The sequence below is a fragment of the Dama dama genome, chromosome 19 (genome assembly GCF_033118175.1).
Source record: "Dama dama isolate Ldn47 chromosome 19, ASM3311817v1, whole genome shotgun sequence".
NCBI lineage: Eukaryota > Metazoa > Chordata > Mammalia > Artiodactyla > Cervidae > Dama > Dama dama.
Genome location: NC_083699.1, coordinates 18,375,330 through 18,519,508, shown reverse-complemented (window position 1 = coordinate 18,519,508; position 144,179 = coordinate 18,375,330). Strand labels below are relative to the sequence as shown.

The window sequence follows — 144,179 nt, the reverse complement described above, 5'->3', positions numbered from 1 at the left end:
TATTTTCTATATCATGTGAAAAATATCTGATTTGTCTTTTCCACAGAGTTATTTAGTTCTTTGTACTTCAGTATTTATTGGATTGGTAATGGTCCATTAATTGATAAAAACTGTTTTGCTTTTTTTTTTTTAAGATAAGAGACATAGTTACACAGAACAGGCAAGATTTGATTGGTTTGAACAGATTGCATCACTTTTAAATAATTTTATGTTTTATTTATAACTTAAACTGATTGAAAATGTATTCTCAAATATTGTCACTGGTTAGTGTTGAATAATTTGAATCATACTGTGATTTGCCCAACTAAATATTGGTAAGTTTCTTTTAATTTCACTGAACGCAACAGAAAAAAAAATATTATCTTTGTATGTATGATGACTTAGTAGAACTACAGAATGAATTACATTGCTAGAAAAATTCACTGAAAGATTAATCAATCCACCCCTTCATTTTTTTAGATGAGCACAACAGAGATCAGAAAAGTTTAAATGATTGTTCCACATGACTTGCACTACATGACTAGGTTTCTTTGATTTCTTAATTCCATTAGCACTTCCCAAGCTCCTCCTATTCCAGGAATTTAAGTACTTGGTGACAATAGTTGTGGACTAATAGAGTTTCTGAGCTTTAATCTACACTACAATTCTTTTCAGTGCCTCTCTTCTCACTGTAACACCTTATTTAACCTTACTTTACATACTGATATTCAGATCCTACATATCACATGGATATAAGCAATTTATTATATTTTTGGTTGATTAAAAAAAATCCCTAGAAAGGAGGAGCCTAAAAAAGACAAAAATACTTTTATATAATAACCACTGTACTACAGTAAAAAAGCAAACAAAACTGTAGTCCAAAGCCCAACCATATTAGCAAAAGCGGAGTGGAGAGGAGAGACTTCTGCCCTCACCAGTATGTACTATAGTGCCTCTACACCCCCATTGAGATTGCTGCAGTAGAGATCACATGGGGAGTCTGGACTTGAACCCTCACTGGGTAGTAAGCAGATGCCCCGCCCCTTCCCCTCTAGCAAGGTGTTAAAGGAGGCTTAGTGGAGTCAGGACTTTCACCACCACCTGACACAAATAAGGTCACCCCCACTGCAGCATTGGTAGATACCTGGGGAGCCAGAAGCTCCACCCTCATCCAGTAAAATGAGAATCCTTCCCCTCATGTGTCAATGCAGACCAAGTAGGGAAAACTGGACTTCTACCTCCATCTAGTAGTAATGAGAAGGTACTCTTATTTTCCCCAATGAAGCAAGAAGTGTCAAATAAAGCCAATTGAAACAGAAGATTTAAGTAAGATGTAAGGTCTCACAATATAATACTAAATATTCAGGTTTCAATCACAAACAATTCATCATCCAAGTACCAGGAAGATTTCCAACTAAATGAAAAGAGACAATCAATAGATGCCAACACTGAGATGTTGGTTCACAACTGTCTCACAAAGATTGTTAAGCAGCCATGGTAAAAGCATTTCAGCAAGCATTTAAGATCACTCTTGAAAAAAAAAAAAAAAATTAGAAAGACATAAAATAAATAGAAAGTTTTGGTAAAGAAACAAAGCATAAAAAGAACCACCAAATGAAAATTTTAGAAGAAAGATGCAAAAGAAAGAATCAGTAACATGGAAGACAGAACAATAAAAATTGTCCATCTGAACTAATTAAAAATAGGATGGGGAAAAATCAAAAACCTCAGATACCTGTTGGACTATAATAAAAGATGTGGTATTTTTGCCATCATAGTTGTGGATGGAGAGAAACCAGGGCAGTGCTGAAAAAATACTTAAAGAAATAACAACTGAAAAGTTTACAAATATGATGAGAGATATGAACCTATGGACTCTAGAAATAATAACCATAAACAGGAGAAACCTAAGGGAATCCACATCAGGATACACCATAATTAAGATGAAAGCTAAAAACAAAGAAAATATCCTGAAATCAATCAGAGAAAAATGACACTATATCTGTAAGGGAAAAACAATTCAAATGGCAGACTATTTCCTATCAGAAACCACAGAAGACAAAAGAAATGGGCACACCAGGAAGGACCTGTCACTCAGCATCTTATACCCAACAAAAATATCCTTCAGAAATGAAAGGGAAATCAAAACAGTCTCCAATGAGAAAAAACTAAGAGAATCTGTCATCAAAAGATCTCCCCTAAAAAACTAGCTAAAGGAAGTTTTCTAAGCAGAAAGGAAATGATAAAATAAGGAACCTTGAAACAACAGGTAGGAAAAAATAACATGGATGGCAAGCAAAATATGGGTAAATGGAACAAATTTCCCCTCTACTCCTGAATATTTTAAGTTTCAATATTAAAGCAAATATCATAAGACTGTCCTATGTGGTTCCAAATGCATGTAGAAAAAGTATTTAAAACAATTACAAATAGAAAATAAAGGATAAATCGAGAAATGAGTTTTCCATACTTCACAAAATTTTATAAAATAATGATTCCAATTGACTGTGATAATACATATGTATATATAATGCAATATATACAACTAAATCAATTAAGAAAAACTATACAAAGATATGCTCAAAATAACTAGAAAGATACATTCAAAAGAAAAAACACAAATAGGAGAAAAAGGGAGGCTTAAGCCTTAACATATTAAATATGCTGTAAATGGTATAAATAAACCAATTAAAAGACAAAGACAGAGTCGATTAAAAACTATGGCCCAACTATATGCTGTCTGTAAGAAAAGCATTTCATGTATAAAAAGTTGGAAGGATGGAAAAATATGTATCATATAAACACTAAATAAAGGAAAGTGAGAGTTGTGATGTGAATATCTAAATAAATCAACTTAAGAGAAAATAAAACTAACAAGGACAGAGAGGGACATTATATATTAAGGTCAATTCAAAAAGAAAATACAGCAGTTCCAGCAATCCTAAGTAAATATGCATCAAACAATGAAGCTGCAAAATATATGAAGCGAAAGTAAGTAAAACTAAAAGTGGAAATAGAAAAACTTACAATTATAGCTACTTCAACCATCTTTCCTCAACAATTGATAGAACAACTAGACAAAAAAATCAGTAAGGGTATATAAACTCTGTACCACACCAACTGGATCTAATTAAAATTTATACAACACTTCACTGAACAACAGCAGTATACATTCTTTTCATGTCCCCCTTCAGAATATACACCAAGACAGGTCATATTCTGGGAAATAAATATAAAGAGCAGAAATCATGAGTGCATTTTCTGATCACAATGAAGTAAAACTAGAAATCACTAGTAGAAAGATACCAGATAAATCTCCAAAGTCTTATAAACTAAAGAATACAATTCTAAATAACTCATGTGCCAAGGAGAAAGTCTCAAGGGAATTTCTTTTTTTTAATGAACTGAATGAAAATGCAAATACAACATATCAAATTTACGGGACAAACCTAAAGCAATGAAGAGAGGAAAGCTTATAGCACCAAGTGCATGTATTAGAAAAGAAATATCACAAATCAATAATCTAGGTCTAATCTTAAAAAGCTAGGAAAAGAAGACAAATATAAACCCAAAGCAAGCAGAAGGATGGACATAGTAAAAATAAAAGCAGATTTAAATTTAGTTGAAAACAGAAAACAATATAGAATTATCAATGAAGAGAGAAGAGCTGGTTCCTTGAAAAGATATTAAAATTGGACAAACCTCTAGCAAAACTAGAAAAAAAAAAAAACCCAAAAGATGCAAATTACTAATATCAAGAATGATATAGAGGCTATCACAATAGACACTTCAGGCATCAAAATATAGACAAGGAAATACTGTGAACAACTTTACACATATGAATTTGACACAAGGAAGAAAGGGAGCAAATCTTCAAAAAAAGAGAAAAGAAACAGGAGCTCTCAAAATTCATTTAATATGAAATAGGTAATTTAAGCAGCCCTATGAATATTAAAGAAACTGAGTTCACAATTTTGAACATCCAAAAAAAGAAATACTCAAGTCCAAAGGGCTTCACTGCAGAATTCTACCAAAAAAGAATGAACACAGACTCAACAAACTATAAAAGATTATAAAAATTCCCAATTCATTTTACAAAACTAGTACTACTCAAATATCAAAATAAGGCAAAAAGTCAGTACCCCCCCAAAAAAGAAAACTACAAACACACATTCCTCATGTATACAGAGGCTGAGATCCTTAACAGATTATTAGCCAGTAGAATCCAACAATAGTTAAAAGAATTAGAAATAATCAAGTATAGTTTATTCCATATATGCAAAGCTTGGTCAGTATTTGAACATAAATCAGTGTAATTCAACATATCAACAAATTAAAGAAGTTAAAATTTATATTGATTCTGGCAGTGAAAAGATGGAAGAAGGACCTTGGTTCTTGTCATCTTTGAAGAAAGAATTCAGTGAAGAAACCAAAATTGTGAAAAAGATAAAATTGTTTATTGGGAGCAAAGTACCAGTGAAAGAACACAGGTGGGCTCTGAATGACTTACAGGTTATGAGGGTGACTTAGGGTGCTTACATGGGACAGTTTTCCAGGTTGTCTCTGGCCCATCATCTCCATATTTGGTCCTGGAGTGTGCATGTATCTCAGCCAATATGGATTACAGCTGGCATCTTCTTCCTCCATTTGTCCTTCCCCTAGACTGAGGGCCTTCTCTGTGCATGTGTTGGGCTGGGAAATCCACAAGAATGCACCCAGCCCAGGGCTCAATGCTCTCATTAGCATCCCATCTCAAAGCATTAGCATTTGCAGCTGTTCAGTCTGGGGCCTATCTACTCCTTACCTCAACATGCTTATATCAACATATACAGCAAAAGCATTTGGAAAATTTTAATATCCATATATGATAAAAATAAGAATGCATGTTCAACATCATTTAAGAAATGTAAATTAAAACCACAATGAGATATTAGTTATCAGAATGCCTAAAATAAAATAATAGTGACAGCACCAAATACTGGTAAGGATTCAGAGAAACTGAATCACTCATACACTGCTGATGAGAATGTAAAATGGTACAGTCACTCCAGAAAATTTTTCAGTTTTTATAAAACTAAACATGCAACTACCATATTACTCAGAAATTGCCCTCTTGGACATTTATCCTAGAGAAATGAACATGTATGTTCACAACAAAACCTGTATATAAATATTTTATATCAGCTTTATTAGTAATTGCCTAAACACTGGAAATGACCCAGATGTTCAACTGGTGAACAGTTAAAGTAGCTATGGAATATCTATACCATGCAAAACTACTCAGAAATAAAAAAAGAACTACTAATGCCCACAACTTGGATACATCTCCACAGAAATATGCTGAGTGAAAAAAGCCAATCCTAAAAGGTAAGTTACTCTATAATTCCACTTATGTTAACATTCTTGAAATGACAAAATTATATATAAATGGAAAACAGATGAGTTGTTGCTGGGATTTAGAAGAAGATGGCTACTTGGAGCAAATTGGGTATGGCTGCAAAAGAACACAGGGCTTCCCAGGTGATGCAGTGGTAAAGAATCTGCCTGCCAGTGCAGGAGATGCAGGAGATGTGGGTTCGATTCCTGGGTTTGGAAGATCTCCTGGAAGAGGAAATGGCAACCCACTCCAGTATTCTTGCCAGTAAAAATCCCATGGACAGAGGATCCTGGCAGGTAGAGTCCATGGGATGGCGGAGAGTTGGGCATGACAGCCCAGCACAGCACATAAAAGAACACAGAACAGGGTCCCTGTAGCTATGGAAATGTTCTGCATCTTGACTGTATCAATATAAATATCTTCGTTGTGATATTATACCATGATTTTTTTTCAAAATGTTACCATGAGGGAAACTAGGTAAAGAATACATGAGCTATTTCTATATTATTTCTTACAACTCACATGTGAATCTACAAAACCAGTGTTTCCTGCATTGCAGGCAGATTCTTTACCAACTGAGCTATCAGGGAAGCCCAATCTAAAACTAAAAAGTGTCAATAAACAATGAATCCCTAACTCTCTCCTTCCCTTCCCTGGACACTCAGTCTACCACCAAAAGTTTCTTCTTTCAAGTAAAACAAAGAAGTCACTCCCACTATATTAAAAAGAAAAAAGCCATTGCAACACATAAATGATTATAAACAGTCTTAAATAGTTGCATTGTATGGGAGCATGAACAGAATCAAACGACACCAAATAATGCATAATCTGATAAAATGTTTCTTCATCTTATATAAAGATGTGATCACTTTTGATAAATAGAAAAATCATATATTTTCCCTATAAGACTATCAGAAATTTCAAAATAAATGATAGTCATTAAACCGTTCAAAACAGTAAAAAAAAAAAAATTATGTGTTTTCAACCTTCCTCCCAGGGATTGAATGCACCTACTTCATAAAACACCAATGTATTAATAGAAGGAACACAGCCTTAATCTGAGAAAGGCTGTATTTGACTTTATGCATCCTGGTCTCTGCTGATTTCTGGGGACTTAGAATTGAATGTTGTGACTGAGAAGAAACCCTAAAGAAAGTAAACATATTTCCCCCTCTTTAAAATTGAGGTTTAACTATACTTGGTTTGTTTAACATCATCAATAAGGAAAAGAACAAAAGCACATAAGAAGAGAAGGTGGTGATAGAACACACCTAACTTTAGAACTGGCGCCAGGCAGGGGGCTTAAAGAGAAAGAAACACATAAACAGATTGTTGTTTCTCTCCTGCTGCCGCTTCCATTTACAAAAATCTCTATCTACATCCCAATCTCCAGAATCCACTTCTCACCACCTTCATCACTACTATCCTGGGACACATCACCAAATGGTGCTCAATTCAATTCTCGCAACAAACGTCTCCACCTCTTTAAGCAATACCCACACAACAGCCAGGAGCCTCATTAAACAGAAGTTAGTGGCTAGTGTTACTTCCTAGCTCAAAACAGTGGCTCCCACTTGTCTCAAGGAAAAGCCGAAATCCCATAGTTGTCTACCAGGCCCCACAGACCGAGCCCCACACGCGCTCAACTTGCCCAGCTCTAACCACCGCACAGGCTTCCTCAGAGGAGGACGCCAGGTCCCGAGGAGCCGGGAGCCAGCGTCTCGCCTTCCCATCCTCAGCCCTATCCTCACCGCACGGACCCCGCGTGGACCTCAGGCCTACCTCCAACCCCTCCAGTCTCTTTCCTCCATAACTGCCGGGTCTCACTCACCTCAGCAGCAGACTAGGTCGGCAGGGAAGGAGGCTCCCCAGGTCAGGGAAGCGCAGGCCGGAAGTCAAGGGGCCCCCAGGTACCCGGATGGAGGTCAAAGGTGATGGCGCCCGAGGGCTGGCGCCTGTGCGTCTCCTGGCTCTGGCCCCCCTAGGGAGGGAGGCGAGAGCCGAGGCTGGCTAGCAACCGTGGAGGGCAGAGCCCCCAGGCCCAGGCAGCCTCTCCGCAGAGCTCCCGGCTCCGGTCATCCCTCCCACACTGGGTCAGAGTCCTTGCTTACGTTGTGTGTCGCCTCCGGTCCTGCTGTCCACCGTATTTGCTTCAATTTGCCTGTGGTTCAGTTCCTTACTGCCTTGAGGTGTTACCTAAATCACCTGTTCTCGAAGATGCATCATCTGACCAGGATATTTCATTATACAACCCTTATCCCCACCTTCGCAATCCGTGCCACTTTATTTAGTTTTTTCTTTGTTCAACGCACTACTCACTTTCTAAGGTAGGTATTTTTACTTTTATGTTTTCCTTAGCACTCTGCTAGAAGTCAACTTCCTCGGGGCAAGAAAAAAATATTCTCTAGACACACCGGCTTCATCTTTTTAGGTCACAGCCAGGACTTTGTCTCCTACTTCAGATCTGGCACTTTTCTTCATGCTCACGGTCATGATCTAGATCCAAGCAAACATCCTTCTCTTGAATTGCCACCATAACCTTCAGCTGCATACTATTCAATGTATCTCCCTTACGTGCATTTAGAGAGTTTTCTAAAATTCAAACGTGACTATGTTACTCCCCGTCTGAAACCATTTAATGTTTACTCATTGTGTTTAGGATTATGTAGTATTTCAGTGAGAAAGCTCATTTGACATAGAATGATGGAGCATCCTTACAGACAGCTCATCTTGGAGATCAGAGAATTATTCCCATTACAGTGAGACTTTTGAATATGGCCTTAGGGAGAGGGAGTGGATGTGACTTTTTGAGAGCAATGTGCCTAACTTTATGTGTCACCCTAGATTCGGCCCTTCAGATGAACCTCTCTAGAAGTCACGCTTTCCCAGTTTAGACACATGATAGGCAGTCAATAGCATTCTCTCAGGATTTCTGCTTTGCCAATAGTTTAAAAATACTGAGGAAACTGGAAGTTTATTAGCATGAAAGGAAGACTGTGAGGATTAGGGGAGAAGTGAAACAAGGCAGTATGAGAGCAATTGTTTAGAGAGATTTATAACATTCCTTGGTATTTAGCAGAGAATGTATCTTCTGAGGGCATGAGGAGAGATGGTGAGGTTTGTATTGATCAGTAGCCTGATCTCCAGGTGCTGAGGTCAGGGATTTGAGACCATGTGGAATCACTGACACAGAAAAAGATAAAGTTAGACGATATCTCAGTAAAATCTTAATATATTACTTAGTAAAATCTTAGTGTATACTTAGTAATATCTTTATAGCTCTTTCATTCTAGGTTAATTCTGTGAATGTTTAGCTAATTTAAAACACCTGTATCACAAGATGGAATATGACTAAGAGTGTTGTATCATTATGTAAATAATGTCATAGTCTTGGTAATTTGAGAGGCTAATTTCTGTCAAAACATGGATCATATCTGTCTTATTTTTTATTCCTGGTTCTGAGAGCAATGCTTGGAGCATGCTTTTTTGAATAAATGTATCATGTATTTTAGCCTTATATTTCTTTTTCATATAATTTGTTTTTGTTTTATATATTTTCATATAATATAGTTTTTGTTTCATATGCTATTGCCATTATATGCACAAAAGTTTATGAAAATGTTTACCTGAATGAGAATTTTGCAATATTATTGTTTATTTATAATATCCTGTGAAAAATAACTAATGAAGGACACTTAGAAGATGGTTGTTCGTGGTGAATTATCTTGAAGTAAGTAAAAAGGAATGTTCTATTAGGACGTTTTAACTTAGGTTATATAATAGGTTGTAAGTTGGTAGTCCTTATTTGCAATGAGGTAGTCCTTATTCATCTCAAGAAAATAGTAAAGCCTGTGGCATGAGATTCAGAAGGAAAGTTTATATTTGAGGATAGCTGAAACAGCCACATTTGAATAGTTGAATAGTATATTTTCAAGGATACAAAAAGATTTTACAGTTTAAGTTTAATACTAAATTTTGGACGTTAAGTCATTCATTACCTACTTATTGAGGACTTACATTTTGCAGGATGTGGCATCAAAACAAAGTCCCTATCAATACATTCACACACACATTACCCCCTGCCTACTTATATGCCTACTGTACATATGCACTTACCTATATGATTATTTTATCTATTCACATATACCTGTATACCTATTACATATACACACATACATACCTACTACTCATATTGTACATACATATATATTTTCTGAGACTTAAGAGAGCATCAGAATTAAAACTGGTGACTAAAACCATTATGAATGAGAAAGTAAATTTATAATTTTAATAAAAAAATAAGCATGATAAGAAAAGTCTGTAATTTCATGAAATGACATTGTCTAAGAAATGACAGCTTTATTATGTAACTTTCTTCAGAATTATATCTTAGATATGTGGAAGCATTCATACTGGAGTATGTGCTCAATTTTTAATTTGTATTTTGTCATAATTTTAATTATATCTCCCAAGATTTTTGTTATCTCTGAAGGATTCACCTTGCTAAAATGATTATTCAACTTTAAAAGTCTTCTGTTTTCAAAATTTTTGAAAGAAAAACCATGTTAACAAATTATTTAGCCTATTTTAAAAAATGGCACTGTGTAAATGTTCTACTAGACCTTCTTTGTGCTTCCTGGAAACCTCTCTTTATAAGACACATTGACTTTTTCAGGCAATCAAGGTTCTCTTTAGTAAATGGCTTCACAGAGCATCAATTTCCATGAAAACAAGTGCTGGATATTCTTATCAGCCATTCTCAAAAGTGTCTTCTAAAGGCAAGAACAAATTGAATAAATGCAATATCTATCTTTCTCTTGCAAAGTTTGACAGACTTATATACCAAGAGTATTTGTATTCTAAATCTTCGGTTTTACTTAATGTATATGCCTCATAAAAGCATGTGTTTTCAACCACGTGCAGAAAAGCTGACCCTGAAATTGTGTGTGCTATCTTATAATTTTTATGGATGGTTATAGGATTTTTGTACTGGACAAAGATCAGTTTAAAACAAGTAAAGGTAAATGCAATTAAAATATAGCTTGTTATTAAGTGGTATTTATTTTATGTCAAATCTTGTCCTCCAAAATATTTAAAGTACATACCTATAAAGACTTGATAAACTGTCCACCTGAAGAGAAGGCAATCATGTTATATATGGATTAATAAATGCAAGAAAGAAGAAAGTGTGAAGTAGAATGAAAAGTCAGGAGTCAGGGAGAGAGAAAAAAAAGACAGCAATGGTAGGCAGGAAGCAGAATATTATGTAAAACAGATAAAGAATAAAAAAATTTCAACAAAATGGTGTATTGTCACTCCTTAGTTGTCTGGTCTCTTTCCCCTAGTTTCAAAAACATTAATATTTGTGATCATATTAAAATTTAATATCACTGTTCTTACATATATATTAATAAGACCCCTTCTCTCCTTAGTTCTTCCTTACCACCAGTTTTGCCAGCCAGGAAATACTCTTAGAAAATTACTTCCATGTGTGGATAAATGGAGAGAGGAAGAGAAGGAGGAATAGTATATATATATGTATATATATACATATATATACACACACACACACATATACATATACATGTATATATGAACCAGGCACCCATGTGGCTCCTAAGGACGGGCTGAACTTGGGCTCTGTGCCTTCAGTCAAAGCTTTAGATGGAAGATCTCAGGTTTCAACACCACGTGTTAACAAAATGTTTGATGCTCCACCAGCTTTACCAAAAACTGCCAGAAAGACTTTAGGAACTGTCAACAGAGCTACAGAAAAATCAGTTAAGATGAATGGACCGCTCAAACAGAAACAGATAACTTTCTCTACCAAAAAGATTGCTGCGAAGATTGTTAAAGCAAAAAGTCCTGCTTCCGCCTTAGATGACACCTACTCAGAAATAGAAAAATTCTTTCCCTTCAATCCATTAGATTTTGAGAGTTTTGACCTCCCTGAGGAACACCAGATCGCACACTTCCCCTTGAATGGAGTGCCTCTCATGATCCTTGATGAGAAGAGGGAGCTTGAGCAGCTGTTACACGTGGGCCCCCCTTCGCCTCTGAAGATGCCTCTTCCACTGTGGCAGTCTAATCTGTTGCAGTCTCCCTCAAGCATTCTGTCAACTCTGGATGTTGAATTGCCACCTGTTTGCTATGACTTAGATATTTTAATTTCTTAGCACTTTATAGTTTGGGTATGCATTAATAGTTTGTATTAATAAAGCAATTCTTTGTTTAATAAACTCTTACTAAAAAAAAAAAAAAAAAAGGCTTATTAGGCTTCCTTGGTAGGAATATGTATTTTTTTTTTTTTTCTGAAAGTTGCTCAATAGTCCCTGTATGTACACACACACACACACACACACACACACACAGCTTCTCTGCTGGCTCAGACAGTAAAGAATCTGTCTGCAATGCAGGAGGTCAAGGTTCAATCCCTGGGTCAGAAAGATCTCCTAGAGAAGGGAATGGCTAGCCACTCCAGTCTTCTTGCCTGGAGAATTCCATGGACAGAGGAGCCTGGCAGGCTGCAGTAGTCCATGGAGTTGCAAAGAGTTGGACACGACTGAGCGACTGAGTACCACTAGCACCAGTTAAATTATAAAGTCCTCTTTGGTTTTTGCTCCTGTTTTGTTTCAAGATATTAAATTGCTTTTAAATTGCTTGAAGCTTTTTCTTTGTTTTTGAGCAAAGTACATGGTCTTATTGACTTTATACCTAGGAAGGTGGCATTGGAAGTGCCAATGCCATATTTTTCTTTCCTTTCACTCCATTACCTGATGTAATGAACCAAAGTAGGAGATCTTTAGCCTTTTGTTGTATTTATCCTTTTTTGAATTCTTGATTAGGATGTCATCACTGCATATCCTAATATTTGGAATTCTGGAAAGCAGAAGTCCATAAAACTGTGGACATTTCACCGAGTAATAGAAACTAAAGCTGAAAGAATTTTGTTAGAAAAACTGAGTATAAAAATATTCATTAAGCAGGACTGGGGAAACAAAAACTCTGTTTTTCCAATGTGCAAATTCTAGGAACCATGTCATAAAGTTGTTAAACATACAGATTTGATAGGTCCTAAAATCTATGTGTGGACCCTGAACAGGCCTTTTTATGACCACACATGTCTGGTGAATACTGAAACAGTATTAATACTCGGTTAGTTTGATGAAGGCATGTTTGTAAAAGTCTTCACGACTGAACGTGGAAGGAGTTCATGACCCTGGCTGCCATATATGGGTGAGTCTTGGATTCTTATTCACAGTATTTCTACAATCCCTAAAAACTTTTTATTTATTTATTTTTCATTTATTTTTATTAGTTGGAGGCTGATTACTTTACAATATTGTAGTGGTTTTTGCCATACATTGACATGAATCAGCCATGGATTTACATGTGTTCCCCATCCTGATCCCCCCTCCCACCTCCCTCCCCATCCCATCCCTCTGGGTCTTCCCAGTGCACCAGCCCTGAGCACAACAGACAACACTGAAATATAGTGGGAAGACCCTATAAACTTTTTAAATGCAGCTTTTTAAGAGGAAATTTACATGTGATAAAATGTACCCATTTGAAGTGAACATTTGAATGAGTTTTGTCTATGCAGTTACGGTGATGAAATACTTGGTACATATTAATATTGTGAGGAAATATCTTTTACTCTTTGCCAGTTGAAATTAATTTTCCCATTAATTTTTTCTTAAACCTTGATAGCAGAAAGCCTCAGAGAATGGCTTGGGACATCTGCTTTGATCAACTATCTTCTGATAGTTTGGCTATTGTGATAGTATTAATGTCTTCAAATCGGATTACTTAAGTCTCTCTCTAAGCAAATTAATTTCCATGATACTCTTACATGGCCTTCTTTAAGTCTTCATTTGAAGTTCCACACTTGAAGACATTATCCTGGAAGGCATAACATTTGAGTTTTCTCTATTAAATAACTACATTTGAGTTTTCTCTATTAAAAAAAAAAAAAACTACATTTGAGTTTTCTCTATTAAAAAAATAATGACAGTCCCAACAGTTTTGACAAAGGAAGTAAAGAATGCTGTGGAAAGCATCTTTATGTCATAATCAGAATGCTTTTTATCTTACTTTTAGGCATGTTCGATGAAACCACAGAATGCCATGTATATTGCCTTATTTCTGTAAATTATTTAACTCCTGCACTTTACAGTTATTTAGGATATTCAAGACATATTTATTCTAGAAGTTGTGGACTGAATATGTGATATAGGCTAAACACTATGAAGCATCATAAAATTCAGATCTTTACCCAGCAAACCTATACAAAATCAAAACACACTGCTAACAACCCTTTAATTTATGGCTTTATTTCATTTACATTTGCATAAAAATGAAAATAAATTTGATAATGCCCTGATTTAATAAATGCATATTCTTAATCTGTGTTTTATCATTAATTATCGCATAGGATCAGTGATTAAGAGCGTGTTCTAACTCAGTGACCAAGAATACTCAGAGATTTTGAAATTTTTTTTTCAAATACTTGTTTCTAAATTCTGGGTAGAGCTTGGAAGTAAGGAATGTATTATGGTTATTTACTTGGTCCTTAAACAAGCGTCTATTAACCACCATGTAGTGTGTTTATTTCATTTCATAGTCTTTTACTTAAAGCATCTTTTACCTGAATGGAAAGAATTCCTTCTGTAGTTCACTATAGTGTACTATCTGGGCTTCGCTGGTGGTTCAGTTGGTAAAGAATTTGCCTGCAATTCAGGGAGACCCAGGTTGAGCTCCTGGGTGGGGAAGATCTCCTGGAGAAGAAAATAGCAACCTATTCCAGTATTCTTGCCTGGAAAATCCCATGGACAGAGGAACCTGTAGGGCCATAGTCCATGCGGTCGCAAAGAGTAGACATGACAAAACAACAAATGAATCATTAAAAGGAAAAATAGTGTACTAAGACTTTTTTCTACTCTTATCTTTAATAATACTATTTAATTATGCTTTTCTGTGTATCAATTAGGCTTTAAAACTTTTATTTTATTTTAGAAATTATGGACATATGGCACTGTCATCTACTCCTTTTAGTTTCCTCTCTTTATTCAAATGAGTTTCCGTAATTTGACATTGATTTCTGACTGATGTTTATGTACGTGAAAATATATCTTTTAGATAGTAAGGATGAAGTGTAACTCATCCTGATAAAATAAATTTACTAATTGAATGTGATGGTAGTGGGGAAAATGTCATAACCAAAGGAAACATTTCAACAACAAAACTATTTGATAGCCTTAAATCTGACTTTGGCATTGGATACGTTTTACATGATGCTCTAAATATGAGTTCTTCAAGATACTCATTTGTATTAATTAGTGTACAGTTTCTTAGCCAGATTGACTGTGAATTGTCAGTGTTCTACAGCCAGACTCATGTTTATTATATACCATTTGTTGTACTGTTTTAATTTGAGAAAAGCAAATATTAAAATTATTTCAAATATTCCAAAATAAGTTGAAATTAAAGAATGTTTAGAAAGGGACATATGCTATTAACCAAAGCTAAAATATATTCAAGTTATTAATACTAATTTCCAGCCTGTGTTGTGCCATTTATATTTAGTTATCCTGAAGCTTATCTCCAAATCCTTCTCTCTCACAAAAATCCAATACAAAAATAAATCCTGCATATTTTAATTTTCAAATTATTTCACTAAATATTTCAAAGAGATAGAAAATATGTCTTACAAATTAATGATATGATGTTTCAAGCTTTCACTGCTTTTAAGGCAGTTAAATGTTAATAAGAAACTCTGAAGTCAATATATTGTAAATCCCCCAAATATGTAAGAATCTTCTTAGTTATATAATTATAACTGTAATATTCATGCTAATTCTAGAGCAATTTAAGAAAATTTATGTGTGTCCTTATCTTTTTATATTTCTATCAAGGAAATTTTGTTTGAAAATATACTCTACAATGTTGTGAATTTGTTGCTGTTTAATTGCTAAGTTGTGTCTGACATTTTTGTGAGCCCACGGACTGTAGCCCACTAGACTCCTCTGTTATGGGATTTCCCAGGCAGCAATACTGGAGTGGGTTGCCATTTCCTCCTCCAGGGGATCTTCCCGCCCCAAGAATCGAGCCTGGGTTTCCTGCTCGGCAGGCAGATTCTTTACCAGTGAACACCTGGGTAGCCAATGTTGTGAATAGGGTAAAATTAATCAGACAACAGATGTAGACTTTTCTGTCACTATCTTACATCTCGAAACAAATCATTTAAACTTCCTGAGCCTCATTGTTTTTATTGGCACCACTAGGAGATAGCTATTATCCTTGTTATCAGTTGTGAAAATTAAGTGTAAATGGTTTAAGTCACTTTTCAAGGACCCAAAACCAAGAAATAACAAAGCAAACCCTTAGACTTAGGTTTGTAGCCTCAAAACTCCAGACTTGACTTACTAGGACACACTTACTTTTATTAAAATGAGGTTTTAGCAAAGATTAAAAGTCAATGTGTCCTAGTAAGTCAAGTCAGAGATTTTGAGGCTGCTATGACACAGTGACTTTTATTAAAATAAGGTTTTTTAATCTTTGCCTTATACTTGAGGTAGACTGAGACAGAGACGTTCGAGTGCTTACCCAAGATTATATGGTCAGGAAATGTCAAAGCTGAGACTTGTACACAGAGCTATTAATTCTGATTCTAGTTCTTTCTTCTGGACCAAACAGCCTTCCAAAATGAATGCCTCATGAAGTTCAGCAGGAGTAAAAAGGAAAAGACTCTAGAAATAATACCTGGTGTGTGCATACGGGTGGGTGTGTATAGTGCATATATGTACCATATATAACATAAATATAAATATATTTATGGTTTTCAGTAGGATGTTTTTTTTCAGATTGTAATATATGTTCATGCTGCATATTATGCACACTATTTTGCTTCTTACTTTTTTCCCTCTTATAAATCCTGACATATGAGTCCAGTTTTGGAGAGAAGGTGAGGTAAAAATGCAACATGTGGTTTTTCTCCAGGTGACTACCCTCTTTTTCTAACACTGTTTATGGACTAATCTTTTATTTCTCCATAGATTTGAAGCAAATATTAAGGTCCAGAATTTTTAACAGTATTTTATAAACTGTTTAAAGAGCTATCTGCCCTCTGTTAACCAAATTACTAAGCACATATCAGAGACATACTGTAATAGTTTTGAAGCCCTTGAGTTACCTTAGAAGCAGTAAGGTACTGATTTGACCATATTCAGTTGTTGAGTTAAATGTTTATTTTAGTGCAGTTTCCATAAGCAAGATTTAGGTAATGATTCAGGGTAAAGAGAAAGGGTAGTCAGCAAAAGGAAGAGCTGTCTATGAAAAATCTTGAATGCTACAGTTTTGAATGTCACAGTGGTACACTTATGGTCATTTCTTTGGAAGAATTAACCATTAAAGTAAATATTATAGCTGCTATTTGGTATCCATGGCAAATAAATGAAGAAACAATGGAAACAGTGACAGACTTTATTTTTTTGGGCTCCAAAATCACTGCAGATGGTGACTGCAGCCATGAAATTAAAAGACATTTGCTCCTTGGAAGAAAAGTTATGACCTAGATAGCATATTAAAAAGCAGAGACATTACTTTGCCAACAAAGGTCTGTCTAGTCAAAGCTATGGGTTTTCCAGTAGTCATGTATGGATGTGAGAGTTGGACTATAAAGAAAGCTGAGCACTGAAGAATTGATGCTTATGAACTGTGGTGTTGAAGAAGACTCTTGAGAGTCCCTTGGACTGCAAGGAGATCCAACCAGTCCATCCTAAAGGAAATCAGTCCTGAATATTCATTGGAAGGACTGATGCTGAAGCTGAAACTCCAATACTTTGGCCACCTGATGCAAAGAATTGACTCATTCGAAAAGACCCTGATCCTGGGAAAGATTGAAGGCAGGGGGAGAAGGGGATGACAGAGGATGAGATGGTTGGTTGGCATCACCGACCTGATAGACATGAGTTTGAGCAAGCTCCAGGAGTTGGTGATGGACAGGGAAGCCTGGTGTGCTGCAATCCATGGGGTCGCCAAGAGTCAGACAGGACTGAGCGACTGAACTGAACTGAACTGATTTGGTATCACAGACTTATCTCTATATGGATTATTTTAGAATTTCTAGAGCTGGTTAAGGAGTCTTAGATACACTTAAGATTGTACAGACACCCCTGGACGTGTAACAATTTTTATATTTTATGTGCATTTTTCATTATCTACTTAATTCAAAAAATTATACTGCCTTTCTGCATCTCCACTCCATGGATAAGAGAAAAACAAAGTATCCTTGGCAAAGTGCCTCACTGGAAACGAGACACTGCTGCAAGACGTGATTCCTGCATGTACAGTCTCACTATCAAGTTGATATCCTTATAAATAAAAATGATCTGGTGAACTCTGAGACTTCACCCTGGTGATTCAGATAGTGCTGAGGACCTTATTCATGACTATATTGGGCATGAAATTGTTATTTACTGCTTAAAACATATGATAGGCTAAACTCCAGACATTTATGCTTTCATGCAAAGAGCATGGCCTTTGGAGATAGAAATCTCTAGCTCTTTCACTGCCTGTGTCATTGAACCTTGCCTTCCACACCTGTAACTCTGGAGCAGTGTTCATTTTTCAGGGGGAGGGGGTAAAATAAAATAATGAGATAAGAGTAGCACAGTGTTTTATACAAGGCTTAGTATATGTGAACTCCCTTCATTTTCTCTTCTTTACTGGAAACTATTTTTATTCCATAATGCCAGCTGTTTTATATTACTTCAACAATTTGCTCCAATAACTCTTCCAGGATGTTATTATATTAAAGTGTCTTATCTTTGAGGTCATTGTTTGTGGGAACTAGTTTTTAAATATAAATTCCTTTTTCCTTAAGATTAAGGTAACTAGAACACAACCTGAAATATTCAAAATATTTCAAGTAATGAAATTTATTTCAATCAATAAATTATTTTTTATAAAAAGCAACCTAGATTTACATAACATTGTACATTTTCAGTTATTAAATGATTTTTATGATCATATTTCTCTGTTTTGCATGCTCCTTTTTCTGTGTTACCTGACTTTTAGTCACTATCCTTTGCAGATTTATCTTTCTTTGGTGGTTTTTCTTAAAATTCTTTTTCTGTTAGTGGCCTTGAAAGAGAAATGTAGGCTCATGACATTTCAAAAGCAATTCACTTGGGCTTGTTGGCATTAACTTGAGTGTTGATGTTGTTGCAAGAGTAGGACAGATATTCTTCAAACAAATAGCATATACTCCCTCTGTTTATTGCACAAAGTGACCAACAGAATACTCAAAATATAATCTAATCTGATTTAATTGCAAACTCTTTATTTCCTGCTGATTGTAGGAAATAAATTTAGATGTTAACTACTACAACAAAACATATATAAAATGAGATTATTTAAATTTATACCTTCCTACATCCAGCTTTATTTTTTGTTTCTTTTCTTTCATTTGTTTGTATCCTACAGCTGACCTTGAAACCAAGAAAAATTATAATTTAAGGAAGTAAATATATTTTTGGGTAATGGGATTCCATTCTTGATTTCTGGAATTATACTTTAGGGACAAGAGCTCTGTGTGATTAAAAGTCTGTCATTAATGCTGCAAGGGGAAGACCAGAGTCTGACACCAAAACAGTTCAATTAGCTTTAGCAGAAGAGAAATGGAGGAGTCATAGCACATTAAGGATGAATTCAGGAAGACACGAGACCATGGGGAACTTGCCTGCTCTCTACACTATTTTCCAAGGAGAGGTTGCTAAGTCATAGACTATGGAGCCATTATCAAAATTCCAGGCTGTTGGAAGCAAGGTCTGGTTTGAACTCACATGTCATCCTATTGCTGCGTGGATAAGCCCTCTGAGATAGTAGATGTTGGAGACAAAGTGTGGGTGAAGCTCATTGGCTGAGAGACAAAAAATGATAGGATAAAATTACCCTTCTCCATGAAGGTTGTCAACTAAGGGACTGGGAAGGACCTTGATCCCAACAATGTTATCATTGAGCAAGAAGAGAGGCAGAGTCGGTCCTTCCAGGATTACACTGGGCAGAAGATCACCTTTGAGGCTGTCCTGAACACTGCCTTCAAGAAGTGTGGCTGTAAAGGCTACTTTGCAAAGGATTACTTCATGCAACCAGGTGGGGCCAAGTACTCTCCTATGAGGAAGAGGAGAAGGAAAAGGCAAAGTCAGCAGAGTTTGAAAAGCCTGACCCCACGAGAAATTCTTCTAGAAAAAGAAAGGAGAAAAATAAACATAGAGACAGGAAGTCATCTGACTCTGACAGCTCAGACTCTGAGAGTGATACAGGCAAGAGGACAAGGCAGACATCAAAGGACAGCAAGTCAGCAAAGAATAAGACAAAGAAGTGAGAGTGAAGAGTAGAGGGGGTGGTTGACAGAAGGAACCGGGAGCCTGTAGTTTGAAACCCTGGCTCCTAGAAAGACTCAGAAGTGAGAATATGGCCTCCCCCCCTTCTCTCCCATGGGAGATCGCATCTTTCGTGCCACAGGCAAGTTTAGGAGTTAGGTATCAAAAGCATCTGCCTGAACGAATTGTTTCCTTATCACTCTTGGTCCCTTTGCAAGTGACCCCTGCAGCTCACCCATTCATTCACCCGATTTCATTCAGCACGAGGTCTTATTTCCCTCACCAGCTGCCACTTCCAGAGCCAGATTCCTGTACAGGAGTCCAGGCTAGAGCCGCAGGGACTGCTGTAGGGGTGAGTCTGGCTGTAGTTGGACAGAGTGATTGGCCCCTTCCCTGTTGGCCTACCGACCCTGGCCTGATTGGTGGATGGTCTCTGCTGCATCTAGCACAGGGGCAGAGGGAGACCGGCAGTATGAGAGAGAAGATGGTAAGAAGTGGCGCTCACTTTTTCCATTCCCCTAAGATGATTCTGCTATGTTAGAAGTGACAGCTGGTGGTCACAGCCAGGAAACCTCTGTTTGCAGTGACAGCTTGTTTGGGACTTTCCATCAGACCACTGAACCAGGCATCTCAAGCCAAAAGCATTGGTTTACTTTGTATTTACTTCAGTGTAAGTCAATTGGTTCCATTTCAGGTTTCTGCTTAAATTCCTGGTACTTAAAACAAAACAAAACAAAAAAAAAGGGAGAAAACTCTCATTATTTGGTCCATGTCAATAGATTTGACTGTTAGTATCTCTCCTCTGTGTAAGCTGTGCATGCAGTTGTTTCTGATGTTATCCCAGTTATATCTGACCCTTCACTGTATACTTGAAACTGCCAGAACATTGTTAATCGGCTATATCTTAATGCAAAATTAAAAATTTAAAGTTTGAAAAAAAAAGACAAATGAATCCTGACTCTTTTTAACTTTCAAAAAAAAAAAAAAATCCATAGTCTTTCTAATCTATAAAATGCTCATATAGTAATCCTCTTATTCAATGTCTGCTCCCTTTTGTACATTTCAGTTACCCTAACTGCAAAATTTAATGTAATTGTTAGTAGACATCAGTGGGCATATTAGCAGTAGAATGATAGAACTGAGGTAAAGAAAAAGGTCTGGTGATCCAGAAAGTATATAAGCATCTTTATAAAGAACAGAGATATAGAAACAAACCCTCTTGTCTTGTTGGAGGACCACTGACACCAACAGAATCCCAGTAAGAATCTTGGATTCCACTCATAAAGAGCCTATGTACACTGGCACCCCAGGAAGGGTAGAGAGAGGTCACTGTCCAATCACACACCTTAGCCTAAGCCAAGTTAATGCTCAGGCCCTGCTCACTCCAATTCACACCGCGGCACTGGATCTAGGGTAGCCATAATTGGGGCAGAGACTCAACAGTGAACCTCAGAGGTGATCCAGTTGTAGAACAAATTTTAGGTGGGGTGGCAGAGGGCACAGAGGATCCAGGCTACCTCACTGAAATCCTCAGCCCATATATGCACCTGCTGGAACATGCAGGGTCTGGGTGCTGAGCCCTGGGCTTCAGAGGACTGGGATTGCATGCAGAAAGAACCTGAAGTGGTCCACAAGGGGTTGGATAGGGCGTGGTGGGGAGGTGTACATGGAGGAAGCACGGCCCCATCACAGAAGCAGTGTCCTCACTAAGGCATGCAAAGAGGGAGGGCCAGGGCCCACCCTAGCAGCCTCCCGTCTGGCGTGCTCACAGTACAGTGGGCATGTACTGCCATTGAAATCCCACTATTAAGGCACATGCGAGGGAGGGCTAGACCCACCATAGCTGCCTCGTTATTGTCGCTGCCTCTGTGAGCTCTGCCAGCAAGACGACAGGGCCTCCAGTGTCTGGGCCGGGTCCAGCCTCAGCACCTGTGGGCTTTGCGGGAGTGTGCATACAGAAGCAGGGCCAGGGTCTGGGTGGCTTCCAGTGCTCCCGCAGCAGGTCCAGGTACTGTTCTGGGTTCCTGACTTCTTCAGAGGATCCGTGCTGGCACCTTTGTGAACAAGCAACCTGAGGGACTCCTGGCAGATCGCCTGCATTTCAGCCGCCGAGCTGGGGCCAACGGCAGTGCCAACAACAGTGCCAACAAGAGTGTACTTGGTGAGGCGTGCAGACTGGAGCACTCCCAGCGTGGGAGTGCTCCAGTCCCACCCATCTCAGACTGCAGCTCAGAATGCATCTGAGCGCTGCTACAGTAACAGCTAGGAGGCGGACCCGACCCCTGATACCGCGGTGATAATCACAGAGCAGAGAAGAGACCTGCTCAGTATCCAGTTCATTCTGCTATCAACGACGTAACTATCCGCACACATTGAGTAAAGACTGCAGTAGATAATCGTTTATCCTAAATCCAGGGAGTAGAAGAAATATAAGTAAAATGAAGAAGCAAAGGAACCACTCCCAATTAAAAGATCAAGATAATTCCCCTGAAAGAACAAACAATGCGAGGGGGGGTTGGGGGAGAAGGGATACGTGTATATGCATGGCTAAATCCCTTCACTGTATACTTGAAACTGCCAGAACATTGTTAATCGGCTATATCTTAATGCAAAATTAAAAATTTAAAGTTTGAAAAAAAAAAAGACAAATGAATCCTGACTCTTTTCAACTTTCAAAAAAAAAAAAAATGAAACATACCTCTTCATTCTAATAGATACCAAGTTCAAAAAGGAAATAATGAAAATAAGGAAGGAATTAAGAAAGGCTATTGACAGAAATGAAAGTTACTGTTAAATAAACTAGAAATTATAAAGAGGATCCAAGAAATGCTAGAAAACTCACTCACCAATTCAAAAGCTAAGCTAAAGGCAGTGAATAGCAGAATGAATCATGCAGAAAAACAAATAAGTCATCTAAAAGATAGAATAATGGAAATCACTCAATCAGGACAAGAGACAGAACACCAAATTAAAAAAAAAAAAAAAAAAAAGGAAGCAGTATGTTACCTATGGGATAATAGAAAGCATGCCAATCTACACATAATAGGAATCCTGAAAGGAAAAGAAAGAGAAAAGGGGACTGAAAGTGTGTTTGAAGAAATTAGGAGTGGAAACTTCCCAAAGCTAAAGAAGGAAGCAAATATCTAGGTACAGGAAGCATTCAGGGTCCCAAACAAGATATCTGATACCAGAACCAGACCAAAAAACTACCAAAAACTCACAGTCCAAAATCTTTGATGAATATAGAAGCAAAAAAATTCTCAACAAGATATTAGCAAACCAAAGCCAACAGCACATAAAAAAGATCATACATCATGACCAGTTTGGATTCATCCCAGGATCACAAGGATGGTTCAGCATAGACAAATCAATCAATGTGATATACTACATCAGCAAAAGAAAAGACAAAAACCACATGATCATCTCAAGAGAGGAAGGAAAAACATTTGATAAAATTCAACATCCATTCATGATGAAAGTGAAAGTCGCTCAGTCGTGCCCGATTCTTTGTGACCCCAGGGACTATACAATCCATGAAATTCTCAAAGCCAGAATACTGGAGTAGGCAGCCTTTCCCTTCTCCAGGGGATCTTCCCAACCCAGAAATCGAATCAAGTCTCCTGCATTGCAGGTTTATTCTTTACCAGCTGAGCCATCAGGGAAGCCACCGTTGATGATTTAAAAAAAAAAAAGCTACTTAATGGAATGGGAACAGTGACAGACTATTTTGGGGGGATCTAAAATCACTGCAGATAATGACTGCAGCCATGAAATTAAAAAATGCTTGCTCCTTGGAAGAAAAGTTATGACCAACCTAGATATCATATTAGAAAGCAGAGACATTATTTTGCCAACAAAGGTCCATCTAGTCAAAGATATGGTTTTTTTATACACATCATGTATGGATGTGATAGGTGGGCTATAAGGAAAGCTGAGTGCCAAAGAATTGATGCTTTGGAACTGTGGTGTTGAAGAAGACTCTTGAGAGTCCCTGGGACTGCAAGGAGATCCAACCAGTCCATCCTAAAGGAAATCAGTCCTGAATATTGATTGAAAGGACTAATGTTGAAGCTGAAACTCTAATACTTTGGCCACCTGATACGAACAACTGAGTCATTCGAAAATACCCTGATGCAAGGAAAGATTGAGGGTGGGAGGAGAAAGGGATGACAGAGGATGAGATGGTTGGATGGCATCACCGACTGAATGGACATGAGTTTGAGTAAGCTCCGGGGGTTGGTGATGGACAGGGAGGCCTGGCGCGCTGTACTCCGTGCAGTCACAGAGGCGGACACAACTGAGCAACTGAACTGAACTGAACTGAATGGAAGTGGGTATAGAGGGAAAATATTTCAGCATAAGAAAAGTCATTTATTGTCCATCAACAGAGGAATTGATAAAGAAGATGTGGCACATATATACAGTGGGATATTACTCAGCCATTAAAGAAGAATGAAATAATGCCATTTGCATCAACATGGATAGGCCTAGAGATTGTTATACTAAGTGAAGTAAGTCAGAGAAGGAGAAATATCATGTGATATCCTTTATATGCATAAACTATAAAGGAGTATAAATGAACTTATTTACAGAAAAAGACTCACAGACTTGGAGAACTAACTTACAGTTGCCAGGGGGAAAGGACAGGCAGAAGGGATAGATAGGGAGTTTGGGATCAGCGTGTGCACATTGCTATATTTAAAAGGATTAGCCAACAAGGTCCTACTACTGTGTAGCATAGGGGACTCTACTCAATATTATGTGGCAGCCTGGATGGGAGGGGACTTTGTAGGGGAATGGATACATGTATACTTGTTGCTGAGTCCCTTTGCTGTCCCCCTGAAGCTATTATATTGTTAATCAGCTATATTCCAACACAAAATTTAAAGTTTTTGAAAAAGGGGGGGGGCACTTAAAAAATGGCCCACATTAAAAAGAATCTTTTAAAAAGAGCCTGTGAATAGGTACAAATGTTCCTTGTCTTTGACTTTCAGGGTTACTTTCACATGAGCCACATTCAACCTCTAGCAATTCAGTACAAATTTTAGCTGAATTTTCCTTACTGGCTTGTGTGACATTGGTGTCCATGTAATTTGGTTAAGCAAATGTGTTCTGTGTCTCCTTGCAGTCTTCTAACTTCGATTTCAAGGTATTAATCTTATCCGTTACCAATGAATTCAAGAAAAGTTGTGGTTTTGCAGGTTAACTGACTTTTTGTTGTTTTAAAATTGATATCATTATGACCTTTCCAGATTTCTATATTCCAGGCAGAAGTCCACATTCTGAAGTACAAATAAACAATTTTTTTGAGCAATCATATTGTTAACATTGACCTGTCATAAAATAGAATTCCTTAGCAACTCAGTGTTCATGGAAGAAGCTGAGAAAGTATGTCTTGGTGCAAGTTTTCAATTTCGTGCTGGCAACCTTGAGGCTATCCAAAGCATTACATATTTTGAGTTGTTTTCCTGTGCCACTTGTGAAGGAGCAGAACAGTTAATCAGATACATATATTATAGGTAACATACAACACATGTATTTTTTAGATTAGATTAGAATTTCTGCTAATATAATTCAAGTAATGTAGTCCAAACCTAAAATTAACCCAAACTATTAGTTTGACTTTATATTGTAGGTATAGATTCTCAGACATTCTGGGGGAAATAATTACAGTATTTGCATTGTAAGCTTGTTTTATATATTCTGAAAACATCAGGAAAGTTTGCTAGTAACATAAAATGTTTTAACTGTGGTTTGTTTTCTCATTTTAATTAGACAATTTTCCTATTGTGTCATGAACAGTTTCATAACTTAAGACTTTTGTACCTAGTGCAAAGTCTCACACACTTTATGAGGCAGTGAGCATAGAAATGGTAGCACCATTCATCACTTTATCCTCCTTAAGGCAAAGCTGGCATATGGTAATGTATCAATGGATTAGAATGGTCATAAAAATCTCAGAATTTAGTGAATGTGAGTATTAGAGCTGGGCAGAATTTCTTAGTTCAATGATTGCTCATCACCTTGGAAAACTTATGAGTTAAATGAGCTTTGAGTCTATATTTTCCTCCTAAAACTTATGTTTCATGAAACGATTTCTGATATGGGTGAATACTAAAATGAATATTGGAAAATATCTGATGTAATTTTAACTGAAAGTGTAAAAAGGTTACATCTTGGAGATGCTCACTCGTAGGGGTTACTTCATTACCTTAAAATAATTTATATTTAAATTTATTTACAATCCCCTATTAGGAATTGCCAGCTAATAAATATTTCATGAATTACATTATGGGTAAAGAAATAAGAAACTGAAGTGTTTAGTCCATGTGTCATTGAAAACTTACTGTCATTGTTGAAACCTTCTCAGAATTAGACATAGAGTTTATGCAATTTTACTGATTATTCTTAATGTAGAAATTACTTCAGAAAGCTTTAGAAAGTTGGTTTCAGTGTTCTTATTTTATTTGCCAAAGAAAAATGACTTTAAGTCTCTAGTAAATATTTATTTAAAGTCAGTAAATCTTTCAGTGCTAAGGGGATCCAATTCATCTTAGAACATCCTCTAGTCACTTTATTTTTATTTTTCCTTACTGTTATGCATGAAACTACTATTTCAGGAATATATATATTAGTAGCCATTCGAAATAAATCATAGTCTGTTTACTCAAATATGAATGAATATTGCATCATCAAAAAGTGCTTTTGCTTTTTCCTACAAAAGATTGCCTAGAATCAAAATATGGAAATAGGATCAAAAAAAGTTATTAACAATTAGGACAGTTTTCATAAACCAAATATCATTTTTATATTTATATTGTTTCAATGATATTTGCAATAAATACAATAATAATTAGATTACTCTCAGGCATTCATTTTTATTTGTTGTTCCATTTTATGTCAACTGCCATAGACTGGTGTTACACAGACAAAATATATTTTACTATCATATGATTGGAACTTAATAGATGACAATCTATCATGTCAGTTTTTTCCAGTGATGATTGAATGACATTTTTTAAAATTTATTTTTAATCTTTTTTGGCTACTCTGGATCTTTGTTGCTGTGCACTGGCTTTCTCTTATTGTGGTGAGTGGGATAGTCTGTTGTGGTGTGGCGGATTCTCACGATGGTGGCCTCTCTCGTGTGTAGCATGGGCTCTACCTGTGTGGGTTTCAGTAGTTGCAGCACCTTGGCTAAGTAGCTGCAATTTGTGGAATCTAGAGTTGTGGCACATTAGCTTAGTTGCTCCACATGCTGTGGAATCTTCCTGGGCCAGGGATCGAACCCATGTTCCCTGCATTGCAGGGTAGGTTCTTATCCGCTGTACCACCAGGAAAGTCCTAAATGACTCATTTTGAAAATTAACTTACTAGTTCTTCAAGAACTTATATTCAAAATAACCCAGCCCTTCCCATCCAAATCACTGTTCACATTTCAAGAGTGCAAATTTGACAAAATCTTTCACCCCAAAATAGCAAAGCATGAGTAATAAAGTAATAATGAATTTTTATTTCAATTTATAATCATTTGTAGTGATTCTTAGTCCCTTTAATATTTTATTATATATTAGTTCTAGATGTTTATGCATATGTATGCATATAGTTTCCTGATTTGGGAAAATACTTGGCAAGCCACACAATTGAAAGCCAAAGGAGGTCACAGATAGTACACATAATCCAACTAGCAACCTTTTGATTTATAGTGGATACGCTTAACATTTTATCATTAGAATTTATATTCAGTAGTCAGTGTCTATTCTTACCATATGTATTAGATGTGTATAAAGTGCTCTAATAAAAATGCTCAAACCTTCAGTGATTTAAAGCAGACAGATTATTTTTCTCCCATTTAACATTTTAGAGGAAATTTAATGATCCAGGGTGGATAGGTTCCTCTGGTCCACAAGGTGATCCAGGAGTTTAAATCTCTCCTAACTTCTTGTCTACTGGGGATACATGCTTAAAGCTGGCTTACAGAACCAATATATGTCTGGCTCATAGAAAGAATTAAATGGAAGAGGTTCTGGGCAAGCAGTTTCTTCTGAAAAATGTAATGTGAAAGTTGCATGCATGAATTCTGGTCTCATCTCACAATTAATATAATTTAGTTACATCATCAAAATTAACATCTGAGAGATTGGAAAATGTAGTCTGTAGATAGATATGCATGTACTTTATTAAATTTAGGGGACTCTCTGCCTTAAAAGAAGAAAACAGAAAAAAGACAAACTGAAAAATTGACTCTGCTGCTGGTAAGACTGATAAACAGTGTTTTTAAGTAGGCCGTATTGTTGCAAAAATTGACTTTTGAGTGTATTACCAGTGATGATCCCCAGCTCCCCTTTGTTCTTTCCACCTCCTGTACCAGGATTAAGATTCTTAATTACTGAATTCTCTTCACTTCTGGACATTATCCAATTCAGACATAGTTCCTCCCTCTTCTCTAATTTCTTCTTAATAGTCATTTAATATAAGTCCGGGCTTTGCAGGTGGTGCTAGTGGGAAAGAAACCACCTGTCAGCACAGAAGACTGAGAGACATGGGTTCAATCCCTGGGTCAGGAAGATCCCCTGGAGGAGGGTATCGCAACCCACTCCAGTATTCTGGCCTGGAGAATCCCACAGACAGAGAAGCCTGGCAGGTTAGAGTCCATAGGGTCGCAAAGAGTCGGACATGACTTAGCGATCTAGTACACACGATGTAAGTAAAGGTAACTTATATTTTAAATATATGTATATATTACATTGGGGCTTCCCCCGTGGCTCTGCCTCCAATTCAGGAGCCGCAGGAGACATAGGTTCAATCCCTGTGTCTGGAAGATTCTCTGCCGGAGGGCACTGGCAACCCACTCCAGTATTCTTGCGTGGAGAATCCCATGGACAGAGGAATCTAGTGGGATACAGTCCAGAGTTGCAAAGAGTTGGACACAACTGAACTGACTTAGCATGGCATGGCATATATTATGTTATATTATATCTTAATAAAAGCCACTTAATATAAGTCCACTTAATGTAAGTCCCTTAATATAAGGCTTAATATAAGAATCTGCCTGTCAATGCAGGAGACCTGGGTTCAAACCCTGGCTCAATGGAGCTAAACAAGATTGAACATGCACACACACACACACAGTGTAAGTACAAATTCTATAATAAACACAGACCACTTTGTCTGAGACACCCTGCCCTTCCTTGTTCGAATCCAGTCATGTTCCTGATGGTATTTTGCTGTTGAACTTTGACAAGGGAGGACTGATATACAGTTTACAGTCACTGCTATATCTCGCTCTATAAAATGTTGTGTGCAATGTTGTGAATTAAATGAAGAAGTCATTGTCCTTGCTAAGTGTGCTAAGTCTCATGTGGGCAATATAATCAAGCATGCTGTGCTGTGCGTGCTTAGTCGTGTCCGACTCTTGCGACCCCATAGACTGTAGCCTGCCAGACTTCTCTGTCCATGGCATCCTCCAGGCAAGAATACTTGAGTGGGTGGCACTTTCCTTCTCCAGGGGACCTTCCCAACCCGGGAATCAAACCTGGGTCTCTTACACTGCAGACAGACTCTTTACTGACTGAGCTAGGAGGGAAGCCCTAAGGAAGCATGGATAGTGGTAATATATAAGCTTGAGGACAAGTAGAAGAATTCAAATAGTCCCTTTGGTAGAAAAGTGATGTCAACTGATACTAGAAAGATAGAGCTTGCATTGAAGAAGGGCAATCCAGATTCTGGACCAAATAAGCACAGGTGTGAGAGTGAGAAAGTGGAAGAACTTAACAGATTATTATAGCAAGAGAGTGGGTTGACTGAGGATGTCAGATAAAATGGCAAACACAAAATTTAGAGTGTAAATATAAAGTTAAGAAGTTTAGATCTCTACCTCCAGGCAGTAGGTACTATTGGAATACTGCACTGGGATTAAAACAAGCTGCATTATTTTGCTGGAGAGTAGTAGATGAATACTTTAGGGAAAGAGAGAGAAAATTGGACTAACTGGAGTCTGGAAGAGAAGTTAAGCCCCACCTGAGAAGTCCTGTTTATTTATATCTCTCTAAATATGTATACCTATTTCTATCTACTTGTATGTCTGTATTTTAGCTTCATTGTCCAATCATTCATTGCTGTTTTATAGGAACATGATTGACCTTTGTATATCAACTTTATATCCTCTGAACTTGTTCCACTCACCACTTGATTCTAGAAGATTGAAGTTGATTTAATGAGATTTTCCACTTAAATAATTATATGCTTTGTGAATTGAGAGGAAATCACTTTAATCTTATTTCCATACCACTGATATTTATGTACTGGAAGTTCTCCTTTATATCTCCCCAGGTCTTAAGAATAATCCATGCGTACACTTCTTTTACTGTTTCTGTTTAAACTCATATTCAGGGTGCCTCAAGAAACTAGTTACTCTATTCTGTGTGACCACAATATTTTAATACAAATTTCTTTGAAAATGTAGTACCCTGACTACATGCAGAACTTGTACCAACCATTTCAGAGTCAAATTGTACTCTGTGGTAGCAGAGCTGTAATAATAATAATGGATTATGTGAGCACATATAATTCTTATAATGACCCTATAGGTAAGTGTTTTTATTTCTAATTTGTAGACAAAGAGACTGAGGCTTGAAAAAAATAAACAAATGTGCCCAGAGTTTCTCAGACATATGTGTTATACCTGTGATGTGTACGCAGGGCTCTTGTTTTAAGTCCTTTGCCCTTAAACATTATTTTCGCTTAAACCAATAGTGTAATAATTGATATCCTATATTTTTCTGTATGAAAAGTTAAGTGTTTATGCAATAATTTTTGATAATAAAATCAGTGCTATAAGTAACAAATAAAATGTTGCTTTTATTTCTGTACTACTTATTTATATATCTACACTTTTCCACTTCATTCTTATGGATTTTGTTAGTTCTTCAACTTTAAGTTTAATAACAAGACAGAAGATAACTTATTTAATCTTTGCTTTTTATGAAATATTATCTGCTAATTGTCAGTTCCTACAAGTGTTTTTCAAATTCTAGCTTACAGGTATGTTTCAACTTTCCAGTGAGAGTTTAAATTTTGCACAATGAGATAAAACAATAAGTGAAATAGCATCTATATGGTAAAAGAAGTATGATTTTGAAAAGGGAAATAAACACTATAAATAAGTACTTTTATGTTCTTAGGCTAGTTCATAGCTTCCAGAAATCAAAGACTATCTGAGAGCACAATTATTAATTAACCTAGATTCCCAGAGAAAGATTTACACAATGGTTTTCAGGGTTAAGTTTTTTTATGATTGCACATTGAACAGAAGTTTATTAAATACTGATAGGCTGGTGAGAGTGCAATAAAACTTTATGAGTAGCTCAATTTATAGCTGAGCAGTTTTCCCTGATCATTACTTTGGCAGCCTTCCTCAACTCTGGTACAGCAGAGCAGAAAGAACAGACTATGAAATAAGGTAAGTTTAACTATCATATTTCTTTGTTACATTTGAGTTTTCAAGTAATTGTGTGTTCCTTTAATTCATGTTAGCAATATTCCTGTCTATCTTCAATTGTTTAAAATAGCAATGATAACATATTTTCATTTTCCATATTAAATGTATAGCCCCTTGTACTAAAACAGGAAAAAACATTTCTAAAATTTTTTGAAGATAGAAGAATATTTTCTTTGCCCAGCTATTCATTAAAAGTGTCAGACCCAAGTAGAATGATAGCAAGTTTAGTTGAATTGCTCTATATAGATGAAAATAAAGATAAAACATATTTTGAAATTTAGAGAAATACTGTAGGCATGATAAATATATATTTAAGAAAAATATATGCAGAATGGAATCCTACATTTATAAAACACTTAAATCTTTTCTAGCTAATTTTTTAAAGATCAGTCATAATTAGTGATCTTTAAAATTAGTAATAAGTATTACTCATTTTGAAACAAATATACAGAGAAAGGGCATCAGTATACAATTTCTCCAAAAATATTTTGCTTAAAATTACTGCAATCCAAAATACAATTACTGTAATTACCACCTACAGCTTATGAACAACTTTAGTACTGATCATTTATAAGTACTCATATAAATAATTTAATTTTGGTGCATTTTTGTTCTGATTTATTATTTTGTTCTGATTTATTGTTATTGTAATTTTGGTACATTTTGTTCCAATTTACTTAAATTAAAGAGGGTTAGCTTCATGAAAATATGCTTTTTTTTTTAGATTTCCCTTAACAAAAGAAAAGAACAATCATTTTTACTGGCTTCTTGATCTCACAATGAAATTAGTGTGAGAGTTAAACTTATTTCAAGTTAAACATTAAATGCATTTCTGTTGTTTCTCACATAACATTGAGCAACCAGGATTCATTTTCTAAACAGCCTTTTAGATCATGTTGCTTTATTTAAATTTAGCTTACATTCATTCAAGATCTCTGAAGATTACTGATGCAGTAAACAGCTTACATATCTATAATGGGAAATCATAAGCTAAAATTGAATGCTAAATTTTAAACTTTCAATCATAAGGTATAATTTTAAAATTGAGCTTATACTTATTTGATGTTAGGATCTGAACTACTTTCATGATTCTTGCTATTAGGAATGTAACAATACAATGGAGGAAATTTACGTGCGTGAATAATTGCAATAGATATACTATATACTGTTGTAAAATGGGAAGAGAATAGATTTAACTCTTTCTAAAAGTAAGAAAACTTTCACAGATGACATAGTATCTGAACTGGGCATAAATTGGAACTAGAAGAGCAGGTGTGGAAGAATTGAAGAAAGATTAAACAGCATGTACTAAGACATGTTATCCAGAAAAAAATATTTCATTGTTGGAGATAAGGGTAAAATTCTGAAACTTTTCCAGAGGTAGAATCATCAAGACTTGTTGAGTGATTTATTGTGGTAGAAAGATATGGAAGAGAGAAAAAATGTTTTTAGATCTGGACAACTCAGTATATGAACTGACATAGATAGAGGAGAAAGGGTGAGTATAAGAGGGCAAAAAGAAAAATTGATTTTAAAACCAGCAATTTATAAGAGCACTTACTGTGAAAATTCTCAGTTTCTATCTAGGTATATTCCACTGAATTAAAACATATAACAACATAAAATATAGAAAAATCATGGAAGCTTAAAGACAAGGAAAGATAGATTATGATCAAAACTAAGTTAAACAAATAGGCTTTAAAATAATTACTAGAGAAGAACTCTTCCCTACCTACATTTAGGCACCTCAGGATGGTAACTCAAATACATAATGTTATCTGAAATAAATACATTTTTGATTTGAGAGTCTGGTATATTTTGCTATTTGAGAGCAGAGCTTGGCGATCATGTAGTTTAAATGCTTTTTTTAAGCAACAACTCCTAAAGATATAGCATATACATATGTGTGTGTGTATGTGTGTGTCCTGTATATATGTATTTTCTACAACATTTTATATTTGTATTCTTTTATATGTTTATATTTATTTGCCCCATATTTATATTTATATCCTTTTCCACAATATGCTTATAAGAAAGCAGTGCTGAAATTGCAAAGCAATAGTTATAGAGGGAAGAACTGGGGTTTTTTGACTTTGAAAAAATAATATTTTCTCTAAGCCTGAAGTTCATAAAATAAAAGCGTCTCCTTCATACAGTTGTTGTGGAATTAAGGAACACAGTACAAATATAAGCTTTCCTTGACTTGAAAAACGCTCTAAAGAGAGAGCAACTAATCCCTCTTGGAGATCTTTTTCCGTTTATAATTTCATTTCAGTGTACTACTATAATGTTCATCGCTAATTCTGTCTTTTTACTTGAAATTGCATGTGTTGTTTACCCTTTTGCAAATGTGCGTTATTTTAGATTGTAAACTGTTAGAGCTGTCTGCAGCTCTGCTTGCGTTTTGCTTAGTAGAAAAAAATATGTAATTTTATGATAATTATGGTCACTTATTGTATATTCTACATTTCAAATGTATATTCTTTTTCTTTCTTTAGATGGCAAAGAAGAAATTTTCTGGATTGGAAATTTCTCTGATTGTCCTATTTGCTATAGTTACAATAATAGCTATTGCCTTAGTTGTTGTTTTAGCAACTAAGACACCTGCTGTTGAAGGTAAATAATATTGAAAATACTTATACATTATAGTGAGGTTGAGATAAAGTTTACTCCATAATAATTATGGATCTTAAAAAGTAATCTGTAATCTTTATGAAATCTATATGAGATGAAATACTTGAAGAAAGACCTCAGGTAAGTTACAGTTACTCCAGCTATTTCAATGAAGTGTCATTGTAATTAAGAAATCCATATGCTTTGATGTTAATGGCCTTGCTTTAGAACTAGAAAATAGGCAAAAGAAACAAGATATTAATAAACAGCGCAGTAATCTTCTATGGTTACCAGTGAGGTTCTTCTAACTAGCGGGAAATCTCATTAGTCGGGTTTTGCTTTAGCTTTCAGACACTTGCAAGCGGGGTTAGGAAATTTAAGGGGATAACCTCTTTGCCATAGACGCTGTTTTTTTTAAAAGAGTGAGGTCATGTGAGAGAAACAGAGAGAAGGTGAAACAGGCTTGAAGTGTTTATCATTTTTCCTGAATATTTATACCCTAATTTAGAGTTGATGCATGCTACTTTCATCCACCTGATCTACTTTTCCTTTCTTCATCATTCTCTCCTGATTAAATCAGAAGTGGAAAATGCAATTCAAATTATCTTCTAGTCTAACAGTGGTTAGTGTTTTCTGCTGCCTCTTGTCTTGTTTTATCATCTTCTAGTAAACTGAAAGCTTGCTACATTATGAAGCAATCAAATTTATCTTCCCCATCTCTGGTTGCTAGAAAGTCCCTCTCTATTATATTGAGTTGGGATTTTACTTTTTTGCTATTCTCTTCTTTCTCTTCTATTTATGTATCTTCTTCCTCCTAACCTTTTTTTCTTCTCTAATTCTTGTCTCCTTCTCTGCATCCTCTCCCCATATATATTCTCCATACATATTTCTCCATCTTCTTTCTTCATCTCTAAAACACAGTTTGTGAGTGTGGTGCAGGAAACATTTTGTTTCCTTTTGAGTCTACCTTTTAAGACCTTCTGTGAATGTACTTTGATTCTCTTAAGGAAGAGTCAAAGGGCTTTATACAGTTTTAAATATTGTTTGGATCATTTCCTTTTCGTAATTAGAACTTGAATTTATAGGTTTCTTTTAAGTTTAATTTTCATTTTATATATATATATATTTGTGTATACTTTCAATGTATTTGTTACTTGAAAACTTGAAAAGTAAATTTAAAACCATGTTTTGTTTTATTGACTTGTTTCTTTCTCAGAAATCAGTGATACAACCCGAGGCACATGCCCAAGTGTACTAAACGATCCTATCAACCAGAGAATAAACTGCATTCCAGAACGATCTCCCACACAGGTCTGCAACCAAAGTCTTTTATATTTTTCTGAATAGATATATAGTATGAAAATGATATTAAGATAATTATCCAAGATTGGATATATTGCATATTTTTTAAAGTATAGCCATTAATTAGGCCACATTTCTTTTTATTTATGTGTGAACAGATGAAACATAATGGAAATTACTGAGCCTGCTTTTCTGTACTTCAAATTAGCAAGTTAATATTTTTCCATACTTAAAAAGCTATTGTTAAATTTATAATTCTTCATGAAATTCTGTCCTCTCAAACTACTGATTAAAAAGTATAACCTCTGATAAATGTAGAACTTTTGAGAAAGAATATCTACACTCTATTAAAGTGTTTGTGATGATGACCTTAACAAGAAGAATCTGTGGAAAATAAAGTAACATTGATTCTTTTAACTATTTTTTAATTTTTAAAACCATTTATTTTTTTATTATTTGAGGAGAATAATTCAACTGGAGAAAATTAAGTGTAACTAAATGGATTTGCTTAACCCTAAATTGACTCTTCCTTGATCATTATAACTTGTATGGGATTAAAAGGTCAATGAGTGAATGTGTGTATGTGTGTATTCCCATTTTGTGATGTTTATGTCAAAAGTCACACATACTTTAGATTCTTTTAGGTAATGACCCTCCAAAATGCTCAGTCCCCATTGAACTATCATTTTTTATATGCATGTATGCATGTGTATGTGTGTGTGCATGTATGTGTGTGTGTGTGTATGTGTGCTCAGTAGCTCAGTCGTGTCTGACTCTTTGCGCCTCCCTGGACTGAAGCCTGCTAGGCTCCTCTATCCATGGGGTTCTCTAGGCAAGAATACTGAAGTGGGTTGCCATTTCCTCCTCTAGGGATCTTCCCAACCCAGGACTGAACCTGCATCTCCTGTAGTTCCTGCATTTACAGGCAGATTCTTTACCATTGAGCCACCTGGCAAGCCGCTGTGTATATGTGTATCTGATGCCACTTTAATTTGATGTTAAAAATGGGAGAGAATTTAACATGTGTACCGTTAACTGGTAAACATGGAGATTTAAAAAAAAAATTTTTTTTCAAGGCAAATAGCCAAGAAAAAGAGCTCACAAGTATTCAAATTATGAAAATATGTTACACTATTACATTTAAATATTAAGTAGATTTTTTAATTATATCAATGTTAAACACAGCATCACCATGTGACTCAAATTTTACTATCAACATATGTATTTTTTCTTTCCTTTCATGTAATCTTTCCATATAGATCATAAAATTAAGGAGAATTTGTCATTTAACTTTATACATTAGATGTAATGGCAGCCACTAGTTGCAACAACTAGCATATGAACTAGTTTAAATCATATCAAACTAATAATTATCTGGAAATAATGACCTTAAACATTTTACCTAGGCTCAAATTTAAGACCATATCCTCTTTATAGCCTCACTTGCAACTAGATACATAATTAGTACACAATAAATATTTTAGTTCTTCTGCACTGACTACATGGCAACAGAACAGACTATAATTAATTATCTGGAGGGCAGGAATCTTGAAAATAACATGACTTTACAATAATGTGTATTCATATGTAAATTTGATAAATCACAACTCAGAGCATCAATCTCTGATGTAATTCAATTCATCAAATATTTACATTTCTTCAAAGTGAAAGGAACAGAAGAATAAATGATATTTTAGTACATTATGTATTTGAAGAAATGAGTTTTTTTAAATATTCATTCAAACAACTATTGGAATGAGTGAATGTTTGAAAAATAGAGACCAACACATATGATAACAGTACTAATCCTATGATCCCTTTAACAAATGTTTTATCAGACACTTTGTGCAGCTCGAGGTTGCTGCTGGAGGCCATGGAATGATTCTGTTATTCCTTGGTGCTTCTTCGCAAATAACCACGGCTATAATGCTGAGAAAGTAACATCAACAAATGCTGGTGAGAAGTGTTCTATCCTGGTGATCCAACATATTTTAGGTTGAATAAAAAAAGTATATTTAAAATTTTTCATTGGAAAAATATCTTAAAATCAAATAGGAACATGTACACAAGAATGTTCAAATTTGGTATGTTAAGAACTTATTTTTTTTCATGATTCTATCTTCCAAATTAAAAAAAGAAAAGTTTATTTGTGAGACCTACAATAAAATTAGAAAAAATATGAAAATATTTAGCGATTACTAATCATTATAAATAAAACCATAATTCATACAATTTTTTTTTCTTTAAGGACTTGAAGCCAAATTAAAAAGGAAAGCTTCACCTACACTCTTTGGAAATGACATTAACAGCGTTCTCCTCACAATTCAAAATCAGACACGCAATCGTATGCGGTTCAAGGTTTGGTTTTTGTTTCCTAAAGAAAAGTTAATACTAAAGAGCATGTTATGAATATACCCTGTAACCCACTAAGATATTTTCCCTCTTAATAAATGTCTATTCCAAAGAAAAGAACTTATTGGACTAGTTACTCCACTTCTCTGAGACTTCTACTCAGATAGAACACAAGAGCTAGTTCCTCTGGCAGTAGGTTTTAGAGAATTTAATAATATATTCAGCGCAAAATATTTGATACAGTGTCCTGAGAAGAATTAACACTCAATAAACTGTAGTAATTTTTTAAATTGAACTACAGACTGTGATAAAAGATTAGTTTAGAATTTAATTTAAGGAAGCTGTTAATTGTTCTATATATGTGTGACACACTCACTAGTTCTTTTTACTGGTATCACTTCTAGTCATGATTTTAAAGAAACTAATTTCTGCTTTCTCTACCAAATTGTTTGCTAGTATGGTCTTTTGGATTGGCAGTAAAAGCCATGCATCCTTTGTGCAATATCTTTTAGCAACAATTTCACAAAAATTGTTTTTTAAAATAAAATTAAAAATACTTTCATGACTTGTTAGTGAGTGATCATCAAAATAATTAATAATTAAATTCACAAAAATCTACTATTTAAGAATTAACATTTAATAATAGTCTCATGATTTTTTATATTGGTCAATTAAAATTTTATTTGATATAGTACCTTTATAATTAAATAATTCTGTTAATTCTTTAACAGTACTTACAATTTATTCTTTGCATAACCACTCAACAATGTTAAAGTTAAGTTTATGACTAGATTAATAACTCATCTATAAAATTACTAAATTTATTGTTTTGTATTTGGAACTTGCATTTAATATTTAGTTCAGAACTGAAAAATTCAGTAACAGTTTTGAATCAAATAATGATAATTTAAAATATCTTTGCAGATCACTGATCCAAGTAATAGAAGATATGAAGTTCCTCATCAGTTTGTAAAAGAATTTAGTGGAACTGCAGCTTCTGATCCACTGTATAATGTGGAGGTTATACATGATCCATTGAGCATTAAAATTTCTAGAAAAAGCAATAATAAAATTTTGTAAGTAATTATCTTACATTTATGTAAGTTTAAATAATTGGTCAATTTTATTGTATTATCATAGAACCACAAAAGTCTCATTTTTAGGGTGTTTTCAGAAAGAATAAACTTCCTTCCAAAAGAGGGTGGGTGTACATGTTTTCAAATATTATAATATCAAAGAAGCTTTAATTTCTTATGGATGAAATGTACCAGAATATGAATGGAAGTATAGAATGGGCCAACCAAAGTTGAAATGAAGAGCACCACTGATACAATTTTAGCCTTGCATATATTTTACATACCTAAAAAATCTTATATGTCTTTTCCTTGTTATCTATCATATTCTCTCTCAATTGGTAGGATCAAATAGTTACTATTCATAGAGGGACACATTTCCATAGTATTAGAGGATTTTTCATATATGTGTATGAAATTAATTGAATACATTTACACATAATAAATTTAAATAACCATATATGATAATTTAAATGTTATCTGAATGCCTTCATTATAAATGTATTTTGAGGGACATTTCTGGCAAAAAAGTTAGTAATTTTCAATATTGCTGTTCTTGAATTTCCAAGAAAGGTTACTTGGATGATTATCAGGACTTAATCTCAGCAATTACTTTTCTTAAATATATTTTAATGACTTGAAGTTGATTTTATGTTAAATCACAAAAGAAATGCTATCTGACATTTCTCATAGTTTATATTTGATATATATAAAACATGAAACCTTTCTTTTTCAGGAAAAATGATTTTGAACTTAATACATGTATAGAGGTATAGAAACCAATATAGTACTATATTTTAAAACTCTGTCTCTGAGTCAAAGTCAAAACTGGGTTTGAAATTTGGCTCTGCTGCCTACCAGTTTGTCACCTTGAAAACATGAATAAATTTGTCCAAATTGTGCCATCTGTGAATGAAGTTTATAATAATGGTTGTACTTTAGTATTGTAGTAAAGATAAAAGGAGAGAAATGTGTGTGAAGAATAATATTGTTGATAATGAAGCCAATTGTGTTGATGAAATTAACAAGTTTGGTACAATTCATGTGCTCCTAAGAAGTAATCAGAGCTAAAGACTGACATATTTAAAATGAAATATTCTGGTTCATAACATAGATCCATATTTAATAGAGAATTTTATATATTTTTAGCTCTTTTATTTATTTCATGCTACAGGTTTGACACCAGCATTGGTCCCCTGGTATACTCTGACCAGTATTTACAGATCTCAGCCAGACTTCCCAGTGAATACATTTATGGTCTCGGGGAACATATTCATAAGAGATTTCGTCATGATTTATATTGGAAAACATGGCCAATTTTTACTCGGGATCAACTTCCTGGTGATGTAAGGAACTATCTTTCTTGTTGTAAATAAAATAATTATATTTGACAGGAGATAATTCTAGCCTTTTTGAAATCATCATCTTTTTGTTGTCAGTGATATGTACTCCAGAAGCTTCTTTGCTTTAGGGATGAAGATTCATATCAAAGTCCTAAATTAACTAAATAAGTGAACAACAGATTTTATGAATATTTTAAAAGGTATTTCCAATTTATGAATGTTTTCCTTTGACTTTTCACTTTTATATTTTATCAATCACTTTTCAGTTACTCTTGTACTTACACTATCTAGTACTAGTCATTACATAAGAACACTTCCAAACACTTACCATGTTCGACATGGCTTTGTGTGTGTGCTGTCTGTCTATCTAGTGGACATCATGTCCTGCATCTATATCTACTTTTTCCTCTTCCATAACATGATAATCTTTCTTAGTTCACATATTTTTTCCACAAGAAGTTAGTTCTTTATTATTTATACATATCATTAATAGCTCATTTGATCTCACCTCATAAGAAAATTTCCCAAACTCCTCCATGCAGAATTAATCTTTACTTTCTAAAACCTTATTCATATTTTGTTATGACACCATAACAGCTATTATTTGTATATATATATTTCTGCATTTCAAGAGTATGAAGTTTTTTATGACAAATACAATAGCATTAAAAAAACTTTTTAAAATCGATTCATGATTGCTTTGAGTCAAATGTTACTGATTTTAAAAATTCCAGTGCTACTGAAATGAAGGTCGGTTGTTTCAAAGATCCTCATTTGGTGCACAAATGTTAATAAATTTTGCTACTCATCAGCTCTCAACATCTATACTGAAAAAGTTATATGAAGTGGACATCATCTTGGAATTCCGGGCAATACCTTGGGGCATACCTGAGACATGATATATAAACATGCCCTTATCCTATAAAAATGCCATTGCCCTATAAACATGCCATTCCTATCACAGATAGCTTATTTTTTAGTTGAAATATAGTTGATGAATGGCTTATTAAAACTCATTTAATCATCATAAAGCATAAAAGAAAGCTAAATAATCTATTAATAGCATAACATATTGTTATATACTTATATCTTAATGTATTAATAAGTAAAATAAGTCAATGCCTTTTGTGTTACAATGTTTCATATGGTATATATTAGAGACAATTATTATAGAATATAAGGAGTAAATTACAGAAAAAGGTAGGAATACATAAAAGCCATTTAGGTATACTTTTTATTTTAAAGGTATTTTAAGTTTTAATTTTCAAATTCATGCCTTATAGAATAATAATAATTTATATGGCCATCAAACATTCTTCATGTGCATTGAGGATACTTCCGGAAAGTCATTTGGTGTTTTCTTAATGAACAGCAATGCAATGGGTAAGAGTAATTTATCTGATAATATGTTCAAATGAGACTTGAAATGTTTTAACTGTTTTATTTATTCCAGTCATAGATATATTATAGCAGAGTAAACTTTGTTGCTAGTGATTTAGAACGTGAAATTATTATAAGCAAGTTTTATAGTTAGTGAGGGCTTCCTTTGTGTCTCAGGTAAAGAATCTGCCTGCAATGCAAGAGACATGAGTTTGATCCCTGGGTTGGGAAGATCCCCTGGAGAAAGGAAAGGCTACCCATCCCAGTATCCTTTCCTGGAGAATTCCATGCACAGAGGAGCCTGAGATATGGATTTTTGTGTGTCTGTGCTTCTGTTTTGGGGGAAGTATGCTATATTATGATTTACAGGCACTTCCTTTTCCCTCCAGAGCAACATCGAATGTATCCATGTAAATGATTATTCCCATTCCCATAGCCTTGATTGTTAAGATAAATTCATATGCCCTGCAGATTAAAAAAACAAAGGTCTATATGGGGATAAAAAGATAGAAGAATCATATTTCAGTTTATCATAACTCAAGTAATGTAGAACTTTTTATTTTCTAATGCTGTGAATAATGCAATACCTATATTTGATAGATGAATCAGTGATAATTAAAAAAAAATACAAAAATAATCATATTCCAGCAAGAGCAGTGCTCCATATGGTTATTGATACAATTACTATGTTTAACATAAAGAAAAATTAAAACCTTCATAGTTTTATTTTATAGAAATCAACACGTGATATGATCTTTCACAGAATCTTCAATTAAAATAACTAATTGAGATACAATTTCAAAAAGAAATAATTTTTATTATAAAAGGACTGATCCTTTATTCCCTGCTAAGCAGTTTTTAGGTAGCTTTTGCTAACATCTGTAAAAGGAATATCTGGAATAACTTATCATAAACCTCACATGTGGTGGCATTCCACTTTTCTCCTGTATTCTTAAATATCATAAAGTGAAAGTGAAGTCGCTCAGTCGTGTCCAACTCTTTGGGACCCTGTGGACTGTAGCCCACCAGACTCCTCCATCCATGGGATTCTCTAGGCAAGAATACTGGAGTGGGTTGCCATTTCCTTCTATAGGGAATCTTCCCAACCCAGGGATCGAACCCAGGTCTCCTGCATTGCAGGCAGACTTTAACCTCTGAGCTGCCAGGGAAGCCATTAACAATTAAAAAGGCTCTAAAATTATGTGATTAATGTGAAGTACTTTAAGCAGACATTGCAATTATTTTCTCATTATGTACATTTTTACTATATACATATGCTTTTCCAATTTTTGTTTTGTAGAGATTTTCATCCAGCCTACTCCAATAGTAACTTACCGAGTTATAGGTGGAATTCTGGACTTTTATATCTTTCTGGGAGACACACCAGAACAAGTAGTTCAACAGTATCAAGAGGTGTGTTGCAGGTCTATTTTAAAATTTTTTTCTACCATACTTTTCTTTCATCTAACATATTGAAATGATTTTAGCTAAGCTATTGGAGGCCTCTTAGCTGAATATATTTTTATACCTTACCATTTTTCAGATATGAGAGGATACTTTTTATTTTTGTTTTTCTTGTACAATGACTCCTAGATATATTTAGATGTCTATATTTCTGATAACAAATTGTTTCTTTCTTCCAGGCAGCTGAGTTCAGTATTTGGATTTCTTTGAGATGTTACATATTAAACTATGACCTTATTTGATGGGATAAAACAAAATGGGGTATCTTATCTTCATTTGATAAGAATTCTGGAGGCAACTGAGTTTAAAAAAGGGCTAGTGACACTTGCTGTTAATCTACAGTAGGTAAATCCCAGTAAAATTGGCTCTGACACTCAGATTTAGAAGGGCAGATTTTGAAAACATAGTCTGAAGTCTTATACCTTAAACATACTATCTAAACAACTTTCATTTACCTATTAAGTAACATGCTATTGTATATGAGCCCAAGAAAGACTTTAGAAAGGTGAGAAATCAGGATTTATTTTGAGCCTGATTCTAAATGTTTCTCCCATGTAAATTGTTATTCTGTGACTATTAGCATATATAAATCTTGGTGTTATCATGAAAAATAAATCATTTTTGTAGACATAAACTTTGAGAATCATGCCTATTTTTTAAATCTTGTTTTATTGATAAATCTTTTGACATGTAATTCCCATTTCCTAGAATAATCTCAAAGAGAAGTAATTACTATCAAAAAATTTAGTTATGATCTAAAAACCTGAACTAACAGTAGCTAGAGTTTTACCCAATTGAATAATTTACAAAGTCTTGCAATCCCCAAATTGCTGTTCATAAATGTGAATTTCAGAAATGCACACAAAATTTACAGTCTCCATAATGTGAAATCATAGTTATTGTGTATGGTTGTCACACCATCAAAACAGGGAACAGCACATTTTTGAAAGAGTTTAAGATTTTATTTGTGAAATATTAGTTGGGATAGTTGTCTATTACATGCTGAGTAAAGTCTGTGGTCAGCACTACTTGAACTTGAGTCATGTTTGACATGCCAATGCAGCATTCATGCATTAATAATACAGTTATCCACTTGCATACATCATTTTATGGTTAGACTTGAAAAATCTTGAATTAAAAAAAAAAGATGTGTAGAATATAGCACTATTAATCAGTGCTGAATTTCAATGGGGGCACAAATTAGATAGAGAATAGGCAAAAGTAACTATTTCTTGTTTGAAGAAGAACAGAATATACATTCTGTACAAATTAACTCATTAGTGGTGCCAGGATGTCAAAATTGAAAACTTTAATGTGTTTGAATGATCAGATCATTTTATACATTTTAAGGATGATATATACATATACAGTACAAGATGACTAGTACATAAATTAATATAATATATAGCAACACCTATTTTATACACTTTTATGAAAATAAATTATGTGATATGTATAACATACACACACAGAAATTTCAATCACCTGTCTAAATCTTTAAAATTTTATAGAACATAATATGTTTATGAATAGTGTAAACATACTGAGTTTTTGGCAGAGTTTTATTTGATACTAAGTTTTAAAAGATAAATTTAATGCTTAAATTGAAGAGAATACAATGACCCACCATTAGTATTTTTTAAAATTTTTAAATAGTAGTTTTTAGATGTACATGATGAAATCACAGTTCTTTCCCCTAAAATGTATACCTTAACGAGAGAAAAGCCATCATGCCATATAAAGCTATTTGTTTTAATATAACCTAATACTTCATTTTCAGTGAAAAATTTAGTATCAGTTGCACTCATATATCCATGTGCAAAATCCTGTGCTGTGTTGTTTTGATAAGACTCTGGTGGTCTGTTGCGAATGTGCCCTGAGCCTGCTTGGGCTACTAGAGAGTAGGAGGAGAAGGGCCCAATTGGTCCTTGGGGAAGGAAGAAACCAAGGCCCTACATGTGGCTATCAAGAGTACCTTATGAAAGGCTTTGTGGGGAGCCTTGTAGGCATATATTTTATTAATATTTTTGCAAACTAGGAGAGAAATAAGTGCCAAAATGTAACGGAATAGGAATTGTATACATTTAACTTTCTTTTCTTACATGGTATCATTCATTCATTTTGTTGTTACAGGAAGTGGGAGGTGTGGTGGGACAGTTTTCTTGTTCTCTAATCTCATTAATGATATCCTTTTATTCTCTTCTTTAACTTTCCATGCACAGCAAAATACACTCTTATAAATGCTACTTTTTAAAGTGCTACCTTTCTGATGTTTTACACAAAATAAAAGAGGAACATAAACTTGCTAATTGTTTCGTAACACAATTCTAAGAGAATATCTATTTTAGAATGCAGATACCACAAAATCTTTGTTTAAAATATGTAGTTAAAAATGTAGTTAAACTCAAATCGATACTAGAGATACAACAATTAAAAGCATATTAATATTAGTTTCTAATGTTCATTATTGAAAGTAATTAAATATCCATTCACTTCAAGCTCATTGGACGACCAGCAATGCCAGCTTATTGGAGTCTTGGATTCCAGCTGAGTCGCTGGAATTACAAGACACTTGACGTAGTGAAACAAGTGGTACAAAGAAATCGGGCAGCTGGCATACCATTTGTAAGTAGGATGAAGGGTTTGTGGGAATATATATAAAGTTAAATATTTTCACAAAATAATAAATACAGGATATTGTCAGGATTACCATATTTGAAAATATGAGTTCAGTTCAGTTCAATCACTCAGTCGTGACCAACTCTTTGTGGTCCCATGGATTGCAGCACACCAAGCCTCCCTGTCCATTACCAACTCCTGGGATTTATTCAAACTCATGTCTATTGAGTCGGTGATACCATCCAACTGTGTCATCCTCTGTTGTCTCTTTCTCCACCTTCCATCTTTCCTAGCATGAGGGTCTTTTCAAATGAGTCAGTTCTTTGCATCAGTTGGCTAAAGTACTGGGGTTTCAGCTTCAGCATCAGTCCTTCCAATGAATATTCAGGACTAATTTCCTTTAGGATGGACTGGTTGGATCTCCTTGTAGTCCAAGGGACTCTCAAGAGTCTTCTCCAATACCACAGTTCAAAAGCATCAATTCTTTGGTGCTCAGCTTTCTTTATAGTCCAATTCTTACATCCATACATGACTACTGGAAGAACCATAGCTTTGACTAGATGGACCTTTGTTGGCAAAGTAGTCTCTGCTTTTTAATAAGCTGTCTCGGTTATCATAACTTTTCTTCCATGGAGCTTGCACCTTTTAATTTTATGGCTGCAGTCACCATCTGCAGTGATTTAGGAGCCCAGAAAAATAGTCTGTCACTGTTTCCACTGTTTCCCCATCTATTTCCCATGAAGTGATGGGACCAGATGCCATGATCTTAGTTTTCTGAATGTTTTTAAGCCAACTTTTTCACTCTCCTCTTTCACTTTCATCAAGATGTTTTTTAGTTCTTCTTCGCTTTCTGGCATAGGGGTGGTTATCACCTGCATAGCCAAGGTTATTGATATTTCTCCCAGCAATCTTGATTCCAGCTTGTGCTTCATCCTGTATAGCATTTCTCATGATGTACTTTGCATATAGGTTAAAAAGCAGGGTGACAATATACAACCTTGACATACTCCTTTTCCTATTTGCAACCAGTCTGTTGTTCCATGTCCACTTCTAACTGTTGTTTCTTGATCTGCATACAGATTTCTCAGGAGGCAGGTCAGGTGGTCTGGTATTCCCATCTCTTGAAGAATTTTCCACAGATGTTGTGATATACACAGTCAAAGGCTTTGGCATATCAATAAAGCAGAAGTAGATATTTTTCTGAAACTTTCTTGCTTTTTCAATGATCCAACAGATGCTGGTAATTTGATCTCTGATTCCCCTGACTTTTCTAAATCCAGCTTGAACATAGTTCATGTACTGTTGAAGCCTGGCTTGGAGAATTTTGAGCATTACTTTGCTAGCATGTGAGATGAGTGCAACTGTGCAGTAGTTTGAGCATTCTTTGGCATTGCCTTTCTTTGGGATTGGAATGAAAACTGACCTTTTCCAGTCCTGTGGCCACTGCTGAGTTTTCCAAACTTGCGAGCATATTGAATATAGCACTTTTAAAGCATCATCTTTTAGGATTTGAAATAATGCAACTGGAATTCCATCACCTCCACTAGCTTTGTTAGTAGTGATGCATCCTAAGGCCCACTTAGATTTGCATTCCAGGATGTCTGGCTCTAGGTGAGTGATCATTCCATTGTGATTATCTGGGTCATGAAGATCTTTTTTGTACAGTTCTTCTGTGTATTCTTGCCACTTCTTCCTAATATCTTCTTCTTCTGTTAGGTCCATGTTATTTCTATCCTTTATTGTGATCATCTTTGCATGAAATGTTCCCTTGGTATCTCTAATTTTCTTGAAAAGATCTCTAGTTTTCCCCATTCTATTGTTTTCTTCTATTTCTTTGCACTGATTACTGAGGAAGGTTTTCTTATCTCTCCTTGTTCCTCTTTGGAACTCTGCATTCAAATGGGTATATCTTTTCTTTTCTCCTTTGCCTTTCACTACTCTTCTTTTCATAGCTGTTTGCCAAATATAGACATAGGTTATTAAGCAGCTTATTAATGATGAAGTACACTTTATGTCCATACACAGTGCCCAGGTGTACCTGAATTTTGAGAACGGATTATGAGTTGTACTAGAATAGAACATATGTTGAAGTACAGACAAAATTATATTGTTTTTTAAATATACTTTTAGAGTTTGTATACTTTTAATGTAATAAAATTTTATGTATTTTATTTAATGTTAAGATTTTTGTTTTTTATACAATAAGCCCATATATATACATATACATGTGTATATAACATAATACATACCGAGTGACCATCAATGAAACAAATGTGAATAATCATTAGAGAAACTAGCTTTATAAGCCATATCATTGTGTCTTTAGTGAAATAAAAGAGATCTAAGTTCATTTACCTTTTAATCATTAAATTTATAATAGAAATTCTTTGGACTTTAGGGTTGACGTGATTAGAGGATTCTTTTAGTATTGTTTTTTGAAATATACTCTGCTAATTTTTAGGATACACAAATCACTGATATTGACTATATGGAAGACAAGAAAATCTTTACTTATGATCAAGTTGCATTCAACGGCCTACCAGAATTTGTTCAAAATTTGCATGCCCATGGGCAGAAATATGTCATCATCTTGGTAATAACTTAACATATGCATTAATTTTTAGTATGTGCACATTTTAAAATTAATTGATTTTCTAGTTTCTTCTTTCTATTATTAGGACCCTGCAATTTCCATAGAGAAACGTGTGAATGGGGCAGCATATGAATCCTATGATAGGGGAACTGCCCAAAAGGTGTGGGTAAATGAGTCAGATGGGACTACAGCAATTATTGGAGAGGTAAATTATGATATTCATTACATTTGTGTTGCTTGGATTTTCCATTGTACAACAACAAGTGTTTCTGAGTGTGTGTATGTATGCATGTGTTTCAGAGAATTTACTTGCTTTCAAATCTGGATTTGCTATTTTAATTGCATAGAGAAGCTTTAGGGTAAATATTCCAGTTATCTCTAAAACAGTTTTTGTAAGGAGGCAGATAATTTTCAGTGATAGAAGCAATGAAATTAATTATACAAATATGATAAATACTTTGATTACAGCAATTCTCATAATTTGATGTAAAATAATTGCATGTATAAATTGAGTACTTACATGTTGGATAATAAGATTTATGGTGTACATCTTTACAATAAAATCATCAGATATCTATGATTAAAATTATTTTTAATACTTTAATTTGAAAAAAAGCCAATTTGAGATGGCTTTAATGTTTAAATTTCCTTTTCCAATTTTAACTTTCCTTATATCACAGAACTAATAAGGAGCAGTGTGAAGAAAATGCCTGGCTCCCAAAGGCATAATTTTTAATCAAGATAAATATTCTTCTAGAGAATAGAGACAGCTTTATAAGACATACCAAGAACCATAATGTGTAGATACATTGACCTGATAATTCCAATTCTGTAATTTAGTCAAGGGAAATGAAACAGGAGAAAGTATCAACCTATAGAAACATATTTATTATAGCTTTATTTATAACAATAAAGACTAAATAAGACAACAATAAGACTACATAAATATATTTACAGCAATAAAGACTATACTAACCATCATTTTTTTAAATCACATTTACCAAAGTTAAAATTTCTGATGAAAATTTTCTTAATTATGAGCTCCATCAGGAAACAAAATCCAATATTCCTCCCTATAATGTCAGTAATATCTTAAAAAATACATTTTGTTAAGACCTTTACCAGGACTCCGCTGGTAGCTAAGTAGGTAAAGAATCTGTCTGCAATGCAGGAGACCTGGGTTCAATCCCTGGGTCAGGAAGATCCTCTGGAGAAGGAAATGTTAACCCACTCCAGTATTCTTGCCTGGAGAATCCCATGGACAGAGGAGCCTGGCAGGCTACAGTCCATAGGGTTGCAAGAGTCGGACAGAACTTAGCGGCTAAACCACTACCAAGACCTGTTCTGTTAAATATAGACAGATCTGATCATTAATATGCATAATTTGGATATAAAACAATATTATTTGTCCCAATACATCTGAAATTGAATTTATCTTTCTGAATGTCATTATTTTATATGGTAAGTAAAATAATATGAAGAAGCATAAATCATAAATAGGCAGTGTAGTACATTTAGTGTTTAATAGCATGGAATTGGATACGAGATTGCCTGGATATGTGATTGGATATGAGATTCCTTCTGTACTACTTATTAGCAAGTGACTTTGAAAAGCCACTTCATCACTTCTTTCATCAGTAAAATGGGTTTAATTATACTACTTACCTCATCTGTAAAGTGATGATAAAAATAATACCTAGTTCCTAAAGTTCTAGTGAAGGTATAATGAAGTAATAATTAAAAGCATCAGAGTAGTCCTAAGAACATCATAATTGAGTGGCTAAGCGCACACACAAATATAAATAAATACACAAAGAACCTTTTAGCTTAAATTTCTTGGAAACATATGCCTTTGGAAATGCACTAATGTAATTTCTTTTATCAGAGAGTGAATATGTCCATGCTTTCAAGTAGACCTAAGATTATTGTAAATATAGGTGGTCCATGGATCACATATACCTAAAGAAGTACAATGTCATAACTTTAAGAATTTTTTACTCTTCCTCTTCACTCAGTCTGAATTTCCATTATTTATGTTTTCTTTTACTTTTGTGTATATGAGAATAATCTGTTCTTCCAGGTATGGCCAGGATTAACAGTATACCCTGATTTCACAAATCCAAGCTGCATAGAATGGTGGGCAAATGAATGCTACCTTTTTCATCAACAAGTGAATTATGATGGACTTTGGATTGTAAGTAGTTATTTTAGACTTGTGATTTAGGACAATGAACATAGAATTATTTTTTCATAAACTAATTATAAGTTCAACAAGATGTACTTTATAATGTATCAAGCATAAAATAATGTTATCATTTTTCTAGAATGTATAAATATCATACCTGTCATGTTCATGGGTCAGAAAAAGAATACAAACTACAAACTATTAATTGAGATTTTTATCATCTAATAATATTCTTTATAGAATAAAGTTTATTTCTGTAACTAAGGGGTTATATTTTTATGACTAATAATTTAAGTTGAAAATATTTAACAAAATTTGTAGTGCAACTTCAAAAACATTTACTAATGGCTGCAGTAGTTGAACAATTGCAGCAACATGGGCTTGAACAAGCTCTTATCCTTTAGAAACTTTCTTTTAATAAGTTATGAGTAGAACAAATCAATATTGGCAATAAGTTGAGTTTTATCTCAAGACAGATGACAACAATAAACAGACAAAATTGTATGTTTACTGGTAAAGTTATTAAAGGAAAACACTAATGTTTAAAAGTTTCTTTGGATAAAACTTTTACATCTGTAGCTATTGATGCCTGCTGGTAGGTTTATGATTTAAAATAATAATAATCGTAGTCAATAATTTAGTGTCTTTTGTTCAAGATACTTGGCCTCCATGGTGGTTCAATGGTAAATAAACTGCCTGCAATGCAGGAGACACAGATCTGATTACTGGGTTGGGTAGATTCCCTGGAGAAGGAAATGGCAACCCACTCCAATATTCTTGCCTGAATGGACAGAGGAGCCTGGCAGACTCTAAAACTATAATAACATTTGGGGAATGAAATTACTCGGTAATCCAAGAACTCTGTATTTCAGGAAAAAAAAATATCTAATAATTTTGGACACAGAACATCAGCCATGTTTTACAAAGTTATTACAGCTGTACAAAATTTTGGAAGGCGAAATAATGGATATCTGGGAATAGTTAAATTTTTTGACCTTTGAGGTCACGGCATCTCCACTTACCTGAAATTTTCACTATTAATTCAGTCATTATTAAATTATTCATCTAATCATTTATTTACCCAATCAATTACAGGTGTTTATTTTTCACCACTTTAACAACATAAAGTTGACTAAAAGATTAGCATAACCTTCAGAATTCTTATGATGATAACAGAATGAAAATGGAGAGGCATTTAGTTATTTGACAAAAAATTAGTGAGATTGCAATGATGATACCTAGCTGCTTGCATTTTATTTTCATGATTTACTTTCTGTCTTTTTAATAAAATTTAAAATTATCAGATGCTCCATGCAACACAGTTATTGGTGAGATAATATAATTTCACCCTCAAACTCATAAGGCATACTGTCATCTAACAATCCTCTCTTTTGTCTTTTTACCAGTTAAATTTCCATTTATCCTCAGTGAATACTCCATTTTACTAACAGCTCTTATCTATAGAGAGGACCTCTCTTTCTCCTTTATAGAGATAATTGAAGACTATGACATGAACTGTCTCCACTTCCCACCCCAACCTATCAAAAGCCAGCATCCCTCCTCTTTTTCTTCCTTTTCAATTGATGAAGTGGCTCTTACTCCAGTCAGTATCAGTCCTCCCATGTGGATTTTTCTTTCCTTTCTGTGCAGCTTGCTTCCTATATTTTTAAATGTCTTTTGCTAATGATTTATTTCACTTTATTCTATTTAAGTCTTCTTTATGATGAAGAATAAAGAGGGGTAGGGAATCCTTGACCATACTTGTCACCATCAATCCTTCCTCATTTCTTTATTTCCTTTTTTAGCCACAATTCTTGATAGAATCAACAATACTCAGTGCTGGCAGAAATGACCAATAAAAGAAAAAAAAATCTCCTCCTGAGATTCGTTTTCAATTCTAGCTCCAATTTCAATTGCTTTATTTAAATTAGAAGTGCCTTCTTTCCTTTCTTTTCCTTTCTTTGTCTTTCATTGTTTCTTTTTTTCCCTCCCTCTCTCCCTTTCTTTCTTCCTTCCTTCCTTCCTTTCTTTCCTTTTATTGCATAGGAAACAATTTGAGTCCATTGGATCAGAGTTATAAGTATAAGTGACATTTAGCCATAGCGCAAGAGAATTTAACTGTGCTATAAAAAGAAAATACTCCATTTCCCAAGTCTATTGAAGACTGAAATACTTGATTCATATCCAAAGAGAGGGAGGGATTGGAAGAGGGCATCTGAGGAAGTCAGAGTAGTTATAACACTAACACAGAAGCATTTTGACTAATTAAAAAACAAACAAAAAAAACCCCAAAACACAACATGATAACCAGTATGATTTCAAAGCTCATTAAATATCACCAAATTCATTTCTATTCTGTTCATGTACATGCTGAGGTTGCTTCAGTCTTGTCCAACTCTTTGCAACCCTATGGACTATACTCTTCCCAGCTCCTCTGTCCGTGGGCTTCTCCAGGCAAGACTACTGGAGTGGGTTGCCACACCTTCCTCCAGGGGATCCTCCCAACCCAGAGACCAAACCCAGATTTCTTAAGTCTCCTGCATTAACAGGCAGGTTCTCTACCATTAGCGCCACCATACATTGGGTTTATGTAGTGGATATTGTTTCCAGCTCTAACCTAAATAACTGCCAAATTCTAGTACTAGTTGTTTCTCTACTCTTTTCATTTTATTCAGATTATTTTTTGTGACAATGAAAAATTATTTTCATGTCAAATTTTAAAATATTTGTATAATTTTATAATTTGGTAGATTTTTAATTTAAATTCAATGCTAATGCTTTTTAATTTTAAATGTTAAAATCACTTCAGAAAATGTTATGAGCTTAATTGAAACAGAAAAATAGATTTTTTACATATAAGCATACATTACAGTTGAATTATCTTTTTTGTATCATTTTTAAGATAATCTCCTAATATTTTAGAAATAAGAGCCAACTGCATTTGGAACAATTGACTGAAACTGTGATTTCAAAATAAAAGTGTTAGTCAATATTTTTAAAATTCAAAGAACATTTCCATTTTTTTCCTGAAAAAGTAGGCATATTTTTTAACACATTATTATTGTTTTATTCTTTAAAATCTGAACAACTGAGTTTTCCCATAAAGAATTCTAATAATTTAATATATAGTGTTGGGAAACTTAAAATTCATTGAGAAAATATATCCAAATACGTTCAATGTATTCCCAAATAACTGAAGGCTTAATTGGATATGTTCTCTCAACATTTCATAAGATTCTTAGAAAAAAATTGATTATTTAAATTTCTTTGAAAATAAGGGCATTTTCATTTAGATTTCTGGAAAAGGAAATGGCAACCCACTCCAGTACTCTTGCCTGGAAAATCCCATGGACTGGGAAGCCTGATAGGCTAAAGTCCATAGGGTCGCAAACAGTCGGACACGACTGAGAGATTTCACTTCACTTCATTTAGATTTAGTTTAAATGTGAAGTTATGTAAGGTCACCAGATTATTATACAATTTTCAATGGAATTTATAAAGTACCCCTAAAAATGCCATTGCCAATTTCTATAAATAGTCATTACTAGACTTGAGATGATTTTAATACCTGAAAAACTGTAGGAGTACATCTTACTATCAATTCACTGAGTTCTTTGCCTCAAAATTTACAAAACTTTCAATCTGACTTTAATGTTGAAAATGCTAATCAAATTCACTTTTTACGTGACATTATACAAACTGTAGAAAATTCTGAAAGAGATGGGAATACCAGACCACCTGACCTGCCTCTTGAGAAATCTGTATGCAGGTCAGGAAGCATCAGTTAGAACCTGACATGGACCAACAGACTGGTTCCAAATAGGAAAAGGAGTATGTCAAGGCTGTATATTGTCACTCTGCTTATATGCAGAGTACATCATGAGAAACGCTGGGCTGGAGGAAGCACAAGCTGGAATCAAGATTGCCGGGAGAAATATCACTAACCTCAGATATGCAGATGACACCACCTTTATGGCAGAAAGTGAAGAGGAACTAAAAAGCCTCTTGATGAAAGTGAAAGAGGAGAGTGAAAAAGTTGGCTTAAATCTCAGCATTCAGAAAACTAAGATCATGGCATCTGGTCCCATCACTTCATGGGAAACAGATGGGTAAACAGTGGAAACAGTGTCAGACTTTATTTTTCTCGGCTCGAAAATCACTGCAGATGGTGATTGCAGCCATGAAATTAAAAGACACTTACTGCCTGGAAAGAAAGTTATGACCAACCTAGACAGCATATTAAAAAGCAGAGACATTACTTATCCACAAAGTTCTGTCTAGTCAAGGCTATGGTTTTTTCAGTGGTCATGTATGGATGTGAGAGTTGGACTGTGAAGAAAGCTGAGCACCGAAGAATTGTTGCTTTTGAACTGTGGTGTTGGCGAAGACTCTTGAGAGTCCCTTGGACTGCAAAGAGATCCAACCAGTCCATCCTAAAGGAGATCAGTCCTGGGTGTTCACTGGAAGGACTGATGCTGAAGCTGAAACTCCAATACTTTGGCCACCTGATGGGAAGAGCTGACTCATTGGAAAAGACCGTGATGCTGGGAGAGACTGGGGGCAGGAGGAGAAGGGGACAACAGAGGATGAGATGGCTGGATGGCATCACCGACTCGATGGACATGAGTTTGAGTCAACTCTGGGAGTTGGTGATGGACAGGGAGGCCTGGCGTGCTGCGATTCATGGGGTCTCAAATAGTCGACACAAGTGAGCGACTGAACTGAAGTGAACTGACTGAACATCACTTAAATCATTTGAATATGTTAGAGAAAAGTATTTTCAGAATTCTGAAAGAGCAAAAATACAAAATACATTAAAAGAAATACAAGTCAATTCCTTCAAATTATGGGTAATAAGTTCAGCTTATTAATAATATAATATTGCCAAATAGATATGACATTTTAATTAAAAATAATCAAATATCAAATGCTATCCATTTGTTGTAGAATATAGTTAAAATCACATAAATGATTAAATTTCATTTTATTTTATTATTATATAATAATAATTTATTATTTTATTATGCTATATATATTAAATTATTTTATTTAATTGAATAAGATAAAGTATATTTTGAGTGAATGCTAAAATTTTATTGCAAGTTTGCAAATACACAGTTCAAGTAGAATAACATTAGCATCAGAGTTAAATGTTTGCTCCTGCATTTCTTCAGTGATATTATATACAAGAGTTAATAAAATATTTTAGAAAAAGACTTAATATTTAAAATAATACAACTCAGTTCCATTTATGAATTTCAGTACTTGATGCTATGTTTAAATTTAATTCAATTTGTGCAATCAATAAGAACAAATATTTATGTTTATCTAAAATTATTATCTGTTCAACTATAGTATCTCTTTGTAATAATTCTACTGGACATATGACAGCAACATTGAATATATTAGGTACTTTCAATAAAATAACCCCAATGTATACTTTCGAATAACTACCTAATTGTTTTTGTTTGTGGCTCTTAAGAAAACAAAAATGTGTGTCAAAATGAGAAATCATATCTTCTCCCTGAATGGCCTTAATTTTTTACATTAATTCCATCTGAGCATCATGTGGATTGAAGAAGGGAAGAGTAATGAAGAGAATATGTTTCCTCTGAGGAAAACCAAATCAACAAAGGAATTGACTGAGTTTGATACCTTTGTGAGAGCAGAAGCAACATATTGTAGAGATGTGGGAACTAAGAGTGAAAAATATAGAGAAGTTTGGTGCATTAACAGGGAAGGAGAAAGACACACATTTCCTGAGCATGTTGTAAAAGATTTTATCTGAATTATATGTTTTAGTCCAAAGATTTTACTCAACTGTTTGTGGACAGAGAACCAGTAAGTAGGAAGACAACATTGAGGCCTCAGTTTACAAAGCAAGAAAATCCATAGACACAATACCCCACAGCTCTGACTCCAAAAGGTATCTAGATCACTGGTTCTTATAATGTGGTCCAGCAGCCCTCAGTTCAGTTCAGTTCAGTTGCTCAGTTGTGTCCGACTCTTTGCGACCTCATGAATAATAGCACGCCAGGCCTCCCTGTCCATCACCAACTCCTGGAGTTTACTCATACTCATGTCCATCGAGTCAGTGATGCCATCCAGCCATCTCATCCTCTGTCGTCCCCTTCTCCTCCTACCCCCAATCCCTCCCAGCATCAGGGTCTTTTTCAATGAGTCAACTCTTCGCATGAGGTAGTCAAAGTATTGGAGTTTCAGCTTCAGCATCAGTCCTTCCAGTGAACACCCAGGACTGATCTCCTTTAGGATGGACTGGTTGGACCTCCTTGCAGTCCAAGGAACTCTCAAGAGTCTTTGCCAACACCACAGTTCAAAAGCAACAATTCTTCGGTGCTCAGCTTTCTTCACAGTCCAACTCTCACATCCATACATGACCACTGCCCTAGGGTTCCCTGAAACTCTTCCAGGGATTCAACAAGGTCAGAGCCATTTTTATTAGAATACTAAAATGCTATTCACCTTTTTTGTATTTTCACTCTCTCATGAAAGTGTAGGAGCTGTGTTAGTCACTCAGTCATGTCTGACTCTTTGCGACCCCATATAGCCCACCAGGCTTCTCTGTCCATCAGATTTTCCAGGGAAGAATACTGAAGTGGGTTCCCATTCCCTTCTCCAGGGGATTTTCTCAACCCAGCGATCAAACCCAGGTCTCCTGAATTGCAGGCAGATTGTTTACAGTCTGAGCAACCAGGGAAGCCCAGGCAAAAAGTGCTGTGTCTAGCTAGGCACACAATAGAAACTAGATAAATGCCAGCTGAAGTTAATAAGCTATGCTAAATAAAAGAATGTGCTGGAAATATGTACAATGATAAGTTCAGTGAGAAGATCAATACAGTTATTTTAAAAGACAGTTGCTTAATACATTTAATGTAATATGATTAATGCTTTATATGTATTTTAAATAAGGTATATCAAATATATTTTGGTTGCATATAATCTTTTAATCCCATCAAGATACCTCTGTTATCTGATATATACATTTATGCAAACACAAGTAATACTTTTTCTCACTATAATAACTTGTTCATACTAGAAGTAGAATCAAGCAGTGAGAATAGTTAAACAAGCTTGTTTGTAGGCTGGTAGTTTATATTTGCCTTCTTGGAGTAGAAGAATGTCATGGTGGCTCTTGATAAAATATTTACAAATAAATAGAGACTTGCTGTAAATATGATTTACAACTACTTGAAATCTACTGTTCTTTATCTTATATCCATTCAGGACATGAATGAAGTTTCCAGCTTTGTTCAAGGTTCAAAGAAAGGATGCAGTGCTAACAACCTGAATTATCCACCTTTTACTCCCGGTAAATTTCAGTTATTTCTTACAGTTAATTAGAAAAACTATATTTATTTACTGGTAAATTCAAGCATATATTTCTAAATTACAGATATTGATATAATTTTGAGACCATGAAATAACTGTGGTGTTTGTTTTTGGCCAAAATATTTATGCCTAAGGAAAGGAACACATTTTAAAATTTTGGTATAGAATATTTTGTCTTTACCACTGATGAATTGCCCATGATTAAATGATAAATGAAAGAAATAAACTTTGTTTGAAATCATAATTTAAGTGATAAAATTTTTTCCTTGAGCACTGTGATGTAATTCTGTGTCATTTTGCAGTTCAGTTCAGTCACTCGGTCGTGTCCTCCTCTCTGAAACCCTATGGAATACAGCACACCAGGCCTCTCTGTCCGTTACCAACTCCTGGAGTTTACTCAAACTCATATCCACTGAGTCAGTGATGCCATCCAACCTTGTCATCTTCTGTTGTCCCCTGCTCCTACCGCCTTCAATCTTTCCGATTGAAGCATCAGGGTCTCTTCAAATGAGTCAGTTGTTTCCATCAGGTGGCCAAAGTATTGGAGTTTCAGCTTCAACATCAGTCCTTCAAATGAATATTCAGGACTGATTTTCTTTAGGATGGACTGGTTGGATCTCCTTGCAGTCCAAGGGCCTCTCAAGAGTCTTCTCCAACACCACAGTTCAAAAGCATCAATTCTTCCATGCTCAGCTTTCTTTATAGTCCAACTCTCACATCCATGCATCAGGTCAGTTCAGTCACTCAGTCGTGTCTGACTCTATGTCACCCCAAAATTGCAGCACATCAGGCCTCCCTGTCCATCAACAACTCCCGGAGTTTACTCAAACTCATGTCCATCCATCGAGTCGGTGATGCCATCAGCCATCTCATCCTCTGTCATCCCCTTCTCCTCCTGCCCCCAATCCCTCCCAGCATCAGGGTCTTTTCCAGTGAGTCAACTCTTTGCGTAAGGTAGCCAAAGTATTGGAGTTTCAGCTTCAGCATCAGTCCTTCCAATGAACACCCAGGACTGATCTCCTTTAGGATGGACTGGTTGGATCTCCTTGCTGTCCAAGGGACTCTCAAGAGTCTTCTCCAACACCACAGTTCAAAAGCATCAATTCTTCGGTGCTCAGCTTTCTTCTCAGTCCAACTCTCACTTTCATACATGATCACTGGAAAAACCGTAGCCTTGTTGCCAAAGTAATGTCTCTGCTTTTTAAAATGTTATCTACGTTGGTCACAACTTTCCTTCCAAGGAATAAGCGTCTTTTAATTTCATGGCTGCGATCACCATCTGCAGTGATTTTGGAACCCAGAAAAATAAAGTTTGATACTGTTTCCACTGTATGCCCATCTATCTGTCATGAAGTGATGGGACTGGATACCATGATCTTAGTTTTCTGAATGTTGAGATTTAAGCCAACTTTTTCACTCTCCTCTTTCACTTTCATTAACAGGCTTTTTAGTTCCTCTTCACTTTCTACCATAATGGCGGTGTCATCTGCATATCTGAAGTTATTGATATTTCTCCCGGCAATCTTGATTCCAACTTGTGCTTCTTCCAGCCCAGCGTTTCTCATGATGTACTCTGCATATAAGTTAAATAAGCAGGGTGATAATATACAGCCTTGACATACTCCTTCTCCTATTTGAAACCAGTCTGCTGTTCTGTGTCCAGTTCTAACTGTTGCTTCCTGACCTGCATATAGGTTTCTCAAGAGGCAGGTCAGGTGGTCTGGTACTCCCATCTCTTTCAGAATTTTCCACAGATGTTGTGATCCACATAGTCAAAGGTTTTGGCATAGTCGATAAAGCAGAAATAGATGTTTTTCTGGAACTCTTGCTTTTTCGATGATCCAGTGGATGTTGGCAATTTGGTCTATGGTTCCTCTGCCTTCTCTAAAACCAGCTTGAACATCTGGAAGTTCACAGTTCATGTATTGCTGAAGACTGGCTTGGAGAATTTTGAGCATTACTTTGCTAGCTTGTGAGATGAGTGCAATTGTGTGGTAGTTTGAGCATTCTTTGGCATTGCCTTTCTTTGGGATTGGAATGAAAACTGACCTTTTCCAGTCCTGCTGAGTTTTCCAAACTTGCTGGCATCTTGAGTGCAGCACTTTCACAGCATTATCTTTCAGGATTTGAAACAGCTCAACTGCAATTCCATCACCTCCACTAGCGTTCGTAGTGATGCTTTCTAAGGCCCACTTGACTGCACATTCCAGGATGTCTGGCTCTAGGTGAGTGATCACACCATTGTGATTATTTGGGTCGTGAAGATCTTTTTTGTACAGTTCTTCTGTGTATTCTTTCCACCTCTTCTTAATATCTTCTGCTTCTGTTAGGTCCATACCATTTCTGTCCTTTATCAAACCCATCTTTGCATGAAATGTTCCCTTGGTGTCTCTAATTTTCTTGAAGAGATCTCTCGTCTTTCCCATTCTGTTGTTTTCCTCTATTTCTCTGCATTGATCGCTGAGGAGGCTTTCTTGTCTCTCCTTGCTGTCTTTGGAACTCTGCATTCAAATGGGAATATCTTTCCTTTTCTCCTTTGCTTTCACTTCCCTTCTTTTCACAGCTATCTGTATGGCTTCCTCAGACATCCATTTTTGCATTTTTTGCATTTCTTTCCCATGGATATGGTCTTGATCCCTGTCTCCTGTACAATGTCAGGAACCTCCGTCCATAGTTCATCAAGCTCTCTGTCTATCAGATCTAGTCCCTTAAGTCTATTTCTCACTTCTACTGTATAGTCATAATGGATTTGATTTAGGTCATATCTGAATGGTCTAGTGGTTTTCCCTACTTTCTTCAATTTAAGTCTGAAATTGGCAATAAGGAGTTCATGATCTGAGCCACACTCAGCTCCCAGTCTTGTTTTTGCTGACTGTATAGAGCTTATCCACCTTTGGCTGCAAAGGATATAATCAATCTGATTTCAGTGTTGACCATCTGGTGATGTCCATGTGTAGAGTCTTCTCTTGTGTTGTTGGAAGAGGGTGTTTGCTATGACCAGTGTGTTCTCTTGGCAAAACTGTATTAGCCTTTTCCCTGCTTCATTCCATACTCCAAGGCCAAATTTGCCTGTTACTCCAGGTGTTTCTTGACTTCCTACTTTTGCATTCCAGTCTCTTCTAAAGAAAACTACATCTTTTTTGGGTGTTCGTCCTAAAAGGTCTTATAGGTCTTCATAGAACCATTCAACTTCAGCTTCTTCAGCGTACTGGTTGGGGCATAGGCTTGGATTACCGTGATATTGAATGGTTTCCCTTGGAAACAAACAGAGATCATTCTGTCATTTTTGAGATTTCATCCAAGTACTGCATTTCGGACTCTTTTGTTGACCATGATGGCTACTCCATTTCTTCTAAGGGATTCCTGCCCACAGCAGTAGATGCAATGGTCATCCGAGTTAAATTCACCCATTCTAGTCCATTTTAGTTCTCTGATTCCTAGAATGTTGATGTTTACTCTTGTCATCTCCTGTTTGACCACTTGCATTTTGCCTTGATTCATGAACCTAACATTCCAGGTTCCTATGCAATATTGCTCTTTACAGCATTGGACCTTGCTTCTATCACCAGTCCCATCCACAACTGGGTGTTGTTTTTGCTTTGGCTCCATCCCTTCATTCTTTCTGGAGTTATTTCTCCACTGATCTCCAGTAGCATATTGGGCACCTACCAACCTAGGGAGTTCCTCTTTCAGTATCCTATCATTTTGCCTTTTCATACTGTTCATGGGGTTCTCAAGGCAAGAATACTGAAGTGGTTTTCCACTCCCTTCTCCAGTGGACCGGATTCTGTCAGACCTCTCCACCATGACCCGTCCGTCTTGGGTGGCCCCACACGGCGTGGCTTAGTTTCATTGAGTTAGACAAGGCTGTGGTCCTGTGATCAGATTGGCTGGTTTTCTGTGATTGTGGTTTCAGTGTGTCTGCCCTCTGATGCCCTCTCACAACACCTACCGTTTTACTTTGGTTTCTCTCATCTTCGAAGTGGGATATCTCTTCATGGCTGCTCCAGCAATGTGCAACCACTGCTCCTTACCTTGGACAAGGGGTATCTCCTCGCATGACATCTATGCATGACTACTGGAAAAACCATAACTTTGACTAGATGGATCTTTGTTGGCAAAGTAACGTCTATGCTTTTTAATAAGCTGTCTCGGTTGGTCATAACTTTTCTTTCAAGGAGCAAGCATCTTTTAATTTCATGGTTGCAGTCACCATCTGCAATGATTTTAGAGCCTCCCAAATTAAAGTCTGTCACTGCTTCCACTGTTTGTCCATCTATTTGCCATGAAGTAGTAGGACCAGATGCTATGATCTTAGTTTTCTGAATGTTAAGTTATAGGCCAACTTTTTCACTCTCCTCTTTCTCTTTCATCAAGAGGCTCTTTAGTTCTTCTTCACTTTCTGCCATAAAGGTGGTGTCCTCTGCTATCTGAGGTTATTGATATTTCTCCCGGCAATCTTGATTCCAGCTTGTGCTTCATCCAGTCTAGCATTTCTCATGATGTACTCTGCATATAAGTTAAATAAGCAGGGTGACAATATACAGCCTTGACATACTCCTTTTCCTATTTGGAACCAGTCTGTTGTTCCATGTCCACTTCTAACTGTTTCTTCTTGGCCTACAAACAGATTTCTCAGGAGGCAGGTCAGGTGGTCTGGCATTCCCATCTCTTGAAGAATCTTCCACAGTATGTTGTGATCCACATAGTCAAAGGCTTTGGCATAGTCAATAAAGCAGAAGTAGATATTTTTCTTGAACTCTCTTGTTTTTTCAATGATCCAATGGATGTTGGCAATCTGGTTTCTGGTTCCTCTGCCTTTTCTAAATCCAGCTTTAGCATCTGGAATTTCACAGTTCAGATACTGTTGAAACCTAGCTTGGAGAATTTTGAGTATTACTTTTCTAACGTGTGAGATGAGTGCAATTGTGCAGTAATTTGTGCATTCTTTGACATTATCTTTCTTTGGGATTGGAATGAAAACTGACTTTTTCCAGTCCTGTAGACACTGCTAAGTGTTCCAGCTGGCATATTCAATGTAACACTTTCACAGCATCGTCTTTTAAGATTTGAAATAGCTCAACTGGAATTCTATCACCTCCACTAACTTTGTTCGTAGTGATGCTTTCTAAGTCCCACTTGACTTTGCATTCCTGGATGTCTGGCTCTAGGTGAGTGATCACGTCGTCATGACCATCTGGGCCATGAAGATCTTCTTTGTATAGTTCTTCTGTGTATTCTTGCCACCTCTTCCTAGCTTCTGCTTCTGTTTGGTCCATACCATTTATGTCCTTTATTGTGCCCATCTTTGCATGAAACCTTCACTTGGTATCTCTAATTTTCTTGAAGAGATCTCTAGGTTTTCCCATTCTATTGTTTTCCTCTATTTCTTTGCATTGTTTACTGAGGAACGCTTTCCTATCTCTTCTTGCTATTCTTTGGAACACTGCATTCAAATGGGTATATCTTTCCTTTTCTCCTTTGCCATTATTAGAAGTAGCTAATATGAATATTTGGGCTTCTCTCGGGAGTTGGTGGTAAATCATCTGCCTGTAAATCCTGGAGGCATAGATTCAATCCCTGCATGGGAAAGATCCCCTGGAGAAGGAAACAGCAATTACAGTATTTACCTGGGAAATCACATGAACAGAGAATCCTGGTAGGCTACAGTCCATGGAGTCTCAAGTGAGTTGGACATGACTTAGTGACTAAATAACAGCAATAACAGATGTGAATAGCTTCTTCTCACCTATTTGAAAAAGCATATTTTCACCATTAAAACTGGTAAAAAAATTTAACGTAACGACAAATAAGTGCTCTTAGGGAAATAGATTGTGATAAGGACATCTGAAGAAAGACAACAATAATTATTACTATGCCACCTAAGCCTGCAAACTAAAGCATATTAAAAACTGAAAAGCAGAGATTTATATGATTTGCTGTTGTGTAACAAGTCTACATGTGTGGAATTAGGTTAACTTTTAAAAAATTATACAATTTTAAAATATGGCTATAATTATATGATTTACAGTGCAGGTGTATATATTTCTATATATATGTTAAAGTCTATTTTTTCCATGAATTCATTTATTACTGAAGCTAAGAAACATAATATGTATTACTTTAAGTGCAAATGTAACAGTAAATTAATGAGAATGAGAATAAAGGGTGGAGACCCAATTGAAACTTAGCATAAAGTGATGTCTTTCATTATTTTTTTAATTATGCATAGTATTACATAGCACATCACTTAAGAATTATGAAGCTTAAAATGGAAAAATATTTCTTACCTAATTATTTCTTATATTTTTTTCTAAGATATTCTTGACAAACTCATGTATTCCAAAACAATTTGCATGGATGCTGTGCAATACTGGGGGAAACAGTATGATGTACACAGCCTCTATGGATATAGTATGTCTATAGCCACAGAGAAGTAAGTGCAATTTCACTCAGAAAACTTTCTGATATTTATTGTCTAGAAATATATTTAGTAATTTACATATAGTGGATAATAACAAGTGTAGGAAAGCAAAGAAAGATAATATTTTCACTGTGAAAAATTAGGGCATAAAAGCATCAGCTCTTTTATTAAATATTCATATATTTGAAACTTAATTATCAAGACCTACATGATATATGTACTTAACTGTGATCCTTTTTTAATTCATAGACTGAAATTATCCTGCTAAATTTTGATTCAGCTTGGTGTCTCTAAACATGTGTTCTAAACATGAATCTCATAACTGGTCTAAGACAGTGGTGCTATTTGAACAAGTCATTATTTTTTTAAAAAGAGTGTTTCATTTAAAATGTGGTTTTCTATGTAATATCTCACAAATAATTCTCTAATAGAATGTGTTTGCTTGTGTGTAAAAAAGTAGCATGATACAAAACAAAGAAATGAGATAATCATATATTGATTGCCTACTATTTTTCAAACATTGTATGAGGACCTATAATGCAATAGTAAATAAAAAATTCTGGATCAATAAATTTTAAATTTTCTTATAATTAAGCAACTGTGATCAAGTATTCATTCTAAACCATATTTGGTCCCAAAGCATACCAGGATATCAAAATTGTATATGCTATCTTCATAGTGCTTACTTCACTTGACATCATTATGTATCATAGAGTATAAGTAAATAAATACTAGAAAGAAAGAACATTATAGTTCATATAAAGGTAATTTTAAAAAAGCATCTCAGAATACTATTATATTTTTATTAAGATAATCTACCAAATTAAATTTTTATTATCTTTTTTCTGATAATTTTCCAATTATGGAAAAATTTGTCAACAATATTCAGGTACTAAAAGAGGTGAGATGAATAATGTTAGTATTGTGACTGATGAAATTCTAAAAACAAAATAAAGTGCTTTGCAAGCATACAAGTTTTACATCAACATTGTTAGATAATATTTGAAAATATAAACATTAATGTATGATTAGCATCACTGAATCCCAAAAAATGTGTTTTGGGTGTAAGTTTGGATTGCTGTATTTTATATTATAAAGAGATTTTCCAATGGGTTTAAATCACATATTTCAAAAACAAATATTGATTTGTTTTCTGCATATAGAAAACCCATGTTTAATTTGGAAAGGAAAATTATTCAAACTCTAAATCATTTCTAGAAGATTTCTTTTCTATGTTTGATCTGAATGTATTTTACTAAGTAAATATTAATATCTAAATGCAAAATTAATATAAAATATTGATAAAATAGTTGCAATTATTATAGCTTGGCTCTAAAAACTAATATATGCCTTGAAATTAAGATTTTAGAATTTATCATATCAATATTGTTTTAAAATAGATGTTATTTATTAATTTTATTTTGTTTTTAGAGCTCTAGAAAAAGTTCTTCCTAATAAAAGAAGCTTTATTCTCACCCGATCAACTTTTGCTGGATCTGGAAGCCATTCTGCACATTGGTTAGGAGACAATACTGCTTCTTGGGAACAAATGGAATGGTCTATTACAGGAATGCTGGAGTTTGGTTTGTTTGGAATACCTTTTGTAAGTAGTTTTTACAATATTATTTATAAATACTGTAATTACAAATTTTGCAATATTGTTTCATCTTAATGATTTTCAGTTAAATTATTAAAGTTATGTGACAGAAAATTTCAATTTCTATTCCTAGAGAATTTATGAGAAAAATAAGATTGTGGATGGTGTCTATAACATTAGAGGGTAAAGAGAGAATGAACAAAATTCAGTCAAATCATACTAATTCCTAAAACAAAGTCAATATAAACAAAACACAGAAAAATCTTATATAAAAAAATACAAAAGCACCAGAGAAAACTGTAGGGAAAAATCCAAACTTGGCACTGTAAAAAAAGTAAATATCAAAATTCTAGATATATTTGAAATTCTCTAGATTGTCAGTTTAGGTTAAAAAGATAATAAAGCTTTTTCTTCTATTTAAAAGAGAAAAGATGACCGAAGTGTTTCAAATTTTTATAGCAGAGAAAATTTATATAGGTTATTCCAAATGTAAGAAATCAGGTAAGTCTCTATATCAAGCAAAAAAAGAACTATGCAGTGTTGATATTCAACACTAAGCAGCATCATTACATAACAAAATAAATGAGAAATTTATAAAATTATAGTGATTTGTTTATTCTTTCTTATGTATTGAACAAAGTTAAAACCAGAAACAAACCAAACCAAAACAAAAAAGCTACCACACACACACACACACACACACAACCATCTTGAATTTGGAAAGTAATTAAACACATTACCAATTGATTCACCAAAATAAACTGAATGGAAATGAGGGAGAGAAACCGTAAAATTGAATGCAAACAATTGTACTTCATATCAGAAATTTGGGATATCAAACAAATTGGTATTTAGAAGAAAAATTTTAACCTTAAATGCTAAGATTATAAACAAAGAAGTTTTGAATATTAATTAGTGAAATACATGAAAAGAAAAACAGAATAAATCTAAACATATAGGTAATAAAAATAAGAGAAGATGAATGCAATGAAAACAATGTCTCTACAGAAACAAATGTCAGAATAAAAAGGTGACTCTGGAATTTTGAATAAAATAGGCCAATATATGGCAAGTTTTGTCCAAAAAAGAAAAAAATAAGCAATGTTACAATGTATTCCAAGATAAGGTGTTATGTATATTATAGCAACTAACTAATAAGCAATAACTAGGAGTAAATATTCAAGCTAAGTGTGGGAGTTTTTGAGAGAAATTGTAGTAACTTAGCAAATTAAAGATACAACATGTTCATGGATAAGAAGTCTTATAGAAATATGCTTTCTCCCAAAACTGTTATCTAAATTCAGTGACATTCTATTTTAAACTACAAAGAGAATTTGAAGAACATTTAAAGTTACTCTAAACTTCATGTGGAAGACAATACACTTTAAGACGTAGAAAAGAGCACATGGATTTTGCCCTATCAGCTAAAATAGTAATATAATGCAGTGATACTTAACTGTGACTAATCAAATAAGTTAATATTGCAAAATAGGACATGGGTCCATACATTAATAGAAAAATGTTTAATAGTAGCACTATCACTGTAGCTCAGTGAAGAAAGTATCAACCAATCATATGGACAATTAAAGTATCAACCAATCATATGGACAATTGATTATCCATTTAAAATATAAAATAAAGTGACTCTGTCTCAAATAGTACACAACCTATGTGTGAAAAGTAAACTTTAAGCATCATAGAAGAAAATATAAGTGAGTAACTTTATGATGTAAGGTTAAGAGTTGAATTCTTAAACAGAGCACAGAGGCACAACTAATAAAGAAACAAATTTGGTTACAAAACGAAAATTTTGTTCATCAAATGTCTATTTTAAAAATTAAAATGTTTACTACTACTGGAAAATTATATTTTCAATTCATGTAAGTAGTAAATGATTAATATTTAATTTAAAGAACCTACTATAAATCTGTAAAAGGTAAAAACAGTAGAAAAATCAGCAAAGGATATATCAAGCAATTCTATAGAAAGAGAAATATATATGGACTAAAAAAAAAAAATTGTGAAAAAATTCTCAACTTTCCTAGTAATCAGAGAAGTGCAAGTAAAAACTTTGGTGAAATGCATTTAATATGTACAGGTAATAAAAATTAAAAGCCTGAAAATATCAGAAATCAGCAAGAAAATGAAGCAAGTGGGAACATTTCTATACTGTGACTGTACTTATAAATAGTTACAACTAGTTTTGATTTAAAAAATATACTTTTCCAATAAGTCAGGAATGTAGTCTTATATACATATATATTCACTAAGAAGCTTATATACACACTTCATACAAGCATATTTTATAGTGATGGGATCCCATACAATAGAGAACTGCAGCCATATTAACCTAATTGAATCTCACAAAAATAATTCTTTGAGAAGAAAAGTGAAATGCAGTGTAACACATACATGTCATTTATGTAAAGGTAATAAGAATGCAAAATATTATTATATATTGTTTATAGATACATATATACTGCTTATAAAAATGAAATGCTTATAGACATTAAATAGTCTATAGTAAATTAATAGATTAATTTATTAATAAATTAATTTATTTATTTATAAATACAATGATTTATAAATATAATAATTTATTTATTAATAAATCAATAAATTTATTTATTTAATTTAATGAATTCATTAATTTAATTAGTAAATTAATAAATTTAGTAAATTAATAATTAGTGATAGTAAATTATATATAGTCAATTTTTCTGAAGAGTTCTTGAGGGACAAAAAGTGCAATTATATGTGATCATACATCTGGCAATATTTTTTACTCTTTTACTCCTACAGTAATATAAATAGAGAAAGTCAAATCACAGGTGGTGAGTTTTGAATTAAGAAGCCACACATTTTAATAACTCAGTTTCAGCTTTATACATTGAATTAGAGGCAAGTATGTGGCAAAAATCCAAAATCAACTAGAACAAGGAAGAGTAATAAGAAGACAGTAAAACAAAAACTGTAAGTTGGTACAGATTAATCAGTTGTATAAATGTGATGCCCTGGGCAAATTTGAGAATCTTTACAATATAAATAATAGATATATATGTTATTTAGGTTGGAGCAGATATCTGTGGGTTTGTGGCTGAGACCACAGAAGAGCTTTGCAGAAGGTGGATGCAACTTGGAGCATTTTATCCATTTGCCAGAAACCATAATGCTGATGGATATGAGGTAAATGCCTCTTGCTCTCCATGTTTCTAAATAAAACATAATCCTATTTTTAGCATGTACTTAAATGTATATGTATAGAGATCTAGTCTGAAAGTTTGTGGTATAATTCACAAAGAAGAGTTGGAAGTCCTCTTCTCAAGGTCTGTATTTTGTATATAAAAATATGATCAAATAAGGAAATCATGACAGTATCACAGAAATATTTTAAGCCTAACACATATACACATGTATGAAATCACAATATTTTAAGTTAATGACAAAGCTTTTTGAGTCTGAATTCTTATATTCTAATAATAAGTTCCAGGTAACTTTTCTTTCATAAAAATAGAATAAATTCTTAAGGATTTATCATTTTTCTTTTATTAAAAACTCACAAGAAATTAAAGACACTTGCAAAGTAGTTGGGTCCATAATTTTTCTTTAATAAATAAAACTGTAATGACAGGTGGGGAAAGAAATAAAACTAACACTTTGTAAACATGCATCTGAACTGGCGGGAGGTTAATCTACCAACCCTGAGCTATGGGCTCTCATAGGCATATTCCTTAGAGGGAATGAGAAAATTAGGTGACAGCACTAAGTCAGTTAAGTGCATACTGGTTAAGAAATTATTCACTGTACACACAATGGGGCTTAATTCTCTTTGAGAAGAAGGATAGCCACTCAGAGCTCTTTCTGGAAGGAAGCATGACAGTACAGAAGTAAAAGGTATAAACTGGATAGCCGTTATTTCCTACTCCACGTAAGTGATGCTTCAAGAAATTTGTGTTCTTGGGAGATCCTCATGTGAATTAAATTATACTTGTGTTCATTTATGTCCTGCAAAAAAACAGATACCAAGACAGAGTTAGAAATGTTAGCAATTTATTGCTGAAATACTTGTGGTGGATAATGGAGAAGAAGGACAAAGTGGAGAGAGCCTTCAGATTATAATTCAGGCCTGAATCTGATGCAGACGAAGGCAAAAAAGGAGGTTTGATAAAGAGTTATATTCTACAGCACAGTTCAAAGGAAATTTTGGCTCATCCAATAGGGAATCCTCAAGGCAAAGTTGACCACTGGGAAAGACCTGTATCTCCTTGGCATTGGGTCCTATATATCCCACCAAGTTCCTTGATTTCTTGGGAGCAGCCAAAGGAAAATGTGGCTTTGGCATAAACATGATGGTGTATCCAGGGAGGCAGTAGCTGGTTTCAGGAAATCTAAGCAGGTTTGCTTACATCATTACACCTTGGCTGAAAGAGTCAACTAAGCTAGCTGGGCTCAGCAAGAAGGCTGTCCATCAGGTTTCAAGGTTACAGGCTGACCATGTTCTTTGCGTCCCTTGGTTTGCAGACTGTTTGAGCTTGTTGTTCTAATAGCAGTGGCAAAGTGCAAGGCAGCAAATCCTTAGGCAATCCAAGCACATTTCAAGCCCTTACTTGAAGGTGTCACATGTCCTAAAACTACATTGGTCAGAGTATATCACGTAGCTGAGCACAAAGTCAAATAGTGGGGAAATACATTCCACTGTTAGAGGTAGATACTAATAAGAGTTATATAACAGAAATTGTGGATACAAGGAGGCATGAAAATTGGGGCCAATAATTCAATCTGCTGCAAATAATAGAAATGAAGAATACTTTGTTAAAATATGTTCTATCTTCTCCAAAAATGTGTATTCAAAAGGGAAATGTCCACTTTAAAATAAACTTTAATTAACATATATATATCCAAATGAAAACATAAAAACTAGAAATTTATATACTTCAATGATAAAATAGGAATCAGCTCAACTTTTTATAAGCAGGCACATTTTGGTTTTCAAAAATAGATTAAATGCTTATGTTTTCATTTTTATTCATATTTTAATTTTTTTATTTCAATTTCTCTGTTTATCGCACAGCATCAGGATCCAGCATTTTTTGGACAGGATTCTCTTTTGGTTAAGTCATCAAAACACTACTTGAATATTCGCTATGCCTTGTTACCTTTCCTTTATACTCTATTTTATAAAGCCCATATGTTTGGAGAAACAGTAGCAAGGCCTTTTCTTCATGAGTGAGTACTATGTTCAAGAATTTCAGTCTTTCAAATTATATTTCAACAAATGAAAAATTAATGAGTAATCAAGATGTCATGTGGATTTCTGGTGCTTTTCTTGACATTTATGCAAATGATTTGGGGAAATATGAAATGATAGTAGTAAATATAATTAATTTCGTGAAATGGACAAGTTCAATCTAGAAATGTGATAATTGTATAGAACTTAAAAGGAAAGAAATATGTAGGATGTATTAGAGTAAGTATATCAGTAAGTAATATTAAATATAAAATATTAAAACATGTATTACATATTACATATATTAAACATCATGTAATATTTTTATTAAATAAAACATTAAATATCATTAAATAAATAAGCAAACATTAAAAACATAATCATGTATATTGCAAAAATTATCTAAATATAAATCACATATAGTATAGTTATAAAACAATGAATTGTGCTTGTCTTTGTATTTCTTGACCAAAACAAGGTCGTTCCTCAAGAGATGACTAAAGATCCCTTCAAGTCCAAGTAAAAATGGAAGTTTATAAGAAAAAAGTATAAAAAGGAGGAAAGTAGAATATGAAGGATTTCTGATAGTTCATGAATCTATTTTAGAGGAAAACATGAATTAAACAGAATAATTGCTTATTATAGTTTTTTATTTAGTTTTATTTTTATAGTTGTTTATTTATCATATATGATAGACTTGTTTTTTTTTTGAGTCCCAAATGAAGTAATTTCCTCTCTCCCACCTTTCTTCACTTTCTCCTTTCCTTTCTATGTTTCTTTTTCTTGAGTGTCAGGTGTACCATAAGGATGCATTAATAACTATAAATTCAAAATTACATATCAAGTCAGTTTTGACATTATCAAGTCAATTTTATTTATTGAACAAAATTAAAGACAATGATTATTCCAAGGGAATAACTTAAAAGATAATAAAATGAAGTATTTTAATTAACATTTTTTATCTTTGTGTTCTAAACACTGTCATTGTTCTTAGGTTTTATGAGGATACTAATAGCTGGATTGAGGATACTCAATTCTTATGGGGCCCCTCATTACTTATTACCCCTGTCTTGAAACAGGTAGGATACAATTTTAATAAATTTTTAAGGGAATTTTGTATAATCAAATCCACACTAAATTACAAAACATCTGGGTAATACATGTTACTCAGCAGACTGCTTCAAGCTGATAAGTGTTTAATTAAATTCTAAAACATAGAAGAAATTTTGAAAAGTTATAAGTATGTTAAGTAGATTTATGCTTTTCAAGTATATAATATGTACTGGGGAGAAGAAATTGTGTAAAATTAGTATTCTTCCACAAAAGAAAGCTTTATTTATGAAACATATCTAATGTTATAATAGTAACAAATAACTGTCATTCATGTAGTCATTGACACTGGAATTTTGCTATACTGTAAATGAAGGATAACTTGAAAACCAATAGATCATATGAAAATGTTGAAAAAATAGTGGAATGAAATATTTGGATTTTGCCTGTTACTTAAAAGTTGGTATGTCATGGAAATATGATAGAAATATATCATGGAAAAATGATGTGTTCACACTCACATTTGCCATGCAGCTGATAATGATACAAATATATGCATCGATTTTTTTAGTTGCCACTTAAATTGATTTTATCTTTGCTTTTGGGATATTTTATATTATGAAGTTATCTAAAACTATTAAAATAGTCTTTTGTTATATATAGAAAATATTGTAGTGTAACATACAAAGGAAGTTTTTCACTTCACTATGAAAATCTGAAAACATTTGATGTGACTCTCTTCTGTTACATAGTGAAGTAAAAAATATATATCTACATATAAATTGTTGTTCTGTTGCTAAGTTGTGTCTGACTCTTTGCAACCCCATGGAATCTATAGCCCACCAGGCTTCTCTGTCCATGGGATTTTCCAGACAAGAATACTGGAATGGGTTGCCATTTCCTTCTCCACATATAAATTATCTTGCTTTATTTTAGGGAGCAGAAGTAGTGAGTGCATACATCCCTGATGCTACTTGGTATGACTTTGAAACTGTAAGTAAACCTAGTATGATAATAGATCAAAAGTATATATTGTCCAACATCTGTACATGGGAATTTAACAGTATTTCTGTTATTAATCTAAAAATGAACAGTTTCAGAATTTAACAGTGCATAAAAGTCTGTGCAGGTTTACATTTTCTTACATGTGAGTAGGTATATGTTCCATTGCACATGGTTAATATGAAGTATATTCTTTAGTGTAAAGAGTTAACCAACTTAAATTGTGGGAATAAACGGTCAAGAGTAACTTTAAGAAGAATTGGTAACTTCTTTTAATACTTTTCTTATTTTACACATTCTTCCAGAAAAATTGTGTATTTTAAAGGGAAGTATTTTGCAGTGCACTTATATTTGCTAAGCAGACCCTTTATTTTTTATAAGAAATAATTGTTTTAATCCTTTCAAGAGACATGGTTCACTTTAACCAAAACCAAAGAATAAAAATAGGACTAATTAAGAATATTGTTAATTATTATAGAAAGGAAATGGATTTCTCTATGTTGATTTTTTTTGTAAAACTGAATATATTTCTAGCCAGACTTCTTCAGTAAACTGAAGAAGTTTCTTTAAAAGTTAGAAAACAGCACGTTACTATTCACTAAAATGACATGAATGGCTCATAATAAGAATTATTTTTCTTTGTAAATTCTAAGTGTAATTCTTGTGAAATGGGCTTAAAGTCTTTGCAGTAATGAAAAAAATTTTTTTATTTTTCAAATATTAGGGTGTAAAAAGGCCATGGAGAAAACAACGTATTGATATGCAGCTTCCAGCAGACAAAATAGGATTACATCTTAGAGGTGGTTACATTATCCCCTTTCAACAACCTGCTGTAACTACAACAGCAAGGTAAAATTAAAAGGCATTAAGTGAAATCTGAACTATAATTTAATATTTAGTGTTTCACATATTTATTAAAAATTAATGAATGCAAGGGATTCTTACATGTAACTGTAAAGTTATGAAAAGAAGAATCAAATTATTAATATAGTACAACAAACTTCTTGATTAAAAAATTGAGCATGATTAGATTAGAACTTTATCTCCTGTGTCAAAACTGTACTGACTTATTTCTGTAAAGAATATATATAATTAAAGTTAATTGCTGATTATTACTAAATAATGAAATATTAAATGTTATATAATTGACTAAAGTGTCAGTTGTTACCTGTTTGGATTGTCAGTACATAAATGTCAAAATGATTGTTTTCCAGGTAAAATATTTTAAGTCAATAAATGAGGTAGATATTTCTGTATAGGTAAAGAATGATACAGAAATTAAGCTGTTCAGTAAGAATAAATTTTAGAACTATTTAGAAAAAAGAAGAAACTTGAAAATTCTGGTACTTCATCTTGCAAAATTCATTCTGGGTATATGGACAGAATGTGTCATCTTGCATCTACACATTTCCCCATGTTCTACAACACCAAAACAGATGGTCACTCTTAAGTTCCTTACCCTGCTGTCTTTTCTTCATAGCATTAAGAATATACATAATTATATTTTCACTTGTTCTTGTATGTAGTATGTCTATTCTCCTCGACTATATACTCCATGAAGGCAGGGACCCGACTTTTCGCTGTTTTAGTTCACATACCAATCAGTTCAGTTCAGTTCAGTCACTCAGTCGTGTCTGACTCTATGTCACCCCATGAATCGCAGCACGCCAGGCCTCCCTGTCCATCACCAACTCGCAAAGTTTACTCAAACTCATGTCCATCGAGTCGGTGATGCCATCCTGCCATCTCATCCTCTGTTGTCCCCTTCTCCTCCTGCCCCCAATCCCTCCCTGCATCAGGGTCTTTTCCAATGAGTCAACTCTTCACACGAGGTGGCCAAAGTACTGGAGTTTCAGCTTCAGCATCAGTCCTTCCAATGAACACCCAGGACTGATCTCCTTCAGGATGGACTGGTTGGATCTCCTTGCAGTCCAAGGAACTCTCAAGAGTCTTCTCCAACACCACAGTTCAAAAGCATCAATTTTTCGACACTCAGCTTTCTTCACAGTCCAACTCTCACATCCATACACGACCACTGGAAAAACCATAGCCTTGACCAGACAGACCTTTGTTGGCAAAGTAATGTCTCTCCCTTTTAAAATGTTATCTAGGTTGGTCATAACTTTCCTTCCAAGAAATAAGTGTCTTTTAATTTCATGGCTGTAGTCACCATCTGCAGTGATTAAGTGAAGAGGAACTAAAAAGCCTCTTGATCAAAGTGAAAGAGGAGAGTGAAAAAGTTGGCTTGAAGCCTAACATTCAGAAAACTAAGGTCACGGCATCTGGTCCCATCACCTCACGGGAAATAGATGGGGAGACAGTGGACACAGTGTCACATACCAATAGTGTCCCCCTATTATGGAATGAAAGTGAAAGAAAGTGAGACTCGCTCAGTTGTGTCCAACTCTTTGTGACCCCATGGACTATACAGTCCATGGAATTCTCTAGGCCAGAATATTGGAGTGGGTAACCTTGGGGGATTTTCCCGACCCAGGAATCGAACTGGGGTCTCCTTTATTGCAGGCAGAGTCTTTACCAACTGAGCTATCAGGGAAGCACTATTATGGGATAAGCTCCTGGTTTTCCCTAGATATTTGTTGAAGGAACAAATTCATGAGTGAATGAATTAAACTAGTTAGTCATGTAATTAGGTTTGTTTCCTAGATTTAGTTTCATATGGTCAATGTTTCATGATTATGTTCTCAAAATCATTAGTTATAAATATAGACATGAATTTTATTAATATCAATGTTCTTGTGCAGACATCCTATAAATCCTTATGTTGAAATGGATTTATTTATAGGCTATTTCACTATTATAAATTTATTTTTAATCATACGTATACCCAAACTTACTTACAGCCGAAAGAACCCTCTAGGACTTATAGTTGCATTAAATGATGATAACACAGCAAAAGGAGACTTTTTCTGGGATGATGGAGAAAGTAAAGGTAAGTTTCAAAGTGATATGCTTTTAAATGTTTATTTTGATGATGGGAAGTTTTGCTTTTATTATGAAATTACATTCATTTAAAAATGTCACAAGTTTTCATTTTTAATTTCTGTTTTAATCTATCTTAAGAGTTTAGGTAACTTTATGTAATTTAGCTTGTTATTTAAATTATGTATATTTAATTACAACATTTAGTTTTCTCTCTTGGTTTATTGTAAAAATCTCTGACAAGTGTAGATACCTTTATTTATTAGATTATTGAATAAAAATTAAAACAGTTAATGAGTTCACAAATGTATAAACTGCACCCTATTTTCAACTATCTTAGATAATTATAGTGGTTAAAACTAAAATTTTATTACTGTAAAAGAAAACCAACATTAAAGTTTACTCAATGTAGGAAGGAGGGATAAATTGGTAATTTGGGATTAGCAGATACACAATACTATATATAAACAATAAGACCTACTATATAGCACAGGGAACTATATTCAGTATCTTTTAATGAACTGTAATGGAAATGAATCCAAAAAAGAAATATACATATATATACATATATTTATGTATGTTTAACTGAATCACTTTACCTGAAGTGTCATAAATCAACTATATTTCAATAAAAATATTTAGTTAATGTCAAATTATTTGAGATAAGGATTTTTACCATATAAATGTCATCATTTATTTCAATTATTAAATGTCTTCTATTTAATTAGCCCAAAAGTTGAGAATTCAGTACACCAAGGGAATAAAAATAGAATCATTTTTTCTAATATTAAATTATGCTATAGAAAATTAATCTGCTTGGATTTACTTAGTCAATTATAACCACTCTCATAAATTTAAGGTGTTTTAATCTCATTTTTTAATAGAGGGCTCTTAGATATATGTTTTATATATGTGTATAAAAATTATAGTTTACCTTCTATTATAACTCACTACTTCTCAGATGTTTTATAGTATATGGCCTGCCTGGGTGCTCAGTCATGTCCGACTCTTTTGCAACCCCATGGATTCTAGCCTGTCAGGCTCCTCTGTCCATTGGATTTTTGAGGCAAGAATACTGAGTTGCCATTTCCTCCTCCAAGGGATTTTCCCAACCCAGGGAACAAACCTGCATCTCTTGTGTCTCCTGCATTAGCAGGCAGATTGTTTACCACTGAGCCACCCGGGAAGCCCATTATACTATATGAAACATCCAATATCTCTAACTTAACTCCAATAAATAGTCTATGTATTGGTTTTATTATGAAATTACATTCATTTAAAAATGTCACAAGTTTTCATTTTTAATTTCTGTTTTAATCTATCTTAAGAGTTTAGGTAACTTTATGTAATTTAGCTTGTTATTTAAATTATGTATATTTAATTACAACATTTAGTTTTCTCTCTTGGTTTATTGTAAAAATCTTACAATTTGAAAAATATGGAATCTTTGAAACAGTTCTGTTCTTTTTGAAGACTTATCTGCCTTTGACTATGTACATTACCACAGTATATGTGCTCCACTAAATGCGTCGTCTTCCACTTGTCAGTTGATGGTATTTTCATCTCTACAAGATGCCAACGACTTTATAGTTCACTCTTACCTAGAAATCTCTTTTCCATCTTGATCTAGGTATCTTATCAACTCCACCATTATCATCATTGCTACTTTTCATTTTAATTACTGCGATAGCTCCCTAGCTGGTCTATAGGTTGATGGCTCTTGTCAGCCCCCTCTTTTTACACTCTCTTTAGCAACTGGCAATAGAGTAAGCCCTTTAGAAAATGATTCAAATTATCTCCTTCTGTTCACTCTCTGCTCAAAACCCTCTAAAAATTCACCATTATATTCAAGAGCCACAGTCTTTACCAACATCCAGAGCACTCGCCATGTCCTGTAGATTTTACACACACACACACATGCAAACATGCACTCACACAAATTGCTCCTTACTGCTCTCCATTTTTCATTCTACTTCAGCACATCAGACTTTTCTTTCTTACTCAAATATGTTAGAGTCTAAGCATATTAAGGTGAGCTCTGACCTGAGTATAGATTCCAAACGTATTACATAGAAATCCAGTAAGAGTAGGTTTCAGCAGAAACATTAATAAACTGTTCATAATCATCAGGTAAAGAATGTTGTTGAAACAATACCTCTATTGGTAGCAGGTGAGACTTGATTTTAAGGTTATTCTTATTTCTCAAATTATTTGTTTCCAAGTTCATCACTTTTTTCCTACTTGCAAAAATTTACCTATGGCTGATTCATGTTGAGGTTTGACAGAAAACAGCAAAATTCTGTAAAGCAATTATACTTCAATAAAAAATAAATTAATTAAAGATTATATTGATAATTCACTTCATGTAGGATGGTTAAAAATATGGAGTTATGATTTAATCAGTCATCTAATATGATGATTATATACTTAAGTGTGTTGAAAAGTTAAAGTCAGAATTTTCTGAATAATCAGTCAAATACACAAACAGCAAAATGACCTTTAATTCAGATTCTGATTTTAATTTTATCCCCTAGGATTAAAATTTTAAGTAAATTAATGTTACTCAAAGTAGTCTATATAAACCCGAGGATTCCCTTTATAGTTTCCACTCCATCTTCTCCCAAATGTTTTAGTTATTATATATGCTGCTGCTGCTGCTAAGTCACTTCAGTCGTGTCCGACTCTGTGCGACCCCATAGACCGCAGCCCACCAGGCTCCCTCATTCCTGGGATTCTCCAAGAAAGAACACTGGAGTGGGCTGCCATTTCCTTCTCCAATGCATGAAAGGAAAAGTGAAAGTAAAGTCGCTCAGTCGTGTCTGACTCTTAGCGACCCCATGGACTGCAGCCTACCAGGCTCCTCCATCCATGGGATTTTCCAGGCAAGAGCACTGGAGTGGGTTGCCATTGCCTTCTCCGAGTTATAATTTATAGTTTCCTGTTAAAGAAACATGTTGATAAAAATGCTATGTTTCATATACGATGCAGAAAATAACTATTTTCTTCCATTTTTCTCATTAAAGTGCACTTGAATCTTTAATATGTCTCCACATTCAGTCCTTATTCAGATAATGAAAAAAAAAAATTGAAAGATGCAAAACAATATTGTGGTGTCCCACGTCTTCCCAAAATAAACTGCATGTTACACAGTTTACTAGAGATAAAATATCATTCAAAACAATAGTTATAGTTATATATATTTTACTACAAGCTTGCATTCTCTGAATTTCTAGAACTATATTAGCAGTCTGAAAAATCAAACTGTGCAAAGATGCATTCATTACCTTTACCTCCTGGGAAAATAAACTACCAAAGTTATTTTATTTAAAGATAAGAAGTTTAATAAAAAGAATTTATTTAATTTGTTTAATAAATAATACTTATTTTAAAAATTTTTCCTGTGTTGTCTAACTGTAATAATAAAATAAGATTTTGACATTAATTTTGGTCTGATAACTTATTTTTCCCCCTTTACAGATACCATCCAAAAGGGAAACTACATTTTATATACATTTTCAGTTTCTAATGTAAGCATTCTCCTTGGATACATAATTAAATATAATAGCTTGTTAATGTCTAGATTGTGCCTTTCCTTAGAAAGATGTTGCATTTCTCTCCAAAGATCAATGAAAAGGGATGAAATTAATTGTTTAATGTAAATTATTAAATTGTATATGAATTACCTTAAATTTTTATGTTTCAGTATAATAGTGTATTTCAATATAATAGATGAGTTTCTGATGATGAAGTTTATACACAAAATCATCAGACTTCTTGTAAGCACTATGTCTTGTTTAAGCAGATCCTAGGAAAATAATCTCAGTATGTTTGACAATATTTTAATATAACAATCATAGCAGTGACTGTAATGGATTTAGGGTGAAAATGAAAACGCTTTGCACAAGGTTAAATTTTGAATAATTAGTATCAATGATTCTTGTAGAAGTTTGATTTCTTCATATATTCTCTTTTTTTAAAGCTAAGTTATTCTTTGCCAACATTAGGGCTAGAATGAAAAGGGATATGCATGATTTGCATCATGCATAATTTATCTCTGAAAATAATTTTATGGCATGTATACAAAAAAATTTTAAAGAGTCACTAATAAGTATATTTATAAAAGGTACTTGAATGTGAAGAGCTGTTGAGAATGTAAGGATAGATGATTGGTTATTTTCTTATTATATATATAGAATTAAATACTAAATACTAAATTGTTAATGATTTCAGTGTAAATGAATTCTAAATCATGTGAGATTCAAAATATTTTCTTAGAATTTTATCTAATTTTTACGCCCTTTGGTCCAGAGTTTTTACTTAGCAATTTTCATAAAAACATGTGTTGGTTAATTGTCTTTATTTAGTAAATAGATATTTAGAACTTTAGAATTTATATATATTTAGAACTATAAGATTTAATCAGTTCACTATAAATACACTTGTATTGTTATTTCGGATTTGTATATAATTTATATATATATTTAGATAATAATTTTTATATATTTTATATATTTAAAACTATATAATTTATATATATTTAGATATAATCTATATATCTAAATATTTAATTTATATATATTTAGAACTATAAGACTTAATCAGTTTGCTATAAATACACTTGTATTGTTATTTCTGATTTGTATCCAGTGACCTTCTACTTGATATATAATATATAATTTTTTTTCAGAACAAGCTAGATATCACATGTATGCATTCATCGTACCCAGAAGGAACTGCTTTAGCGTTTGAGACTATAAAAGTCCTTGGGTTGATAGACACTGTAACAGAAGTTTCAGTGATAGAAGATGATCAACCACTGAGAGCTCACTACAATTTCAGTTATGATGCTTCCAACCAGGTAAATACAATGTCTTAAAATATGTTAGTGTCATATTCTGTAATATTTAACATATAATCATTCAGACTCTTGGTTTTGTGATTTTTTTTATTCATTACATCTCTAGTTTTATTTTCCTTTTGCTAGCAATATTCCATTTTAGGTCATTTCAATTTATGTTGCGATATCAACCATAAGGTGAATTCATACTATACCCTCTCTATTCAGTTTTATCTTGGATATCACTTATCTCTGCTTTCCTAATATTTTTTTATTCCATTTCTCTAATTTACCTACTACATACAATAAAAATGAAAATGTTTTAACTTCTCATTTAAGACTCCTTGTTATTGATTCAATTCATTTCTTTAGTTTTCCCCCACTTCTCCTTTCATGAGCTCTCTTTGTCCTCAACATATCTTGTATCAATATTATTTTTCAAATTTTTGTTAACATTCTTCCCTTCTAGTGGTCCCTTTCTTATGCTCATTCTTTCCTGCTTTGATAAATGTACTAGAGAGGGTAAAAAAGTAGCAGAACTGGGTTCAAATTCTAGCCCTGCAGTTTGTGCATTTAAACACAATAGATTAATATCTCAGCTTCCTCATATGTAAAATGAAATATTTAATCATAGTGTTGCTTAACTATGTTAGACAAAATAATTTAAAACATAGAAGTGATTTTTATTTGCATTTATTTTCCTACCATTTCTATAGTCTTAATTATTAGTAATGTTAGCATAAATTCCAAATTAAGATATAGAACATGATTTTGGAGTGTTTTTGTCTAGCTCCTAAGCTCCTTAGCCCAGAATTTTCCATGTAGGAATTTCCATAAAATATATATTGGTTAATTGTGTTTTTTTTTTTTTTATTTAGTAAATGTACTATAAAATATATATCCCTGTGACTGTAAGAACTCATCAATATAAATTAAACACGGCAGGCTTATTGAGAATTTTATGAGTCTAGTAAAGATTATAAGGGGGCACAATACAAAATCATTTTATTATATGGTTTTTACAATTCCAGTTCATATTTATTACGCTGCTAATGCAGAGATTTATGAGAGCTTGGTAACTTAGCAGTAAAGAATACTCCTGCCAGTGCAGGGGACAAGGGTTTGATTCTTGGGTTGGGAAGTTTCCCTGCAGAAGGAAATGGTAACCCATGTTAGTATTCTTGCCTGGGAAATCCCACCGATAGAGGAGCCTGGCAGGCTACAGCCCATGGAGTCACAAAAGAGTCGGACATAATTTAACAATTAAACAACAACAAAAATTTACAAAGACACTTGGAGGTACATATTTCTAATTCTTCTGAGGTTGGACTAATCTTTATATGACTTTTTATTTCTAAATTATAGCTATGAAGGATAAAAAAAACTATACAGATGAAATTGGGATAAATTTTGTTACTGTCATAAATGACAACCAAACAAAAATTTGAAATATTGTAACAATGAAAATACATTCATGGGGTTCTCAAGGCAAGAATGCTGAAATTGTTTGCCATTCCCTCCTCCAGTGCACCATATTTTGTCAGAACATTGTACAGGAGGCAGTGATCAAAGCCATCCCCAATAAAAAGAATTCAAAAAGGCAAAATTGTTGTCTGAGGAGGTCTTACAAATAGCTGAAAAGAGAAGTGAAAGGCAAATGAGAAAAGCATTTCATGCAAAGATGGGCACAATAAAGGACAGAAACAGTATGGAGCGAACAGAAGCAGAAGAGATTAAGAAAAGGTGGCAAGAATACACAGAAGAACAATATAAAAAAGTTCTTAATGACCTAGATAAGCACAGTGGTGTGTTCATTTATCTGGAGCCAAACATCCTGGAGTGAGAAGTCAAATGCACCTTAGGAAGTATCACTAGGAACAAAGCTAGTGGAGGTGATGAAATTCCAGGTGAGCTATTTCAGATCTTAAAACAGAATGCTGTGAAAATGCTACATTCAATATGCCAGAAAATTTGGAAAGCTCAGCAGTGGCCACAGGACTGGAAAAAGTCAGTTTCCATTCCAATTTGGAAGAAGGGTAATGGCAAGGGATGTTCCAACTGCAGTCCTCCATGCTACGCTTCAACAGTACATGACCAGAGAATTACCAGATGTACAGACTGGATTTAGAAAAGGCAGAGAAATCAGAGATCAAATTGCCAACATCCGTTGGATCAAGGAAAAAGCAAGAGAATTCTAGAAAAACATTTACTTTTGCTTCATTCACTACAGTAAAGCCTTTGTGTGGATCACTAACTGTAGGAAATTCTTAAAGAGATGGGAATACCAGACCACCTTACCTGCCTCCTGATAAATCTGTATGCAGGTCAAGAAGCAGCTGTTAGAAGCAAACTCGAACAACAGACTGATTCAAAATTGGGAAAGGAGTGCAACAAGGTTATATATTGTTGCCCTGCTTATTTAGCTTATATGCAGAGTACATCATGTGAAATGCCAAGTTGAATGAATCACAAGCTGGAATCGAGATCGAAAGAAGAAATATCAATAAACTAAGATATGCAGATGACACCACCCTTACGGCAGAAAGTGAAGAACTAAAGAGCTTCTTGATGAAGATGAAAGAGGAGAGTAAAAAAGCTGGCTTAAAATTCAACATTCAAAAAACTAAGATCATGGCATCTAGTCCCATCACCTCAAGGCATATAGATGGAGAAACAATGGAAACAGTGACAGACTTTATTTTCTCGGTTCCAAAATCATGCGGACAGTGACTATAGCCAGGAAATCGAAAGATGCTGGCTCCTTGGAAGAAAAGCTATGACAAAGCTAGACAGCTTATTAAGAAGCAGAGACATTACTTTGCCAACAAAAGTCTATGTAGTCAAAGCTATTATTTTTCCAGTAGTCATGTACGGATGTGAGAGTTGGACCATAAAGAATACTGAGTGTTGAAGAATTGATGTTTTTGAACTGGGGTATTGGAGAAGACTCTTGAGAGTCCCTTGGACAGCAAGGAGATCCAACCAGTCCATCCTAGAGGAGATCAACCCTGAATATTCATTGGAAGGACTGGTGCTAAAGCTGAACTTCCAATACTTTGGCTACCTGATGCGAAAAGCTGACTCATTGGAAAAGACCTTATGCTGGGAAAGATAAAAGGCAGGAGGAGAAGGGGACAACAAAGAATGAGATAGTTGGATGGCATTACATACTCAAAGGACATGCGTGTGAGCCAGCTCCGGGAGATGGTGAAGGACAGGGAAGTCTGGTGTGCTGTAGTCCATGGGGTCTCTAAGAGTCAGACATGAGTGAATGGATAAATAGCAACAACAACAACAATGAAAATAATAGTGTATGGAATATACATATGTATACTCCATGTTAATGGAGTATATAGTATATACTCCAATACACAATTATATATATGTGTGTGTATATATGTATATACACACACTACAATACACTATTATATTTGTATACATGCATACATTATGTGTACATATGTATATGTTGTGTGTGCTTAGTTGCTCAGTTGTGTCCAACTCTTTGCCATCAAATGGACTGAAGCCCACCAGGCTCCTCTGTCCGTGGGGATTCTCCAGGCAAGAATACTGGAGTGGGTTGCCATGCCCTCCTCCAGGGGATCTTCCCAACTGAGGGATCAACTCCAGGTCTCCTGCATTGCAGATGGATTCTATACTGACTGAGGCACCAGGGAAGCCCATACATATATTGTGTATATGCATATATGTGTGTGTATGCCTACTAAGTCGCTTCAATCATGTCTGACTCTGAGACCCTATGGACTAACCCTCCAGGCTCCTCTCTCCATGGGATTCTCCAGGCAAGAATACTGGAGTGGGTTTCTTTTTCCTTCTCCAGGGGATCTTCCTTACCCAGGGGTCGAACCCACATCTCTTATATAACACTATCCTCTCATTTTTTTCTTTTTGTGTATTCCCATATTATTTCCTAACTTGTACCTCAAATATTGTTAGCAGTGGATTTGACTCAGGAAGCCTCCAAATCAACCACTGTGTCAACTCTGTCTTCACTGAAGAAATTAATATTTATTTCATTCCTGATAGTCCAAGCCTTGTGCCCCAAGCATTGTATGTCTTTCAAATTTCACATATTATGTATTTGTTAATCTCAATTTACAGAGGGAGGAAATTGAAGCTAAAATAAGAGAGATGTTTCCTCAGACTCATGAGCATTTATTGGGAGAACTGAGGAGTAAACTCATGTCTGGATTTAAAGACATTTTTCATTAGTATTCTGTAATTTCTTATAGTTTTCCTGTCTTAAGGTTCTAACTTTTCCAGTGGTATGACATTTTCTCCTATCTATTCTTTTCTTTCACTATTACATTAAAATTATTAAGATTTGATTTGAAGAATTGCCAAAATGTTAACTATTTTTGAATTATCCAGTAGTCAGAAACACTCTACTGTTTTCTTTGTCTTCAAAGATTCTAGAAATTTACAATCTGACATTTAACCTTGGAGGAAACTTTACTGTTCAATGGGATCAAACTTTCTTGGAAGTTGAAAAGTTTACTTGTTATCCAGATTCAGACACTGCAACTAAAGAACGCTGTGAAGAACGTGGCTGCTTATGGCAAACGGTAATAAGATTTTTAATTATTCATGAATGGATTTCACATAAGCATTTCAATGTAAACTGTATATATTAAAATTTTAATTCTACAGCATATAAACTAAATTCATCTAGAGAAGCATTTGGAATTTGAAATTAAACTTCTAATAGGTAATTTATCTTAATTAATTCTCCAAAGACATGGTTTAGTACATGCTATGCTAATGTATGTGTAAATTGCTCTTCAGGTACTTTAGAAATAGTGTGACTTTATTTAATAAAATAGAACTCTATTTGTTGCAAACTGTTAAATATGGGTTTTAACTGACTAGCTTAGTTCAGCAAGGTATTTTGCAAGTAGGGAGTAGTCTTTCAAAGGCATTGTCTCAAGTTATCAAAACTTCTGAAATTATTGATGGGTTGTAAATGTTCCACTCAGAGGTGATAATTTCTGCCAGTAATTCCGGTCAAACTTTCAAGAACAATGATGGTCATTGGTAGCAGAAGTTTTACAGAAGGGTATATGAGAAGAGTACCCTCATGTGCTTATTTTTTTATAAATTCTGAGGTTTTGGTTACATTGATGGGCTTTGTCAGAAAAAAAAAAAAAACACAAAAAACATTTATTTCATGATCAGTTCAGGCGTTCAGTCGTGTCTCTTTGGGATCCCATGAAATGCAGCACGCCAGGCCTTCCTGTCCATCACCAACTCCTGGAGTTTACTCAAACTCAGGTCCATTGAGTCGGTGATGCCATCTAACCATCGCATCCTCTGTCGACCCTACTCCTCCTGCCTTCAATCTTTCCCAACATCAGGGTCTTTTCAAATGAGTCAGCTCTTTGCATCAGATGGTCAAAATATTGGAGTTTCAGCTTCAACATCAGTCCTTCCAATGAACACCCAGGACTGATCTCCTTTAGGGTGGATTGGTTGGATCTCCTTGCAGTTCAAGGGACTCTCAAGAGTCTTCTCCAACACCGTAGTTCAAAAGCATCAATTCTTCTGCACTCAGCTTTGTTTATAGTCCAACTCTCACATCCGTACATGACTACTGGAAAAACCATAGCCTTTACAAGAGGGACCTTTGTTGGCAAAGTAATGTCTCTACTTTTTAATATGCTATCTAGATTGGTCATGACTTTCCTTCCAAGCAGTAAGCCTCTTTTAATTTCATGGCTGCAGTCACCATCTGCAGTGATTTTGGAGCCCTAAATAAATAAATAAAATCAGCCACTGTTTCCACTGTTTCCCCATCTGTTTTCCATGAAGTGATGGGACCGGATGCCGTGATCTTAGTTTTTTGAATGTTGAGTTTTAAGCCAACTTTTCCACTCTCCTCTTTCATCTTCATCAAGAGGCTCTTTAGTTTTTCTTCACTTTCTGCCAGAAGGGTAGTGTCATCTGCATATCTGAGGTTAGTGATATCTCTCCTGGCAATCTTGATTCCAGCTTGTGCTTCCTCCAGCCCAGCTTTTCTCATGATGTACTCCGTGTATAAGTTAAATAAGCAGGGTGACAATAGACAGCCTTGATGTACTCCTTTTCCTATTTGGAATCAGTCTGTTGTTCCATGTCCAGTTCTAACTGTTGCTTCCTGACCTGCATACAGGTTTCTCAAGAGGCAGGTCAGGTGGTCTGGTATTCCCATCTCTTGAAAAATTTTCCACAGTTTTTTGTGATCCACACAGTCAAAGGCTTTGGCATAGTCAATAAAGCAGAAATAGATGTTTTTCTGGAACTCTCTTGCTTTTGTGATGATCCAGCAAATGGCAATTTGATCGCTGGTTCCTCTGCCTTTTCAAAAACCAGCTTGAACATCTGGAAGTTCATGATTCACGTATTACTGAAGCCTGGCTTGGAGAATTTTGAGCATTACTTTACTAGCATGTGAGTTGAGTGCAATTGTGCGGTAGTTTGAGCATTCTTTGGCACTGCCTTTCTTTGGGATTGGAACGAAAACTGTTTCCAGTCCTGTGGCCACTGCTGCGTTTTCCAAATTTCATGTTACCAACAAATTAAATGCATGTCTTATTACACTGAGAAGAGTCTAGACACATCTGCCAGCAACTTCCCAGAAATGTCTGCACTTATATGAGGAATACATAGATTACATGACCCTCATTCCTCTTCATTGCTTGGTAAAATAGCATAATCTTTACCATTAGGAAAGTTTGTGAAAGAACTGAAGAAAACAAGTGAGAAGGAGAAAAGATTCTGAAATCAACAAAAAGAAATAGTGAAGTATCATTACAGTATGCCTACAGTATCTTCTTTTTAAATGCAACTCTTCATTCAAATCCATACCCATCCTCCATTGAGTTCAGTGTATGGTCACTTCTGTTATCAAAATGAATCTAAAGGATGTTACTAAAGCTCCAGTAACTTCTAATAAGAAAGTGTGAAACATTTACTTTTCCCATTACTATTACTCTTCATATTCAACACCTTATAGATGTTTAAGTCAAATAAGTGGAGCTTTAACATTAGATCTTTATTAAATATAATTTAGAAAATTAATGTTTCTTTAGACCATACTGTTTATTCATTGATTCATTTAACAAAGAACTACTATGTTCTAGGCACTGTTCTAGGAGAACAAAATAAATGAAACTCTCTTCTCTGTTAGAGATTATATATCAGTGTGGGAAAACAAACAGATAAGTTAAAAAGTTGTTTTAGGGACTTTCCTGGTGGTCCAGTGGTTAGGACATTGCCTTCCAGTGCAGGGGCTGTGGGTTCAATCCCTCTTCAAGGAGTTAAGATCCCACATGCCCTGCGGCCAAAAAGTCAAGCATAAAACATAAATAATATTGTAGCAAATTCAATAGACTTTAAAAATGGTCCACATCAAAAAATATTTTAAAAACTTAAAAAATAAAAATTGTGTTTTATGTTAGATAATTATTACAGAGAACAAAAAGCAGAAAAGGAAAAGGGAGGATGTGGATGCCAGTGGTGTAACTATAATTAGTGTGCACAAAAGGTTTCTTTGAAAAGGTGGCATTTGTTAAAAGAGATGAAGGAAAGAAAGGAAGGAATAATATTCCAGAAAGAAAATAAATCAGCCTGAATTGAACCTGAAGTAAAAATGTACCTGGTAGAGTCTACAAACAGCAAGGAGGCCATCATGTCTGAAACAGAATGAGTGAAATGAAGAACAGCAGGAGATAAAATTACAGACATATGAAAACAGATAATATAGATCAATTACTCAGACAACTTTTAGGAGTAAAATTTCTACTCCAAGATAGAATTCTACTGGAGAGTTTTGAACAGGCAAATAAGTAGATTAAATTTCCATGTTAATGGAATTATGTTGGCTTCTTTGTTGAGAACAGACTCTGAGAAGACTAACACAGGGAGCCCAGGAAGGAGGTTACTGCGGTAAACGAAGTAAAATATTGGTGGATTGAGCCAAAGTGGTAACGGTAGAATTAGTAATATGTGTTTGGCTTTGTGGGAAGCTTCCCAGGTGTCTTATTGGTAAATAATCCATCTGCCAGTGCAAGAGACCCAGGAGACTCAGGTTCAATCCCTGAGTCAGGAAGATCCCCTGGAGGAGGAAATGGCAGCCCACTCCAGTATTCTGGCCTAGTAAATACCATGGAAATAGGAACCGGGAGGGCTATAGTCCAGGGAGTTACAAAGAGTCAGACACAACTTAGTGACTAGACACACACACACGATTGACTTTTGTCCATATTTTTAACATAAAGCTAGAAAGTGTTGTTCTTTGATTGGATATGGGATATGAGAGAAAAGAAGAGTAAAAATGACTTCAAACTTTTGGTGTAAACAGCTGAGAAAAAGAAAAAGTATTTAGTAACACACTGTCGAAATTATGGGGAAACAAGGAGGGGAAGAGTTATGTTTTGGACAAATTAAAATTGAGACACTCAATACAAATCAAAGTGAAGCTTTCCAATTGTGAGATATAAACTAATGAATACACAAAAGAACTATACAAATAAGATCTTCATGACCTAGATAACCACGATGGTGTGATCACTCAGCTAGAGCCAGACATCCGGGAATGTGAAGTCAGTGGGCCTTAGAAAGCATCACTATGAACAAAGCTAGTGTAGGTGATGGAACTCCAGTTGAGCTATTTCAAATCCTAAAAGATGATGCTGTGAAAGTGCTGCACTCAATATGCTAGCAAATCTGTAAAACTCAGCAGTGGCCACAGGATTAGAAAAAGTCGGTTTTCATTCCAATCTCAAAGAAAGGCAATTACAAAGAATGTTCAGACTACTGCACGATTGCCCTCATCTCACATGCTAGCAAAGTAATGCTCAAAATTCTCAAAGACAGGTTTCAATAGTACATGAACCATGAACTTCCAGATGTTCAAGCTGGTTTTAGAAAAGGCAGAGGAACCAGCGATCAATTTACCAACATCCTTTGGATCATAGAAAAAGGAAGAGAATTCCAGAAAAAACATCTACTTCTGCTTTATTGATTACATCAAAGTCTTTGACTGTGTGGATCACAACTAACTGTGAAAAATACTTCAAGAGATGGGAGTACCAGACCACCTTATCTGCCTCCTGAGAAATCTGTATGCAGGTCAAGAAGCAACAGTTAGAACTGGACAAGGAGCAAAAGACTGGTTCCAAACTGGGAAAGGAGTACATCAAGGCTATATATTGTCACCCTGCTTATTTAACTTATATGCAGAGTACATCATGTGAAATGCTAGGCTGGATGAAGCACAAGTTGGAATCAAGATTGCTGGGAGAAATATCAATAACCTCAGATATGCAGATGACACCACCCTTATGGCAGAAAGTAAAGAAGAACTAAAGAGCCTCCTGATGAAAGTGAAAGAGGAGAGTGAAAATGATGGCTTAAAATTCAACATTCAAAAAACTAAGATCATGGCATCCAGTCCCACCACTCCATGGCAAATAGATGGGGAAACAGTGGCAGACTTTATTTTCTTGAGCTCAAAAATCACTGCAGATGCTAAGTGCAGCCATGAAATTAAAAGACACTTGCTCCTTGAAAGAAAAGCTATGACCAACCTAGACAGCGTATTAAAAAGCAGAGACATTTCTTTGCTGACAAAGGTCCACCTAGTCAAGGCTATGGTTTTCCTATAGCCATGTATGGATGTGAGAGTTGGACTGTAAAGAAAACTGAGCACCAAAGAATTGATGCTCTTGAACTGTGGTGTTGGAGAAGACTTTTGAAAGTCTCTTGCACTGCAAGGAGATCCAACCAATCCATCCTAAAGGAAATCAGTCCTATATATTCATTGGAAGAACTGATGCTGAAACTGAAGCTCCAATACTTTGGTTACCTGATGCAAACAACTCGCTAACTGGAAAAGACCCTGATTTTGGGAAAGATTGAAGGCAGGAGGAGAAGGGGACAGCAGAGGATGAGATGGTTGGATGGCATCACCAACTCGATGGACATGAGTTTGAGCATGCTCTGGGAGTTGGTGACAGACAGGGAAGCCTGGGGTGCTGTAGTCCATGGGGTTGCAAAGAGTCGGACACGACTGAGTGACTGAACTGAAGTGAAACTAATGAAACTGAAAATTTTACATCTACATTTTATATCTTACCAATGATGTAAAATTTCCAGTTTCAATAGTTTAAAGCTTAACATTCAGAAAACTAAGATCATGGCATCTGGTCCCATCACCTCATGGGAAATAGATGGGGAGACAGTGGAAACAGTGTCAGACTTTATTTTTTTGGGCTCCAAAATCACTGCAGGTGGTGATCACAGTCATGAAATTAAAAGACACTTACTCCTTGGAAGGAAAGTTATGACCAACCTAGATAGCATATATGGAATTTAGAAAGATGGTAACGATAACCCTATATGCAAAACAGGAAAAGAGACACAGATGTACAGAACAGACTTTTGGACTCTGTGGGAGAAGGTGAGGGTGGGATGTTTCGAGAGAACAGCATCAAAACATGTATATTATCTATAGTGAAACAGATCACCAGCCCAGGTTGGAGGCATGAGACAAGTGCTCGGGCCTGGTGCACTGGGAAAACCCAGAGGAATCGGATGGAGAGGGAGGTGGGAGGGGGGATCGGGATGGGGAATACATGTAACTCCATGGCTGATTCATGTCAATGTATGACAAAACCCACTGAAATATTGTAAAGTAATTAGCCTCCAACTGATAAAAATAAATGAAAAAATAAATAAAATAAGATTAAAAGTGGAAAAAAAAAAAAAGCAGAGACATTACTTTGCCAACAAAGGTCCGTCTGGTCAAGGCTATGGTTTTTCCAATGGTCATGTATGGATGTGAGAGTTGGACTGTGAAGAAAGTCGAGTGCTGAAAAATTGATGCTTTTGAACTGTGGTGTTGGAGAAGATTCTTGAGAGTCCGTTGGACTGCAAGGAAATCCAACCAGTCCATCCTGAAGGAGATAAGTCCTGGGTGTTCTTTGGAAGGACTGATGCCGAAGCTGAAACTCCAATACTTTGGCCACCTAATGTGAAGAATTGACTCATTGGAAAAGACCCTAATGCTGGGAAGGATTGGGGGCAGGCGGAGAAGGGGACGACAGAGGATGAGATGGCTGGATGGCATCACTGACTTGATGGGCATGGGTTTGAATGGACTCCAGGAGTTGGTGATGGACAGGGAGGCCTGGCGTGCTGCAATTCATGGGGTCGCAAAGGGTCAGACACGACTGAGTGGCTGAACTGAACTGAACTGAACTGAATGCAGTGTCATCATCAAAGGAAGGAGCTTGAAAAGGGGAAAGTTCAAAAACTAAACTTCGGAATCATCCAATGCTTTGACTCAGGAATCATCCAATGCTTTGACTCAGGGAAATGATAAGGAATCAGTAAAGAGACTGAAAATAAATTGTAAATGAATTAGATTGAAAACAATCTGATTGTTGTTCTTGTCAGCCAAGCGAACAATGCATTTCGAGACAGAGAAAATTACCAATTGTGCAAATTATGCTTATAAATTAGTAAGATAAGAACTAGAAAGTGGCATGGATTTGGCATCACGGAAGTCTTTGGTAACTATTACAAGAGAAATACTGATAGAGTTCTGGGATTAAAAGCCTCATCAGAGTAAGAATGAGATTCCATTTACACTGAAGTCACAACATAGATATAGAGACTATGGTGAGATTTTTATATGTGGCCATAACGAAAGCGTACAATATAGAGCAGTAATTGGAGAAATTAACAAGGTGACAGTTTCTTTAAGATGCATGCATGCTAAGTCACCTCAGTCATATCTGACTCTTTGCAACCCTATGGACTGTAGCATGCCAGGTTCCTCAGTCCATGGGATTCTCCAGGCAAAAACACTGGAGTGGGTTGCCATTTCCTTCTCCAGGGATTCTTCCCAACCCAGGGATTGAACCTGCATCTCTTGAATGTCCTGCATTGGCAGCTGCAATGTTTACAACTAGCACTACAAGATGGGAAAAATCAAATCAGTTTATGCCATTGGGAATAACCTGTAAATGAGTGGAATATTAGTGACACAGGACAGAAGGTTGAGAATTGCAGGAGAAATGTCTTTGCTGGCAAAGAGGCATAGGACTGGGTGCACAAATGAAATGGTTCTCCTTATATAGAATCACAGGCAGAACATATTCTGTAACACGAAGTAAAGAGGTGGTTGGGTAGTTGTCCTGTTTCCTTCTGATATTTCTTCTGATTGCTTTCCTTTTCATACTGAAATAGTAAGGAAAATCATTAGCAGATGATGACAATAGGGAGGATTTTTTCATGAAGACAAAAGGAAAATGTTATCCAGGGCAGTGTGATAGTGAATGAACTAGGCAAATATGGCATCATTGTGTCTTTTGGATCCACTCTAACTTTCATGATTATGTAAAGGGAGAGAAATCTGCATAATTGCCAGCATTTTCTCAAGCCACATTCAGCCACACAACTGTAGGCACTGAGATTTAGAAAGAAAGTGAACGTGTTAGTTACTTCATTACTCCATTGTGCCAGGCTCCTCTGTCCCTGGAATTCTCCAAGCAAGAATACTGGTGTGGGTAGCCATTCCCTTCTCCAGGGGATCTTCCTGACCCAGGGATCTCCTCAGTTCAGTTCAGTTCACTCATTTGTGTCTGACTCTATGCCATGCCATGGACTGCAGCATGCCAGACTTCCCTGTCCATCACTAACTCCTGGAGCTTACTCAAACTCAGGTCCAACGAGTCGGTGATGCCAGCCAACCATCTCATCGTCTGTTGTTCCCTTCTCCTCCAGCCTTCAATTTTCCCCTGCATCAGGCTCTTTTCCAATTAGTCTCTTCTTTGCATCAGGTGGCCAAAGTATTGGAGTTTCAGTTTCAGCATCAGTCCTTCCAATGAACACTCAGGACTGATTTCCTTTAGGATGGACTGGTTGGATCTCCTTGTAGTCCAAGGGACTCTCAAGAGTCTTCTCCAACACTACAGTTCAAGAGCTTCAATTCTTCAGTGCTCAGCTTTCTTTATAATCCAACTCTCACATCCATACATGACTACTAGAAAAACCATAGCCTTGACTAAACAGACCTTTGTTGGCAAAATAATATCTCTGCTTTTTAATATGCTATCTAGGTTGGTCACAGTTTTTCTTCCAAGGAGCAAGCGTCTTTTAATTTCATGGCTGCAGTCACCATCTGCAGTGATTTTGGAACCCAAGAAAATAAAGTCTGACACTGTTTCCACTGTCTCCCCATCTATTTCCCATGAGGTGATGGGACCAGATGCCATGATCTTAGTTTTCTGAATGTTGAGCTTTAAGCCAGCATTTTCACTCTCCTCTTTCACTTTCATCAGGAGGCTCTTTAGTTCTTCACTCTCTGCTATAAGGGTGGTGTCATCTGCATGTCTGAGGTTATTGATATTTCTCCTGGCAATCTTCATTCCATCTGGTGCTTCATCCAGCCCAGTATTTCTTGTGATGTACTCTGCATATAAGTTAAATAAGCAGGGTAACAATATACAGCCTTGATGTACTCCTTTCCTGATTTGGAACCAGTCATGTCCAGTTCTAACTGTTGCTTCTTGACCTGCATACAGATTTCTCAGGGACAGGTTAGGTGGTCTGGTATTCCCATCTCTTTAAGTATTTTCCACAGTTTATTCTGATCCACACAGTCCAAGGCTTTGGCATAGTCAATAAAGCAGAAATAGATGTTTTTCTGGAACTCCCGTGCTTTTTCAATGATCCAACGGATGTTGGCAATTTGATCTCTGTTTCCTCCTAAGTTGTGAGAATTTCTGAGTCTTGTCTTTTATAATTGAAGATTACTGGCAAGGTTTGTGGTAGAACATCCCTCAGTTTAGGTCCAGTTGATGTCTTCTGAAGATGGTGGCTCAGATGGAAAAGGGTCTGCCTGCAATGCAGAATACCTGGGTTCAATCCCTGGGTTGGGAAGATCCCCCTGGAGAGGGTATGGCTACCCACTCCAGGATTCTTGCCTGGAGAATTCCACATACAGGGGAACCTGGTGAGCTGTAGTCCATAAGGCCTCAAAGAATTGGACATGACTGAGAGATTTTAGACAGTAGGTTTTCACACAGTATTGTTTTTTCAACTGGGTATAAGAAAGCAAGCAAGGGACATAGAGATTGAGATGATATGGAAAGGGATGATTTAGATGGGATTCTGCAGTTTCCATAAATTAAGCAGTAAATTTATTTTCATCCTAACTACAAAAAAACAGCAATGCTGATAAACTATAAAGAAAGATAAAGTGAAAGCACTTAAAATGATTAAGGGGAAGTGATTCTGGGCAGAAAGATAGCTGTGAGGGAGACATACATATTTTGCAGTTTTCTAAAGTCAGTCATTTTCCTGTTTCCATTGGCACTCAATTCCTTGCCTTTGGGATGAGTACCGAAATATCTATATCAGTTAAGGATTTCTTGAAGCTGAAAGTGTCAGAGACCTAGAATTTGATTTAGTTAAACAAGACAGAATTTATTTTTTTTATTACAGAAAAAAAAAATCCCAGGCCTAATAGTCTAGAATTTCAATGTTGTCAGTGTCCCCTATTTATAATTTGTTTTTCATCCCCAATTTTTATTATGCCATTGTACATGCATTTCCGGTTTCCCTGGTGGCTCAGAGGGTGAAGAATCCACCTGCAATGTAGAAGACCTGGGTTTAATCCCTGGGTTGGGAAAATCCCCTGGAAGAGGGCCTGGCAACTCACTCTAGTATTCTTGCCTGGAAAATCCCCATGGACAGAGGAGCTTGGCAGGTTATAGTCTATGGGGTCACATAGAGTTGGACACAACTGAGCGACTAAACATACACAGCACATGTATGCATTCTAGGCCTGGAAGGTAGAGGAGCAAAGGATACCCTTATTTGATCATCTTATATCCTTTCTTTTAAGGAGATTTGGGGCATCATATATAACTTCCTTAAAAGGGCCTGAGAAATACACATGGGTACATTGTTCTCCCAACAATATATTAATTTAATAAATAATAAAGATGGGAGAATGGATTGTGGTAAAGCAACTAGCCGTCATTGTCATAGTATTGCTCTGTTTTTCAGAGGTCTTAGCTTCCACCCTTATACAAACTAATTAGCTTTGATCTTTGGCCACATTTCCTATTTCAAATACTGGGAAGGATGTAATTAACCAATAGAAAGGCCAGTCACAAAGTAAGGGATAATACAATTTGATTATAAGTAAAAGAAAAGGACTTTAAAATATATGCCCTTTTGAAGGGTTTTGCAGAGTCATTTTACACACAAAAAGTAGTAATCAATACAAAGTGTAAAAACAATCTTGGAATCAAAATTTCTGAGTAATATACCTAATTATTTACAAAGACAACACAATCATTCTGTATTCTGAATTGAAAAACTATGACATTTGATTTTCCTTCTCTACTAATCTATTTTTAGAGCCAAAATATAAATATTCTAAACATTTTAGTCCATAGTCTGTCATGTTGCCTGAGAGATATTTTGTGTTATGACTGCACTTTCATTTTAGCATTAAATAATTTTAAATTATTTAATGTATTTTATTACACTAAATAATATACATTTGTAATTAATATTTAATGTAAATTATTTACAGATTTTTAATGTAAAAATTTTGTAAATCATACATGTGGTTAACATGTCTACTTTGGTTTTCTTTAGCTAAATATTGCAACTCTTATAATTTCTGAAATTAACAGGTATTGTGTTTTTAGGCTCATTTAGGATCCAAAGCACCTGAGTGTTACTTTCCTAAAGAAGACAACTCTTACTTAGTCCACTCAACCCAGTACTCATCAGTGGGCATAACAGCTGACCTCCAGCTGAATACTGCAAATGCTCGAATAAAGCTACCTTCTGATTCCATCTCATCTCTTCGTGTGGAGGTGAAATATCACAAAGATGATATGTTGCAGTTTAAGGTATGTTTATTATAAACTATCACAATGCATGATTTGTCTCTCAAGAAAAAATTTAAATAGATTAGGTGCTTGGGTTTTTCATGTAATATTAAGGATTATTAATTGGATTGATGATCTTTTGATTCTATAAAGCTTTTTTTGTCTTCCTACACAGCCCACAGCTAGATGCACAATTAGTAAAATTTTCTGTTTTTGCTAGCTTTTTGAATAAATAAACATATAGTGGTGATTTTTAATTACTTAAATTCTTGATAAATTGATAAATCATTTAGTTGGACTTTGTTGGTTGTCCCATTCAAGTAAACAAAATAGGACAAAACAAACACAGTAAGATCCTTATTGTTTCCATTATTTTTAAACAGTGATCTGAAGTTTATGGCCAATACAGTAAGAAATACAAAAAAGATAATTTCTTTCAATAGTTATACTTAGCAGTTATTTTTTTACTTAAGAGCACCAAAGAACTCCATTAAGAAAACTATTAGAAATGATACTGACTCATACATGACAAATGGAAAGCAATTTCATCCCATACATATGCAGACATTTAACAGAAGAAATACAATCTGGAATAAAATATTAAAATACTTAACACCTTTTTTTAAATATAAATTTATTTATTTCAATTGGAGGCTAATAAAAATGAAAAAAATTAAAGACAAATACAAAAAATGAGAAAACTAAGTGTTTATCCTCATCAGCAAGGAAATAAATGGCAATTTGAGGAAAAAACGTGTTTTTATTGCTTAACAAAGAATAGTATTAGAGTACATATTTTAATGAGAATGTTCATTAATAATATACTAATTCCAGAAAATAGTTTACCAATAGATATCAAGGATGCTACAAGTTGTAATATATTCTGACCTAATATTGTCACTTGTAAGTAATATACTAAGTAAAGATGTGAATGAAGATAAATTAGCATTAATATTCATTGTAAAATCATACATAAGGCAAAAATATTGAGGCAACTGTGTCTAACCATGAGTGGTAAATAATTTTCTGTATTCATATAAGTGAATATCTAGCTCTGAAAGTTCTCTTCTTTAAGAGTTCTTACTGTATGGAAAAATGAATTACAAAACATTAAAACAGGTAAAATACAGTACATAATTTAATTCATTACATATCTATATATGTTTATGGAATTTGAAATAGATATTTGGGCCATGGATAAAAATTTAGGAATCATGTAAATAAGAATTTAAATATTCTTGTTTGAGGCATTATTTAAATTATTTAATGATATGTACCTAAATATGTTGGGCTTCCCTGATAGTTCAGCTGGTAAAGAATCCAGCCTGCAATGCAGAAGACGACAGTTTGACTCCTGGGTCATGAAGTTCCCCTGGAGACAGGATAGGCTACCCACTCCAGTATTCTTGGGCTTCCCTGGTGGTTCAGATGGTAAATAATCTGCCTACAAAGTAGGAGAGGTTCTTGGGTTGGAAAGATCATGGCAACCCACTCCAGTATTCTTGCCTGGAGAATCCCCATGGGCAGAGGAGCCTGGCAGGCTGCAGTCCATGGGGTTGCAAAGAATCAGACACGGTTGAGGGACTAAGAACAGCACAGCGCCTAATATGTCACCACTAAGAACGAAACATATCTCTTTTCACTCTCTATAATAGATTTATGATGCCCAAAATAAGAGATATGAAGTTCCAGTACCATTAAACATTCCAGCTACACCAACAAGTACTTATGAAACTAGACTTTATGATGTTGAAATCAAGGAAAATCCTTTTGGCATTCAGATTCGAAGAAGAAGCACAGGAAGAGTTATGTAAGTGATTGAATTACTGGATATGAAGGATATTTTCATTTTAGCTTAGGAAGCAAAGTTGGATGATTATTTTCACAGCCTTCACTGTGCTACTGTGTCATCACATCAAAAGTGGTTTTAAAGGTATTAAATAATTGGCTTATTTTAATATTCAAAAACTAAAGTTAGCAATCTGTTAACAATTGGTCTAAGATTTTATTGACACTTTGGATGTGATGAATTTTGTTATTAAATATCAGACCCATTCTTCTATTCAAGCTGAGAGCAAAAACAAAGATTCATGTTGAAAAGCCTGATGAGTGTTGTCAAAATAAGTATCTATAAATGTGTTTAGAAATATGTCAATATTTTATTAGAATGATTGAAATTGGAGTTTTTTTGTTCTGGATTTTGATCAAGTTAATACTATCTCTGTCAGGAATTGATGAAAGGAAGTTTAAATATATACATATAGATATGATTTTTATGTTCAATGAATAAATTTAATTTTTAAAATATTTCCTTTATTTTAGTGGAAAGTTTTACAAAGTACACTCCAGTGTATTTTCTATTACAAAATACTTCTATGTAATTTAAGCTTGCCCTGCTATCCTTTACATGATGTTATCAGGATGTTTTTAGGTATTGTCAGTAGGGATACAAATAATAAAGGAAAACATGTTTATATTGTTTCAAAATGTTGAAGAGTTTCGTTCCAAAGGTTGAAAAGCTAAATGATTTTGTGGAAAATCCCTGGTACAAAGACAATATTTATTGTTATTCAGGAAGCATTATTCTTTAGCAAATACTTTTCCAAAATCATTAATATAAAAATATGAATATGTTCCAAATTCTTTGTAATAATATGTTTTCTTCCCTACCAACTTTATTTTTCTCTTCTTTTATCTTCTTATTGCAAATGACATTCTCTGTAACACATTTCTTCTGGATTTCTTTGTAAACACATGTTTTTACAAATATAAATTAAAAGATGAAGAAAATGATTGGGTATAGTAATAGAGTTTGAAATTAAAATATACGTTATGTGTTATTTATTTTGATATTGATTTCTTTTTATTCTGTATGTAGCAAAAGTTTGCTGATTCTCTCAAGAGAACAGAAAAATGAAGGACTTTCAATTCTTAGGGCATATATTACTTCTAGGTCATATATTAGTTATAGATTTATATTGATTTTATTTAAAAAACTGACATATATCTAAAGACACACAAATAGCCATTATATGATTATGAATTTGTGAAACATATTTTGATATTTGTTAGCCAAAAAAGTATTGGAATAATTATCTATTTCCATTTATATCTGGGTATAATAAGCCCTATATAGAGAAAAATACTACTGATTTTCACATCACCTAAGAAAGAATTACCATTATTATTTGTGATACTATTTGTATGCAATTTGTATGCATATACAGGAATAAAATTGTTTTCTTTTGTTTTCAGTTGGGATTCTCGCCTTCCTGGTTTTGCTTTTAACAACCAGTTCATTCAAATATCTACACGCCTGCCTTCAGAATATGTGTATGGTTTTGGGGAAATGGAACACACAACATTTAGGCGTGACCTGAACTGGCATACTTGGGGAATGTTCACAAGAGACCAACCCCCTGGTGTAAGTACCAGGACTTGACTACCATAAGTGGCAGCTAAGACACAGCCATCTCTTTGTTGGCCTGTATTTCAATATTGAAACAACGAAACGGACTAGAAATCATGACAGTTGCTGAAGTGTTTTTCTGAAAAACAAAAAAAAGTCACAATAAAGTGCAGGTGAAAGTAAACGACTGATCAGATAATATCATTGACTACAGTGAGAAGTGAGGTCGTGACCCAATTGCTTACTCTCTCAACTGCATAGAAAGAACATTCAGATTCAATATTCCCTGCCAAATCCATGTTTACTTTCAGCTTTTAGGAAATAAGTGGCTAAGGTTCTCCTTGAAATTTTCTTTTTTACTCCTTACATAAAGATTGGATTCTCACTTTTTCCTTTGTTACCCTAAGCTGCAGTTGCGCATTTTTATGAGGTTATACTGTTAGTTACAAGTTTAGGAAATATTTTTATATGCTCATGACACTTTCCCCAAAGTTTTGTCTTATTAATGGTGTATATTTCATGAATATTTAATATATTGCTTGCAATTAATATTAATTATAATTACTCAAAATATATCATAGAAAAGTACATTTTAATAAAAATACTAGTTCATTTACCTTTTTCATATCTTGTGTGTACTTAAAGGATGTATTCAGCATGAGATTATAAATGTGTATACTATCATAACCACTTTTTATTGTAAGGTACTCATACAATTTTTATTTGTATCACAATAGTTCAAACTTATGAGTGCTGTTTTTCATTTATTCCAGCTTGAAAGAGTATGTTTTACCAAAGTTTACCTCTTTAAAACCCTTCAGGGACTTCCCTCCTGATGCAGTGGTTAAAACTCCATGCTCCCCCTGCAGGCGGCACAAGCTTGATCCTTGGCTGGGGAATCAAAAAATAAAAACAAAAACCCTTCAACATTAAATATTGGCATTATTAGGTTCATATAACCTTGATTCTAAATATATAAATTTTCTGTCACATGATACTCAGTTACTAGGATTCATTGTGGGTCAATGACATTAATTTGATTAAGGATCATCAACTTATAAAAAGTTTTGTAATCTTGACATTGAATCCTGCATATAGATTTTCCATTCTGAAAAATTAAAAGATGATGCTGAAAATGAAATTAAATGCTCAGTAGATGAAAAATATATTAATTTAAAATATTACCATAAAATATTACAGAAACTTAGATATCCCATAAGTACTTAAGGAGATTGAGTACTTTGATAACTTTAATCATTAATAAAACATTCTATTATTGAAAAAGAAGTACCAATTCATAAATAAATTAAGATACATAATCTGTGGAAAGAAACCCAACTATTCTAAAGCCAGTGGTTTCTTTACATAAGTTAATTTGGCAGTATTTGTAAGTGTTACACAATTGTATATTCATTCCCATACTCTAATGCACTAATGGTTTGAATAATAAATAAATTAAAAAAAAAGGGTTTGTTTTAATTCGGTCATAGTTTGGGTGTGCAATGAAGGAATATTTAAATTCCTAGGCTTAATCTTATAGTGAATTTGAATATTACATTGACAAAAATTCACATGCTATTATTATTTAAATATACATTATGTTTTTTTTCAATTTTAGTACAAACTTAATTCCTATGGATTTCATCCCTATTATATGGCTCTGGAGGATGAGAACAATGCTCATGGAGTTCTCTTACTTAACAGCAATGCAATGGGTAAAACAATTTTTAAAACAATTTAAAAAAATTTTTAAATTAAAAAAATCATATTTTATGTGACTCAAATAAAACAATAACTTATATATAGAGAAAATGTAATCATATTTTGGATTTCCAGATGTTACATTTCAGCCAATGCCCGCTCTGACATATCGCATAATTGGAGGAATCTTGGACTTTTATATGTTTTTGGGCCCATCTCCAGAAGTCGCAACAAAGCAATACCATGAAGTATGATTGTACATTTTAAAAAGAGATAAAGTTTTCTTTATAATATAAAGTATTTATCTTAATTCACAATGAATTTTTTTTTCCCAAAGGTAATCGGCCAACCAGTCATGCCACCTTATTGGGCTTTGGGATTCCAGTTATGTCGTTATGGGTACAGAAATACTTCACAAGTTGAAGAAGTATATAATGACATGGTGGCTGCTCAGATCCCTTATGTATGTATTTCAATTTTTAAAACAGTGTTAAATATGTCGTCTATAAAAGCAGAATGAAATAATGAAACACACATTTTAAAATTATTTAAACATTTGACAAAAAGCAATGCTTAGTTTGTTAGTAGCACAGAATGAGTTGGATATCAGATTATACTGATTGTCTTTAGCAGAGGGATAAAGAAACGGCTAATACCATTATTTTTCCTTCTTTATTATCAGTCTAATGACTGTGAGTTGTGCTAGACAAGTCATCACGCACTTGCTTTTCTCTGAGAAACTCTGTGTCTCATAGGTAGTCAAACACATTTATTGTCTTCTTTTAAATGAGAGTAAGAATCCAGGGAACGTATTTCATCAACTGATATGACAAATTACATTAAAACAATTTGAGGTGAAACAACGACTTTTGCTGTGGAATTGATGACAGTTGTCATACAGAATCAGTGGGCTTGCAGAAAATCCTCTTCCCTCAATGTGTGGGAAACTAAATATTTTTAAGTATCCAGAAGTAATCAGTTACTATGATTTTTATTTTTTAGCAAGATTAAGGAATCTCAGGTATCTGCCTGGTAATATTTAAAAATTGAAATCTAGAATGCTTCATATATAAGAACTCACTCTAAAAAGAATAAGTAGGGTCTCATTTATAAGACCTCAGGACATACAGTAGAATCCAACATATGGTTCCTGAATACATTATTATAGGGAAATTAATTGTATAGGTTAATTATGTAGCAATATGAAAGTGAAAAAAAATTTTGAAGAAGATTTTTTCATTATTAGTTCTATGTTATCGATATTTTTTGTAATATCTAGAAAAAGAAATTGTCTTTAACAAAAAATAATTTTTTAAAGTAATTTAGGCCTAAATTAAAGATGTAAGAATATAATGAAAGCATTTATTCATGTAAATATATTTGTAAATATCTACTGGTAAACAACATTTTGCTTATTTAAGCTTGGGCTATTATTTTGAAAATGACTTTGGTGGATGATAAAAGAATAATTTAAAATAATTGGTGAATTTACTAGTTATTTTTTTCCTTTTATAATTTTAGAATTAATTGAAATTATCCCATATTTGCTTTTTGTTTCCAGAAATAGAGCAATACTTATTTCTGTATACTGTACAAAATTCCTAGTTATCATTCAGTATAATTTCATGACCTCATAAGTCCTTTACTCTTGAGTCTTATTTCTTTTGGGAATTATAAAACAAAAGATACTGATTTGAAAGGATTTTTACTTTGAAATCAGAGATACTATTTAATGAACTTTTAACAAAACATAGCATTTATATGAACTTGTTCTTAGAATATTTTGCATCTATACATGCTATTTTTATTTCTTGAATATTGCATTATTCAGTTCTCTTACTTTTATAAACATGATAGAACGTGACAAACTCACTCTGCTGATTCTTTCCCCACTACAACTCTCCTATCTTTCAGGATGTTCAGTACACAGACATTGATTACATGGAAAGGCAACTAGACTTTACAATTGATGATGAATTCCGTGACCTTCCTCAGTTTGTTGACAAAATAAGAAGTGAGGGAATGAGATACATTATTATCCTGGTCAGTATCTATATTTTATCTTCTATCTGAGCCTTACTATCTTAGTTTTGTTCAGATTTTTATTCTGAATGAAAGGCGTTTCAAAATATGAAGTATGTAAGCTTGAATTCTACTCCCAAATCTAAAAGTTTCTTCCTTTAACACTTCATTTACATGGGCAGCCACAAGGCTAGGTTTATCCTTAGAGACCTAAGACTAGATAAAGCTGGGAGTCAAAGACAAGCTGTTTCTTAATAATCACCCAAGCTACAAATTGACCTCAGTTTATAGACACGATCACAAAGTGATGATAGATTTTTCTATTCCTGTAAATATCTCATATCATTCTCTGGGACTGCTTCTTACGCTTGTCATGTTTAAAAATTTGCCTTCAAGTTAGTGATTCAATGGGGAGAATATTTCATCAATATATTACAAAAAGCAAGCTAGGCAGTCAGAAATCCCACTGGGGAAATAAAAGCAGAACAAAAACACTAGTAATCTTGCTTGTAATCATAGCTAACACATTTTCAAAAGTTCTTAAATTTTCCTTCTAGAAAATTTAAAAGACAGTCAAGCTAGAACACAAAAATTTATACCATCAGTTCATCTGTCAGTCTATGTGATAATACAATATAATGATAATTTAATAATGGAAAATTGTAATATTTCATAATAGCTACCCAGATGGCTATACTTCTATATCATAGACACATGTTTCGTATTTCATTTTCATTTTAGGATCCAGCAATTTCAGGAAATGAAACAAAGCCTTACCCTGCCTTTGAAAGAGGACAGGAGAAAGATGTCTTTGTCAAATGGCCTAACACAAATGATATTTGTTGGGCAAAGGTATTGAATTGATAGCTTGAAATAAAATAAGTGTAAAAGTGCTATTTCATTGAAACTGTCTACTTAATTAAGCAACTGTTAAGGCATATTCAGAAGAAGAGATATAATGATTTAATAGCTAATAAATAAAATAATAGATACTCCATGAGTTCAGTCCAAACTATTAGAAACAGAAAGAATTCATACATCATATGTCCAAATACTATTTGTTTTATTTTTAATTGTTTTTTATTATATTTCTTGGTACCTTTGTGTTTTATTATAAAATTACCAACAATAAGATGGTTATTCATTATTCTATACTACAAAAGTCATTTAATATTTGTAATTCTCTTTAAAACATCTTATATGATTTTAAAAGCTATACTTATATTCCTTACTTGAACAGGGAAAATAATTCATTGTATTTCATTTAGACAATAATATTCAGATGTGAGTATATTAATACATTGTAGAAAATATCCTCCTTTGGCTTATACATAAAGAGTAAAGGTGCTCAATACTCTATAAAAACCTAAATGGGAAAAGAATTTCAGAAACAATAGATACATGTATATGTATAACATAACTACTGTATATCTGAAACTAACACAATATTGTTAATCAACTATACTCCAATATAGAATACATTTTTTTAAAGAGTAAAGAAAAAAATCCACTAGTCACAATTAGAATGAAAGCAATTTCCATAGTGGGAGATGTAATTAAATGCAATGTGCAAGTCTATTTGGATCTTAGACCAAAAATATTAACATTAGTGATAAAAGTGATGAAATTCGAACATGGCGAACATGGTGAAATTCGAATACTAACTATAGATTAGTTAGTAATATTCTATTAATGTTAACTTTTTGATTTTGATAATTGTACCATTGTTATAAATATGTTACTATTAGGAGAAGCGCTGTGAAGGGTATAGAAAAACAGTAGGATATTGTTTGTGACTTTTCTATAAGTCTGAAAGTATTTCAAAATAAAAAATTAAAGGAAAATAGAAAAAATTCTGTGGTAAAAGCTGAAAAATCGCAATGTTTTAAGAAACATGCAAGTATAGAATATTGATTATTAAAAGGGATTGTTTCCCTCCTACTTTCTTTTAATTCTATATTTTTCTACATTTTCTCATTTTTCTACCTTTTAAGCACTATTCTCTATCAGCAACTAATCTCTTATATGTAATTACCCTTCTGCAGATTCTACTTTCTACAACATAGATTTAAATCCCAGAGCTTTTGGCATGATTGAGCCCTGTTTTGTGTTTGTGATTGGAGTAGAAGAAACATTGGTAGGCTAAGAGGCAGGGACTGGAGTAGGAATATGGTAGAGAGAAGGATTTCAGTACTACTGTGGAAACCAAGAGGATTATATGCCTCAGTATGGCTTCATCCAACTCAAATATTCAATTCCTTTCATATAAAAATATATATTTTTTTGTTTTTCAATTGTTATCCTGGAGTAAGTGTAGAAACAATTTTAATATATCACATTAAATTAGATTTGGTGTATGTATTTCAAATTAATTGTTGATTAGACCATTTGGTTACATGCATTGTTTTCAAAATTACTACCAACACCAAGGTTGGATTTTTTTTATTTGCCATATTAAAGAGAAGATTAATGTGGAAAATGGAAATAGTTTGCAAATGATACACATGCCAAAACACAAACTAAGCAAATATATGAAGGAACTATTTTTTATTATTTGCTTATAAAACTTTATTATACTTTATTTACAAAAGTCATACCACACTGAATTTATTTTGAACTGGTTTCTCATTTCTTCTTTTTTTATAGGTTTGGCCAGATTTGCCTAATGTGACAATAGATGAAAGTCTAACTGAGGATGAAGCTGTTAAGGTAAGTTTCATATTGATTAATTGTAGAACTAAAAGAAATTCAGCACTTAGATTTAATAATTAGTGATTTCACTGTTCTGTATGTGAATATCCAGTTTTTCCAGCACCAATTGCTAAAGAGACTATACTTTCCTCATTGCATATTCTTGCACTCTTGTCAAAGATCAGTTGACTATACATGTGTGGATTGATTTCTGGGCTCTTTATTCTGTGCCATTGGCCTGTATGTTTATTTTTATGCTAAGACCTTGCTTTTCACTACTGTAACTTTGGAATATATCTTGAAGTCAGGAAACCTGATGCCTTCAGCTTTGTTCTACTTACTCAAGATTATGATGATTAAGGAACTATTCAAGGACTTTTGTGTTTCCAAATAAGTTGGAAGATTGCTTTTTCTGTTTCTGTTAAATATGTCATTGGGATTTTGATGGGGGTTACATTGAATCTATGGATTACTTTCAGTACTGTGGATCTCTTAGCAATATTATTTCAGTCCATGAACATTGGTTATCTTTCTATTTGTCTGTTTCTTCTTAGATATCTTTCAGTAATGTATTGTAGTTTTTGATATTCAAATCATTTATTTCTTTAGTCAAGTTTATTTCTAAGTACTTTATTATTGCTTATTGCTATTTTATATGGGACTACTTTCCTAATTTTCCTTTCAAATAGTTTATTGTTAGTGTACAGAAGTGTAGCTGATTTTTGCATGTCGATTTTGTAATCTTCCAACTTTATTGAACCTATTTATTAATTCTAATAATTGTATGTGTGTGTTCTTTAGGATTTCTGAGTATAAGATTACATCATCTACAAACAGAGACACTTTCAGTTCTTCTTTTCTGGTTAGGATGCTTCTTTCCCCCTTATTTATGCCTAGTTATTCTGGCTAGGACTATGTTAAATAGAAGTTGTGAGTGAGCAGCCTTACCTCGTTTCTTCAGTTCAGTTCAGTTCAGTCACTGAGTCATGTCCGACACTTTGGGATGCCATGAACCACAGCATGCCAGCCTCCCTGTCCATCACCAACTCCCAGAGTCTCCCCAAACCCATGTCCATCGAGTCGGTGATGCCATCCAACCATTTCATTCTCTGTCACCCCCTTCTCCTCCTGCCCTCAATCTTTGCCAGCATCAGGGTCGTTTCAAATAAGTCAGCTCTTCGCATCTGGTGGCCAAAGTATTGGAGTTGCAGCTTCAACATCACTCCTTTCAATGAACACCCAGGACTGATCTCCTTTGGGATGGACTGGCTGGATATCCTTGCAGTCCAAGGGACTCTCAAGAGTCTTCTCCAACACCACAGATCAAAAGCATCGATTCTTCGGCACTCACCTTTCTTTATAGTCCAACTCTCATATCCATACATGATCACTAGAAAAAACATAGCCTTAACTAGACATACCTTTGGGGACAAAGTGATGTCTCTGCTTTTTAATATGCTGTCTAGCTTGGTCATAACTTTCCTTCCAAGGAGTAAGCATCATTTAATTTCATGGCTGCAATCACGATCTGTAGTGATTTTGGAGCCCAGAAAAATAAAGTCTGCCACTGTTTCCACTGTTTCCCCATCTATTTGCCATGAGGTGATGGGACCAGATGCCATGATGTTAGTTTTTTGAATGTTGAATTTTAAGCCAACTTTTCCACTCTCCTCTTTCACTTTCATCAAGAGGCTCTTTAGTTCCTCTTCACTTTCTGCCATAAGGGTGATGTCATCTGCATATCTGAGGTTATTGATTTTCTCCTGGCAATCTTGATTCCAGCTTGTGTTTCCTCCAACCCAGCATTTCTCATGATGTACTCTGCATAGAAGTTAAAGAAATAGGGTGACAATATAGAGCCTTGACGTACTCCTTTTCCTATTTGGAACCAGTCTGTTGTCCCATGTCCAGTTCTAACTGTTGCTTCCTGACCTGCACATAGGTTTCTCAAATGGCAGGTCAGGTGGTCTGGTATTCCTATCTCTTTCAGAAATTTCCACAGTTTATTGTGATCCATGCAGTCAAAGGCTTTGGCATTGTCAATAAAGCAGAAATAGATGTTTTTCTGGAACTCTCTTACTTTTTTGATGATCCAGCAGATGTTGACAATTTAATCTCTGGTTCCTCTGCCTTTTCAAAAACCAGCTTGAACATCTGTAAATTCATGGTTCATGTATTGCTAAAGCCTGGTTTGGAGAATTTTGAGCATTACTTTACTAGTGTGTGAGATGAGTGCAATTGTGCGGCAGTTTGAGCATTCTTTGGGATTGCCTTTCTTTGGGATTGGAACGAAAACTGACTGTTTCCAGTCCTGTGGCCACTGCTGGGTTTTCCAAATTTGCTGGCATACGAGTGTAGCACTTTCACAGCATCATCTTTTAGGATTTGAAATAGCTCAACTGGAATTCCATCACCTCCACTAGCTTTGTTTGTAGTGATGCTTCCTAAGGCCCACTTGCCTTCACATTCCAGGATGTCTGGCTCTAGGTGAGTGATCATACCATCACTATTATCTGGGTCATGAAGATCTTTTTTGTACAGTTCTTCTGTGTATTCTTGCCACCTCTTCTTAATATCTTCTGCTTCTGTTAGGTCCATACCATTTCTGTCCTTTATTGAGCCCATCTTTGCATGAAATGTTCCCTTGGTATCTCTGATTTTCTTGAAGAGATCTCTAGTCTTTCCTCTTCTATTGTTTTCCTCTATTTCTTTGCATTGATCACTGAGGAAGACTTTCTTATCTCTCTTTGCTATTCTTAGGAACTCTGTATTCAAGTGGGTATATCCTTCTTTTTCTCCTTTGTTTTTCACTTCCCTTCTTTTCACAGCTATTTGTAAAGCCTTCCCAGACAGCCATTTTGCTTTTTTGAATTTCTTTTTCTTGGGGATGGTCTTGAGTCCTGTTTCCTGTACAATGTCATGAACTTCCATCCATAGTTCATCAGACACTCTGTCTGTCAGATCTAGTCCCTTAAATCTATTTCTCACTTCCACTGTATAGTCATAAGGGATTTGATTTAGGTCAGACCTGAGTGGTCTAGTGGTTTTCTCCACTTTCTTCAATTTCAGTCTGAATTTGGCAATATAGAGTTCATGGTCTGAGCCACAGTCAGCTCCCAGTCTTGTTTTTGCTGACTGTATAGAGCTTCTCATCTTTGCCTGCAAAGAATATAATCAATCTGATTTTGGTTCGAACATCTGGTGATGTTCATGTGTATAGTTTTCTCTTATGTTGTTGGAAGAGGGTGTTTGCTATGACCAGTATGTTCTCTTGGCAGAACTCTATTAGCCTTTGCCCTGCTTCATTCTGTACTCCAAGGCCAAATTTGCCTGTTGCTCCAGGTGTTTCTTGACTTCCTACTTTTGCATTCCAGTCCCCTATAATGAAAAGGATATCATTTTGGGGTGTTAATACTAAAAGGTCTTGTACGTCTTCATAGAAATGTTCAATTTCAGCTTCTTCAGCATTACTGGTCTGGGCATAGACTTGGATTACTGTGATATTGAATGGTTTGCCTTGGAAATAAAAAGAGATCATTTTCTTATTTTTGAGATTGCATCCAAGTACTGCATTTTGGACTCTTCTGTTGACCATGATGGCTACTCCATTTCTTCTAAGGGATTCCTGCCCACAGTAGTAGATATAATGGTCATCTGAATTTAATTCACCCATTCCAGTCCATCTTAATTTGCTGATTCCTGGAATGTTGATGCTTACTCTTGCCATCTCCTGTTTGACCACTTCCAATTTGCCTTGATTCATGGACCTTGATTCCAGGTTCCTATGCAATATTGCTCTTTACAGCATCGGACCTTGCTTCTATCACCAGTCACTTCCACAACTGGGTGTAGTTTTTGCTTTGGCTCTATTCCTTCATTCTTTCTGGAGTTATTTCTCCACTGATCTCCAGTAGCATATTGGGCCCCTACCGACCTGGGAACTTCCTCTTTCAGTGTCTTATCTTTTGGCCTTTTCATACTGTTCATGGGGTTCTCAAGGCAAGAACACTGAAGTGGTTTGCCACTCCCTTCTCCAGTGGACCACATTCTGTCAGACCTCTCCACCAGGACCCGTCCGTCTTGGGTGGCCCCACACGGCATGGCTTAGTTTCATAGAGTTAGGCAAGGCTGTGGTCCATGTGATCAGATTGGCTAGTTGTCTGTGGTGTGGTTTCCGTCTGTCTGCCCTCTGATGCCCTCTCTCAGTGCCTCCGTCTTACTTGGGTCTCTCTTACCGTGGACGTGGGGTATCTCTTCATGGTTGCCCCAGCAAAGCGCAGCCGCCGGCGGTACCTGGGACGAGGGGTGGCTCCTTTCGATTGCGCTTCTGTGCCAACGGTCGCAGCCGCAGCTCTTCTGCACCTTGATTCTTATTTGAACTAAAAAACTGAAAATGTTTTCCTAAAGAGTATGATATTAGCTATGGGCATTTAATATATAGTCTTCATCATATTAAGGTAATTTCTTTCTTTCCTAGTTTTTTGACAATTTTTTTTTTTAATCATGAAAGTGTTGAATTTTATCAAATACATTTTCTGCATTGTTTATTGATATGCTTATGCTTAGTCATTCAGTCGTGTCTGATTCTGGGACCCTTTGGACTGTAGCCCACTATGCTCCTCTGTCCTTGGGATTTTTCAGGCAAGAATACTGGAGTGGGTTGCCAATTCCTTCCACAGATCTTCCTGACCCAGGGATCAAATCCTCATCTCCTGTGTCTCCTGCATTGCAGGTGGATACTTTACCCACTAAGCCGCTAGGGAAGCACTGTTATTGATATGGCCATGTGATTTTTATCATTTATTCTGCTGATGTGCTGTATCACAGTAATTGATTTTTGTGTGTTATATAATCCTTGGCTCACAGGGAAAAATACCACTTATTCACGGTGTATGATCCCTTTGATGTGCTGTTGAATGTTATTTGCTGATAGTTTGGTTGAGGATGCTTCTATCTCTACTCATCTGATATTGTTAGTTTGTGTGAAACTAGGAATGTGTCCATTTCTTCTAGGTTATCCAGTCTGTTGTATAATTGTTTATCATGGCCTCTTACCATCTTTTTTCTATTTCTGTGGCATCAGTTGTAATTCTTATCTTCCATATCTGATTTTATTTAACTTTCTCTTTTTTCTTAGTCTAGCTAACAGTTTGTAAGTTATATATATGCTGTCTGTGAGAAACTCAGTTTAGATTTAAGGACACACATAGACTTGATTGTTGGAGGAAGATCATGGAGATTCATTCATTAGAGTTGAGATTAAGTTGCCTTTACTATCACTTGTTCACAACTTGTGAATCTGATAGATAAACGTCTCACTGAAATATAAGATTTCTCTTACGACTTTCTACATGTGGGTCTAATTTTTGTTTTTACAGGCTTTCAGAGCTCATGTAGCTTTTCCAGATTTCTTCAGGAATTCCACAGCAGAGTGGTGGGCAAGGGAAATTATAGATTTTTACAATAACCAGATGAAGTTTGATGGCTTGTGGATTGTAAGTAAACTTTCAGAAACTTATATTTATGTTATTTATTGTGTACTGATTATGTAAAAATTGTACTAAATTCTAATAATCTTAGCAAAGTATTCTTTATGAAATTATCTCACTCATTTTTTCTGTAGAACTTTCTTATGCAAAGAACTGCTAAAACACAGTTTTAACAATTAAATTTAAGTATTTGGCTGCTTTTCCCTGAATATTAGAATTGAATTTCAACTTTACCAAGAAACCAAAATAGTCTCTTTAATGATTTATAAGTGCTTATAAATATTTATTTTTATTTTCATTCAGTGTAGGAATAAATCTCACACTCAACTGTCAGTCTTTGGTTTAAGAAGTCATAGTCTCTTACAGATGTAGCAAAATCCTCCTTTAAATAATATTCTAATTTTATGTGTAACTTTAAAGTATTGATATAAGAGTTTTAGTAATAAAATTTTGAGATAACATAAGATGAATTTACTATATCACAAGTAAACATTTAATACAGGGGATTTTACATAATGCTTCTCTAGATTTTTGTAGGTGAACTTATCTGTTGATTTTTCAGCATGTCTGTGTTAATTTACTTACTTTTTTAATTAAAGAAATTTATAGAGGTGACATTATGTACAAGATTTGAGGATGTAAAATTGTATGTATTTTTAAAATTAATGGGAAATACAGTTTTATTTTATGTATAAAGTTGTGCACTATAAGGGATTTTATTAAATAATCCCCAAGAATTATATCTCCTTCCAGAAAAAATAACCTTTTTATGCTAAAGGAATCACCTTTAAATGTGTGTGTTAGTCGCTTCAGTTGTGTCCAACTCTTTGCGGCCCCATGAACTGTAGCCCACCATGCTCCTCCGTACCTGGGATTCTCGAGGCAAGAACACTGGAGTGGGTTGTCATTTCCTCCTCACCTTTAACTGGCAACTAATTTAAACATTTATATGATGGTCCCCTTATATGTGGCTACTAAGATTCTAAAATGTGTACTCAATAGAGAGACTTTTTGAAGTTTTCTGTATTTGTAAACTATATCTTGCAGTTTTAAAAACCACAAGCCATTGTTCAAAAATAAAAATTATACAAAGTGCCAGGGCAGAAGTGGAGGGAAAAACATGGGGGAATATACAGTATTATAATTTAGTTTTATGTCTAGAAACACAGAAAAAAATTCACTTTTACATGGAGGTTTTATCTACAGAGAAAAATAGGACATTTTATATTTAAAAAGGAGACATGAACTGTAAAATGTTAAGAAATACTGAGCTAAACTAAATTCTTTAATATTGTTGAGATTGTCTTATATTTTTGCTTTTTTAAAAAGTGTTATTTGGATATGTTATTTCAATTTATTGAGTTTCTGAATTAGTTCTTTTTAAGAAGATATGCCATAAATTTGTTTTTTGTTTACTTTTCTTTCTCTCTTTAAGGACATGAATGAACCAGCAAGTTTTGTAAATGGAACAACTACTAATCAATGCAGAAATACAGAGCTAAATTATCCACCTTATTTCCCAGGTACAATATTGCTGTTATACCTTTGATGTTATCATGTTATTATCTTTTATTTATCAGGTTTATATACTTTATGATCTGGAGAATAGGATTCACATTCCCAATTCTCACTACCCATTTGCACACTGGACCACATACTCAGCTCACCAATATCATCTAGACCATCTAAAATTCCTTTGAGAGACAAAAAAAAAAGTCAAGAAACTTGCTTTACCTATATGAATACATTTCTAAATTTGATTACTTTGATTTTCTTATGAATCTTCCCAGATTTGAGAATCCTCAATATTGTTTTAAAAGAAAACTTTTAATCTTTTATACAGTTTTTTTTTTTTTTTTTTTTTTTTAAGTTTTTCTTTACTAGGGAGAAAGTGAAAGAATGCTAACAACACTTCCTTGGTTGTCCCTGACCTAGGAGAGAAAAGCACAGTCTTTTGGCATTCATCCACATACTCCTCTATACAGTAAACTGCATAAATGGTTAACATGTAAAGTGATGGTAAAGCTCTGAAAATTTTAATCTGAAACTGAGAAAAAATTGGATCAAGAGATAGTGCTGTTATAGCATTTGCCTGGCTCTTTATCCCAGGGCTTTATGTTAGCAAATGGAGTCTTTTTAGACAAAAAAATCTATTTAATCAGTATTTCTCATCTAAATGCATAAAATGTAGTAGATTTTAAGGAGTACATTTTTCACGGTTTTATGAATTCATGTTAATTATTAACAATTTTGTTACTAAATAGAGTAAAATCTTGCACATATTTTCCAGTCACAATTGTAATTGCAATCATTTACAATTGCAAATCAGTTTTTAATTTAAAATTAGCATAAACAAAGTGCACAAAGTGCACAATTGGTTAAAAAGTACTCTCTTCAAATGGTGATTAATGTTTTACCAAAATAGCTTATTACTACAGGTTACATGCTTCAATATAGATGACTTTATAACGTATTAATGTTTTTTCATTGATTCTCCCCAGAACTCACACAAAGAACTGATGGATTACATTTCAGAACCATGTGTATGGAAACAGAGCAGATTCTTAGTGATGGCTCATCTGTTTTGCATTATGATGTTCACAATCTATATGGATGGTCACAGCTGAAACCTACTTATGAGTAAGCAATTTTCATAATCATCCTTTCTATTATTTTTTAGATATTAATGTTTCTACTTTGAGTCCTTCCCTGCTGACCTTACCTTACTGGTGGTCATTCAAAGCACTTAGAATAGTTTTCTCTCTCTCTCACTCTGTATATTTATTTTAAATTTTCATCCTATTTCCAAAGGACCCTGAATCATTTTATTTTGTTCCCAAGCATGTACTCAGCTCATAGTAACACAATGCCTCAGGAATAGTAAGTGCTCAAAGAATAATTTTTAATGAATATTTGAGTGAATAGTATATAGTGTCATGCCATTTCCTACTCCAGGGCATCTTCCCAACCCAGGGATTGAATCCATGTCTCTTGAATTGGCAGGTGGATTTTTTATCACCACAACATCTGGGAAGCCCACTAATAGCTCTATTAAACACATTCTTATATGAGGCTAATAATGATGAAACAATGAAACATAGTCCATTCTTTAAGTATCAAGTCTTTATTAACACTATGCAACAGATTTTTCTGCAATGATAGAAATGTTCTATAATTCTGGATTGTTCAATGTGGTAGCTACCAGCCATATATGGTTGTTGAAAAATATGGCTAGTGTAACTCAGGAGAAGAATTTTAAATTTTTTTAAATTTAATTTTCATAAATTTAAATTAAACAATACCATGTGGCTTATGGTCACCATATTACACAGTGCAACTCTAAATCATTGGCTCTTAACTACACATTGTAGTCAACTGGAGATTTTAAAATTTTGTTTTATATTGGAGTATAGTTTATTAACAATGTTGTGTTATTTGTAGGTGTGTGGCAAAGTGATTCAGTTATATATATATATATATATTCCTTTTCAAATTCTTTTCCCATTTAGGTTAATATAGAATATTAAGTAGAGTTCCCTGTTCTCTACAGTAGGTCTTTATTGGTCATCTATTTTAAATATAGTACAAAATTGGAGATTTTTGTACTATATAAATTCTGATTTTAATTAGTCTGAACTGCAGCTAAGCATCTGAATTTTTTAAAAATTCCCTAGGTGGTTGTAATGAGCATCCAGGATTGAAAACCAGTACTCTAGTAGATGACTAAAGTTGGTAAAAGAATGAAAATCATTTTGCAGTAAAGAGTATGGGTAATATTTCCTCACTTAGTGAAACACACATCTTATTTCCAGGACCAAACTCTTTTCAACTTAGAACAGGTGAATTATTTAAGATATTATTATATGAATGATTGACTATAGATTTGTTCACAAAATCCCAAAGTAAGGGCATTCAGAACTAGTAGATGTCTTTCTTAAGAGTAATGCTTTTTCATTGAGACAAATGTTTCTTCAGTTAACCCTACTGGAACATAATATGGAGCACAATTATCCTTGCCTACCCTCACTTTAACCATTAAACTATAGATATTAAAAATAACAGAAATATTGAGAGGTGACTGGTGAACCCGTTAGCAAAACTTATATAACTTGAGATGAAAGTATTTAAGGGAAATTAAAACAGTTGTTTTTTTTTTTTCTTTTTCCACAGAGGACAATAAATTGAATTTCTGGAGCACATTACAGAATCTAGCATGGTTCCTGACATGCTGTGCAATGTTTAGTATATCTAAGTTAGCCAGTTTTAACTTACCACAGCTATTAAAATTGTATAAATAAATTCAGGGAAAAATTAGGTAAATCCCTAGATAGTTGATACGTTGTTATATGATATGTTATAAGTTATTTGGGGATGTTAATATCCATTTTCAGCTCTTAAATAGCATTGTGAGGAAGATAGTACAGTTTTCCAAAGAACATCCATTTAATGTTAATTTTGTTCTTGTACATAAAATCTTTCAGTTTAACCATATTTGTTGTTTAAATTAAAAAATTAATGTTTTAAATGTTGAGTTAAATAGCTCATTTTATGCATAGCCATAAACTTTTTATATCTTTTAAATACTTTCTTATTATTTAATTTTTTCAGTTATATGAGAATAAAATTGTTGAACTCTCTTTCAGATATTATAGAGATTAAACATAGTCATTATACATTTAAAGATCTTGCAAATGGTAAAGGATGCTATAAATAAATTACATTTAAACAAATGATGGCGAGTAAGACTTTTTAACATTGGAAAAAACTGAAAGAATGAAAAGCATAATACTTTTCTTCAAGTTATTCAGACTGTACCATTTCCAGTTTCATTATTTCAGTTTCAATAATTCTCAGTTCCTATAAGTTTGAGATATTCATTAATTCAAAAATTAATTACATGCTAAGCACTATATTAGGTATAAGGAGTACAAAGAAGATTAAGGCATTCCTTAAACCTCCAGAATCTCAAGGTCTCATTGAAGAAATTTTATGTATAAAGAAATCAGTACAAACACTGTGTTTCATCTTTAACAAGGAAATGATTACATGCATTGATAACATGCCTATAGGTTACAAATTTGCCTAATTAAGAATTTGAAATATTTTTCCAATATAGTTCTATATTCCCTATTCATATATAATTTATTTTGAATAATAAAATAAAAACAATTATTTTTATAACTAATACAATAGTGATTTTTTTATTTTTGGTACATTTATAATAGAGATACAGATAATATATTGCATTATTCTTAACACTAGCATATGTTTTAAATAAATAATAAAGTCAATAAACTTGTTCTTCAAAGACTGAAAGAGAGGAAAAGAAAAATATATGATCTAATTTTTAAAACCATTCTCTTGAGATCTGGTTTTGGACAGATTCTATGCTTGAAACAGAATAACTATTTTTATTTTTTTTTTATTTTTATTTTTAAGACCTACAGAAGCCTTGCTGTCTTCAAACTGCCCTCTAAACCAGGGAGGATTATAGCAAAGATTCTCTGCAGAGTGATATGGAGGTTAATTGTTGACAAGTTATAAATAAGAAGAGTTGAAGCATTAATAGGGCCTAAACTTTATTAAGAGAACATGTTTAAGTAGAATGAAATGAGTTCATTCAAGAGCTCACAATATAATTAGTTGAGTTGATAATATCAATAGTTGGCTTGTATTCGCTGGGTAAATAGCAAAAGGGCCACTTAGGCATGTTGCTCTGCTAAATGGTTGAAGGGAAAAAAGATGTCTTCCATGTTTGTGAGGATTTTATAGTATAATGAGAGAAGACACTTGTAAAGAGCTAGCTATAGGAAGAGACAGCATAGACACCATAAATAAAATACTCTTTTGCTTAATGAAGTGGTCCTATGTAGAAATATATGAAGAAAATATCTCATATATTATAAGATCTCATAGTTCTTCTCCATCTATATTAGTGCATTGCAAAAGGCAACTGGCAAAAGAGGAATTATTATTTCTCGTTCCACATATCCCTCTGCTGGACGATGGTCAGGACACTGGCTTGGAGACAACTATGCAACATGGGACAATTTGGAAAAATCTATCATTGGTATGTGAGAATCTCCATCTTTCTCATTATTCTTTTTGAATATTTGTATTAGCTATTCACCATTGCTAGTTCATATACTTTATAAGTCCTTCTTTGAGTATGCTTTTGGCACCATGTTCTCTGATAAATAGCATAATGAAAAAGCAGTGGACCAGAAAGCAGGATCTAGATTATTTTGAGAAAATAATTTTGTCCCTTTTGGTTTCAGTTTCCTTCTGTGAAAGGACAGAAACTGGGAAATATAACATATAGAACTAAGAAAAGAAACGGATAGAAATTCTGGAGTCTAGGGAATAAGAATATCTTGTAGATGCTAAAGTATGAAACATCTCAAACAAATTTTGGAAGTTTTCTGACTATGTTTGGATAAAGAGTAAATAAAATATTATTATTTTAAAGGGATTACTTTTCAGTTTCAGATATAGACTTACAAATTCTTTATATTTATATTAGGATTCAAGGAAAACACTTAATCAGTGTTTAGAAATATTCCTTTAAAAGAAGAGCTGGGAATTCACATACATTCTATTTAATGAAAAAGATCACTCCTCAGGGGATTTTATCTAATAAGGATAATTCATTTTGTTTCAAATGATAAGATCTATGGCTAAATAATTACAGAAACAGCCTTTTATTTTCAAAATAAAACCAAGGAAGCCATTAACACAGTCTTATATTATAATTTGTTCATAACAGTTTTGTGATCTAAATGTGTCATCTTGAGTCAAGGAGTCTTATTTTTATAAATGTCATTAACACTATAAAGTAAAAAATACATATATTTTATAGGAAGAATAAATAAAAGGTGTATTAATAATCTGAAAAGCTGTTTTATTGAATTAAAGGTCAGTATTAGAAAAAATATATAGAAAAAAGCAAATATCAAAATATTGATTTCGGCCATTTTCTTTTCTAATTTTTAGGTATGATGGAATTTAGTCTCTTTGGAATGTCATATGTAAGTAGCTCTATTCCTCTTATCTTCATCACTTGTGAATATTAAAAAACACACTATTAACACTCATTAAATATAACTGTATTTTAGACTGGAGCAGATATCTGTGGTTTCTTCAACAATTCAGAGTATCAGCTCTGTGCCCGCTGGATGCAACTTGGAGCATTTTATCCATATGCAAGAAACCACAACAGTGCATTTACTAGAGTATGTAATTACTGCATTTACTCTCATTCCTTTGTCCCGCTAACCTTAAGCATCTTTGACTAGAATTCACCCTTCCTGGCCGATTTCCAAATGAATGCTTTGAATCTCTTTACATTTACTGAGGGCATCTGAGCCCATCAGTTTAAGAATTTTCTGATTTGGGGTTTCTTTATACTTTGGGGTTCAAGACTTGGTTGACTGGCATATGTACTACTGCTGTATATAATTTTGGAGAAGCCAGGGCAAAAACTGCTTCTGGAAATCCTTACAAACCTGGACAGAACAATAAAAATAAATAAATAAATAAAAATAATTGACTTTGAACTAAATAATTAGAAAAAGTCATTTAAAATTAGTATCAATGCATGAAATGGGCAAATTTAAATAGCAAACATTTTGAAAATGAGTTGAGAAGAAATAAAAGGAAAAGAGAATCATGAGACCTAATTTATATGTGGTGGCACTATATACTTTATATATACTTTACTAAACTGGAAGAACTTTTTGAGTGAGGTGGTTGGTGGCGTTAGTGGTAAAGAACTTGCCCGCCAATTCAGGAGACATAAGAAACGTGGGTTCAATCCTTGGGCTGGAAGATCTATTTAATTAAATAGATTAATTTAATAAAGTAGAATGTAATATAGTAATCAATTTCCCTATTATTTTTTTCATTTATTTTTATTAGTTGGAGGCTAATTACTTTACAATATTGTAGTTTTCTTTTTTTTTTTAAATAATAGGGATTTATGTCAATGTATGACAAAAATCCCTATTATTTTTTAACCAGTAAGTGCAATAACATTGTTTGGGTGCTTGAGTGGGTTGTGCAACCCCATGGACTATAGCCCACCAGACAATTTCCCAATCAAGAATACTCAAGCGGGTTGCCATTTCCTCCTGCAGGGGATCCTCCTGACCCAGGGATTGAACCAGCGTCTCTTGAGTCTTCTGCATTGGCAGGCAGTTTCTTTACCACTGAGCCACCAGGGAAGCTCACAATAACATTATTTAGAAGTTTTTAACTTTCCAGTATCAGTTTTAGGCTTTTTACCTGGAGAGTGATTCCAGAGCAGATTTGGTGGGCCTGTTCTTTTTTGTTAGGCAATATTAATTTGATCTTCTCTTCTTCCTATACTACTAATTCTTCAGTATCAAAATTTGTTCATTTCTCATGAGATTACAGTGTGCAGGGTTACTGTGATGGGCTTTGCACGTCTCTGTTTATTTCAATCCACTTTTGTATAACATTCTGTTTCTCCCTTAGATTTTTCATTATACAGTATCACCACAGTTGAGAAGGGTATTTGTCACCTATTCAAATATGAACTGCTCTCTAAGTAGGTTCACCTACATGAAATAATGTATGAGCTTAATTTACATTTTCTTATTAGAGTGTTAATATTATGCTCTGTCTTTCCATCATATGAGATAGAAATATTACTTCAGAAGAATTTTGTGAAGAACGTATGTAGCATACAATGGTGATTCAAATTATTCCCTACTTTTTATCCTTTAAATATGTATTGAAAATTATGACTTAACCAAGGACAAGAGCTTATGACTATTACATTTTGTTTTGTTTCAGAGACAAGATCCTGCTTCCTGGAATAAAACTTTTTCTGCAATGTCAAGGGATATTCTAAATATTAGATACACTTTATTGCCCTACTTCTATACACAGATGCATGAAGTTCATGCTCATGGTGGTACTGTTATCCGACCCCTTTTGCATGAGTAAGTTCAGATTATCTTTTTTCTACCACAAAGAGATTAGCTTTTCTTTGTTTTATTCTATAATCAATATAAAATGGGCTTTCCTTGGTGACTCAGCTGGTAAAGAATCTGCTTGAAATGAGAGACCTGGGTTTGATCCCTGGGTTGGGAAGATCCCTTGGAGAAGGGAATGGCTATCCACTTCAGTATTCTGGACTGGGGAATTCCATGCACGTGCAGTCCATGGGGTTGCAAAGAGTCAGCACGACTGAGCGACCTTAACTTTCACTTTCCAATCTACTTTCACTTCAATATAAAATATTTTAAACTAAAACTTTTTTTGTTGTTTTAGTGTACATTTTGGATTAATAAGCAAAGTCTACTAAAAAGCAGTCTAATAGGTGTCATTAAAAATTAAATACATTAACCAGTTTTTAAGAAGTAATAATTTTTATAAATAACTACTATATGCCAGGTATTGTTTTAGATTACTTACAGACTTTATTACATTGCATATTTTTTAAAATTCTTGGAAATAAGTAATATTATCTCTATATTATAATTTATTTAGCTGAAGTTTACTGCAATTCAGTAAATGTACCACATACAAATGCCTGACTGAAGAAGACCATCCTAACTCTTCCATTCTTTGTAGAAAATTGTTTTGGATTTACTCTTTAAAGCTCAAACTGATATATGACCAAATCTTGAAATTCAATTCTATGAATATAGTTGCAAAAATGTTAACTTGTTCTGTTTTTAATGCAAATATAAGTAATTTCTTATGGGTGTTACACAAAGTAAAGGCAAACACATATACAAACAAAAAATAAATTGAAATAATCATGACATACTTATCTTCTTGTGTGTCCTATATTATCAGAGTAATTGAATGAGGTGATTTGTTAGATTTCACTATTCAGAAACAAGTAAAAAATACACAGAGAATATTTACTCAAATTAAGCAGTAGTTTCCAAGATAAAAGTACCAAAATAATAAGTTGATCAATATGCCTTGTATTCTAATAATAAGATAAAAGGTCCAAGTTTCTTTAAAAAAAAAGAAAAAGAAACTTCCTAGACTTAAGTTATTCTCTAGTAATTTATTATTTCTGGTAACATATTAAATTTCTTGCCTCTTTTATTTCTAGATTTCTCCTCTTTGTCTTCTCCCTATTAACCTTTGAGAATAGCTGGACTATTAACTCTGGTCTGAATCCCCCAACCTTGTTATTAGCTATGCAGACTGTTGTCTTACTGAGAACTCACAATTCACAATTCAGTAAGCTTAACTGACATAGGATAAGCAAACTCTTTTTATTTTATTTATTTATTTTTTTTAAGCAAACTCTTTTTAAAGTTACCAAATTAAAAAATTCTTATAGCACACATGCCTCACACTTTTCTTCCAGAGTGTTTGTATCTTTGCTTCCTGCTTTTTGATCTTCTACTAGGCAAAGTTAGTATTTGAACCTATGTGAGTTCACTTCAAAGGCGATCTCTCACTCAGTTGGTCTTACACGTCCATTGCAACTTTGCATTTTGTCGGAGGGTTTAGTCATGCCCTAGACTTGCTCATAAAATATTGCTCCACTGCACATTGAATTCTGGGGCTTCCCTGGTGGCTCAGGTGGTAAAGAATCCGCCTTCAATGCCAAAGACGTGGGTTCAATCCCTGGGTTGGGAAGATCCCTGGAGAAGGGAAAAGCTGCCCACTCCAGTATTCTGGCCTGGAGAATTCCATGGACTGTATAGTCCATGGGGTCAAAAAGAGTTGGACATGACTGAGCAACTTTCACATATTGAATTCCAAGTGATGAAATTGTTTTTGATCTTTTATAGTTTGATTTGCATTTCAATTCACAAAAGTCCATACTTCAAAATGTGATTTTAATAATTGTTTTATGGTATTTAGAAGAGATCAATTTCTTTGATTTAACTTTGTATATATATTTTCCAGGTTTTTTAATGAAAAGCCAACCTGGGATATATTCAAACAGTTTCTGTGGGGTCCAGCATTTATGGTTACCCCTGTATTGGAACCTGTAAGTCCTATCACATATTTTTGTTGACAAAATAATATTCTATGGTTTATATGTTTTTAATGAGTATATTTTTAAATTCCAGTACGCTGACACTGTAGAAGGCTATGTCCCTAATGCTCGGTGGTTTGATTACCATACAGTAAGTAAATAAGGAATTCTGGGGGATTGACAAAATAGAAATGTGTAACAACTTGACTATAGCTTTTTTATTAATGACATACTTGTTTTCCTTTCCACTTAAAAAGAGTATGATGTTTCTTGCTAATTATATCTGAATCAAATTAACAAACAGTGAGAGAGTTAATTTATTCTGCCATAGATTGTTATACAGTCATGGATTTATTTTACTAAATAAATGTCAAACTTGTACATTATGCACAAAAAAGTCATTGCCTTTTATTAAGTATACAAAAAGATTGTTAAAAGTAATGCATGCCTTCCAAGAATAATATATGTGACAAGTCAGGAATAACTTTTGTGACTCATCAAACACCCGTGTATTTTCTGCATGTGCATACTACAAAAAATAATGGTAAGTTAATTTCAAAGCTATAAATAAACTAAGGAATAAAGCTGTTTATCCTTTAAACAACATAACTTCCTGAATAAATGTGTGTGGTTTTATTATTTTTTAAATTAAAAAGTATATTATTTGATTCTATAACTGTGCCCCCTCAAGTACCAGTATTGCTGATGGTTCTGTTCTTGCTTTTGTTCTTTCTTGCAACTGTCTCATTTCCAGGGCAAAGATATTGGTGTCAGAGAAACATTTCATACATTCGCGGCTCCTTTATATGAAATAAACCTACATGTCCGTGGTGGTTACATCCTACCATGTCAAGAGCCTGCCAACAACACATTTTACAGGTAAGTGAAGTGTAAGTCTCGAGAGTCCCTTGAACTGCAAGTCGATCAAAGCAGTTAATTCTAAAAGAAATCGAGCCTGAATATTCATTTGAAGGACTGTTGCTGAAGCTCCGTTTTGGCCCTGTATGTGAAGAGCCGACTTATTAGCAAAGACCCTGATGCTGGGAAAGACTGAAGACAACTGAAGAAGGGGGCAGCAGAGGATGAGATGATTAGAGAGCATCACCGACTCAATGGACATGAAATTGAGCAACACCGGGGAGACAGTGGAGGACAGAGGCGCCTGGTGGCTACTGTTGTAAGGAGTCGGACGTGATTTAGCAACTGATCAACAGCAACAACAACAAAGTGTTTACAGAACTCAGATTAGATTTTCAGATACATCATGCTAAAATTGTCAAGAACCAGGAAAGGTCTGAGATTTTATCCTACTTCCAAGTTTACAGGTTAGCCTGCCACAGTTTCATGACTACTGTGTCTGAGACAAAGGTCTTACTCATGGCATAGCAAGAAATATGAACTTCATGTTTACTTCAGTTTCACTTGACCCCTAAGTCCCATGTGGGTGACATCAAGTGACCCAGGTGGATATTGTCCATGAAGGAGGTTTGTGTCCCAATAAAGGAATGCCAAGTTTTGGGAAACTCAACCTTTTATAATAGACTGTGAGTAAATTATCCATTATTTGCTTTGAAGGGAGAAAAAATTGTCAGTGCTTAAATATGTAGAAACTTGACTTCCAACATGATAGGGATGTTTCCCAGACCAAAAAACAACTGAAATTTAATGTCTTCTGTATAAACATGCAAAGGTATTGATAACATGCAAAGGTCTTGTATTTTAAATGGCTGCCTCACCTAAGACTCATTATTTTTTCTGAGTCTGATATATGGAAAGAAGTATTATTTTATTCATTAAAGTATATTTTTAAAGTGAACTTTTCTATGAACTTTAAACAAACAGTGCTCAGAAGACTTCTCTTTCCTTCTGTCTTTTCCAGTCCCCCTTTTCTTCCTCCGTCAGTACTATGACACATTCCCTGATTCACTTTAGTTTATGAAAGGTAGATATCCATTGACAATATCACTACTTCTTCAAACTGCTAAGTCTTCTGCTGTCCATGGAAGAACCAGACCTGTTTTTATCAATCTTGTCCCATTTTATGATGAAAGGTAATTCAGATTTTCTATTCATTACCGTTTATAACTGAACATTTTCTAAGACCACTTATGTGACCTTATCTCCCTCTCATTCAACAATGTGTCATATCTACCAGGGGTTGTGGGTCCATTCTGTCTCCTATGACTGATGTAAGAATGAATCTCTTATACCCATCACAGAATCTATTTCCACTGTTAAACTCCTGCTTAGATATTCAGATTCTAGAGGACTCGGTTCTGTTTCTCTTCTCCTCTCCTGCTCATGGTGATCCATGTGCTGACAGTCCCAGCTGGCGTGAATAGGTTATTTCTGTCTCCTAAAGCCATCCAGATGCATTTCTATCAATACCTTATCTTGTGCTGTGGATAGTCGCTCAGTTGTGCCCGACTCTTTGCAACCCCATGAACTGTAGCCGGTGAGGCTCCTCTGTCCATGGGGATTCTCAGGCAAGAATAAGGAGTGGGTTGCCACGCCATGCTCCAGTACTCCTCCAATACTTTATATTGATATCAATTAAAGAGGAGAAAAATGATTGCATCTGAGAAGTGAGAGTCTCGTGAAGGAGACCAGTTATAAGTTGTGCCTTGAAGAATGCTTAGGTTATTAAAGAGGACTAGGGAGGCCATTTTGTGTGTGTGTGTGTGTGTGTGTGTGTGTGTGTGTGTGTAGATGGGTAAAGTAAATAAGATATTTAGGTATACAGTTAACCTTTGAACAACATAGAGTTGGATTACATAAGTCCACCTAAATGTGGATATTTTTCAATGGTAAATAGCACAGTACTACTCAGCCCATGATTGGCTGAATCTGTGGGTGCAGAGGAATTGTGGTTACTTGGATATATGTTGTTCAAGGGTAAACTGTATATACAGGCTAGAATGAAAGTTGTGAAGCTTGGGAAATTAGGTTAAACCAGATTTTCATGTTGCTAATAAGATCTACTTATCTTTTAACTCAGTGACAGTGAACTGAAATACATATATACATACTTGCTAAGACATGCTAAAATCTTTACATGGAAAATATAAAGTTGCTATGGAGATTTGAATTCTAGACATTTTGGATATTTTAGGAGACTTCCATAGCAGTACAACCTTTAATATTTGTGATCAGAAAAGGCAGATGGCTAAGCATAATTAATCCTTCCATTGCAGTATAAGGCTGTCAAACCAAGTCATTTGTATACTGAGCATGGAGGCAGATATTTAATTCAGAAATAGGCATATTATAGGCAGGAGATGGTAAGCATTGCTCAATCCAAGGAGTGGATTTGCAATTTTCTACTAGCTACTCTTCACATTCTTATTAACAATTGCCAATGATAATTAAATTGTTTATATATGGACATATAAGGATAACTTAAGTCATAAGGATTAAAACATGCTACTGAAATAGTTTTATGTTTAATGGTCAATGGCAGAATTATCATAGAAAGTTTAAATAAATATATTAATAACCTTAACATGGTTTTAATTATAAATGAGGTCACTTCTGATTTTCTATAGTAGGTGAATCCTTGATATCAAAGATAGGCATTATATTTTCTATTAAATATGAAGGATTTTTTGGTTTATATACTTTCCATTCTTATTAGTCACTCAGTTGTGTCTGACTCTCTGTGATCCCATGGACTATATTCCACCAGGCTCCTCTCTCCATGGAATGCTACAGGCAAGGATACTGGAGTGGGTAGCCATTCCCTTTTCCAGAGGATCTTTCCAGGCCAGGAATTGAACCTAGATCTTCTGCATTACAGACAGATTCTTTACCATCTGAGGCAGCAGGGAAGCCAGGAAAATCCTTTTATTTTCTTTTTCTAAAACAATTTGTATTCTCCTTAATTGATATTCTTATTTGTGTTCTTTTGGACACATACAATAAAACACATGATACTCTATAAATGTTGATAAAATTATATTCTTTTTACAGCCGACAGAATTACATGAAGCTCATTGTTGCTGCAGATGATAATCAGATGGCACAAGGATCTCTGTTTTGGGATGATGGAGAAACTATTGGTAAGTATTCCATTTATGAGTGTCAGGGGAGTGTGTAATTTCCTTGGTTCTATCTTGCCACAGCAAAAATTTCAGCCGATGGACAGACCAGTGTTACAGCTTGGTGATACAGCTCAGTTACTGCTCAGTTTCATTTGGCAAGCAAAGGAAAATACATCCTTGAAGCATGAGGGTGGACCGACCCAAAAGAAGTGAAGAGAAGAGAAAAGAATCCAGAGGCTCCTCTTTTTATACACTTTTTTTCCTTCCCTTGAGCCTGCCCTATGTAAATTGGGCTAGCCAGGAGGGCTGTTTGCTTCACCTGCGGTTCTTACTCTGGTCCTCAGAACTTCCTTTGTTCTATTTTTGCAGGCTTTTTGTCTTTTAGCCACTGCTATTTTTTGGACCCCTTTTTCCTATTCTAACTTCCTAACATTCCCCCCTCAAGAGATGGGAGGCCCAATTCTTTGGGAATAAGGGCTTCCATCGAGGTATGTCTGGCTACTTCCTGCTGAGCTGGGATGGTAAGGGGTATTGGGCCTCCCCCTCTTGTTAATCTCGAGCCTCAGAGTCCTTATAGTGGTGTCCATCTAAGGGTGAGTGATATTTCCCATAGTCGGGTGTAGTTTTATATGCCTTTGTTGAACTGGCACTGCATGTTATAGCTTATGGACCTGGGCAGGACAAAATGGGTTACACAATTGATAATACATGGAGCAATCATAAGCAGTCTCAGTGTTGTGATAACAGGGATTAGTAGGGGCATTAGCCAGCTCCAAATCCTCCATCGCCAGAAGGATCTGCAAAGAGAGATTGTAGCCACCCTGAGAACTCTCCAGCTCATTCTTTGAGATCCTGTAGGATCTGAATGTTTTGTTTTTCTCGAGGACTGTGAGACTTTTTTATCTTTAGTTGGAGGTATTTACCCAGAAACAACATGTCTCATCCAAGATGGCTCAAGTCCCTCGTTGTTCAGGGATCAGGAGATCTATTCTCTTATCTATTTTGGAGTACAACCCTTGCCAAACTGTGTTGGCTCTGTAGACTATCCTGAGAAATTTTATCCCCAGAAACTTAATTTTGGGCTGTTCATTAGAATGGCACTTGTTTGTAGTCCTGAATAGGTATCTGGGGTCTCCCAGGGGCTCACAGGTGTATTGAGTGTCTTCTTCAGTTTTCCTCCATGGCTTGACTCGTAAGTAGTGAATCTAGGAGTCGTATCCTGGTACCTTGACTGCTGGGGGGTAGAAAGTCTTACAGGGAAGGGGCCCTTCCATGTGGGCTGGACTTGAGCCTTTGGGGACCCGTCTTTCCAGATTTTAGTTAGGACTTGAGTCCCTGGAGCATATAGTGGTGTGGTTCTTTAGAATCTTTTGGGTCCTGGTTGACACTCCATAAGTGTGTATCTTGTTGGAATTACCCAATGGACATGGTATGAGACTGGAGGGTCTGAGCCTCTGGATCTAGGAAGAGGTCATTGACATAAACAAATGGTCTCCCATATAGCATCTCATAAGGACTAAGACCAACCTGTTCCTCAGGGGCAATGTTGGTCTGGAGGAGAGCTATTGGTAAAGCCTCCTTCCTTCCCAGGGAGGTCTCCTGGGTTATCTTTTTAATCGCTGATTTTAAGAATTATTTGGCTCTTTCTACTTTTCCTGAAGACTGATGCCTCCAGGCACAATGGAGATAATAAGTAATGCCCAATGCTTTAGAGACCACTTGGATGACCTTAGAAGAAAACGATGTCCCATTGTCACTTTGTAATGATCTGGGCAGACCAAATCTCAGAATGATTTCATAGAGCAGTTTTTTACCACCTCTTCAGCCTTATCAGTCTGGGGTGGGAAAGACTTCACTCCATCCTGTGAATGCATCTATCATGACTAATAGGTATTTATACCCTTGAGAAACTGGCATCTGGGTGAAGTCTTTCTCCCAGTCCTCTCCTGGGTAGGTACCACGTCATTGGGCAGGCTGGGCCAGCTGGGGTCTTCAGGCTCCTTGGGGGTTGTTTAACTGGCGACTGGAACAAGAGGAGACCACTTGTCTTCTAGTTATTTGGAGGCCTGTTCCGCTGAAGGACCTTTCTAGTAATCTTTGGAGGGCCTTTCCCCCTAAATCAATGGTGGCATGTGAGGAGTTAACCAACTTCCACTGAAGGTTTCCAGGCAGAAAAAGGAGTCCCTCCTTTTGGAACCACCCCATATGATCTTTTTTGAAAGCCCTCACTCTTAGCTTTAAGACTCTCACCTTCAGTATATGAAGGAGTTTCTGGCAAATTAGTCTGTGGATCTAAGGTGGCATCCCCTATTAGGTCACTGTTCTGTAATGGTGCTCTCTTAGCTGCCTGATCAGCTGTTTGGTTCCTTCGTGTTGATTCCGTGCTCCATTTTTGGCATCCTTTACAGTGGGAGACTGAAACCTCAATGAGCAGATAGACTGCCTTCAAGAGCCTAAGGATTTGATCACCATATTTGATTGGAGACCCTTGGGTGGTCAAGTGGCCTCTTTCTTTCCAAATAGCAGCATGTGCCTATAGCACCAGAAAGGCATACTTGGAGTCAGTGTAAATGGCTACTCTTTTTCCTTTTCCCAGCTCTAAATCTCAAGTCAGGGCTATGAGCTCAACTAATTGGGCTGAAGTAACTGATGGCAAAGGTTTAGCCTCTATGGTCTCAAAATTGGAGGCTACAGCATATCCAGTTCTTCTTTTTCCATCCAAGACAAAGCTGCTTCCATCAGTGTACACAATTTCCTCAGGATTGGTCAGAGGATCTTATGACAATCCCTCTAGGGGTTTTGTCCAGTGGTCCAAGGTTTCTAGGCAAGAGTGAAAGGAGGGGGAGCCTCTCTTCAGGAGGGGTAGGCAGGAGGGTAGCTGGGTTAAGAACCTCACAAGGGGATATAGTCATGCCTGGATTTTCATCTACACTACTTGATATCTGAGGATCCTTTGATTAGACATCCATAAATGGTCTCTCCCATTCAGGAGTTGTTTCACTTGGTGACTGGTAAAAATAGTTTGCCCTCAAAAGAGAGTTTTAAAGCATCTTCTATCAGGACTGCAATAGCTAAAAAATTTCAAAGGCAGGGGAAGATCTCTTTCCAATAAGGGAGTAGGACACTCAGGGACCACCAGAAACTGGTGGGAAAATATTTGTCCATTGCAGCAACAAAGAAATGCCCAGGTGAATCTTTTTGTAATTGCTTTTCCTGTAGCACCCAAAATGGTACAAGTTTTGGAGGAGAAGGCTCCAGAATAAGAGGTCAGGACAGATTAGATAGCCCCTGTTTCAACCAAGGAATTCTCGGACCTACCTGCCATATCCTGTTTCACCCTTGGCTCCAGCCCCATGATGGTTATCTGTGACAGACAGGCTAGCTGAAGTGGGCTGCTTCAGTCCTGTTGAACCATCATAAGGGAAGGCTGACACTTGACTTTGAGGCTCTTGGGTCCCAAGGGCAGAGTGCCACCCAATCTCCTAACTGATGGCATTTGTAGCAAGCCATTTTAGGAGACTTGTCACAATTTGGACACTTTGGCCCAATGTCCCACCTGTCTATAGTTGAAGTATTTGCCTCCTGCCTTGTCCTTTAAGGACTGGGTGTTTGCCATAGGGATTCCCTGGAGGGCAGTCAGCACCAGGGCAGGGCTTGTCGCTTTCCTTTTCTCCCTTTCCTGGGCTTGGCCCCTCCCTTTCCTGTTCTCTGTTATAAAAGGTATAGTGGCTGTCTGGACCTTCTCATCTAAAGAGGCAGCAGGGGCCTGCTGCTGTAGCTGTTGTAACTTTATCCTGATGTCTGATGCACATTGGGACAGGGATTTGTCCTTTAAAATCACCTGTCCCTCTTAAGAGTCTAAGTCCAGATTGGTAAACTTTGGAGGGCCTTTTTTAGCCTTTCCAGAAAGGCAGTGGTGTTCTTGTTGGGCTCTTGAGTAATTAGGCATAGTTGATTACTTTTTGCTGGGCTGCTTTTAGTCCTGCCTTTACACAGATCAGAAAATGATCCCTTTCTCAGATGTGCTCAGGGTTATTATAATTCCCATATTATGTATTGTTATAATTCCAATTAGGACCTAATGAGGGGACTGCAGTTTCTCCCACTGGGTATTTATTGCTTGACCTGTCAAGCCCCTAGCATAACTTCAGTCTTCCTTTAAGACCCCAGCATACTCAGGATCAGTAAAATTTGACTAAATATAACCATGATGTCCTTCCACGTCAAATCAAAGTGTAAGGTAATATGTTGGAATGTATCTGTATATTTGCCTGGATCATCTGCATAGCTTCCCAGGTCTTGTTTGGTCTGTCTTACTTCTAAGAGGAAGAAGGGCTTATGGACCCTGGTTGGTCCAAATTCTCCTCCAGTTTCAACTAAGGGACATACTCAAGTTGGCTTTTGTGGAGGGGGTGCTCCTGGATATGGGGGCATGTTTGAATACAAGGAAGGAGCTTCAGGCAATTCAGGAGCCATGGGAGGTGAGCCTTCATGGGGGGAGGGGGGGCTTCCTTCTCTTGGTTGTCTGTGCCTAACACCATTTGCCTAGTAGGCTCACTTTTAGGGCATACAACAATCCCATACTTAAGAGAGTTCCTTCACATCTCAGTTGGATGGAAATTTGGCCAGGGTATCTCTGTCCATTTCCCTTGTCTTTTGCAGAATAAGTCTAGCTGCAGGATCGTATTTTAATTTAAACTTCCATCCTCAGTCAAGTGTTCCTTATCCCCCCAGAGGATACCATGGCCACACAGTGGAACAAAAGAATTTTAAGCGACTTCTCCTTAAGGTTAGAGGATTGAACAGCTTCTGGTTACCAAGGATGCAATTCAAGGATGTCTGTCAGGAAGTGGATTGCTTTTTTCCCACCTGAAAGATAGTGATGACAGGGAGGAAAATAAAAAAGGAAAAAAAAAAACGTCTAGGCCTCCTTCTATTTTTATGGGTGGACTTCCTTAGGGGTGAATCTTTCTGAAACTTATCCTACCCAGTTCTGTTGCAACCTGAGAGCCAGGCTTCTCCAGTTCAGAGTGCAGGTCCCCAGGCAGGCTGAGACATGACAGCCTCCTGAAGATCAACTCCCCAGACAGGTCGAGGCATGTCGGCCTCCTGAAAATTGGGTCCCTGGGCAGGCTGAGATATGTCAACCTCCTGGAACCCCTGGACTGGCAGATCTCTGAGCAGATTGAGGCATGACAACCTCCCAGGGACCAGATCCCTAGGTAGGTTTAAGCAGATCAACCTCCTGGGACCCCAGGCTGGAGTTGGGTGTCTCCAAGATATCCAGCATGACTAGTGCTGAGTAGGATTAAGGGGTTCTAATCTTAACTCATTGCCGGTTTGTCCACCATGGATGGGAATAGATACCATGATGTAAAGCAGTACAAGCCTGTGGCCTGAGACTGGGAACCTGGGGAAATAGCCATAAGCCTTATCCTGTTATTGCTCTGAGGGAAGGTAAGTCACTTATTTCTTCCTTTAGTCCTATAAGAACAGTTTAGGGTGTTTCTAATGGTAAACATTTCATTGCTATAGACCCACTTTAGGTAATAATAAGTAATGGCAAAGGATTGGGTTATCTCGTCCTGTTAGGGGCATTAAGAATATTTTAATCATAAGCGGGATGGAGCAATGGTGCCTACAAGGGGGCAGGGTTCTGGTTGTAGGAGTTAGTAAGTGGCTTAAGAACAAATTGGTAAGAGGCAACAGACCAGATGTTCCATAAAAGTGGAGTGGAGATTTGATCTGGGGGTACATTTGTAAATTTAGGAGAAGAGTGGTAAGGGTTTGGGCCCAAACAGTCTGCAGGGCTAACTCCCAAGGTGGCAAACATTATCCCTGAAAGCCCAATTGCTCTTAAAGGGATGCCAACAGACAGACTTCTAGCAGGCATCGTGTGCCTGTCACCAGCCCTAACGAGCTCACTGAGAGATACTGTTGTTGCACATGTTGTAGGAAACACAGAAGATGAAGGCCAGAATATCTAGAGAGATTGGATATTAGACAGTATTTCCCTCCCAAGGGCCAGCTATTTTCTGCTTTTCCCTCCAGGAGACTGTAGAGGCAACACTGTGGGCCATTATGGGGCTCAGGAAAAGAGCATGAAACAGGAGTGAAGGGAGTGGGGTACAACCTTTGAAAGAATGACATAGCCCTAACATAAGCTGATTACAATCAAATGGGTCCAAGATGACACACAAGTCAAATTTAACTAAACCTTCCTTCTCAATCTGCAAGCTAAATGACACACCCTGAGGTATCAGGACTGTTCCAAGGCATTGTCAAAAGACTGAGGAGTGGGTGGTTCCCCAATTTTTGGAATGATCCTCCTACTCATTAGCATATGAAATAACCCAGCTCAGGAAAACTAACCACACCCTGTTGCCTGGCCACTGCACTGGAACTTGCCCTCTGCGAAGGCCCACACCCTGTGAAGTGCACTCTTCTCTAAATCCAAGCAAATCCACCTCTTACCTATCGCTGTGTCTCTCACTGACTTTTTTTTTGCAATGAGACATCAAGAGTCTCAACTCATTAGGTCCTAAGACCAGGCACTGTGCATTTTGGCTAGGCTCAAATCCCAGTCAGATGTGATTGATTGACTAAGCATAGCACAGAGTCCCTGCCATGTGGATTTGAGTCCCAATCTTAGGTAATCAGTTTCAAGCACAAACTTTAGAAATAGATGATGACCTGCCCAGTACTTTGTAAACAGTTGCATAGATGGAGAGCGGAGCTGAAGGACAGGAGGAAAAAACAGTGGGAAAATCGTGATGAGAAATCCCCTTCATAACCTAGTGTAAAATTTGCTAAATACTTGACCTGTGCTCACAGTTTTAATTGTACTGATCCTAGGCACAAAGCAGGTTAAGGACAGAAGAACCCCCACTTGCTTGGGCAACAGCTACTAAGTAGCCCTGCCAGAGTCCCTCAGTTGCACAAACTGCTGCTCGCTTGTTTGCAAGGGGTTCGAAGAAACAAGAAATGAGAGATTGTAAAGGAATTAGTGTGGTGACCCAGGACAAAAGAGCAGATAAAACCAAGGAGGATCTTGGAATGCAGGAATGGAAAAACCAGACGCTTATCATCCTTCCCTCCCCCATGTTGTAACTATTAACAGATTTCAGGTTCTCCTGAGCAGTATAACCTGTTTCCCCTCCTACCCCATAGGGAGAAGATATTTGCCTTGCTCTTCCCCACCCCCCACCCAGTATATGTGCCTCATCCAATCAGCAAATGACCCACAAGACCCCTATCCTTGTACCCTGGGTATAAAAGTGGACTAAGGACCCCTGTTCAACGTTGATTCTCCCTTGAGCTGGCCCACTCTTCTAACAGTGTCTCCCACTCTAATAAGCTTTATTCTCCTCTCATTCTGCCTCACGTCTGGTAATTCTTTTCCGACCCACACCCAGACCACAACATTAAGATTTTGTTAGCCATGTGTCCTTCCAGCCATAAGATCGAGGACCTCCTGCTTTAATCCCTTAGCGGGGTCTTTCAAAATCTGAGACTGAGCCACGTGAGCTTTCTGCCAAGTTTGTTTTTGCTGTCCTGGTTTCCTGCACACTGGGCTCCTGTCAGTTCCACTGTGCTGGGTTTTCTTTGCGTTCAACTTCCACCATGGGAAGTTGGGCTTCTGCTGTGCGGGGGCCAGACCGAGGTTGTTTCAGCCAGGTTAAATCTGAGAAACAGCAGATGTCAGGGGAGTGTGCAATTTCCTTGGTTCTGTCTCACCGCAGCAAAAATTTGAAGCAACGATGGACCAGTGTTAGAGCTCAGTATTACAGCTCAGTTACAGCTCAGTTTTATTTGGCAAGCAATGGAAAATACATCCTCAAAGTGTGAGGGCAGACATGAGGGCAAGCCCACCCAAAAGAAGCAAAGAGAAAAGAAGAGAAGCCAGAGGCTCAATTTTGGCTCCTTTTTTAATGTGTTTTTTCTCCTCCCCCAGAGCCTGCCCTATGTAAATTGGCCTAGCCAGGAGGGCTGTTTGCTTCACCTGAGGTTCTCAATCCGGTCCTCAGACCTTCCTTTGACCTATTTTCATGGACTTTTTCCTTTCTTTGTCTTTTAGCCATTGCTATTTCGGACTCCTTTTTCCTACTCTTAACTACTTAACAGGAGATTAAGTATAACTTATAACATCCATACTATCTCACATTATTTTTTTGTTACCTATTATTGTGCTTTGGAAGTTGATTTAAAAAAAAGCCAATAATGTTATTGAGAGCTAAAATAGTTTAATAAATAGTTGAATCAACTTAAAAATAGACTTACAAGTATTTAAAGATGTTCTTCTTATCCTAAATATATGTAATCCCTATGAACAACGTCTAGATAACAAAGAGATTTGTGTAGACAGGGATGGTATATTGATTATCTTTGTATTCCCAAAAGTTAGCCAGTTCTGTTTACATAATAGACATTCAGTATGTGTGAGGTCAGCTGAGTTGAAAAGCCACATGTGCACATATTGATGCACAACAGATGCCTTTAAAACATGAGATAGTTCAGAAACAAATTTAAACTTAGTCTGTGTGCTTTATGGCTATAGATTTTGTGTTTTTCTTTTCTTTCTTTCTTTCTTTTTTTTAATGTTCTACAATTTTTTACATGAAAAGTTTGAGGATTTAAATTTAAATCTTTACTCCATGGCTATTCCTCAAAATCAGACTGAACTGCTAAACTTTTAGCAGTGTGTGCTCTGCTTCCTGAGTAGTTTGTAAAGAATGGATATTCTAAGGCCATCCAAATTCCATTAAGTTAAGGAGAGGCCCAGAAATCTGCCCTTGAGTCAAATGCCCCCAGGTTATTATTTCACTGTTAAATAAACACTGTTAGAGGATTAGCAGTGTCAGCTCCCTTAGATGGGGATCTGAGCATTCTCTTGACATGGATCTTAGTCATAGCAACTAACATCTATGTGGAGCTGTAGGACAGTTTACTACAATTTAAATACATTATCCATAGATAAGAGATTTTTCATTAATAGCAAAGACATATTTCTTTCATCTTTTCAGGTTAATCATAGCTAATATTCTACAGCTATAAGAAACAGGAATCTGTTTATAAGTAATCCATATCAGAAAGTGATATAAGAATCATATGGTAATAAGCAAGCCTCAAAATAAATAAATAAATAAGCTCTTCCTAGTATTTTGTGACTTAGAAGGTGAGTAACTCAACTGGTATTAGTTAAATAAAATCCTATGTTTTCAGAGCCCTGAACTTCATTAACACATTAACTGAGGTTCTACAAAGTTTACAGCCTTTCTTCTTCACTAGGAGGCACTTTGAATTTGCCTACAATTCTCCAGGGATATAAAGTTTAGTTATGCATAATATGCAGGCTTGTCCTGGGATATTTGAATCTCACTTTCTAGCAAATTTAGTTAATTCATTTTAACAGTAAGGAAGACAAGGCTTCTCTTAGCTTTTTTTTTTATACCGCTCTTTCTATCAAACTAAGATATAGATGAAAGAACTTGATAAAACCTTTACTCTGTTTAAGTTTCATGGCAGATTTTTCTTTTGTTTTATCACTGGAAAATGAGCAGAATTCATATATTTCTCTATGTTCTCTTTATGCCAACATACAATGTTGTTCTGACCCATTATATCTACTCTCTTGGTTATATTTCACAGTCTCAGTATATTTGCTATAATTAACTATAAAGGTTTCAGCAAATCCTCTGAAATTTCTTAAGTGAACAGCAGCAACAATACATAGCAAATGCTTGGAATCTTTGGATCAGAATGCTTGGATCAGAATCTCCGAAGAAGTTTTCTCTTGTAGCAGGCTTGCCAACCTATCCAATAAAATAGATATCTAAATCATTTTTTCTTGTAAGTACATTTAAATTTTAAGGAATACTATTGAAACTGAAAAATGTGTTTTGGGAGGCTCCAAGCAACTCCAGTTCTTTATGTTTCAGAGCAGAAAGTATTAAGCAAGAGGGTCATTGATAAGATGCAAGAATAGGACTCTTGTGAGGTTTATAAGCAGGTGGGCATGACGGTGTTGCACTGAGAACTTAGTGGGCTACTGTCTTATAATCAAAGGAGAGGTGGGGAGGAAGAAAAGACCACCTTTTTCCTCATTCTTGTGTAGACATCAAGCTCCCAACATCAGCTCCTCCTCCACATCAGGCAAGGGAGGGAGTTTTTTTATCCCTACATGGTCAAATGAGAACTGTCATGGCACAATAGAAATGAGTAAAAAAGGGGTAACATACTAAAATATAATAAATTATCTCAGGTTTCAGTATAACATCATCTTTTCCTTATATTTTTGTTTTTAGTGTGTGCAGAAAAGCTTGTCCTAGGAATCATTAACTTACTGATCTTACTGAGAAGGGTGTGGGTTTTACTCCACTACTGTTTTATTGTTTCGGGCCATGTCTCATGCTTACATTGTATGGTTTTGTTGCTAAGCAAGCCTGCTTGATTTTGTAGTTAAGCAAAATCACTATTTTCCTGAGTGATCATTAGCTTACAGGATTTTTTTTTTTTTTTTGCTTAAAATTCCCTAGTGGAATTAACTATTTAATCATCTATTTGGTCCTTTTCCTCTGTCCCAGTCACTTCTATTTGTAGACATGTATTTTTCTCAAAGAACAAACAAAAAAAGATAAAGCAAAATAAATTTATTTTGAAATGTGGGTATATTAAGTAAATTTTGACTGTTCTAGTTAATAAGGTTGTAGTTTAGTAAAATAATTTGTCCTACTCATCTTAGTGAAACAGACATATGTCTACCCTGAAGTAAGATCATATGTGGTATCTCTCTTATTCATTAAAAACAAAAAAAAACCTGCTCATATGCTCTTAATAGCTGTCACTTTTGCTTTCTTTTATCTCATAGATCTGTACTTAGAAATTGCTCTTGAAAACTTATTATACTTATGTATTTTAAAATTAGTCTAAATTTTTTGCCTCAAAATGTGTTATTTTGTAGTCATATATGAATTAATCTGTTTATAGAGACAAAAGTTTACAGAGAATATAATTTAATTTTAGTATAAATGAAATTATTCTCAAATTAAGCATTTTATTTTTCAGAGAATTAATGAATACAAAGCTGGCATGTGTAATGGAAGAGGGAATTAAAATTTGTTACTTTTTTCAATATTATCCAAATACTTGTTTTCATCATGCCTTTTACTCTACTTTTGCCTTTCTGTCTTACATGTTTGTTTGGTTTTATGTATGAACACAATCATAGAAATCAGAGAAAACTGGACATAAGTTCAGACTTGATATTAATTAGTTGTTTCACTTTGAGCTATCTATTTAACTTCTCTGGGACTCATTTCTCTCTTCTATACAGTAGGAAAAATAATAATACATCTCTTACAGCATTGTGATAAAGTACTTAGAATTTGACAGATACTAAATAAATTTTAGCTCTAAGATTACGTTTTCAATTGATTTTCAGTATGGCAAGACTATACCTAATTCAAAGTGATGAATATAAAGCCTATGTTTTATCTGTTTGATTTCAGTTGTCCTGTTAATAATCTCTGGCAATGAAAACTTTTCTCAAATGACACTAGGATAAGTTGCCATCATATTCTTTTTCCTTTATATTGTTATTCTCAGCCATCAAGATGGCCGGGAAGTGTCAATGATTATCACACCTAATTCTGTTTATTCTTATACTTCTTGCACCCTCCTAGAGAAGTGTTTAGACCTGTGTCTCCTCTAGAGTTACTCTCCCACACACAAACACACATCAGTCTACCCGTCCATGTAGGACTCTGTCTACATAGATACATGACATATTCTTTATATTTCAGTGCTCCTCAGACTGTGTTTGAATAAGATACATAAACTTAGACAGAATTAAATATACATTGAAGGTATTTGGTATCCTTTGTACTGTGAAAGAAAAGCAAAATATGCTAGTATTTACTATAGATTATTTTTTGGAAATATAAATACATTACTCTTTTTTTCCCTATAGACACTTATGAAAGAGACCTATATTCCTTGGTACAATTTAATTTTAATAAGGTATGTATTCATTACAGATCATTTATATGCAATTGTGTTAAATAATATTTGAAATTTTATGCCATGTTTTGTATTTACATACTATATATGTTATATAATATACCTCTTTTCAAATATATGAATACACAATCTGTATACTATGAAATATTGATACATTTTGGTTAACAGATATATGTTTTTTAAATATTTAATGGGGCTTCCCTGGTGGCTCAGTGATGAAGAATCCATTTGCCAATGCAGGAGACATGGTTCAATCCCTAGGTTGGGAAGATCCCCTGGAGGAGGGCATGGCAACCCACTCCAGTATTATTGCCTGGAAAATCACATGGACAGAGGAGCCTGGCAGGCTACAGTCCATAAGGTCGCAGAGTCAGACATGACTTACCAACTAAACAACACCAACAAAAGATTTAATTGCTTTTACTAGATGAAGCGTTCAAATGATTTCTTTTTCTTTGTCTTCATAGACCATCTTGACAAGCACTATACTGAGAAATGGTTACATAAACAGAAATGAAATGAGGCTTGGATATATCCACATATGGGGGAAAGAAAAGATGCGTGTTAGTGAGGTTACTCTCATACATAACGGAAATAAAGAGTCTGTTAATTTTACTGAAGACCCAAACCTGGAGGTAATTGACAGAAGAAAATGTTTCTTTTGAAATGGAACTATTCAAAATATCTATGTGAACCTCTTACATTTCTTATACCTAAATATATATATACATGTATATAACTATTACTGTCCTTATTTATTTATTTTCATTAAACTTTCATACCTATTTCTATATTATCATCCTTGGTAACTTGTCATATAAATCAACCTAATGGAATCTATTTTATAATTGTTCTGACATAATCAAAGCAAAATTAACATTAAATCTCTAAATTATTTTCAGTCCTTTTTGGTAAAGTACCTCAAAACCTAATACTTATTCTAAAACAAAATGCTCACATTTGAACATTTAATATGTCTTGGATAAAATATACTTGAAAGCTCTTTCAAAATGAATAGAATTATCTATTAGCATCTACAAATAATATGACATATAGCACAAGGATATGATTCAAACATTAAATAAGGAGTCAGGATTCTTATGTTAAACTCCCTTTGCTGCTAGTAATGAACTTTTTACTTTGAGTAAATAATTCCAGTGCTTCTTTTTCTTTCTTATTAAATAAGAATATGCACGTAAACAATCTCTTAAACTGTTTCTCATCCTAAATTCTACAAAAATAGATTTCAAAGAACATGTATTTAAGAATCCATGAATTGTTTTGTTTGATCCAAGTTCAAAGCTACATCTATACTGCTAAAACTTTGAGTGTGTGTACACATACCTGTTTTGTGTTTAAAGCTGAATGAAAACAACGGGCTTTTTAATCAACTGACCACTTTACTAAAAATAATTTACAAAACAGCTAGCTGTTTGGCTGACTACAACTGAAAAAGAAAATACTTGTGTCATGGACACATTTTTAAGTTTGCATAAATTTTACAAGATGAGAAAATTGAACAGTACCTGAAAAGTCATTTCATCCTGTTGAAATTTAACATCTATCCTATTATTACTGCTATCCTATAGGCAATCAGAATTTCCCTTTTCATATATAACTAAGTCTTAATGACTACTTTGACATTAAATTTTTTTAAACTCTATTGAGTTTGAGAAATTAGAGTTCTATGTATTTTGTGTCCACCTATGGTAAAATAAAAGTTGATAACAGCACCTCACCCCCATTTTTTCTCCTTAAAATTTTACTGGTTTATAAAATTCTAAAGTATGGGAATCAGTGATTTAGCCCAGTGAGATTAAAGAATGATGGTTTCTCTTATTTATTTTCTTGTTCTTTATTTACTACTACTATGGTGAAAAATAAATCTCACAACTTTTATTGTAAAACTAAATACAGTCAGTTAAGCAATGTCAAATACGATATTTTAACATAGCAAGTATTATTTCAAGTTAGTTTTGACCAAATACTTGACATTAAAAAAAATCACTATTTATAAAGAAAAGTTCATTCCACTGCTTTCAAACATTCACAAAGAATTTTAAATAATAAGAATAATTTTTAATATTTTATAATCTCAATGATTCTGAAAGAAGATGTTAACTTTACTAAAAAATGGAGCAATCCCTTCTAAGTGCATTTAAATAAAACAAATATTTATGAACACCTGTTTTCTAAGGTTTCATAAATATATGGGAAAAGGAAGGAGTGGTCACTTTCTTTCTCTATCTTGGTGACCCTTGCCCATGGGTGTGGGAATTACATACGAAAGATGATTTAATTACTGTATCAGTGCAATTTTAAAAATATTTACCTAGCAACAATTACACCTAGTTGCCATCTGTGCAGTTATTAAGAGCTATGAGATGCATGGGTTGTTCTTCACATTTGATATAAAAGAATTTTGTTAGGTTTTGGTATAAGATGGATCAGTTTCAAATCTGGCTGTTAGATACTAAGAACATTATTTACTTTTTACGTTTTAAACTCTTCTACTATAAAGTGTGGGAAATTCTAACGTGCTTTAATAAAGAATAAATTGTATAATGTCCCTACATGCATTCTTGCTATTTGGTTAGCATTAAAGGAGTGCTTGGGACTTCCCTGTTGGCTGAGATGGTGAAAGCATCTGCCTACAATGCGGGAGACCTGGGTTCAATCCCTGGGTCAGGAAGATCCCCTAGAGAAGGAAATGGCAACCCACCCCAGTATTCTTGTCTGGAAAATCCCATGGACAGAGGAGCCTGGTAGACTACAGTCCATTCGGTTGCAAATCGGACATGTGCAAATCGGACACAACTGAGCGACTTCACTTCAAAGAAGTGCTCATTTTCTTCTTCTTCTCTTGCATATTTGATGATTGAATCCAACTCTCTGAGCTAAAGGCACTGAGAGTCATGTGAGTGTATCAGAGCAATGGAAAAGTCTAGTGAGTTCATTATATTACAGATGATTATTTAAGTACAGCTGCTTCAGTAGTCACCCCCCTACTTAGTCCCTATATGGTCTGATAGAGATTCTCTCCAGTGAAAGAAAGTAACATACATGTAATGAAATCATTGGCAATAAATTCAGCATAAAGCCCTTTGAGACTGATGTAAAAGAAAGCATATTACTAAAATCTAAATTCTGTGTGTAGATGACCGGATAATATTTGAGGGCAGAAAGCATAGAGGTATATGTAGTGCAATTATAATTTAGTATTTCAGAGTCATAAAGAGAAAAGTAGTAGAAATAAGAATAACTGGTAAATAGTCTGTCTCAGTTTCTGATTGTGTTTTGACAGCTATTCTCCCTCTTTGAGACTTATTTTCATCATCTGTATAATGGGTGGGTTGGCAGGAAGTACTAATGAAATGGTTGCAAACTCTCTGAAGTAAAAATTCATCAAAATGGGAAAGAAAAACAAGCTATAATGTGTTTACTTATAGAGCATTTATTTATGGAGTTAGTTTTTGTTGGAAAAAAAACACAGTTCTGATTAAACAATTAATTACTGTCTTTGTTTTTTTCTTTTTTAAGATATTAAATATTGATCTAACAGGGAATAATGTTACTCTAGATGAACCAATAGAAGTCAACTGGTCATGAAGATCACCATCAGTCCGAGTTGTCAAAGAGAAATTAACATCTGGATTTAAGTTTCACCACAATACTTATAATTTACCCACTTCACTTGTTTCTTATATTGTGTAAAGTATGATTTTAAAAACATCTATCTAAAGTTATTGCAGAGTGTTCATCAATGTTAATACTAATTTTATAATATTAATATGGCCTAGTTTCAGTTTTTAAATATATTTAGTAGAATTTAATGGTTCCAGTTGCTTTTACTAAGTATCAACTGAAAGTGAAATCTAATTACTAAATACATATGTCTGTAACTAGGATATAGTTAAAACAGGTGATTTTTGAATTAAGCAAAAATTTTGTAATTTTATATGACATTTTCTTCAATGTTTAATAGATATAAGTTACATACCACCAATTGTCATCAGATTTAATTATTTCTTACTTTGTACATTTAATTAGAAAACAAAAAATAAAATGTATATAAATATAATTAATGTACATTTTTCTTTACTTTCCAAAAGAAAAGGAAATTGTCTTAGTTTGGGTTGCTCTAAGAATTTACCATAGATTGTGTGGCTTAAAGAATAAAAATATATTTGTCACAGTTCTGGGAAGTTTGAGATCAAGGCACCAGCAGATTTGGTGTCTGGTGAGGGCCCTCTTTCTTCTTTGCAGACAGCCAGTTTCTTCTTGTGTCCCCACATAGCAGAAAGCAAAGAGAAAGGATCTGAGCTCACTGACATCTCTTCTTGTAGGACATTATTTCCATTAATGAGGGCTCTACTCACATGACTGTATACGTCCCAAAGGCGCAATCTCCAGATACCAACTTGTCAGAAATTAGGGATTCAGCATATGAATTTGGGGGAGGGGGACACAAGCTTCAGGCCGTAGCAGAAATCCAGATTTCTTCCTCTAGCTTTCCTTTATGGATAGGAGATAAAAACATTACTATCTATTTATCTAATTAGCTGAATAAATTACCTTAGCTCATTCATTCTGGTTGAATGATTCTCTAAGTCATGATTTAAAATAATATTCATTAGTATTGGAAATGACCCTGATGCTGGGAGGGATTGGGGGCAGGAGGAGAAGGGGACAACAGAGGATGAGATGGCTGGATGGCATCACCGACTCGATGGACATGAGTTTGAGTGAACTCTGGGAGTTGGTGATGGACAGGGAGGCCTGGCATGCTGCGATTCATGGGGTCGCAAAGAGTTGGACATGACTAAGCGACTGAACTGAACTGAAATGAACTGGTATTTTTTAACACTTAGGTTTCTTTGAATCTACTTAACCAACTAATATCTGGAACAATATAATTTTTCCTAATTAAAAAATTTTGAATGTTGTTATAATTGAAATATTTAAGATAATTCATAACTCAGAATCGTTTGGTCACACGTTCAGTTTTGTCTAACTCTTTGCAACCCCATGGACGGTAGCCCACCAGGCTCCTCTGTCCATGGAATTTTTCAGGCAATACTGGAGTGGGTTGCCATTTCCTACTCCAGGAGATCTTCCCGACCCAGGGATTGAATCCACATCTCTTGTGTCTCCTGATTTGGCAGGTGGATTCTTTACCACTGAGCCACCAAGGAAGCCCCCTTGTTACACTCGATGTTAGCCAAAAGGCTCAGAATACAAGGATGCCATAATGATAATGATGGCTATAATCCAAAACACAGGAAATATGTGTTGGAGAGGATGTTGATAAAAGGAAACTTTG

At 34.9% G+C, this 144,179-nt stretch overlaps 2 protein-coding genes and 1 pseudogene across 4 annotated transcripts; all 3 read left to right on the top strand.

Moving 5' to 3' along the window:
• Window positions 1-10,947: 10,947 nt before the first annotated feature.
• On the top strand, window positions 10,948-11,532 carry LOC133074051 (securin-like; the record flags this gene model as incomplete). Its single annotated transcript, XM_061168012.1, has 1 exon — window positions 10,948-11,532. A coding segment is annotated over one exon (585 nt), but the record flags the coding sequence as incomplete, so codon positions are not given.
• A 7,612-nt stretch (window positions 11,533-19,144) lies between these two features.
• On the top strand, window positions 19,145-19,742 carry LOC133074050 (zinc finger CCHC domain-containing protein 17-like; annotated as a pseudogene).
• Window positions 19,743-31,105: 11,363 nt separating this feature from the next.
• Window positions 31,106-142,891, top strand: SI (sucrase-isomaltase). 3 transcript variants are annotated; one of them, XM_061168259.1, is made up of 48 exons: window positions 31,106-31,201; window positions 33,739-33,856; window positions 35,070-35,164; window positions 36,994-37,111; window positions 37,404-37,513; window positions 38,432-38,583; window positions 39,755-39,926; window positions 41,207-41,306; window positions 42,604-42,716; window positions 45,267-45,392; window positions 47,848-47,979; window positions 48,065-48,184; window positions 50,060-50,173; window positions 57,410-57,494; window positions 63,833-63,950; window positions 65,370-65,541; window positions 68,605-68,721; window positions 70,607-70,761; window positions 71,757-71,841; window positions 72,749-72,805; window positions 73,539-73,663; window positions 75,676-75,764; window positions 79,232-79,281; window positions 80,442-80,612; window positions 85,022-85,177; window positions 96,323-96,529; window positions 98,164-98,318; window positions 99,764-99,932; window positions 101,536-101,632; window positions 101,754-101,866; window positions 101,956-102,081; window positions 103,533-103,661; window positions 104,382-104,492; window positions 106,287-106,349; window positions 111,710-111,826; window positions 113,256-113,343; window positions 114,322-114,460; window positions 117,757-117,890; window positions 118,814-118,848; window positions 118,936-119,052; window positions 120,638-120,786; window positions 122,726-122,810; window positions 122,893-122,949; window positions 123,553-123,677; window positions 126,768-126,856; window positions 138,807-138,856; window positions 139,324-139,491; window positions 142,397-142,891. In XM_061168259.1, the coding sequence occupies exons 2-48, from the start codon at window positions 33,739-33,741 to the stop codon at window positions 142,463-142,465; spliced, it is 5,442 nt and encodes a 1,813-aa protein (XP_061024242.1). In that variant the 5' UTR covers window positions 31,106-31,201; the 3' UTR covers window positions 142,466-142,891. The 3 variants fall into 3 exon arrangements, 2 of the variants coding, with proteins under 2 accessions (XP_061024242.1, XP_061024243.1); XM_061168260.1 differs by lacking the exons at window positions 31,106-31,201; window positions 36,994-37,111; XR_009697096.1 differs by lacking the exons at window positions 123,553-123,677; window positions 126,768-126,856; window positions 138,807-138,856; window positions 139,324-139,491; window positions 142,397-142,891 and having other exon boundaries at window positions 120,638-120,788; window positions 122,727-122,810; window positions 122,893-122,939.
• The last annotated feature ends 1,288 nt before the right edge of the window (window positions 142,892-144,179 follow it).

Bases quoted from the DNA above. Each gene is read 5' to 3' on its own strand.
- SI (XM_061168259.1), top strand. From the start codon at position 33,739: ATGGCAAAGAAGAAATTTTCTGGATTGGAAATTTCTCTGATTGTCCTA. The intron at 37,112-37,403 runs GTGAGAAGTGTT...TTTTTCTTTAAG, and splicing joins AGTAACATCAACAAATGCTG to GACTTGAAGCCAAATTAAAA. The intron at 72,806-73,538 runs GTAAGTAAACCT...TTCAAATATTAG, and splicing joins CTTGGTATGACTTTGAAACT to GGTGTAAAAAGGCCATGGAG.